The sequence below is a fragment of the Neoarius graeffei genome, chromosome 13 (assembly GCF_027579695.1).
Source record: "Neoarius graeffei isolate fNeoGra1 chromosome 13, fNeoGra1.pri, whole genome shotgun sequence".
Lineage (NCBI taxonomy): Eukaryota > Metazoa > Chordata > Actinopteri > Siluriformes > Ariidae > Neoarius > Neoarius graeffei.
In genome coordinates, this window is record NC_083581.1 from 45,483,897 (window position 1) to 45,608,356 (window position 124,460).

General features: G+C 40.5%; 4 protein-coding genes across 8 annotated transcripts; 2 read left to right on the forward strand and 2 right to left on the reverse strand.

Annotated features, from left to right (window-relative positions):
* The first annotated feature begins 16,700 nt into the window (after window positions 1–16,700).
* zgc:158659 (uncharacterized protein LOC791141 homolog) lies at window positions 16,701–37,482 on the forward strand. Of its 5 annotated transcripts, none has more exons than XR_009656163.1 (22): window positions 16,701–16,913; window positions 17,043–17,205; window positions 17,294–17,503; window positions 17,672–17,922; window positions 18,018–18,275; window positions 20,301–20,386; window positions 20,471–20,576; window positions 20,679–20,831; window positions 21,009–21,140; window positions 21,244–21,368; window positions 21,485–21,566; window positions 21,679–21,843; window positions 21,977–22,080; window positions 22,160–22,331; window positions 22,831–22,937; window positions 24,697–24,818; window positions 25,262–25,340; window positions 34,016–34,186; window positions 34,309–34,426; window positions 35,231–35,382; window positions 36,315–36,671; window positions 37,053–37,482. XR_009656163.1 is itself a non-coding variant. In XM_060937830.1 (21 exons), exons 1-21 carry the CDS (start codon window positions 16,725–16,727, stop codon window positions 36,586–36,588), a joined length of 3,219 nt encoding a protein of 1,072 aa, XP_060793813.1. In that variant the 5' UTR covers window positions 16,701–16,724; the 3' UTR covers window positions 36,589–37,482. The 5 variants fall into 5 exon arrangements, 3 of the variants coding, with proteins under 3 accessions (XP_060793813.1, XP_060793814.1, XP_060793815.1); XR_009656162.1 differs by having other exon boundaries at window positions 37,091–37,482; XM_060937830.1 differs by having other exon boundaries at window positions 36,315–37,482.
* Window positions 37,483–42,122: 4,640 nt separating this feature from the next.
* On the reverse strand, window positions 42,123–57,242 carry coro2ab (coronin 2Ab). The gene is made up of 12 exons (XM_060936859.1): window positions 57,228–57,242; window positions 54,693–54,893; window positions 54,426–54,542; window positions 53,474–53,623; window positions 53,167–53,349; window positions 52,860–52,976; window positions 52,677–52,781; window positions 52,479–52,575; window positions 52,278–52,390; window positions 52,096–52,186; window positions 42,348–42,625; window positions 42,123–42,257 (listed from the first exon to the last, which is right to left on the reverse strand). The coding sequence occupies exons 1-12, from the start codon at window positions 57,240–57,242 to the stop codon at window positions 42,123–42,125; spliced, it is 1,602 nt and encodes a 533-aa protein (XP_060792842.1).
* Window positions 57,243–57,409: 167 nt separating this feature from the next.
* On the reverse strand, window positions 57,410–94,315 carry tec (tec protein tyrosine kinase). The gene is made up of 18 exons (XM_060937833.1): window positions 94,208–94,315; window positions 92,518–92,751; window positions 86,841–86,945; window positions 86,579–86,660; window positions 85,079–85,204; window positions 84,740–84,783; window positions 67,988–68,178; window positions 67,696–67,761; window positions 67,509–67,563; window positions 67,062–67,138; window positions 66,819–66,952; window positions 65,990–66,064; window positions 65,433–65,604; window positions 62,232–62,448; window positions 61,683–61,747; window positions 59,245–59,363; window positions 58,632–58,789; window positions 57,410–57,739 (listed from the first exon to the last, which is right to left on the reverse strand). The coding sequence occupies exons 2-18, from the start codon at window positions 92,653–92,655 to the stop codon at window positions 57,659–57,661; spliced, it is 1,905 nt and encodes a 634-aa protein (XP_060793816.1). The 5' UTR covers window positions 92,656–92,751; window positions 94,208–94,315; the 3' UTR covers window positions 57,410–57,658.
* Window positions 94,316–102,950: 8,635 nt separating this feature from the next.
* txk (TXK tyrosine kinase) lies at window positions 102,951–121,499 on the forward strand. Its single transcript, XM_060937834.1, has 15 exons — window positions 102,951–103,154; window positions 104,149–104,197; window positions 104,338–104,401; window positions 106,345–106,532; window positions 106,653–106,712; window positions 106,810–106,864; window positions 107,259–107,338; window positions 108,785–108,912; window positions 109,818–109,892; window positions 110,058–110,229; window positions 111,933–112,149; window positions 117,753–117,817; window positions 118,009–118,127; window positions 118,719–118,876; window positions 119,042–121,499. Exons 1-15 carry the CDS (start codon window positions 103,142–103,144, stop codon window positions 119,114–119,116), a joined length of 1,518 nt encoding a protein of 505 aa, XP_060793817.1. The 5' UTR covers window positions 102,951–103,141; the 3' UTR covers window positions 119,117–121,499.
* The last annotated feature ends 2,961 nt before the right edge of the window (window positions 121,500–124,460 follow it).

Below are 124,460 nucleotides of genomic sequence, written 5' to 3' on the forward strand. Positions count from 1 at the left end.
GTTCATATTGTATTATTTCAACATAATAATAACAGTTCAAATTAAATGGCATGGTTGAGAAAATATTTGCTTTCAGGAGATGCTTCAAATCTATGAATATACACAAAATCTGTTCAGCTTCAGCTGCGCCCCCCAGACCCCCTGCTAAAATCGTTTCCTCTGATTTTTTCATTTCTATTTCACAGCCCTGTTAAACATGAAATCTGCTCCACTATCCACTTCAGGGCCCCTCCATCTTTATAGGTGTGATAAGTGTTAGACTAGAAACAGCTCTTGTGCATTCAGGGAAATCACAATTAAAAGATGCATTAGGCATACAACTATGAGTTCACATGTGCCTGAAATATGCAAATGTATTGCTGCAGGTTTTGGCACATATGTTGCAAATGATCATCTTTATACTGCAGCCTATAGCCCTTTACAGCAAAATAATCTCACTCATCCAATATAGACAATCTGTTCTCTCACAGGATAATAAAATAACTCTGTCAAGACAGAAGCAGCCAGTTAACTGTTAGTTAACTATATAACCTTAGTGCACTTTTCAAACTTTTTGGCATTTAAGAAAGAAAGCAAAGCTTTATTCATCACACGCTTGTAAAATTCCTCTCTGCATTTAACCCATCTGAAGCAGTGAACACACACATGCACACACACATGAGCAATGAGCACACACACATACCCAGAGCAGTGGGCAGCCATGCTAACAGCACCCGGGGAGCAGTTGGGAGTTAGGTGCCTCACTCTTTATTTGCATCAATGCATCAGCTGGAAATAACAAGCAGGTTTCCCCTCCCTATGTGGGACAAAAAGCAACATGACACATCCTTTTTTTTTTTTACTTTAGGTAGCACCACAACAAATGGTAAAATAGAGCCTCCCTAGTCCCTTTCATAGATTTGATAACACATCAATCTTACTTTAGACATTTGATTACACTGCAAATTAGAACAGGCGAAACTCAAATAACCAAGTTAGCATAACTTAGTTTGATTTGACTGCTTATAAATATAATCCTGTGGCTAAGCAATACTCAACAAATAAATCAACACATTAAGACAACATTTTGTGCACTCAGGAGCTAAGGGGAGTATGCTAACTAACTAACTAACTGACTAACTAAAAACATTTATGCGGCTAACACCAAGTAACTTTAAGCAGTAATTTTGACTTTTTTATGCTTCTGTTATTTTTTGGCTAAATTAATTAATTAATAAATGTCAGTACAATGCAAATTCAACCCAAAATGGCATAACAGGGTAACACTGCCTAAAATAAGATGGTAATTACCTTGTTAAGTAAATCACAGTCGCAGGATGGGTTACAGTGTGATGTGAGTGTAGGCCAGGAGGAAAGCAGCAGGTGGTGTTTGCCATCCAGTTAGGTGCTGTAGACTCTGGTGAAAATCATCTTCTTCAGATCTTCCTCTTTTACTTCCTTCTTTATTGAATAAAATTGCTGATGTATAATATCTTGCACTTAGGTTTTAATTTCTTGACATTGACGATGTGCTAAATGTGATGGTGGGACCTGATGCAACATGATTTTGCTCAGATGAGTTATGGGCGGGCTCAAGACTGACTGAAAAAAATACTATAGTATACCATAAGATTGCACAGCAGCTTGTTGTTAATATTGTGTTCCTCAAAGGCAACAGCATTCGCAATATATGACTGTATTTACAAAGAACAGTTCATTACTGTACAAAATTTCCTGTATTTTTACAGCAATTTTTTACAGTGTATGGAAGGAGTCTCCAGTGTCAGCACTTTGTAACAGAGTTAAAGCTGTAACTTTAAGTTTTCTGACATCATCAGGACAGAAGAGTTTACACTTTGCAGGTTCTCGTGTACACAAGCTGCATTTATTTATTTATTTGTTCTATTAGTCTTATTCAAGAGAGAGGACAAAAGAGAGGCTGGTGAGGAAATGACAGTTTCTAGCTGGTATAATGTAAGTGACAACAGGAACTAACTTGTTAAATTAATTATAAGCAGATGAAAAGTAGATGACGTTGGTCTTTATTAAAAATATTTAATTGTTGGCAAATTGCTATGGTATAAGAGGAATGAAACACTTGGGGACATGCTGTTAGAGGAACAGTCAGTGTGGTAACAGTGACTCCACTTCAACACATCACTCTGCAGGGCTTGAAATTCGCGGTGGTCCGGTCGCCCGAGGCGACTTAATTTGTCATTTGGCGGGTAATTCCTGTCACTAGCCAGCCTGGCTGGCTAGTTAAAAATAAAAAATATATATGAAGTGAAGATTCAGACTAAGGCTGTGCGATATATCGAATATACTCGATATATCTCCGAAAATTCTGTGTGAGATATATAAAATTATTATATCGTAACTATCGAGTATTTTATGGTCATCTGCCAACTTGCGTTTGTTTCGTGTTTGTTGCGTTTGTTTAAAACCTTTTCCGGTGATTTTCTCCCTGTCCCTCAGGCAGTAACGTGAGAGGCTGCCTAAGGGTAAAAAAAACCAATAACATCACGCACTCGCCAACCAATCCCGGGCGACATCTAGGTGCTGAAAGGAACTTGCGGGAAGATTTTCTAGTTTTGGTTTACAGCGCTGACTCAGTTCGTGCAATTGCTGGTGTTGCATAGGCTACTGTGTAAGCTCTGTCAATTTCAGCAACAAATTAAAAATGGAAGCGGACGAATTGGTTCCTAAAAGAACTAGTAAGGGGTCAGTCATCTGGCATTTTTTTGGATATTGCAAGGAGGATGTGGAACAGCAAATGCCAGTTTGTAAGGTGTGCAAAAAAAAATCTGTCATCACGAAAGGCAGCAGCACTACAAATGTGTTCCATCACCTGAAAACGCACCCGGTACAGTATGAAGAGTCTCTTAAACTCCGGACTACTTGCCCACGAGCTAAAAGCCCCCCACAAGCTAAACAAATGACCATAGCGGCCTCGTTCTCCAAAGCCACCCCATATGTTGCAATTTTCAAGATTGTTTTTTCAGTTTGTGCGACATCTTTCTTGAATAAAAATAGTCTTATTTCAACTCAATTGTGATTAATCACGAACATGAAAATTTAAAATGTGTTGTTGAAAACCACCTGTAAAGTTAACCAAGAATGTTATTTAATCTGCAGGGATTGTAGTGAAAACAGTAAAGAGTAAAAGTTAGATTTCATGGTGTCCTTTAGAGGATATTTCAATATATCGTATATTGTGAAATGGAGGAAATGTATCGGGATATTCATTTTTTCCCATATCACACAGCTCTAATTCAGACACACCGTCAACTAAAGCCGCCACATATTAAGCGTGTGCCATGTCTGTGTTAACCGATGTGTTTATCAGCAAGACGGAAAATACAGAAGAATTCCGAATCATATCGTGTATGAGTCAGGCTGTCGTTTTTTTCACTACTGCACATGCATATAACGCATCTCGTTGAATATCGCGGTAATCACGTTATCAAATTCGATAGATGTGGCCACATTATCGCCCGTTTAAACACGTGTTTTTGTTGTTGTTACATCTACATGTGCCAAAGCTACGTTGCGATGTGGAATTTTCTGAAAGGTGTACAGAAACCGCCAGAGGCGGGGACAAAGCGACCTTGATCCGAAGAGGAGTAAAAGGCCGCCGATAAAGCATACGAGAAGGAGAAATGACAAAGGACTTATAAGCAAACATGGGAGCAGGGTAGGCCTTGGCTGCGATACGATTTTTATGGAATAATTAACTTTTTTCAAGTTGATTCCTAGTCAATATGAAGCTCCTAATGCTTTCTCTCTCATAAATGGTTAAATACAGAAAGCATGTTGGACATATTTTGGGTGCTATAGTCATGATAGTAAGTATATTTGTTTTCAATACTCATACACCAAGTTGCCAAGTTTTCCAATATATTATTATTTGTTGATATTATATTATGGTGCTCTGTGTTGTTCTCATCTCATCTCATTATCTCTAGCCACTTTATCCTGTTCTACAGGGTCGCAGGAAAGCTGGAGCCTATCCCAGCTGACTACAGGCAAAAGGCGGGGTACACCCTGGACAAGTCGCCAGGTCATCACAGGGCTGCCACATAGACAACCATTCACACCTACGGTCAATTTAGAGTCACCAGTTAACCTAACCTGCATGTCTTTGGACTGTGGGGGAAACCGGAGCACCCAGAGGAAACCCACGCGGACACGGGGAGAACATGCAAACTCCACACAGAAAGGCCCTCGCCGGCCACGGGGCTCGAACCCGGACCTTCTTGCTGTGAGGCGACAGCGCTAACCACTACACCACTGTGCCGCCCTGTGTTGTTCTCATTTATGTATTTAACAACAGTATCAAAATACTTGGGTCTTGAAATAAATGCACATTAGTCATGAACAATGGTAACTACTCTCTTTTGTGTTATTTTTGACAGAAGTAAAATTCATACATGAACAAATTTTGGCTAGTTGATTTTCTGTTTGGCTAGTTACTTTGGAAGGTAACTAGTCTGGCTGGCTGGTGAAAAAAATATATGAATTTTGAGCCCTGCTCTGACCTGCCTGATCCATCCTGATGCCCTATGTCTGGTTGGAGTCTCATCGCATCACTCCTCTGGAGGATGGCCCCATATGGACAGTTGAAAGTCACACTTGGAAGATACTCTGGACACTTACAGTAATGCTCTTATGGCTGAGGACCATCGGCGTCGCCAGGGGTATTTTACTGGGGCACGTGCCCCAGTATAGATCTGTAGTGCCCCAGTAAAAAAAATCCAGTGACGAAACGCTCTGAATTTTAAACTTGGGAATAGCTGCAATTTAATTAATTCATAACGTGGGGTAGGCTAACCGATGCGCGAAGAAGACCATCTACAATGCTTTTACATTGGTAGTTTTGGCTGGCCTCGCGCACACTAAGCAATGTGAAAAAAGTGTGCGCGTGACATGAGTAACATCTTGGTTGCTATGGGGACCGCAGACTCCAGCAGCCCTCAGATGCAATGAAATTCAGAGCAGGGGAAACCATCTCTCCGTGTTTTTCAACTGTTTACAGGTTAGTAGACAGTAATTCCACTGTCATTTTTGTAACGCTGTAGAATTAATATGTGTTGGGACATTGTTTTCGTGTTGTCTTGGTGTTATGGCTTGTAATCCAGGATCAAAAAACTTCCTCTGTGAGGAAGACCTCAGAGGTCTGGCAGAGCATTACAATGTTGATGTTAATCATGAGGAAGTGTTAGTGGCTAAAAATTATCTGTCCAGAAAGCAGGAAAACCTTCCAATTAAAGACATGCAATGTCTTTTAGGCTTGTTGGATCATGTCATGTTTCCAACATTGACACAGGTCATTCAGATATCCCTGACCATTCCAGTGTCCAGCTGCTCATGTGAACGAACTTTCAGTGTGCTTAGACGCCTCCACACTTGGCTAAGAAGCACAATGGGGCAAGAAAGACTTCATAATCTAGCCATCTTGACAGTTGAGAGAGAGGAACTCTCTAAGTTGAACCACTGTCAAGTGATTGACTGCTTTGCCAAAATGAAGCCAAGGCGTTACCGATTACTTCTTAAAAAATGATTGTTTTGCTTGCCAACTGAGGCCCAACTTTATCTGTGTTTTTGTACTACAACTACACACAAACACACACACACACACACACACACACACACACACACACACACACACACACACACACACACAGTGGTGCTTTTAGAGGCTTTTGGATTGTGTTTAGAGATGTTCAATGCTGAAAATGCGTGTGCTTACAAAGATATGTTTGGTGATTTAAAAGGTATCAAGTGTGAATACTGTTGGCCATTAAGTACTCTTGGTTGAGTTTAAAAACTTGGCGGTGTTGTATTGTATGTTAATATGTTCTTTTACAATATTACCAACAGTATAAGTATTACATTGCTATTATCACAAATGTTGCAAATATTCATACTGTTATTATTAAATGATTGACCTGGATTCAGTGTCCTCGTAATCATTTTGAGTTTTACAGCTCTAGTGACTAGTTTTAAGCAGGCCGTTTCTAAATATAAATATCAATATATATTACATAAAATATAATATATATTACATAAAATGTAATATATATTATATAAAAAATATAAATATAAATATAAATATAGTGCAAAATTTTTAGCTCGCGCGCTTTGCATACATTTCCTGTGCCCCTTTTGTGCCCCAGTATGGTCTTGGGTCTAGTGACGCCCCTGCTGAGGACTACAGTTGACTTGCTAACTTTAGGACTGCAGTTGTCATGAACAGTTTTGCACTCAAGTTTCCATCAATGAAGAGTTTATAACATCAACGAAACTGACTTCATGTTAATACTGTTAATGTTATAGTCATGTTGTCTGTTGTTGCCCAAATGAGGATGGGTTCCCTTTTGAGTCTGGTTCCTCTCGAGGTTTCTTCCTCATGTCGTCTGAGGGAGTTTTTCCTTGCCACTGTCGCCACAGGCTTGCTCATTGGGGATAGATTAGGGATAAAATTAGCTCATGTTTTAAGTCGTTCAAATTCTGTAAAGCTGCTTTGCGACAATGTTTATTTTTAAAAGCGCTATACAAATAAACTTGACTTGACTCTGTTGTGGATTATTTTCCAATAAGAGCACGTGAGGGGGGCGGCACGGTGGTGTAGTGGTTAGTGCTGTCGCCTCACAGCAAGAAGGTCTGGGTTCGAGCCCCGTGGCCAGCGAGGGCCTTTCTGTGCGGAGTTTGCATGTTCTCCCCGTGTCCGCGTGGGTTTCCTCCGGGTGCTCCGGTTTCCCCCACAGTCCAAAGACATGCAGGTTAGGTTAACTGGTGACTCTAAATTGACCGTAGGTGTGAGTGTGAATGGTTGTCTGTATCTATGTGTCAGCCCTGTGATGACCTGGCAACTTGTCCAGAGTGTACCCCGCCTTTTGCCCGTAGTCAGCTGGGATAGGCTCCAGCTTGCCTGCGACCCTGTAGAAGGATAAAGCGGCTAGAGATAATGAGATGAGATGAGATGAGCACGTGAGGGGGGTAAGGCCTAAAGTATACAAACCAACATCATTAAGCCTAAGATTTGGTGTGTGTGTGTGTGTGTGTGTGTATTTCTCATGGCAGAACCTGACTGGTTGGTGATGAATCTGATTATATGAATATTCATATTAAATTGTATTTATTAATTTCCTTTTATTTGGTTTTTACTGTTTGACGGCGTTTGGTCGCTTCTTGGCCTCTGAGCTTCCTCTCTTTTGTTTGCTCTGTAATCTCTGTAATGATGCTCTAGTGATGCTCGTTGAGGAGAATCCTGGATCCCTGCTGCCTCTTAAAGCACACACTCCGAGCGCGCGCTTTCATTTCTCAGTGATCTGCCGCCAGCGCACGCGCGTTCCCTTTAAAAGAAAAGGGTTCCCCTCCTCTCCTCTCCTCTCCTCTCCTCTCCTCTCGGGCTCAGTCTCGCACTCTGCCTCCTATTGTTCCCTTTGCCCGAGTGTCAGAGCCAGATTTCCGTTCATTAATCACCATAACTGTTACTGGGTAACAGACAGATAGACAGACAGAGAACCCGCATGCGCAGCACCAGGGCTCATCAGAGGATGCTCTGACAGCGGCTTAATCCCAAATGACTCTGTACTCAAAACCTAGCGCACCACGCAGGGTGCAGGAGCCGTTATTCCGTGTTCCCTATGTAGTGCCCTTGTGCAGGGATCAGGAAGCGGTTTGGGATTAACACTGAGGACAGGAACTGGAGCACGGAGACACACCGGTGAGGACACCAGCCCTTTATTAACACATACAGGGTTTATTTGGGTCCTAACACTGAATTAACATTCAGTATTGTAAGTGTTAATCAGTAGCCTAATTTAATATTAAAGATTAATTGGTTTGTTAACTGGGTTAATTAACTACTGTTGGTGTGAATTATTTGGTGTAGGTATTAATATATCATTACAGGTTGTAATTGTCCATGTGTTAATTAAACACTATAGGTGTTACTTGAGAAATGAATGTGTTAATACATCACTATAAGCAAAAATACAGAACTGCAGCACTAATTCAGTTCTGCATGTGTTAATTAAACACCGATCTAACTCCAAGAGTGAGGAATAATCAACAATGCTGCTAAATGTTGTGGTAAGAGGGGATGATGATGATGATGATGATGATGATGATGATGTGATAATAATTATGGCAATGATGATGATGGTGATGTCAGCAATGATGACATTGATAATGGTGATGCTGACAGTGACGTTGATCATAATGATGTTGACAACAATTATGATGGTGATGACAACGATGATGATGGTGATGACAATGATGCTGCTGCTGCTGATAACGGTGAAGATGATGCCAATAATGATGATGATATTGATGATGATGACGGTGATGAAGATGATATTGATGATTATGATGACAGTGATGGTGATGATTAGCCCATGTTTACATTAGACCGTATCAGCGGATCATCAGATTAACCTTTTTAAAACGATTAGTGTGCACACAGCAACACCAATACACGATTTGCGTGCACACAGCAATACCAATACACGGATACGCTCGGCTCCGCAGGCATCCTGCGCTCCAAATCACTCCGCCCTGAACAGCGAGTGCCCTCTGGAGGGTGCGCACTCCGGCCTTGCGCAGCTCACAGAGCACGCGAGTGAAGTGAACAAGCTGTGATTCGGGACTGAGCCGCTGTGTGTGTGATCCCAGTGCATATCACTTACCACTTGCAAGTGGAAGGATGGCAAGCCTAAAGACAATCATAACTACACAATGGGCAGTATTTGCATCAGTATTTGCAGTATTTTCATACTTTTATACTCTTTAATGAAAGGTGATACAAGGCGGAAGTCCGCGCCGTTTTTCAGCAGTCGCGTCACATGACCAACGCCAGCGAATCAGGAAGGTGGATGTCACAGTGACGTTGTCCAATGAGACGCCAGCTAGAGCTCAGCACAGCGTATCCGCGTATTCTGAATGTTTACACAGCACCGGAGCTGACACGATCTGGATTGAATACGTGGACGCTGGCGGATTCCCGTTTCCCGGCGTTTCCAGGCGGTTTAATGTAAACGGACAGTGCATCCGCGAAGAAAACGAGACAGATACGGTCTAATGTAAACGTAGTCGGACATTGATGACAGTGCTGATGACTATGACAACGATGACAATGGTGGTGATGAAGATGATGATAATGGTGGTTGTGGTGATGATTATGATGATGATGACGATGTCATAATAGTTATGGCGATGATGATGATGGTGATGTCAGCAATGATGACATTGATGATGGTGATGCTGACCATAATGATGATGTTGACAACAATTATGATGGTGATGACAATTATGATGACTATGATGATGATTATGGTGATGACAGTGATGACAATGATGCTGCTGATGATGATGGTGAAGATGATGCCAGTGATGATAATTATGATGATATTGATGATTATGATGACCGTGATAGTGATGATTAGTAGGACATTGATGACAGTGCTGATGACTATGACAACAACGATGATGATGATAATGGTGGTTGTGGTGATGATGATGATGATGATGGTGGTGGTTGTGGTGATGATGATGATGATGATGATGATGGCGGTGGTTGTGGTGGTGATGATGATGATGGCGGTGGTTGTGGTGGTGGTGATGATGATGATGGCGGTGGTTGTGGTGGTGATGATGATGGCAGTGGTTGTGGTGGTGATGATGATGATGGCGGTGGTTGTGGTGATGATAATGGTGGTGTTGTGGTGATGATGATGATGATGATGGCAGTGGTTGTGATGATGATGGCGGTGGTTGTGGTGATGATGATGATGGTGGTGGTGGTTGTGGTGATGATGATGATGGTGGTGGTTGTGTTGATGATGATGATGATGATGATGATGGCGGTGGTTGTGGTGATGATGATGATGATGATCGCATGATGGCAGTGGTTGTGGTGATGATGATGATGATGATGGCGGTGGTTGTGGTGATGATAATGGTGGTGTTGTGGTGATGATGATGATGGCGGTGGTTGTGGTGGTGATGATGATGATGGCGGTGGTTGTGGTGGTGATGATGATGGCAGTGGTTGTGGTGGTGATGATGATGATGGCGGTGGTTGTGGTGATGATAATGGTGGTGTTGTGGTGATGATGATGATGATGGCAGTGGTTGTGATGATGATGATGGCGGTGGTTGTGGTGATGATGATGATGATGGTGGTGGTGGTTGTGGTGATGATGATGATGGTGGTGGTTGTGTTGATGATGATGATGGCGGTGGTTGTGGTGATGATGATGATGATGGTGGTGGTTGTGGTGGTGATGATGATGATGATGATCGCATGATGGCAGTGGTTGTGGTGATGATGGCGGTGGTTGTGGTGATGATAATGGTGGTGTTGTGGTGATGATGATGATGGCGGTGGTTGTGATGATGATGATGATGATGGCGGTGGTTGTGGTGATGATGATGATGGCGGTGGTTGTGGTGATGATGGCGATGGCGATGATGGCGGTGGTTGTGGTGATGATGATGATGATGATGATGATGATGGTGGTGGTTGTGGTGATGATGGCAGTGGTTGTGATGATGATGATGATGATGATGGCGGTGTTTGTGGTGATGATGATGATGGCGGTGGTTGTGGTGATGATGATGATGATGATGATGGCGGTGTTTGTGGTGATGATGGTACACACTGGGGTTGTTTTGCTTGGTTGTTCAGTGTGACAGTAAATAAGATTTTTTTTTTTGTCCTCGCACTCACATGACATCTCTGAAGGGGATCAGTGGGTGTGTGGAACATCAACCACAATCCAGCTATCTTTTAAAGTCTGTTTAATAAATTAAGCATGAAGAAAACTCTACACTCTCTGCCTTCCGGTGTAAATACAATTTAAAAATAACACTGTGGTTCCTGTGTGTGCTCTTTGTGTTCGTGGATTCTCACATGTCCTTATTTTCACTCTCCTCTTTTTGACAAACTCTTCTCTTATTTTGCTTTGTACAGTTTGTGCCTGCTGTCACATGGATGCAACTGCACATGACTTTGTGTTTAACAAGCAGTATAATCTAGGCCTAGAAGATAATTCTACTATAAATTATACAGTTGTGGTCAGAAGTTTACATACAGTGACATGAATGTCGTCTTGGATATGAATGTCATGGCAATATTTGGGCTTTCAGTAATTTCTTTGAACTGTTCCTTTTCTGTGGCAGAATGTACAGCATACATCTTTAATTTAAAAAAAAACACTAGAATTTGGTGCACGAGTTTTAATTTTCTTTGGGTTTTCTAAAATCAACACAGGGTCAAAATTATACATACAGGGTCAAAAATTTAAATACACTCACTTAGATTGTTAATTCAGAGGTACTGAAACTTCCAAAATGTATTTTATCTTGCCAAGGCCTCTTAAAATCCTGTTAGAGATCATGATTGACTTCAGCTGGTAGCTTCTCTGTGCCTTCACAAAAAGGGTTTGTTTACAACACTCATTAGATTGACCAACACACAATACAATGGGAAAGTCCAAGGAGCTCAGTGCAGATCTGAGAAAGGGAATCACAGATGTACACAACAGGGCTGAACGATATGGACAAAATTTCATATCTTGATATTCATGCCAGATATATCGATATCGGTACGATACGATATGACTACGGGTTCGGTGAAAACCAAGCATTTTTCAGAAAAATAAAAACATCATAATACAAAAAAATGTGGAAAGTGCAGTTTTATTTTTAAGAACTCACTGTCAGTCATCAACATTAACATAAATTACGAATAAATAAATTACAAATCAAACATTTTACTGCAGCTCTGCTTTAACAATAAATAACAAATGCAGCAGCTGGTGGAACACTGAAAGTGCATTGAAGTGCAACATCTTATATTCTTCAAAAGATCACATAACTGTATGCAGAAAATGCATTTATATGCATTATAACTCATTATAGAGTTTCGGAATGGCCACTTGATTAAAATGTGTTCAGGATGGTATTTTATAACGCTTGTCCAGCGTCCGAACCATTTTTTAAAGCCCTCTTTCGAGACTGTGTACACAGGTACCATGTCTTTTGCAATGTGGTATGTTATAGCGTCTGTAATTTCTTTATGTCTGGTGGACGTCGACTCGTACGGTGTAATGCTACTGAATGCATCAGCAATCAAACTTTGCTTTGGCTTATTTTGGGATGACTGAGAAGTCCCCGGTGTTTCTCTCATTGTCATACACTCTTTGTGCAGCACGCGATGGTGTTGTTTCAGGTGGTGAAACATGTTTGTTGTGCTACCTTGCTTCGTCGCAATTTTTGCTAAGCACGACCTGCACAACACCTCACTCTGGTTAACATCGTCCTTTTCGAATCCAAAATACCTCCAAATAATGGAGGATGATTTATGTTTTGTAACCAAGTCAGATTCTGCACTGCCACAGGCCGCATTATCTTCTGCACTCATTTTCTTTCTTTCTTTTTAATTTCCCCGCTGTGTCTGTAGTGTGTGCGCACGCGCCGTCGGTCTCCATCTCTCTCACTCCCGCCCTCATATGTTTGTCATTGGTTGGCTTCAGCTGTCAATCCACAGCAAGCATGAAATAAGGTTTGTGGTTGGCTGGCCTTAGCGGTGCATTCAAGGGCAATCGTAAAAATGATGTTTGTTGTGACTGCCAGAGCTGTACATGCAGGGCGAGCACGGGGAGGGGAAATCTATATCGTCTATATCGTTGCTTTTTCGATATTAATATCTTGAATGTTCATATCTAGATATAGATACGATAGCGATATATCGTTCAGCCCTAGTACACAACTCCGGAATGTCTCTTGGAGCAATTTCTAAACAACTGCAAATTCCAAGATCAGTTCAAACAATTGTATGCAAGTGATTGTGAGGTGTAGTCACTTTGCCAAGCCACTTTGCTTCAAGAAAACCCAAACTGTCACCCTCAGCTGAAAGGAAATTGGTTTGGATGGTCAGGAACAACCTGGGAACCACCATGGCACAGCCCTGCCATGAACTGAAAGCTGATGGATCACTGTCTACAATTCAGATCACCATGAACTAAGAGGCTGCTATCCAAGAAATAACCCCCTGCTCCAAAATTGACATCTTCAAGCTTAACAAAAGTTTGAAGCTGACCACACAGACAAAGAAAAAGGCCTCCTGGAGGATAGCTGTATGGTCAGATGAGACAAAGATTTAGTTGTTTGGCCACAGTGACCACCATGTACAGAGGAACACTGTACCTGGTGGTGGTAGGATCATTATGCTCTGGGGCTGTTTTGCTGCCAGTGGAACTGGTTCATCGCACAAAGTGGATGGAATAATGAAGAAGAAGGACTACCTCAGAATTCTTCAGTATAAACCATCAGAAACTTGAACACGACTTGGGACTTATTAGTTATAACAGGACAATGAACCCAAACATGCATCAGAGCTGGTTGTGGAGGATAAAGCAGGCTAACATTTAGCTTAAAACAAGTCTTGACTTCAACCCTGTTGAAAATATATGGATCATGCTTGTAAGTTGAGTTCATGCCAAGAAAAAAAAAAATAATTGAACTCTACCAGGGGCGGCACAGTGGTGTAGTGGTTAGCGCTGTCGCCTCACAGCAAGAAGGTCCGGGTTCAAGCCCTGTGGCCGACGAGGGCCTTTCTGTGCGGAGTTTGCATGTTCTCCCCGTGTCCGCGTGTGTTTCCTCCGGGTGCTCCGGTTTCCCCCACAGTCCAAAGACATGCAGGTTAGGTAAACTGGTGACTCTAAATTGACCGTAGGTGCGAGTGTGAATGGTTGTCTGTGTCTATGTGTCAGCCCTGTGATGACCTGGCGACTTGTCCAGGGTGTACCCCGCCTTTCGCCCGTAGTCAGCTGGGATAGGCTCCAGCTTGTATGTGACCCTGTAGAACAGGATAAAGCGGCTGGAGATAATGAGATGAGATGAACTCTACAAATTTTACCATGAAGAGTTGTGAAATATCCAACCAGAATTCTGCCAGAAACTTGTTCATGGTAAACAAAAATGTTTGATCAAGGTGAATCTTGCAAAGAGACATTTTACCCAAATATTAGGTGGGCTGTATGTATATTTTTGACCCTGTATGTATAATTTTGACCCTGTGTTGACTTCAGAAAACCCAAAGAAAATTAAAATTTGTGCACCAAATTCTAGCGTTGTTTTTTTTAAATTAAAGATGTATGCTCTGCATTCTACCACAGAAGAAGAACAGTTTAAAGAAATTACTGAAAGCCCAAATATTGCCATGAGATTCGTATCCAAGATGACATTCTTGTCACTGCATGTAAACTTCTGACCAAACTGTATGTGTCACAATATATGTTATATACAGTAGTGTAGCATTTTATGATACTTTAATGGATATGGATATACAGATATTATATCATCATATTACCCAACCCTGTCTATAAAGGCTCTAGAATGTAATATTAGATGTTTTAGAAGTGAAAGCAGAGCTCAGCAGTAATGTGGTGAGAGCTGTAGAACAGCAGACATTATACTGCTGTAATGTTATGAAGGTGAATCACATCAAAACTTCAAAACCTTCAATATTAATTAGAAACAGGAAGATCCGGACACTTCTTAAGTGCTGAATGAAATGGAAATTATGGAGAAAAACAAACAATCCTGCTTGTGACACCTGCTTTCAATAAACAATGCAAAATGAAACAAGCAGAAGTCAATGACAACAATGTGGCCTTCATCTTGTTACGAATGTTTACACCTGAAATACCCTTTAAATAAACTTCAGACAGAAAGAAAGCTATTGAAAAAAAACTATTTCAAACATTTGATCTTGGAACTAGATTAATCCAGTTTGGATTTTACTTGACCCTTTATGAATTCATTCCAAAATCTAATGCTGGTTATAATCAAAATTCCATGTAAATCCTACAAACATTTAACCACAAGATTATGGATGGATGAACCACCCGAAAACATACAGTGCCGCTTGAAAGTTTGTGAACCCTTTAGAATTTTCTATATTTCTGCATAAATATGACCTAAAACATCATCAGATTTTCACACAGGTCTTAAAAGTAGATAAAGAGAACCCAGTTAAACAAATGAGACAAAAATATTATACTGGGTCATTTATTTATTGAGGAAGATGATCCAATATTACATATCTGTGAGTGGCAAAAGTATGTGAACCTCTAGGATTAGCAGTTCATTTGAAGGTGAAATTAGAGTCAGGTGTTTTCAGTCAATGGGATGACAATCAGGTGTGAGTGGGCACCCTGTTTTATTTAAAGAACAAGGATCTATCAAAGTCTGATCTTCACAACACACGTTTGTGGAAGTGTATCATGGCACGAACAAAGGAGATTTCTGAGGACCTCAGAAAAAGCGTTGTTGATGCTCATCATGCTGGAAAAGGTTACAAAACCATCTCTAAAGAGTTTGGACTCCACCAATCCACAGTCAGACAGATTGTGTACAAATGGAGGAAATTCAAGACCATTGTTACCCTCCCCAGGAGTGGTCGACCAACAAAGATCACTCCAAGAGCAAGGTGCGTAATAGTCGGCGAGGTCACAAAGGACCCCAGGGTAACTTCTAAGCAACTGAAGGCCTCTCTCAAATTGGCTAATATTAATGTTCATGAGTCCACCATCAGGAGAACACTGAACAACAGTGGTGTGCATGGCAGGGTTGCAAGGAGAAAGCCACTGCTCTCCAAAATGAACATTGCTGCTCGTCTGCAGTTTGCTAAAGATCACATGGACAAGCCAGAAGGCTATTGGAAAAATGTTTTGTGGACGGATGAGACCAAAATAGAACTTTTTGGTTTAAATGAGAAGCGTTATGTTTGGAGAAAGGAAAACACTGCAGTCCAGCATAAGAACCTTATCCCATCTGTGAAACATGGTGGTGGTAGTATCATGGTTTGGGCCTGTTTTGCTGCATCTGGGCCAGGACGGCTTGCCATCATTGATGGAACAATGAATTCTGAATTATACCAGCGAATTCTAAAGGAAAATGTCAGAACATCTGTCCAGGAACTGAATCTCAAGAGAAGGTGGGTCATGCAGCAAGACAACGACCCTAAGCACACAAGTCGTTCTACCAAAGAATGGTTAAAGAAGAATAAAGTTAATGTTTTGGAATGGCCAATTCAAATTCCTGACCTTAATCCAATCAAAATGTTGTGGAAGGACCTGAAGCAAGCAGTTCATGTGAGGAAACCCACCAACATCCCAGAGTTTAAGCTGTTCTGTACGGAGGAATGGGCTAAAATAAAGGACTGATCAACAGTTACCGCAAACGTTTCGTTACAGTTATTGCTGCACAATTGGGTCACACCAGATACTGAAAGCAAAGGTTCACATACTTTTGCCACTCACAGATATGTAATATTGGATCATTTTCCTCAATAAATAAATTACCAAGTATAATATTTTTGTCTCATTTGTTTAACTGGGTTCTCTTTATCTACTTTTAGGACTTGTGTGAAAATCTGATGATGTTTTAGGTCATATTTATGCAGAAATATAGAAAATTCTAAAGGGTTCACAAACTTTCAAGCACCACTGTAAGAACTCCACCGTGGAGAGACGGAGGAATAAAAATGAAGTTTTTCATGTGCCATACCATCACAGAGATATTATCACAGATCAGACTCACTGCAGCTCATAAAGTTCTTAAATACATGAAATTTTAGGACTCAAGATTACAACTAATGTATTGACTGAAAGATATTTTCTGTTTTTCCCCAGAGTGTGTGTGTGTGTGTGTGTGTGTGTGTGTAAGAGAGAATGGCCCCAAGGCCATCTTCAGGTGAATTATGGGGTCTACACCTGATGCCCCCCCGTATTTTGGTGGATTGCTGTTTACCCAATGGGATGCTTGTCAGTCTGGAATGTTTACGTGAAGCTCCACTCATCAGCATCAAACAGCAGCTGTTCACTGAGGCCCGCAAATATCCCCTCTACCACCTGCTGCAGGTAAATACCCCCACCTAACCCCCTGCAGATAAATAGCCCCTCGCCTACCTTCTGTCGGTAAATGGTTTGGAAGGGTTATGTGTAATAAAGGTATCATATTTAAAAACAATGTTTCTGTGTAACTGATAGGAGGAGTCTTGCTACATCTTTGTGGGCGTGACCCAGGAGGCCGAGAGGGAGGAGTTTTATGATGAAACACGGCGACTATGTGACCTTCGACTCTTCCATCCTATACTAAAAGTCATCGAACCACTTGGCAACCGAGAAGAGAAAATCCTCAACCGTGAGATCGGTGTGTGTGTGCGCGTGTGTGTGTGCGCGTGTGTGTGTGTGAGAGAGAGAGAGAGATGGTGTGTGTATAACCCCTTTTTTCCACTTAGGCTTTGCTATAGGCATGCCGATATGTGAGTTTGAGCTGGTGAAGGACTCAGAAGTGCAGGACTTCAGGCGGAGCATCCTGAGTGTGTGTAGGGAAGCAATGGAGGAGCGTGAGGGAGGAGGACCACACACACATGCTCTGTATGTTTACCCCCCCAGTGTGGAGTCATCAGCACAACTACCACAACACATCTATGCCAAACTCGACAAAGGTATGTGATGGTCCTTCTGTAGAAGTCCCTGTGAATGAGCTGTTACAATAGAAACGATAATGTATTCGAACAAGCGCATTAATATAAACAGTTGTGCTGTTCTGTAAAATGAATCAACACCTTCTGACCACTCAGAATCCAGAATCCTCTGTGTCACTCTCTGTGCAGGACGTTTGATTGTTACGATTTGGGTTGTGGTATCTCCGTCTAACGCCAAGCAGAAGTACACGCTGAAGATCTCTCATGACTGCGTGCCAGAGCAGCTGATCGCCGAGGCCATCAGGAAGAAGACGCGCAGTATGCACCTGTCGGCCCAGCAGCTCCGCCTGTGTGTGCAGGAATATCAGGGACAGTACATCCTCAAGGTGTGTGGCTGCGACGAGTACCTGCTGGAGAAATACCCGCTCAGCCAGTACAAGGTGAGGATGATGTGTGTGGAGAGTAATTACAGGAGAGCCAGATGGAGGTGCTGTAGATCTTTGACTAATTGTTTTCTCTGTGTGCATGTGTGTAGTATATCCGCAGTTGTATCATTGTAGGGAAGTTGCCACACCTCATGCTGGTCAGTAAGGACAGTGTGTATGATCAGTTGCCATGCAGTGGCTTCGTTACTCCGTCATATAGTCGCCGTACGCCCCAGCCAAGCCCAAGCCCTGGAGGGGGTGACCCTGCTAATCCCCGCTCTCTCTGGACCTTCAATGCTCACACTCCACTCCGCATCAGGCTCATCTGCGCCACCTACGTCAATGTCAACATCCGGGATATCGACAAGGTGAAGCTTTGCTTTCATTCAGCTATGTTAATATGTTTGGTAACATTTTACACGATGATTCCCCTAACTATCTAAAATCTATTATTTATGATGTTAGTAACATGAACCATCAGTTCATGTTTATGTTTCTTAGCCAGTTGTCCTTTGTCATGTTCTGTCAGGCATCATCATCCACAAACTAAATGTGGGTTTGCAAAAATTCCAGATAAAATCTTTGAAGCTTGCATTTCACCAAGCATTGACATCTGCCCCAGTAGTTCCTGTTTTGCAGAAATGCTCCTGTGTTCATGAAAAGGTCCTGGGTTCATGAGTTCTGAAAAGTCCCTGGGTTTTTTAAAACTTTTCTGGGTTTCTAAAAACATTACTGGGTACTGATGCTTCCTGAAACAGGAAAAAAACAAAACAACAAAAAAACAGGAAACAGGAAGTACGAACAGTACTCTATGACACAAAAAGCTTGACAAACAGTGTTACTTAGAATAATGTACACATTTGTGCAACTTAAAACACATATACCCCATTCCCACCGACACTGAAAACTGTTTATTTACCGCTCTTATGCTGTAGTGGTGTGGTGAGGGAATGGGTGCAAAATGGTAACATTGAAATGATAATCCATCCCCTAATCTAGTAACATTAACGGTAATCTTTTGCCGCAGCTCCAGTGAGAATTGGAACCAATGGATTAATGTTTTGTGACCGGTCGTGACCTTGCTGGCGGTGACAGTGTTTTCCCCACAGGTTTGGAATATACATGTAGTGGTAGCTGGCAGAAAGGGCCGCATTACTTTCTGGCACAAAAATGGTATATTACATGTGATTTCGCACCACACTGAAATCTGCTCTACTCATGTTGATTTAAATCTGCTTTACTCACGCAGATTGACTTACAAAGAAGGAAAAGAAACACAGTTTGCTTTTTTGAGCCTGTGATTCCTGATAATAAAAACAATAATGGCCCATTAATTTCTGTTACTGACAGGAAAATAGAATGACCAAATGTACACGGACCGTTAATGCCCTTTTTAATAATTAGTTAAATAGACTAGAGAACGAAAGTGCTATTACAAAGCTAAATGCACTGACTGGACTCAAGCGCTCTATGTTGTCATGGTAACGTTGACAAGGACACATAAGGTGCACTGCTCACCGTCATGTGACCAATCATTCCAGCACAATACAGTTCCTTTTAGTGATTCAGTACATTATGTTCATTATTATTTATCTATCACTCACATTCTCGTACTTATTTGCTAAAATGGGTTGCTGTATTAAAGTCCTGCCCACCCAAGTAAAGTCTATAGCTGTATCTGAATACTCAGTATACACTAACGTAGGTTAAGTACCTACTACCTGACTGTTACTGTATGTTCTAGTACATTTGTATGCTGTGGATGTAGTAGATCATCTGGGCAGCGTTTGACTATTAAATGCCAACTGATTATTTGGACCATTGACCTGGATTAATCGAGTTTATTGAGTCAGACACCCTACGGATTATGACATGCTGCTTTTTGTATACTCTGTAGTAAGGCAGTATGAGTATTCGGGTGCAGCCGATGTGTTGGAAACACTGCGTAAATGATGATGCAGTGATACTGCAATGGAACTGTTGACACCTCCATAATCTGAATACTCACACTGCATCACTGTAAAGCAACCGGTCATAAATTCAAAACAACAAGGAAAGAAAACATCAGCAGATATGGCTGGAAACTGGACTGAATTATACATCATATCCAGTCTCACATATTTTACACGTCTCACAGAGACGTTCCGTAGCGCTCCGTAGCGGCTTATTAAATACAGTCAGGTGGGAATACACAACACCCGTTACTTTACTGTTATTAACGACTGAGTGCGAATGAAAATTTGTTATCTGGAACACGTTGTTTTTACTTTACAGAGTAATGGGTTTCATATGCGAAAGGGGCTATATTCACTCCTGTGTGTGTGTGTCTGTGTGTGTGTGTGTGTGTGTGTGTGTGTGTGTGTGTGTGTGTGTGTGTGCGCGCGTGTGGTTAGATCTATGTAAGAACTGGTATATATCATGGAGGAGAGCCTTTATGTGACAATGTCAACACACAGAGAGTTCCATGTTCCAACCCTCGGTAAAACACACACACACACACTCAAGTACACACCAACAACACACACAATGCATGACTTGCTGTTTTCTCTGTGTATGTGTATAGGTGGAATGAGTGGCTGATGTATGATATTTCTCTGACCGACCTCCCACGCGCCGCCCGTCTCTGCCTCTCCATTTGCTCCGTCAAGGGCCGCAAGGGGGCTAAAGAGGTTTGACCTTTGACCTGTGTGTCCATACAATGGAGCCTGGTATTAGCGTAGAACAGTTCTGAGCCCATTTTTCTGTGTGTGTGTGTGTGTGCGTGTGTGTAGGAGCACTGTCCGCTGGCCTGGGGGAATGTGAATCTGTTTGATTATAAGGACACACTGGTCAGTGGTAAAACGGCTCTGAGTCTGTGGCCTGTTCCACATGGACTAGAGGATCTGCTCAATCCCATCGGTGTGGCAGGATCCAACCCCAACAAGGTGTGTGTGTGTGTGTGTGTGTGTGTGTTTTTGTAGTGTTCTCCCGCATTACAATTTCTTTTGCAAACAATATTTGTTATCTCAGAAACAATGACAGAATTTACATGGAGTGAACATAGACATGTCTCTCTGTGTCTCATTGTCTGTCTCCCTCTGTCTGTCTGTCTCTCCCTGTAGGAGACTCCGTGTGTAGAGTTAGAGTTCCCCTCCTTTAATCATGCGGTGGTTTTTCCTGATGAACAACAGATTGAGGAACATGCCAACTGGATCATTTCTCGAGAGCTGGGATACAACTACTCCCTCAGCTTAGTAATACACACACACCCACACACCCTTACACCTACACACACACACACCTGCTGTCTCTCACTCTAATGCCTCTGTGTGTGTCTGTGTGTGTGGTTGTGTTCAGAGTAATCGGTTGGTGTGTGACAGCTCAATCTCTCAGGCAGAGGCTGAACAACTTCGCACTCTCTGCAACCGAGACCCACTGTATGAGCTCTCAGAGCAGGAGAAAGACTTTCTGTGGAGACATCGGTATATACACACACACAATTTTAAATCTCTCAATGCTGCAATGGCAGAATGCTATGAACACAATGCGTTGGGTTAATTCTTAGCATGTGTGTGTGTGTGTGTGTGTGTGTGTACAGACATTACTGTGTGAATATTCCAGAAAGTCTTCCCAAACTGCTTTTGTCTGTCAAGTGGAACTCACGGGATGAGGTGTCTCAGGTAAGCACACATACACACACACATACACACACGCAAAATGAAAGTTAACACTCACTCATTCTTTTTTCCTCTCCTGGTTTACCTGCGTGTGTGTGTGTGTGTGTGTGTTTAGATGTATTGTCTGCTCCGTGATTGGCCTCTCATGCAGCCTGAGTCGGCTCTGGAGTTGTTGGACTGTAATTTTCCTGACCCGATGGTGAGAGAGTTCGCTCTGCGCTGCCTCATGCAGGGACTCACTGATGACAAGATCAGCCAGTACCTCCTACAGCTTGTCCAGGTGTGTGTGCGTGCACATGTGTCATACTGAATGCTGTCCATGGGTACCTCACAGCTGCCCCACCTTTCTTTTGCCCTCTGTCCATAGTATATATATATATATATATGTATGTGTGTGTGTGTGTGTGTTGCAGGTGCTAAAGTACGAGATGTATCTGGATAATCCTCTGGCTCGGTTTCTCGTTAAGAAAGCTCTAACCAATCAGAGGATAGGACACTTCTTTTTCTGGCACCTGAAGTGAGTGACACACACACACAGAATACCATTCTGAGGAAGAAGACAATGATAATAATGCTGTGTGTGTGTGTATGTGTAGGTCAGAGATGCACAATAAGACAGTGTCTCGGCGGTTTGGTTTGTTGTTGGAGGCGTTCTGCCGGTCATGTGGCATTTACCTTAAACACCTGAACAGACAGGTGGAGGCCATGGACAAGCTGGTGAACATCACTGACACACTGAAACATGAGAAGAAGGATGAGACGCAGAAGGTACCACACACCTCTCTCACCTTACTTACACACACATGTGCACACAGCTGTCTCACCTACATACACCTGTTTCATTGTACTTTAAAACACAAACACGTGTGATCTACACACACCTGTCCCACCTAAACACACCTGTCTCATCTCACGTACATACACCTGTCTCATCCACACGCATCTATCTCATTGCACTTACACACACACCTGTCTCACCCACACACACCTGTCTCACCTACATGCACCTGTCTCACCTGCATTCATCTGTCTCAGCTCTATGCACCTGTCTCAACTACAGACACACATACACATCATCTCACTTACACACACCTATCTCACCCCCACATACCTGTCTCACCTACACACACTTGGCTCACCTTAACTACACACATCTATCTAACCTCAACTACACACACCTGTCTCACCTACACATGAATCTGTTTGACTTGTGCTGTGTTCTGATTGGTGGATGAGGTTGATGATGGGCTGTGATTGGCTGCTTCAGACTCAGATGAAGTTCCTGGTTGAACACATGTCCCGCCCTGATTACATGGAGGCTCTGCAAGGGTTCGTCTCTCCTCTGAATCCTGTACACCAACTGGGTAACCTCAGGTACACACACACATTCTCTCTCTCTCTCTCTCTCTCTCTCTCTCTCTCTCTCTCTCTCTCTCCTGAGTGTTTAACACAGAATGGACCTGCTTTAATAAAACTTCAGTGCAATGAAAAATACTAAAACTGATATTATTTTTAGGTTTTTTTTTCCCTAGGATTTTAATTTATCTCTGTTTTATTTGTCTTATAGCGGATATTCTACTTCATTTAGTGTTTTTTTTTATTTCAAGTGTACAAAAATGTCTTTTCACTGCTATCTGTAATTTTCATGATATTTTTGTTAACAGTCTAGATCAGGGGTCACCAAACTTTTTGCTCTGGGGGCCACACTGTCGTTCCTGACTGTGATGGGGGGCCGGGGTCGGGTCAGCTATATAACATAGAATTGTATGACCCAGACAAATATGACCACCAGCAGGCCTCATTGTGTAGTAGAGATTACTAGCCTGGCACAGCCATCCCCACTACTATATCCACACTACTAGATCAACACTTAATTCCTGGCACATATTTGTTTATCTTTACTAGTGGTTTGCAAAAGTAGTAATCGAGATCTTCACACTTGGTTTTAATTTGAAATACCACTGATATTCCATTTATTTATTTTCTAATAAAAATAACATCAAAGCTGTCAAGGTAAGAAACATCTGCCTAGTTGAGGTGATTGACACTGGCAAAAGTGAGTGGAAAATTATAAATTGTAGGTAGGCCTGTTGATATTATTAATAATAATTGTGTGCAGCACTTAATAAAGGTCAAATAAATAGGCCTATAAAATAAATACATTTAAAAAAACAGTGAAATTATAATATGAGCAGTAGATCAATAGATCACAGCAGTTGTGCTGTGTCCTGCACGTCATTGCTCTCATCCATGGCCAAAGCAAAAAACTCGAATTCTGATGCTTTCTCATTCAGCTGGTCATACACGTTGTCCCCCAAATCTTCGGTTCGCCTGGTCATAGTAGGTGCGGAGAGACTCACCGCGTTGAGCGCATCCTACTTGTCGGGACACACCTCCTCGGCCACAGCAAGCATGCATACTTTAACAAAGTCCCCATCAGTAAACGGCTTTCCATGGGTAGCTAGTAGGTGAGCTACCTTATAGCGAGCTCGGACAGCAGCCTGGTTGATCTGGGTTTGGTGAAGGAATACATTCTGTTGTGCAGCCAGTCCGCATTTCATCCTCCGAATCCTGTCTTCTCTTGTTTTCCCTCGCAAACTAGCATACTCTTTGTGGCGGGTTTCATAGTGACGACGCAGATTATATTCTTTGAAAACCGACACACTTTCTTTACATACAAGACAAACTGCACGGTCCTTACACTGAACGAAAAAATAATCGGTGGTCCACTGTTGTTTAAAAACTCTGCACTCTCTGTCAGCTTTTCGCTGACCACTAGCCATTTTACTGTCCTGAACACTGACAGTTTTCTGCGCATGCGCTGCCTGTCACTGCTTGATCGCGAGCATATGACGAAAATTTGGAAAATATGAATAGTTCATTTTATAACTAAATACCAATTTTAATTGATAAAATCAACAAAATACAAGATGCAGACGTTATTATTTGTCAAAAAGCAATTTAAAAAAAAAATAGGCCATGACCACTTTTGGGGATTGCCTCATAGGGCTGGTTCAAGTGGTGGGGGGCAGAGGGGCTGGGGGGCCGGTCAAAGGGGGGTGGCGGGCCGGAGTCGGCCCGCGGGCCGTAGTTTGGTGACCCCTGGTCTAGATGGTCTGTATTTGTGTGTCAGGTTGGAGGAGTGCAGGATCATGTCTTCAGCGAAGCGTCCTCTCTGGCTGAACTGGGAGAATCCTGACATCATGAGTGAACTTCTCTTCACCAACAATGAGATTATCTTCAAAAATGGAGACGGTGAGAGTGTGTTTTCAGTGAATCAGATCATTCGATTCAGCTGTCCAAAAAGAGTCGACTCCTTTGGCTCCCAAATTATTTTATATTTTATATTTGTTTTTCTAAACTGAATGAAGTTTCCTTGCCTGACTATGAGTGAAAGTGTTTCCTGAAATCTAACTCTACTTTCTAATTGAACAAAATAACATGACTTTAAAATGCATTTTATTTAAAAAAAATTGTTAAACCAAATACAGTAAGCATTAAGGTTACTACACACGCACGCACGCACGCACACACACACACACACACACACACACACACACACACACACACACACACACACATGTACGTCTCAGCATTACACTAACACACCGCTCAGATGTTTCTGTAGTATTTTGATTAAATGATGCTGCAGGAGTGATGACATCGCTGACGTGGCTGTAATGTGCTGTGTGTTACAGACTTGAGGCAGGACATGCTGACTTTGCAGATCATTAAGATCATGGAGAACATTTGGCAGAATCAGGGACTTGATTTGCGGTGAGACTTTCAAACCAATCACAGTCCACACACACACAGTCAATCAGAACCATCCAGATCCAATATTCAGCCATTCACAGCCCATTAGTCTGCAGCTTCAGATATTTACACGTCACATCACTGCCACTATTACATCCACAGAACTATCACTCAGACCAATCCAATTATACCAATGTACAGCATTGGCCAATCACAGCGCAGTCTGTCTGTTTGTCTCTTGCTGTCTGTCTCTCACCCTTTCTCTCTCTGTCTCTCAATTTCAAGTTCACATTCAAAGTGTGCTTTATTGGAATGACCATTTTAACAATGTTGCCAAATCAGCTTAATGTAAAAATTATACAAACAATAACAACAAATAAAGGAATAGAAAAACAATAATGAATAAAACAGACTATAAATGCAAATAGACGTTAACTAATTTACAAACGTATATGTAGTAATTACAGAAGGATATGTAGTATTGAATTAATTTATATAAATTACAGAGCCATATAGAATATTAAATAGTGTTAGGATTGGATTAGAAGTGATTTGTTATTCTTCTATGATGAAGAGTGAGTATGAACGTAGCTGCCAGCATATGGAACATATATAGATTTATGTGGTAAACAAAAAGTGTTTTAAAAAAAACAAAATGTTTTATATTTTAGATTGTGGGCGGCACGGTGGTGTAGTGGTTAGCGCTGTCGCCTCACAGCAAGAAGGTCCGGGTTTGAGCCCCGTGGCCGGCGAGGGCCTTTCTGTGTGGAGTTTGCATGTTCTCCCTGTTTCCGCGTGGGTTTCCTCCGGGTGCTCCAGTTTCCCCCACAGTCCAAAGACATGCAGGTTAGGTTAACTGGTGACTCTAAATTGACCGTAGGTGTGAGTGTGAATGGTTGTCTGTGTCTATGTGTCAGCCCTGTGATGACCTGGCGACTTGTCCAGGGTGTATTTCGCCCGTAGTCAGCTGGGATAGGCTCCAGCTTGCCTGCGACCCTGTAGAACAGGATAAAGCGGCTAGAGATAATGAGATGAGATGAGATTTTAGATTGTTCAAAGTAGCCACTGTTTAACTCGATGACGCTTTACACACTATTAGCATTATCTTAACCAGCTTCATGAGGTAGTCACCTGGAATGCTTTTCAATTAACAGGTGTGCCTCATCAAAAGTTAATTAGCATAATTTCTTTCCTTCTTAATGTGTTTGAGCTCAAACAGTAAATAGTAAATACAAGTCCAATTCCAAAAAAGTTGGGATGCTGTGTAAACTGCAAATAAAAACAATGCAGTAATTTGAAAATCATGGAAACCCTATATTTCATTGAAAATAGTACATAGACAACATATCAAATGTTGAAACTGAGAAATTTTGTTTTATGAAAAATATTTGCTCATTTTGAATTTGATGTCAGAAACACATTTCAAAAAAGTTGGGACAGGCATGTTTACCACTGTGTTGCATCACCTCTACTTTTAACAACACTCTGTAAACGTTTGGGAACTGAAGAGACCAGTTGCTGTAGTTCTGAAAGTGAAATGTTGTCTCATTCTTGCCTGATATACAATTTCAGTTGCTGAACAGTTCAGGGACTCCTTTGTCATATTTTGCACTTCATAATGCACCAACTGTTTGAAATGGGAGACAGGTCTGGACTGCAGGCAGACCAGTTTAGCACCTGGACTCTTTTACTACGGAGCCATGCAGTTTTAATATGTGCAGAAAGTGGTTTGGCATTGTCTTGCTGAAATAAACCAAGCTTTCCCTGAAAAATATTTCATCGAGATGGCAGCATATATTGCTCTGAAATGTGTATATATCGTTCAGCATTAATGATGCCTTGCCAAATGTACAAGCTACCCATGTCGTGTGCACTAATGCAGTGTTTCTTAACCACTGGGCCACAACCATCTAGTGGGCTGTAAATTTTTTTTCCAAGTTGAAGTTAATTTTTTTACTCGTAGTAGGGTACAATTGCTGGGATGCACCCAATGTCACATCCACCTCATTAAGCTACGGCCACGCTACAGCTCATGATGGATTATCAGTGAAAATGAGGCATTTTGGTGGCGATATACAGTGGGGCAAAAAAGTATTTAGTCAGCCACCAATTGTGCAAGTTCTCCCACTTAAAAAGATGAGAGAGGCCTGTAATTTTCATCATAGGTACACTTCAACTATGAGAGACAGAATGAGGGGAAGAATCCAGGAAATCACATTGTAGGATTTTTAATGAATTAATTGGTAAATTCCTTGGTAAAATAAGTACCGTATTTTTCGGACTATAAGTCGCACTTTTTTTCATGGTTCGGCTGGCCATGCGACTTATACTCCGGTGCAACGTATATATGTTTTTTTCACCGCGAGAGGGCGATGTAGCTTTGCATGCAAGTATGTGCCGTTTACTCTATTAATACCACTGAAAGAAAAAAAACTGACAACAAAAAAACAAATTAGCATTACAACAACGACTGAACAGAAATATGCTGCCAAAAAGAAACTCATATACTGCTGAATTCAAGCTGCAAGTAATTAAATATGCAGCCGAAAATGGTAATAGTGCAGCTGAACGAAAGTTTGGATGCAGTGAAAAACTTGTTAGGGACTGGAGAAAAGCGGAGGATAATTTGAAGGGAATGAAAAAACCAAAAAAAGCTAACCGAGGGCTAAAGGCTAGATGGCCACGTTTAGAAGAGGAGGTATACAAATGGGTCCTCGAACAACGCGCTGCCAGAAGAGGCCTGTCAACTGTGCAGTTACGGCTCCATGCTCAGGTAATTGCCAAGGCAATGGATATAGCGGACTTTGCAGGGGGTCCGTCTTGGTGTTACCGCTTTATGCAACGTAACCGCCTCTCTATCCGAGCACGGACAACCGTGTGTCAAAAACTGCCGGCCGACTTCCAAGTCAAAATCGATAACTTCCGCGAGTTTCTGACAAATGAAGTAGCTGAGCACAACGTGACACCAGACCATATCATCAACATGGATGAAGTCCCCCTTACATTTGACATCCCCATGGGCCGAAGTGTCGCAGAAAAGGGGGTAAAGACTGTGAACATAGTGACAACGGGTCATGAGAAGTCACACTTCACAGTGGTGCTGGCATGCTGTGGAGACGGAACGAAGTTGCCTCCAATGGTCATCTTCAAACGCAAAACGATGCCGAAAATTGAATGCCCCCCCTCAGTTGTTCTGGCCGTGAATGAGAAGGGGTGGATGGACCAGGACATGATGAACGTGTGGCTGACAAAGTGCTATGCCAAGCGTCCGGATGGGTTCTTCAAAACACGCAAGGCCCTGCTTGTGATGGACAGTATGCGGGCGCACATCACACCACAGTTTAAAGAAAAATTGAAGGCTTACAACTCCATCCCTGCCATCATTCCTGGAGGCTTGACAAAAGTGCTCCAGCCACTGGACATCTCGGTGAACCGGAGCTTCAAGGCAGTTCTGCGACAACTGTGGGAGCAGTGGATGATTGATGGGGAACACAGCTTCACGGCAACTGGGAGGATGCGCCATGCAACTTTCCTTGATGTCATCGGGTGGATTGACAAAGCATGGGCTTCAGTGAAAATGGGAACCATCCTGTCGGGGTTTCGAAAGGCTGGAATAATAACTGGAGCTGATGCTGAGTCTGACAACAGCCACGCAGAAGAAGAGGAAACGGCGCTTCGTCTGCCGCTGGAGTTGGCAGAGTTGTTCATAAGCGACACTGAGGATGAGGAATTCAACAGATTTGCTGATTTGGAGTGAAATCGTCAACTTGATTGACCTGTGTCTTATTATTAATGATAGGCCTATAGTTATTTAAATAAGTTATGTAATGATTTTAGGCCTAAAAGTGAAACAAAGCTGTTGTTCATTTAATGTATTTGTTTTCATTCCAGTGAATAAAAAAATAGTTTGCTCCCATATTCAAAAGTTGTTTAAATGAATTTAAAGTATCCAAGTTTAACAAAGATTATTTACATTAAGTAATAAAACCAACGTATTTGGAGGCGGCGTGGCTCAGTCGACTAAGGCGCCATACCATAAATCTGGGGAACCGGGTTCGATTCCGACCCGAGGTCATTTCCCGATCCCTCCCCGTCTCTCTCTCCTGCTCATTTCCTGTCTCTACACTGTCCTATCCAATAACGGTGAAAAAAGCCCAAAAAAAATCTTTAAAAAATTTTATTTATTTCAATTTAGGAAAATCTGAAATAATTGCTTTGGTTCAACCATCAGAAATTGGTTTACATGAAGTTAAATATTTCAGGTCAAATCAAATGAATTATTTATATTGTATAACACTACAATATTAGGTGTGATCGATTACCTCAATTTTTTTAATTTGAGCCAGTGTTTAATTTTTTTCAGTGTGTAGGCTATTGAATAACTTGATGTTACGGTACATATTCAGCCAGTTTTTCTCTGGGCTATTATAAATGATTTTGTTTTGCATTTTTAAAAATAACTCTCCTTCCAAGATGAACTTTATTCTTCGTCTCTGATGTTATGGTGTTAATGGTCTGAATAACGTTTAATGTTTTTATCTGATATGACGTTAACTGGCAGGCGCACTTTCTGCCTGTTTTTTTCTCTGAGCGGTTGTTGTTGGGTTTTTTTTCACTAGACGGTTGTTTTTACTACCGTACCTGTCTTTAGAGATGATATACCTATAGCCTACTTGGCCTCTGATTTGATGAAATAAAATTCGACAAAAATGAAGAATGACACTCCTCGATGATGACTACAGCTTTAATAACAAAGATGAAAGAGCCATGGGGCGATAATAAGCCCTACCGGTAAAAATATTCTAAAAGCAAACTCATTAATGCATTAGTTATAATAATAATATAGGCTATTAGTAATAACGATAGTGATAGTATTAAAGATAGTAGTAGATATTTAAAATAATCAGACTAAGCTACTTACAGGGCAAAGGGCGCGTTATCACTGCTCAGCTGTTCGTTTATTAAATAAACAATGCAGTCGCAGTAACCACGCGCCGCTTATCAGATAGAATCACAGATTCTATGGATAGAATAACCCTTCAAAAAAGTGCGACTTATAGTCCGGTGCGACGTATATATGTTTTTTTCATCTTCATAATGCATTTTTTGGCTGATGCGACTTAAACTCCGGAGCGACGTATAGTCCGGAAAATACGGTATTTGGTCACCTACAAACAAGCAATATTTCTGGCTCTCACAGACCTGTAACTTCTTCTTTAAGAGGCTCCTCTGTCCTCCACTCATTACCTGTATTAATGGCACCTGTTTCAACTCGTTATCAGTATAAAAGACACCTGTCCACAACCTCAAACAGTCACACTCCAAACTCCACTATGGTCAAGACCAAAGAGCTGTCAAAGGACACCAGAAACAAAATTGTAGACCTGCACCAGGCTGGGAAGACTGAATCTGCAATAGGTAAGCAGCTTGGTGTGAAGAAATCAACTGTGGGAGCAATTATTAGAAAATGGAAGACATACAAGACCACTGATAATCTCCCTCGAGCTGGGGCTCCACGCAAGATCTCACCCCGTGGGGTCAAAATGATCACAAGAACGGTGAGCAAAAATCCCAGAACCACACGGGGGGACCTAGTGAATGACCTGCAGAGAGCTGGGACCAAAGTAACAAAGGCTACCATCAGTAACACACTATGCCGTCAGGGACTCAAATCCTGCAGTGCCAGACGTGTCCCCCTGCTTAAGCCAGTACATGTCCAGGCCCGTCTGAAGTTTGCTAGAGAGCATTTGGATGATCCAGAAGAAGATTGGGAGAATGTCATATGGTCAGATGAAACCAAAATAGAACTTTTTGGTAAAAATTCAACTTGTCGTGTTTGGAGGAGAAAGAATGCTGAGTTGCATCCAGAGAACACCATACCTACTGTGAAGCATGAGGGTGGAAACATCATGCTTTGGGGCTGTTTTTCTGCAAAGGGACCAGGACGACTGATCCGTGTAAAGGAAAGAATGAATGGGGCCATGTATCATGAGATTTTGAGTGAAAACCTCCTTCCATCAGCAAGGGCATTGAAGATGAAACATGGCTGGGTCTTTCAGCATGACAATGATCCCAAACACACCGCCCGGGCAACGAAGGAGTGGCTTCGTAAGAAGCATTTCAAGGTCCTGGAGTGGCCTAGCTAGTCTCCAGATCTCAACCCCATAGAAAATCTTTGGAGGGAGTTGAAAGTCCGTGTTGCCCAGCGACAGCCCCAAAACATCACTGCTCTAGAAGAGATCTGCATGGAGGAATGGGCCAAAATACCAGCAACAGTGTGTGAAAACCTTGTGAAGACTTACAGAAAACGTTTGACCTCTGTCATTGCCAACAAAGGGTATATAACAAAGTATTGAGATGAACTTTTGTTATTGACCAAATACTTATTTTCCACCATAATTTGCAAATAAATTCTTTAAAAATCAGACAATGTGATTTTCTGGATTTTTTTTTTCTCATTTTGTCTACCTATGATGAAAATTACAGGCCTCTCTCATCTTTTTAAGTGGGAGAACTTGCCCTTTTGGGAGAATTGGTGACTGACTAAATACTTTTTTGCCCCACTGTACATATGAGCTAACAGTTGTGGTCAGACAGTAGGTGAACACTTGACTGTTGCGCCTTTGCGTGCTTGAGTCTGGTGCAGCTCGAGTGGCCGCGTGCGCTCATGTAGCGCGTTGTGTGCACGCTAGGGACCCAATCGTTATGGGAAACACCTGGTACTGATTTGAGCGCAATCAGCAGATACAGACGCTGTTTTCACAGAGGCTTTGCGAAGCATTATCACTGTCATGTTTGTTTCTAGCCATGTTTATAACACTGTTTAAATATTCTGCTCTCTGTTTTGCTTTTGTAAATATCACGCCTGCTAATAAACGCTCTTCTTGCATTTAGATCCGTCTACCACCCTCTATTTTGTAGTATCTTGATCCCCAGAGCTTTAACCCAGCCACATGTAAAAAGTTGTATGCCTCCATGCTCTTCCAGGTTTTTATCTGTTTGTTCATGTAGAACGATGTCTGCAGCACCAGGTAGTTTGAGATGTCGGGGAACTCAGCGGATGGATAATTTTCCAACTCATAGGAAAAATCCTTCTTTGTTAGCATGTAAGGATCTAATCCCATTGAGTGGTTTCTATATCCACTTCTTTTGAATATACTTCTTGGTTTTAATAAGTTGCTTGTTTGTTGTACACAAACATGGCAATAAGTTCTTGTGTTAATTGAACAGATGTCACTTCTGGATTATTAATCCCTTTTGACTGAGAATGCCCTACATACATGGTTTTATGTTGGCTTCTGGCACATCCATACAGTTTTAAATACAATACCTACAATTAAAAACAGTTTGTTTTTATTGCATTTATTTAATTCCTGGGCTCCCATCTGTAACAGGGAGTGATGTCGCATCCCATTAATACACTTTACAGTAGATTATTAGATTCTAAGAGAATAGATAAGCCAAAATAATTGGGGATTTTTTTAATGGGCCCCAACTCATTACAAATATGAATAGGTGGGCCTCAAAGCAGAAAAGGTTGAGAACCCCTGCACTAATGCACCCTCATACCATCAGAGATACTGGCTTTTGAACTGTGCATTGATAGCAAGCCGGATGGTCCCTCTCCTCTTTAGCCTGGTGGATGTGGTGTCCATGATTTCTAAAAAGAATTTCTACTTTTGATTCATCAGACCTCGGCATGGTTGTCCACTTTGCATCAGTCCCTTGTAAAAGAGTTCGGGCCCAGAGAAGGTGGTGGTGTTTCTGGATATTGTTTATATCTGGTTTTAACTTGCATTTGTGGATGCAGTAATGAACTGTTTTCATGGACAATGGTTTTCTGAAGTGTTCCTGAGCCTATACAGTGATTTTCCACTACAGACACGTGTCTGCTTTTAATGCAGTATCTCCTGAGGGCCTGAAGATCACAGGCATCCAGTGTCAGTTTTCAGCCTTGTCTCTTGCATACAGAGATTTCTCCAGATTCTCTGAATCTTTTAATGACATTGTGTACCATAGATGATGTGATCCCCAAATTGATTGCAATTTTACATTGAGGAATGTTATTCTTAAATTGTTGCACTGTTTGCCCACACAGTCTTTCACAGAGCAGTGAACCCCTCCAAATCTTTACTTCTGAGACTCCGCCCCTTTGGGATGCTCTTTTTATACCCAATCATGTTAATGACTTGTTGCCAATTAACCAAATTAGGGTTTTTTTTTAGCATTACACAACTTTTTCAGTGTTTTGTTGCCCCTGTCCCAACTTTTCTGAAATGTGTTGCTGACATCAAATTCAAAATGAGCATATATTTTTCAAAAAACAATAAAATTTCTCAGTTTCAACTTTTGAGATGTTGTCTTTGTACTATTTTCAATGAAATATAGGGTTTCCCTGATTTGCAAATTATCGCATTCTGTTTTTATTTACAGTTTACACAGCGTCCCAACTTTTTTGGAATTGGGGTTGTAATAAAAAATACAGTAAATAGCCTTATTCCACAACTGTAGTAATCCATATTTTGTTAAGAATCACTCAACTAAGTAAAGGGAAGCAACTTCCATCGTTACTTTAAGACATTAAGTCCCTTTTAATTAATAAAAATAAACCATTGGATTAGAAATTAGAAGGTGTGTCCAAACTTTTGACTGGTAATGTACATTTTCTCTCTCTCTCTCTGTGCGATTGTCTGCAGGATGTTGCCGTACGGGTGTCTCTCTATCGGGGACTGTGTGGGTCTGATTGAGGTGGTGAGGAACTCCTTCACTATAATGCAGATTCAGTGTAAAGGAGGCCTAAAGGGAGCGCTGCAGTTTAACAGCAACACACTGCATCACTGGATCAGAGAAAAGAACAAGGGGGACACGTGAGACACACACACACATACGCACACACTTTAGTTTAATATAACCCATCATTCTTTGGAAAAGAGCATGTGATCAAATTACTCTCTCTCTCTCTCTCTCTCTCTCTCTCTCTCTCACACAGTTATGATAGTGCGATTGATCTGTTCACTCGTTCATGTGCTGGTTATTGTGTAGCCACGTTTATCCTTGGCATTGGAGACAGACACAATAGTAACATTATGGTCAAAGAGAATGGACAGGTAACGCACGTCCACACACACACACACACACACACACACACACACACACACAATCGCTATAATTAAGCATTATCCCACTCGCGGTTGTGCTGTTGTACTGAATATCAACCCGGGTATGATTCGATCGCAGGCACGAGTGCTGTAGATAATCACTGCCGAGCTGATATTCAGTACAACAGCATGAGCTCAAGTGTGATATTGCTTTTATACAACAGTTCTATAAATGAGAAATTAATAATAATATCCAATAAGTGACATTTTGGGGACAATATGGCCAAATGTTCTGTTTATTTTTGTTCCATGAGTGGAAATAGATCTCCAAGAAACAACATTCAATTTATAGCATGTTGGCTAGCTGGCTAGCTCACACTGATTTCTACATTCCCTTTAAAGGTGCTTCTGGTACAGTTGGCCTCCCTTCTTACTTTTCATCTTCATCTGATTCCTGATCAGTCGATTGTCATGTCTGCTGATGATGTCACTAACACTACTGTAGTAACCATTTCAAAGTAGAAAGTGGAATTTTACCTGCCGAACACAGACAAATGGAGTGATACACACAGTGATACACACAGTGAAACGTCCCAGTGCTGTTCTGCAAAATATCAGCACTCTTGGAACGCAGCTTGACTAATCAAATTAGTGGACCAGACTAACTGTTGTATAATGTGCAACAAATACCATTGTGCTCCTTCTCTCTCTTTCGCACTGTCTTATTTTCTCTGTCGGGCTCTCTGTCTCACTCTCTGTGTCTTACTCTGTGTCCCACTCGCTCTGCCTCACTCACTCTGTGTCTCTCTGTAGTTGTTCCATATAGACTTTGGACATTTTCTGGATCATAAGAAGAAGAAGTTTGGTTATAAGCGTGAACGCGTCCCCTTTGTCCTCACACAGGACTTCCTCATCGTCATCAGCAAAGGAGTGCAGGAGTGTACCAAGACCAAGGAGTTTGAGAGGTGTATATACACACACACACACACACACACACACACACACACACACACAAATACACTCTACATCACTGACAGACAGACAGAGAAAACGCGTTTATTTAAACAGTCTGGATTGTGATTGGTCAGAAGATGATTAATTTTCTAGAACAGCAGCTCTTGACAATAGTGCAGCCGCAAATCACAGGTTTATATTAATGCACTTGTTCTAATACGTTATCGTTTCTATAATAACAGCTCATTCACAGGGACGTGTATAGCGGACTCACCACATGAAAGGATTTTTAAAAATTGATGATGATGATGTAAGTTTTCTGTAGGGAGAAATGTGTTTATATAACATATCTGGACGGAGTCTCCAATGTCAGTGCTACATTTTTGATGAGTTTAGGCTTTGTGCTTATAGGAAAGGGATTAACTTTCACCTCATTATACCACCCCATTATGGATTATTTTCCTATAACTGCACATCACAAAGTATTTTATTCCTTATCTTGCTTGATAGTTACACATTTTAGGTGTCAAGTGTGGTAAAGAGTATTAACTAACTAAACTTGTAACTATGGGGATGACTTCTTTGCAACATAAATTTAACGATTATGGCCTTTACACACTGGATACAACACAAAATTGCAATGCAGAAATGTGAAAAATTTGTGTACAAATTTTTTTGCAGAGAAAGTATGCACACCAAGTTCAATGAGAATTTTTAAAAATATGTTGCTTCCTGTTTTGTGCATGTTTCATACTGGTTTTGCGCCACACACAAAAAAAGGCCTTTAAACAGAAAATGTTCACTATGAGACATCTGTAAATGTGTTCCTCAGTTCTGTCTACTGGGTTTATCAGATTGCAGGCCTTCACTTGTGTGTGTGTGTGTGTGTGTGTGTGTGTGTGTGTGTGTGTGTGTGTGTGTGTGTGTGTGTGTGTGTGTGTAGATTTCAGGAGATGTGTTACAAAGCATACCTGGCAATCCGTCAGCATGCAGGTCTCTTTATTAACCTGTTCTCATTGTTGCTGGGCTGTGGGATGCCCGAGCTGCAGAGCTTCGATGACATCGCCTACCTGAGGAAAACCCTTGCTCTGGAAAAGAGCCAGCAGGAGGCTCTGGAGTACTTCACCAAGCAGATGAATGATGCCCACCATGGCGGTTGGACCACCAAGATGGACTGGATCTTCCACACCATACGGCACATGCCCAATGAGCACTGACACACACAAAAACACACACACTTTCAAGACTACTCTGGAGATCTGCTGGAACAACGAGGAATCAAAGAACAGCTACAGATGAGGTAACCACAAAGACTCTTGTAAAACTTAGAGGACAGTGGGAGCCTTTGATGCACATTTATTATATATGTACACACACACACACACACACACACACACACACACACACACACACACACACACACACTACATTCCTGCACTACTATTATTAGAGCACTGCACTAAGTAGGGACGATAAAGTCGCTACAGTATTACAGAAAAACTGGATATGCACAGTTATTATACACACACACACACACACACACACACACACACACACACACACACACACAGCTGCACTATGATGTCGGGACCATAAATTGAGTGTGAGTGTAATATGTGATAAGTTCTGAAATTCACATTTGAAGTTTATTTTCCTTTTGCTGATGATGACCTGCAAAAAGCTCTTCTCCAATCAACTACCACTAACTCTGCACTACAGGTCCTCAGGGTTTCACAGAAGTCAAAGGTCAAGCTTTGGTGCCAAAATGGAGGTCAAAATCTGCCTCCAGCACATATGTCCCATAATGCACTGCAAACCTGAAAAACCTGATACGCTTGAGTAGCATGATCACGAGGATGTGATAGTCTTCCACAGTAAACTCTTACTACACTTTTAGGGAAAATGATGCAATGTTACTGTTTGTGTGAAAGAGCTTTAAAACCAGCGTCACTGTGAAAGCAATCTGACCCTCTGACCAGCTCAGAACATGCGCTTAACAATCAATCTGATCAATCAATCATCCTTTCTAAAGCTTTAAATTGTATTTTCCAAGTTAAAAGTTCATCAGACTTTCCCAATGATGGTGAAATAAAATCATGAAATATAAACAATACTGTAATTTGTTAGAAATGCTCCATCTACAACTCCTTCAGTGTCTTGCTCAGTCTGACTCTAAAAAGGTCTAAGTCTAAAATTTCTGAATTTATTTATCAATTCAATCTCATTCTTAAACAGAAGCTGTGAAATATATTTTCTGTTTAAAATCAAATAAATTTTATCAACTTAACTAATGAATTGACATCATTAATTACTTGTAATGCAAAAGAGAAATTGGATTACACGTTATTTATTGTGAACAAACTTAACATAAATCAGCATTTCACACCTGTACGCTATAATCAACTTAATAAAAGCCTCAATTATATTACTGTATTTGCACAATTTGTAATTAAATTATAGCTCAGTTGTAGAATGAGCTAAAATACATGTTGCAATTGATCTTATTGATGAATCAATTATCTCTCTTATTGTTAAACTTCAGTTCTTTTCCTAGCTAAATGTTGGTACTTTCACTCACTACCCAGCTTACTTAATTATATTTTAAGAAGCTAATTTGGGTTTTCCTAAATAAAATACATGTATGAGTGGAAATGTCCAACAAATTTACATCAGTTAACAGCATCTTAAATGATCATATTATGACATACATGCAAGCTCCAAAATATATATAATTCTATAAAATGTGACCTAACTTGTCATTTTTGCCATCGAATTTAATACATTTAAATCCAGCACGTTATTTTGTTCAATCTGATCCTACTGATTAACAATCATCTTTCTTTGATAGAAGCTTTCATTTGTATTTGTCTAAATTATAATGAATAAGAATCTTTAAAATAAATCGCAAACAATCAGGAACTTATTAACATATAAAGTAACATTTCTTGAAAGAAAAACAGAAGTCTGGTAATATAACTATACTTGTGTATAAACTGAGAAAATCCAGCATGTAGCCAACAATGAAAACATCATAAAGTCAATAAAGTTAACCACAGTTTAGGGCTGACAATGTTTTAAACAGTGGTTAGATTGCTAAATCACATGTTGGACTGTAGATATTTTGAGTATTATTGCGGTGTTTATGTTAGCTAACATCTTGTAGCATAACTGGTTTGTAGTGTGTGTTTAGTTTTAACAGATAGACAGGTGTTGACCAGAGTACCAGCTCCATGTCTACAGAATGATGGACCACTCTTAAATCACTTAGAGCTTAGTTTAGGGGGTTTATTTGTGCAGAGTTTTAGCTTTTAAGTTGATTGTAGGTTATTGTGTATTTGTCAAAAGAAGTTAACAAGAAATTTCAAAAGTGTTCTTGCAAAAAATTGTTAATTTATTGACCTCATTCAGATCTGTATCTGTGTGATACATTGTTATAATTATAGACTGTTGTACAATATGTAAAATTCGTGGTGCAATAATCACCTGAATCAAGAGTATCTACTGCCAACTTCACATTTCACAGAGGACAAAATTAAACCCATTTTGCCTCAAAACTCAAAGAAATAGAAATAATAAAATAAGTATAGGTCTGTTTACTTTTGTACACAAAAAGCTTTTTCCAAAATTCCAACTCATTCCACATTTTCTGTCTCATATCTCTCATATTAGTCAAAGAATTAAAAACAAACAAACAAAAAAACCTCGCTTGAAAATTTTTAGTGAATAAGATTTTTACCAAGAACTCTCATATATCTCTGTCATTTGCTGTGCATACTGACTTCCTGCCAATCAGGTGGCACCATTTTTTTTTTTTTAAATTTCATACTGTAGTTTTCAAATTAAATTCACAAGCACAACAGCTCTTTTGAACCAAGGACTTGAACATTGTACAATATAGTAATTCGGTTCTGTTTGACCAGAATGATTTGTTTACAGTTTTGCTCTCAGGAGAAATTAGCATTTCAAAATAAATATAAAATGAATTATTCAGAGGAATCAGTCTTCAGTAGTTTATCAGAACAATGTAGCAAATATCAAATGACCACCAAACATGGTGATATCAACAGTAGGTGCTTTCGAAGAAGAGGAACTTTTTCATAATTCTTAGAACTGTTGGAGAAAGTTCCCCTTTTTGTTTGTCCATACTGCAGGAACTGAGGATGATAATAATTCTTGGAATGCCATTTTGAGGGACTTTTCTTTAGTTCCTACTTTAGGGTAAGTACTCTTCCAGCACTAGAGAAACCATAAGTGATGAGTAAGTATAGATAGTTTTCACTGACGTCACGGCATTCCGGGGAACGCCCTCCAGCCGCCATCTTGTGGGGCAAACAAAACGGACCATCGCCATTACCGGCTACGTTATCTCGGACGAATTTATGAAGTTATATAGTCAGTTTTCTAAAATAAAGATCAATGTCGGCAAAATCAAGCAAACAGAAGTATATAGATACATTAGACGACATCTCACGACAACGGTATGCAGCCAAACTGGCCTTGATTGGGGGAATTGACCCCTACGAAGTGGACAAAGATGCATTTTCAAGCGACTATGCAGGGCTGCCAAAGCCTGAAACTGCCAAAGCCTGCTCCAAAGCCTGAAACTGACTTCATCAAACTTTAAAGGCTGTCTGATATATACAACTTTATATATTCACAGCGCGCCTTTTGTCGGATGCCGCCTTTTTCACGGCTGAATCGCGCAGATCCGATTTTTTTTTTTTAGGGGGGGCGTTGGAGTGTCTGATTATAATTTCAAAGTAAATTCTGTATTAAAATTACTAAATAAGCAAATCCGTTACAGTCCGTGAAACAGGAAGTATAAGGATGAGAAAAAAACAGCTTAAATCGGAAAGCTGCGCACATTTGCGCAGTCCTGCACACCACTCGGGCTGCGCAAATGTGCGCAGCTTTCCGATTTAAACTGTTTTTTTCTCATCCTTATGCTTCCTGTTTCATGGACTGTAACGGATTTGCTTAGTTAGTAATTTTAATACAGAATTTACTTTGAAATTATAATCGGACACTCCAACGCCCCCCCTAAAAAAAAAAAATCGGATCTGCGCGATTCAGGCGGCATCTGCCAAAAGGCGCGCTGTTTGCATCCCAAACACAAATCAAATCATACAGAATAGACCTAAAATGTTTTTCAAAAATGACCCTTGTGTGAGTAAAGTGACAAGTGTCAAATAGAAACGTGACAAACGAGCGATATTAAGTGTACATTACAATGTAAACGTACACTCAGCGGTTCCAGCTAGGCATTCTCCAGAGATTGTTTACATGATATTTTGGTTTCCAAAAACAAACTTAAACACAATTGATTGTTTATTTAAACAACTTACCACTTATAAAATGATCGGAGCAGACTTTGCTGTGTTTGGAAGGCTGATAATCCTTGCGGTTGATTCTCGCAAGCCATAGATTTCTCCTTTGTATGCTGAGTTTCTTTGTTTGCTCGCCTTCGTGCTCCCGTACAGTGGGAATTCCATAAAAGCTCCGCTTGATGTCATCATTTGACCTATTACGACAGCCGTGAATACAACAGGTGTGCACCATTGCTAGCTTTAAATAGCCTGCTTGGGTTCTTTTGAAGACTTTGTACTTGCGCGTTACAATGTGTGCTCAGTCACCCATACGGTAAGCTTGACCCGCAAGATGACCGCCACTAGGGAATCCCCGACTCTGTGACGTCATGTGAAAACTATCTATATGGTGATTGGTCCAGACATAAGTGTGCATTGATTGGTCAAACACAAGCCAATGCAGCACCAGCAACCACCATTTTAAAAAATCTGTCTAAAACCTGAGCCATGAAAGCGGCTCTTAATGTTAGGGTTAAAAAACGAAAAAAGGGAAAAAAACATGGACAGATAGGCCAACAATGAAGTCCAGGCTTTATTGAACGTATATACAGTGGTGGAATTAGAGCACAATTTTCACGCATCTAAGCAAAATATAAAAATCCTCGCTAGCAGTTCCTGCTAACATCACGCTATCCCTTGAAGGTATGAAGTTCTCAGGGGAGTTCCTAGTTCCTCTCAATAAGTTCATAGAACTGTTTGGTCCAAAAGCACCTAATAACAATATTTTTGAACTTGTTAATTTGCATGATTGGTTGTGGTTTTCAGTATGAATTTTTGAGGAGCAGCTTTGCACAAACTTTGTGTTTCATTTGTGTGTGTACTGAACAAAACTTTAAAAGCAATACCATATATTAGGATCAGATTTATTCATTTAGAGTCACACCAAATTAGATGTGTGTCAGTCAGTAGATTTGTGATGTTGGAAAATCACTGTACTGTAATTTTGATAAAATTTTGTACTTTGTAGTCCAGACAAATCAATAGATGTTTGTCACCTGATGACATTTATAGTGATGTTTTATGAAATAAACCTTTCTTAACTGTATCAAAAATGTGTTTTGTGTTTCGTATCATAGACAAATATGCTGATATTGTAAATTAATCTGTTAGTTTATTAAAAATGAGTTTAAAAAAGGTTAAAAATAACAAACAGCTCATATATGCAAGCTAATTTGACTGTGATGCATCATTATCTTGTAGGAGTAAAAGTAACCACCAGGAACATTCCACAATGACTGCCAAGTGGGCAGCCTTTACTAGAAAAACTTGAGTCATCTGTACTCTTCCTCAGTTCTTACTGACTCAGTGTGTCAAATCATATGATTCTCTGTTCAGTGAGTCACTCTTCAGTACATCAGTTCTCTGTGTGTTTTAATTGGCCTTGATCAGAAGGAGGCTCTCAGCTGATTGCGTATATTTTTGATCTCGAGCTCCAGCTGCTGAATCCTGCTGTCCCGCTGACGTAGCTTCTGCCTCAGAGATCTGATCTCTTCCTGCTGCTTATAAAACACATTCAGCAGCTGAAACACACAGCGAATGTATAGAAGCGCACACTGAGCTTATTCAGGTCACTACTGAGATAAAATTCAAATGAATCTTGCTAACTGTACCTCCTTCTCTGTGGCTGGTGGTGTGTATGCTGCTGACTCACACCACTGAACCCCACAGTGTGTGTCTCTCCAGCTGTTCCACTGAGTCTCATCCTCCTGCCATTCTGATAGGTCACCATTCTCATATCCTGCTTTCTGATGGGCCAGTTCCTCTGCTCTGTAGTTTTCCTGGAGGCTGCCCAGGCTGCAAGCCAAGCGCTCAAGCTGAGCATCCTGCTCTGGAGCTGGGTACGGGTTCTGAACTTTAATCACAGGCCTCAGAGACATCAGCACTGGGCCTAGAATCAGAATGTTTTAATTATAATAATTACCAGCAGCTAGGTGGTGAGATTGCTACAATTTGAATCAAATAGATTGTAGCATCGACTGTAGAAAACATGGACACATGGCTCCATCGCCTCCCATACAGAAATGAAGCCAAAATTCCTCCACCATGTTGTCAAATTTGGAGTCAGAGTCTGTGCAGAACAGACAAGAATTGAAGTCAGGTACACCCACTCCTTTTGTAGGTCTGCCCCTTTCTCCCAGTATACAGTGGTATAAATGATCAGATGAATATGGGCGCATTCTCAAATTCTCTTTATTACAGCTCTCCAGAGCTGAGATTTTTTCAGTTGGAGATATTTCATTATGGCAGCACGGTGGTGTGGTGGTTAGCACTATTGCCTCACAGCAAGAAGGTCCTGGGTTCAAGCCCAGTGGCTGGCGAGGGCCTTTCTGTGTGGAGTTTGCATGTTCTCCCTGTGTCCGCGTGGGTTTCCCCCACAGTCCAAAGATGTGCAGGTTAGGTTAATTGGTGGCTCTAAACTGACAGTAGGTGTGAGTGTGAATGGTTTTGTCTCGGTGTCAGCCCTGCGATAACCTGGCGACTTGTCCAGGGTGTACACCACCTCTCGCCCATAATCAGCTGGGATAGGCTCCAGCTTGCCTGCGACCCTGTAGAACAGGATAAGTGGCTACAGATAATGGATGGATGGATGGATGGATGGATGGATATTTCATTAATACAGCTGCGTCTAAGAATAACATTGATCACATAAACTGGAACTTTGTTAACATTGATGTGACTAATGTTACCCAGTCATCATAGTGGTGAGTTAATAACCTATTATTTGGAACACGTAGTTATTCTGAGCACACTGTAAACTAACCAGCCTACTTATAAAATCCATTCCAGTATTATTGGTGGTGTTTGTGTTCACTGACAAATGGCTTTTGTGCAAATTTTGATAGCTGGCTGGCTGGATGTCATTAATACTGAAATAATATAATCATCAAGGTTGCTATATGGCTAGATAACTAGCGCAATTAAACTAGACTTGTCCTGGGAAACCTCTCAATGTTTCAAACATTTTACAACCCTGATTCCAAAAAAGTTGGGACAAAGTACAAATTGTAAATAAAAACGGAATGCAATGATGTGGAAGTTTCAAAATTCCATATTTTATTCAGAATAGAACATAGATGACATATCAAATGTTTAAACTGAGAAAATGTATCATTTAAAGAGAAAAATTAGGTGATTTTAAATTTCATGACAACAACACATCTCAAAAAAGTTGGGACAAGACCATATTTACCACTGTGAGACATCCCCTTTTCTCTTTACAACAGCCTGTAAATGTCTGGGGACTGAGGAGACAAGTTGCTCAAGTTTAGGGATAGGAATGTTAATCCATTCTTGTCTAATGTAGGATTCTAGTTGCTCAACTGTCTTAGGTCTTTTTTGTCGTCTCTCCTGTTTTATGATGCGTCAAATGTTTTCTATGGGTGAAAGATCTGGACTGCAGGCTGGCCAGTTCAGTACCCAGACCCTTCTTCTACACAGCCATGATGCTGTAATTGATGCAGTATGTGGTTTGGCATTGTCATGTTGGAAAATGCAAGGTCTTCCCTGAAAGAGACGTCATCTGGATGGGAGCATATGTTGCTCTAGAACCTGGATATACCTTTCAGCATTGATGGTGTCTTTCCAGATGTGTAAGCTGCCCATGCCACACGCACTAATGCAACCCCATACCATCAGAGGTGCAGGCTTCTGAACTGAGTGCTGATAACAACTCGGGTCGTCCTTCTCCAGAGCCTAATCTAGGGCCCGTAATAGAGTGCTCCGAGATGATGCTAAAAATAGTAACACTGCGGTCCGCGCGGCCATCTTGGAAGTCACTCACTCCAGAGCGCTCATAGAGTACACATCATAGAGTACACTTTCACCGATTCATTTCTGCGTTAGAGGGCTTAGAAGCTTGGATTTTTTAAGAATTTAGACATCTGAAGTGATGGAGCACTACTGTGATAGTTTAGATAAGCAGGCACGGGAGCGTTATGCTGAGAAGTTACGTTTCATTGGGAATGTAGATCCATACACTGTTAGTGAGAAGGAATGGAAAGCTGACCCCAGCTTGTTGCCACATGTGACATACATCGATCTTGTGAACTATCTAGTGTTTCACCCAAGTCCATTTTGTGAACTAAAGGATTTCCAGAACTACAAGAGTATGGAAGCATACGATAGATTTGTGTCCGGTTGGGTCCGCGATGTGTCGGTGTTGACTGCTGAAGACGGAGAGACAAAAGTGATCAGAGGGAAAGTGTTACACTCACAGAGACTATCCCAGCCTAGTCTACACCCCTGGATAATAGTTGACAAGAGACATGCTATTTTGTGTGCACATTGCAACTGCATTGCTGGACTTGGGGAATGTTGCTCCCATATTGCTTCCCTGTTGTTTTATGTTGAAGCGGCCACGAGACTGAGGGAAAGAACGACGGTCACACAACAGCCGGCATACTGGATGCTACCGGTAACTATGAAATTAAAATAACTATTTTAGTAACTATTTTAGTAACTATGAAATTCAAGACAATATTAACCTACCTGTCACAAAGTGATCAGAACAAATCCGGATACAGTCAAGTTGTCCTAAATTTGAGTGGTTGATGGCAGCCAGCCACTGTCGTCTCCTCCGTTCGCTTTTCTCCTGTGCTGCAATTCCCTGGTTAGTCATGACTTTAGGGAGTCTGTAGAAACTTTTGCCACCCTTTTCCCCCCGGCTACTACAGCCAACAATGACACACGTATTCGGCATTGTCACCCCTTTTTGCTTCGCTGAACAACAACAATGCACTGACACAGCGACCTTTGACTTCCAATATGGCCGCCGCTGGGTTCGCGCTGACCTCGAAGCACTCTATACACGATAATACGCGTTTTTTATCTGTCTGTCGCACATCCACTTTTTGGGCGCGAGAGTGATATTGCATATCTATTCATTTTGTCGCGCATTTATAAGTAGAGAGCGTGTAGTCGCATTTTACTGAATCTTGTGCGTATCAATTTGTCAGCACCCGCTAGCAAGCACTGCGGTAAATATAGTATTGTTTACACACCAATCGGAAAATATCAGAAAGGACCGAAGTATTCCGAATGGTTTATTTAGCGGGTAAAACAGTTTTGTGAACTATTATATCCAATCGTTGGCGTCGTCTTGCAGTGACGTCGACAAACTACCTTCCGCCTTACTTCCGTGTATACGTTCAAGAGAAGCAGCATGCGCGCAGTGTTGCCAGATTGGGCGGTTTTAAGTGCATTTTGGCGGGTTTTGAACATATTTAGGCTGGAAAACGTCAGCAGTATCTGGCAACATTGCATGATGTGCGAGTCAGTGTTTATGTAGGCTTAAATTCTGTTACTGAAAGTGTGTTATGTTTCCAGTGAAGGACTGTGTGCACTTTATTTTTTTTACTTAATACAAGAAATTAATTGATGCCAACATTTTTGCCAAAATGGTATTTTATTTTCCATTGTTTAGGCAGCTTCAGCATCATACTGTGAGATTCTGTTCAAATTGTTTTTTTTCTTCTATGAAGCCTGAGCCATTTATTTTATTAGTTTATAATTATTGTTTAATTTAGTCTTCAGGAGAGACTGCCTGCACACAGTACTAGTATTAATAGTTTTTTTTTCTTACATGAAAGCTGAGGCATTTATATTTTAAGGTAACTTCATGTTGTGCTGTGAGGTTCTATGCACTTTAACTTTTGAACCAACAGGTGCATTTGGATAAGTAAAGCCTATTTTTCTGCATTTTTGTAGTCCTGGTAATCTTACACATTCTACATGATTGCTAGTTTGGTTTTTTTTGAGTAATTTGTTTAATTTCTCTTGTTGAAAGTTCAATTTAGTATTATGTTAATGATATTCTAAAAGTAAAGATTAATAAAACTGTTCTGTTTATAGATGTACTCTTGAAAATATCTACCAATGTATTACTTATTTTTCTGTCCCCACTAACTGGAACAAATGAGGGATATTTTTACCCATGTTAATATTTTCTGTCCGCTGTTTCTACAACTAGTGAGGGATCTGTCCCCTATTTTCAAATTCCTAGATTAGGCTCTGCTTCTCCTCTTTAGTCCGAATGACACGGCGTCCCTGATTTCCATAAAGAACTTCAAATTTTGATTCGTCTGACCACAGAGCAGTTTTCCACTTTGCCACAGTCCATTTTAAATGAGCCTTGGCCCAGAGAAGACGTCTGCGCTTCTGGATCATGTTTAGATACGGCTTCTTCTTTGAACTATAGAGTTTTAGCTGGCAACGGCGGATGGCACAGTGAATTGTGATCACAGATAATGTTCTCTGGAAATATTCCTGAGCCCATTTTGTGATTTCCAATACAGAAGCATGCCTGTATGTGATGCAGTGCCGTCTAAGGGCCCGAAGATCACGGGCATCCGGTATGGTTTTCCGGCCTTGACCCTTACGCACAGAGATTCTTCCAGATTCTCTGAATCTTTTGATGATATTATGCACTGTAGATGATGATATGTTCAAACTCTTTGCAATTTTACACTGTCGAACTCCTTTCTGATATTGCTCCACTATTTGTCGGCGTAGAATTAGGGAGATTGGTGATCCTCTTCCCATCTTTACTTCTGAGAGCCACTGCCACTCCAAGATGCTCATTTTATACCCAATCATGTTAATGACCTATTGCCAATTGACCTAATGAGTTGCAATTTGGTCCTCCAGCTGTTCCTTTTTTGTACCTTTAACTTTTCCAGCCTCTTATTGCCCCTGTCCCAACTTTTTTGAGATGTGTTGCTGTCATGAAATTTCAAATGAGCCAATATTTGGCATGAAATTTCAAAATGTCTCACTTTCAACATTTGATATGTTGCCTATGTTCTATTGTGAATACAATATCAGTTTTTGAGATTTGTAAATTATTGCATTCCGTTTTTATTTACAATTTGTACTTTGTCCCAACTTTTTTGGAATCGGGGTTGTAATAGAAAAGACTAACAACTTGTTTTCGTGCATGTGTTCAGAAAAGTTCAAATAAGTAGCTAAGTGAAATGAACAGACAGCATGATGCAGCAATAGCCATGCCTTTTTACAATACAGTAGAATAACATATTTTAAAAATTTATTTCTGAGGGGAAATAAAAAATTTACAGATATCAGCATAGTGAAAACTAAAAGTTTGAATTGGACACCATAGATTGAAAGACAGTTTAGCTGAGAACAGTGACATGAAAAAAAAGGCTGTTTTGTCATTGAAGCACATGGGGATGGGTGGGGCCGAAAATGGTACTGCAGCCAGCCAGCAGGGGCAGTAGACTTGCAATAACTTCACTTTTTAGACACAATACACTGTCCATATTTTCTACAGTCGATGGTTTGTAGAAATATGTTTCACTTTCTTAACATCCTCATTGTATATTTTTAATCCTGTACTATATGTTTCACTTTTTGGTTTGTTAAAGGTGCTATGTGTAAGAATTGGCTACCTGGTGGATTCCAAATAAATAGGGGCAGTATATTACCAGAAAATTGGGATGTCCACCCCTATCATAAGAAACAAGGAAAAGCATAGTCCTTCTCACTGAATATAGGGTAAAGCTATTTTTAGTCAATCTACCACCGGGTTCATGCAATCTAACTTTAGAGTTATCAGTTATGGGGAAAAAAAAACAACTACCAACTAACAGCAGAGCAAGAATATGCAAAATTCAAACAAACTGCTGAAACTTAGAGCTGGCCAAGATAACAGTGCTATCTTATAATCCTCATGTGTGCCATCAGCCTATTGTTTATGTTATAGCTTGCTTCACTCTCTGCAACACAATACATAGACGCCTTTAACATAATGTCAAAGCTCTTACCTCTTGACATTCTGTTGATAATTTTGGTTAATTTTTTTGAATGTATTAAACTAAAATTCTTCCAATTTTTTTTTTACCCATAACCCCTTTAAGAAGGACTAGTCTCAGTCTCCTATGATTTTCTGACCACAAATTTTACAACGTGGAAGGCTGAAGTATGACTGGCTCACTGAACGTGCATGTACATTTGAACACCATGACACAGTGAACATGTCAGAGTGACATTTAGCGAATAGGTTCAAAAGCGTTCACAGAATCCAGTCTTTAAATGTTACGAAAGCATTTTGTGTGGAGCAGGTAGTTGTGCATAAACAAGATGGTCTCATATGTTTGTGAAGTAAGTTAACTACAGTAAATGATCTGTGATTGATCGTCTGCCATGTCAGTGAAATTGCTGGTGTCTGTGGTACTGGATGAATTCTGTGGCCCCATGCATGAACCTGATAACCCACATATTTTTAAAAATGAGAAAATTGAATCCGAATATAATAATCCGTAAATTTGATATCAGTCAACCAGACATAGATTTGAGGTTTGTAAGGGTTTCATTAACATGTCTCCAGTTAGTCTGAAAATTGCACTGGTGAAAATTTTAAACAGCTAAGAAAAATACAGATAAAAATATGTGGGTTATCAGGTTCATGCATGGGGCCACAGAATTTACTGATGACATGAACCAGAATGTCTAACAAAGCTACGGATTTGAGCTGTGAGATTAAAGAACAACTGATTTGAGGTTCCAGGATGCAAACAATTCATTCATTCATTCATTCATTCATTCATTCTCTCTCTCTCTGACTGTATTTGGTCTTTTCAGTAATGAGTGTTAGTCCATGTTCTCCTGGTAGACATCAGGTTGAACCTTAAAACTGATTCCAGCTTTTCTTGTATGAACTTTGACAGAACTGTGGACTGATTTGTTTATGACATATTCAATAAACTGATATTGTCACTATCATCACTATAATCTATAATGAGAGAAGGCTGTTTCAGTATGCATCATGTTTGTGCTCCTGAGATAAAATCTGTATCCTGTTTTGTCTTCGAACCCTATTTTGGCTACGTTTGATAGCAGAGTCATATGTACATAATTCTGACATTTTAAAAATGGTTATAAGAGGTAAGGAATGTAGTGTGATATGGAAATGTAATATCATTTCTGACTTCTGTTATTTAAAGGAGATATGCAGAACCTTTATTTTTAAATACATTTCTGAGTGGATAGTATCTCCATCCTTGACTCTTGTATGCTGCATAAATGGGAATAAAAAATACATATATATTTTTGAGAGTTAAAATCGACCGCAAAGTTGCCATTCGAGCTGCCCCGCTAAGCCAGTCAGCCATGAGTGCGTGACGTCACAGCGGTAACCGGTTTTAAGGCCAAGGTCTTTGACAGCTACTGTATAGACCAAAACCAGACTCGGCAGGCGAGAGTGGCTGCAATGGCCTCTTTGTTCGGATTTATTGGAGATTCTTCGGATTCCTCAGATAGTAATACATCTGACTGTGATAGTCCTGAAATTGGAGTGTGTGTACATGCTACTGCTATACACGTAGAACCATATCAGTTCAAACCATCGGAAAGTGAATCTGATAGTAACATGTCAGCCACGGAGACCCCCACCTTACGAAATAAAGCCAGAGAACAAAGCCATTTAGAGAACTGCATGGAATTGAACTGACAGTCTCATGTGACTCTCATTAAAACAGGATAGGTGTTATAACTTATGCAACATAAATGCATACATGTACATGTATTTTCACTGATAAAATCTAAAAGGCTAATTAAATAATTGGATGAACTGAGGGGGCGGCATGGTGGTGTAGTGGTTAGCACTGTCGCCTCACAGCAAGAAGGTCCGGGTTCGAGCCCCGTGGCCGGCGAGGGCCTTTCTGTGCAGAGTTTGCATGTTCTCCCTGTGTCCGTGTGGGTTTCCTCCAGGTGCTCCGGTTTCCCCCACAGTCCAAAGACATGCAGGTTAGGTTAACTGGTGACTCTAAATTGACCGTAGGTATGAATGTGAGTGTGAATGGTTGTCTGTGTCTATGTGTCAGCCCTGTGATGACCTGGCGACTTGTCCAGGGTGTACCCCGCCTTTCGCCCATAGTCAGCTGGGATAGGCTCCAGCTTGCCTGCGACCCTGTAGAACAGGATAAAGCGGCTAGAGATAATGAGATGAGATGGGATGAACTGAGGCAATCACGTTCTGAAACAAATTAAATAATCTTATACCAGTAACTTGAATACACGATACAAGTTACATGTATTAATCTAAATGCAGGTAAACAACGAGTGTTGTTGTTATGTAACCAAATGAGAGCCGCATCTTACTTGTCTGTGTTCTCGTTTCTTGAAGGCCGATCTTGTGACTGATTGTTTTGAAACAGTCTGACTTTCAGTTCTTCGTTCAGTTCTTTGTTCATTCGCTTCTTCCACGTAAGGGCGAGATATTGCTGCTGAGGCAAGCATATCCAGCAGGGGAAAAAAAGCATATCCAGCGGAGAAATCTGGCTCCACTCATTCTCCATTTTCTCCATACTGAGTACTCCACCATTACTGCTCGGCTCACACACCGGGAGAACTGGTGCAACTGAACTTACTTTCCTTTTCTTGTAATTTCCTTTTCCTTTAATTGTTGGTACTGCACCCTCTTTCAATACGGGCTTATAGCCAATGTTCCTCAACAGATCAGAGGTTTTGTACGAGTCTTCAGTAAAATGTGCCGGTGAATTTCTCGCAAAACACGTCCAAATCTTTGCAGTTTGAACATTCTTGGGCTATGAATGCAACATAAATCCACCTTCTGTCATGTTGCTGCACCCACCAGCAACACATCTACGTGGCATGATGATAAATTAGCTCAAAATGGAGGATCGAAGTTGCAGTTAGCTCTGTGTTTTAGTATAGTGGAAATGGCAATGAGACCGATAGCCTTCCTGCGGTGACATCACAGATGTCAAGGTCATTCACTCAGACCGCTACCTATATGAATCATTTTAATCATAAAAATTACTATATTAGATTTATTGTTAACGCTTAAAACTATTCCTATGCCATTCTTGAGGTCTCAAGGCATTTATAAACAGTCATAACTGACAGTTCAACATCTCACCACCAGAGGACACTGTGATTAGTCACATCTTCACCTGTCTGTCATTAACACTCATTAGCACTCTGTATGTACACTGTCTTTTCAGCATCTGTTTGAGAAATCCAGTTCCATTCTAATCATGTTAAGAGGTCGTATTTATCTGGGGGTTTTTGATTTTGTGCTTAAAAAAAAAAACCCTGTTGTCTGTTTTTACAGTATGTTCTTTTTATATCAGAATTGAATTTTCACTTGCTTCTTGATCATTATCTTTTGATTTGTTCTTTATTTTAAAAAAACCCACCTGCCACACCACTTTTTAATTTAATTGCTCAGTTGTTGTTGTTTTTTTGTTCTAAATTCTGGAACACAGCACCTCTTGATTTTAACATATTTATGTATTTAATGAGGTGTTTTTCCTGTTTAATTTAAATCAATAAAAGGAATGAATGATTAACAGATCAACCATTTTGGCTCGGCCTCACCTTTATTTTGCCCCATGAGCCACTCCTGAGCCGTCATGGCTGCCTCGTTGCTTGCTGTCATTGGATAAATGTCCTCCTGAAAGTCCTCAGACTGAAAACCATAGTCAGGATTGATTATTAAAATATTTCAAATGAATTATGTTTGAGTAAAAAAAAAATTATTAAAAGTTTGAGCCGTTTACCTTTCGTGGTACAATAAAGGATAAAGGTTCCACAAGATCTTTAACCGTAACAAGGCGATAAAAACGAAACACTTCACACTGCACAGTGTCTAAACCTCGCTTCGGCATCACACCTGCTCCAAATAACAGTAATAAAAGTCAGAAAAATCTAGAACATTTCTCTCAGTAGGCCTGTAGAATGAAGTGTGTGTGTGTACTTACCCAGGCCCTTGTGTGGTAGTGGAGAACGATATTCTGCCAGGAAGTGTATAAACGGTTTCTCTGCACTCACCTCATAGTACCGAATATTACCATCTCCCTACACACACACACACACACACACACACACACACACACACACACAGATTGTGTGTGTATGTGTGTGTGTGTGTTTGTGTGTGTGTGTGTGTGTGTTTATACCTTGCCAGCCAGGTAAAGCATGTATGTGTCAGGGTCATAAAATGGAAAGAGAACTCCAGAACCTCCATCCACATCCTCCTCCAACAACGGCTCAGATAAATCATCCTTTAATACACACACACACCAATGTCAAGAAGTCTGAGGAAACATAATGTTAATTTTGTGTGCGTGTGTGTGTGTTACCGGGTTCCATAGGGCAAATTGTCTCTGGTTCCACTTGGAGGTTCCAGTTGTGAGCAGCAGGTTCCGGTTGGACAGGAACACAATTTTGAAGGCCTTATGAGACCCATTACATGACTCCTACACACACACACACACACACACATACACACACACACACACACACACACACACTTCTTGTGTAGAGGTCTGCACTGCTAAAGAAGTGATCTTATTTCCTTTAGTGGGTTGACACACATGCATTGGATGTATGAATATATAGGAAGTGATATGGAGGTGCATACACACACACACACACAAGCTGGTGTACCTGAATTGTGTGTCCTGTGTGCGTCTCGAGGACTCGGACTCGTCTGTCTCTGCATGTTGTAGCGATTTTGCTGCCATCCTCACTGAAGCTCACACTCATCACCAGGTCAGTGTGTGTATGTATCACATACACTGGCATTTTCACTACTGACACACCCACATGATCAACACGCCACACACACACCTCCAGCCCACCCCACACACACACACACACACACACACACACACACACACCACAGAGCATTGAGACACACCACAATATGTGTATATGTGAGTGGATCTGTGTGTGTGTGTGTATGTGTGTGTACTCTATAATCATAGGCAGAGCTTAACAAGATGTCCTTCGCGGTTGGATGCCACTCAATAAGCCCCACCCTCCGGGTGTGGCCTAATAACTCCTTCTGTGGTTTGATCAGATTTTCCTTCAATCCATTACTGGGAATCTGCCACACTTTAACCTACACACACACACACACCACACACACACAGAGTAATGTAGAGATGGCAGGATAGAAGGTAAAGTAATGTAGAGATAGTAGAGAGATGGAGGAGATGGATGGATGGATGGATGGATGGATGGATGGATGGATGGATGGAAATGAATATGTAATAGATAGAAAGAGCATTAGAGGAATAAAAGGACATAAATAAGCGGATATAAAAAAATAGTGAATGGAGAGATAGGGATATAGAGAGGGAGAAATGAATGGAGGGATAAAGACAGAAACAGAAAGATGGAGAAGGGATAGTGTTATGGAGATTAAGAAGTGTGACAGGATGGAGTGATAAAGACATTAACAAATAGGAAAGGAGGCATGATAAATAGATGGTTGAAAAGATGGAGGATGGGAATAATAGAGTAATAGAGAGATACAAAGATGACGTTAGAGATGAGGAATAGAAAGATGGAGGGAAAGAAAAATAGAGGAATGGAGAGATGGCGACACAGAGACAGAAAGATGAAAGGATGAAGAAATTAGATGGATAAGGATGATAAGATGGAAAGGGGAGCAAATGATAGATAGATGAACACCTGCTAGCGAAGCAGATGTGAGTTTGTTACATGGTGGTGGTAAAGATGTTTACTTCAGAGTTTTCTAGATCTATGTTTTTATCCAATCAAAGCCTTACACAAAGTTTCATCCAATCATATTTCCCCATCAAGGCTACATCTTTCCTGACTAACACTCGGAGATGATTGTAGCTGTTACTGAGTATGATTGCCATAGCAGCAGTAAGGCCATTTCCATAGTTACCAACCGTACAGTCTTCGGAACAGGAAGCAATACGCTGGTCATTAAACGGATCCCACTTAACATCCAGAACCTGGGCACTGTGACCGCAAACACGGGGGTGATGAGGGTCCAAACGGCCTTTCTGTAACAGACACACACACACACACACACACACACACACTTGAATGTGTGTGTTTGATTGGTACATTTGTGATGACATCATTGTGTTTTGTCCTCTTTGGCATTCTGAGACATGCATTCCATTAAATTGTACAAAAATAATCATGCTCACGTGATGTATGGAGATGACGATGAAGGCTCCACCCCCAGCACACTCAGTGACTACTGCAATGAAGCATGGATTGATGGCACAGCAATGGTTGTCATGGACACCACGGGTGATTGACAGGCCATCATAATTCTGGCCTTTACTCGCTGGTATTCCATAAACATGACGGAACTTTGAACCATGGTATGGAGGCTGCCACGACATCTACACATACACACAGCTGATTATATATCAGTGATATATACAATTGCTCTACAATCTAAGATCAGAAGTCAAAACTAAATAAATATATTACGTTCATGATGTGTTCAATATTGACAGGGAGGTCACACCTCCGTAACATCAGCTGATTATAAAGGCATGTCACACACCAACATCCGGGTGACCCTCTGATGAAGACGGAAGTTACACCGTCGAAACATGTCAGGTAAAGGTAAAAAGCTTTTATATGTCTGAAACAAAAGAAAACTAATTATTAGAAGTCAAAACTATAATCTAACGTCAGAGACATAAAACTGCCCTGCAATTACGGCTTGGGAGCTCTAGTAAAGTTCAAAAACCTAATGCCAGATCTCTAGAGCTTCTCTATGATATAATGTCTCTAGAAAAGCAGTAGAATATTAATGTGACAGTCTAGCGCTTTTCTAGAACTTTAATATTAAATTCAAGCACTTTCTAAAACATTGCCATTTAGATTCAAGAGCATTTCTAGAAACTATATTGTTGGAGCTCTAGAAGAAGTCAAATTCTAATTTCGGAGCTCTAGTACAACTGATCTAATAGGCTCTAACTTCAGAGTTCTAAAAAAGCTCTCGGGTCTAATGTCAGAGGTCTAGAGAAACTCTAGATCTGCTGCCTCAAACTGAAGTTCGACTAGAACATTTCTAGATTTCTGGCATGGGAGCTCTAGAAAGCTCTATAATTGAAATGGCAGAGCTCTCAAATTCAGTGTAAGAGCTCTGAAAAAACTCTTGAATCTAAATGCTGTAGCTCTTGAATTTATTATCAGAGCTTTTTATACATCATATGTGCACTCTTTGAAAAATTAGGTTGAATCTAGGATGTTGGAAGGTTCCTAAGTTTATCCCCCTGGAGGAACCTTTAATGGTTTAATTTAGAGCCTAAGAACAGAGTTTTTTTAAACAGAGAGTATTCCAAATAAAAATTGAGCAAAGCTTTTTCCTTACTGTTTTTTTCTTTTTTTTTCTTCATTTCCCATTGTAATCAGACTCACAGTGTTCCATTTGTTTGAGTTTTGTTTGTCAGTGCATTTTAGTGAGTAGCAACAGAGTAGCAAACAAAACCATTCTAAAGAATCACAGATTAAAAAAGATCAGAGATTAAAGACAAATGACTACAACTGCACTGACATAACTGTAATAAAGAGGCGTTATCATTGCAAATCAGAAAACGTGCAACTAAATCACTTACCCGCACACACACACACACACATGCAAATGCACGTGCGTGCACACACAAACACACACATTCTCAGTGGTAGTAAACAACCTGTAGGGTTTTCTTCAGGCTGAAATATGAAGCATGTCTTCAGTGACTGAACATAGTAAATGTTTGATGAGTGAAGAGTTGTGTTACACCACAAGACAAACATCTTTCTCTCTCTCACTCTGTGTGTGTGTGTGTGTGTGTGTAATAACACAAGTACAGTGTTGATTTTGTGTGGACCTTTTTCTGGTCCCCATAATGAAAAATACATACACAAAACTTAAAGGTTTTTATTTGAAAAACCACAAAGAAACTCTTAGAGCTATAGATAGGTGAGGAAGTGTGCAAGGAGTCCACCACTCCAGCTGCATGAAAGTAAATATACCCCAATAGACATACAGCGGTACAGTTTGTTTGTTTGTTTGTTTGTTTTCTTCAGAGATAAATTTCAGATGTTTCTTAATTGGTCCGTGTATCATGAGTGGTTTTTTTGTTTTTCGTTTTCCAGATTGAATGGAATACTTGAATGATCGGATGATACACGGACCTTAATACAATACAAGTTCTCCAAATAATTTTATTTTAGTTTCAAATTAAAAAAAATAAGCCTTAGTCTGTAATAGCCTGTGACTTACAACTTTGTGTTAACTTTTTGGCTAAATCTGAAATATCTGCATCGTCTACACAGTCAGTTACTCAGTGACAAAACGGATCAAAGAATTTTTCACATAAATAACATAATTTTGATGATGTAGCTATATCTAATGTTTTCAGACATGCACATTATGCTAATTGCTAACAACAAAACAATGAACTGAGACTTGCAACTTTTAAGGTGATGATGTAAGAATTTCACATGATCACTTGGAAACCACAACATTTTCATTCTGCACTCTTTGGGATATTGTTTCAGTTCACATCCACGTCAGTATAGTGACCATGCAACATCACAGTGATCATTTATAGAAAGGCATTATCAGCTACCTTGCACTCTAATATATCTAAGGTGAAAATTAATTCAGCTACAGCAACACACAAATGTGTGGAACAGAAAATGTCCTTAAAGTGAGTGATATGCAAAATGTCTTTTACCTTAAAAATGGTCATGAAGCCTGCAGTCATGCCTGCAAACATCTGAGAGACGAAACACTGTAACAGGAGACTGTATTGTGTGTGTGTGTGTGTGTGTGTGTGTGTGTGTGTGTGTTTTCATGCATGAGTTATCATGAGTGAAATATCATAAAGCACAAGCTACACATAAAGCTACACTGGAGTGATTTTCATTTTCATCTTTTATTTTACGTTTGTACAGGCAGTCAGATACATTATTATGCATAATGTACAATATGAAACCTACACACACACACACACACACACACACACACACTCCTCTCCTGACTTGCAGTAGCTCTACATTTCATACTGAATGCTTCCAGTAGTTTCCATCAGTCACTTGTTTGGTCCAATGAGGAGATTTATGAGCAGTTATGCATCAGCACTGAGTCAGATCGTCCAATCAGAGATCAGGAGGTGTGGCCATCTGTTTCCAGCTCGTCTGTGATCATCTGTGAGATCTGTCTGAACGATGGTCTTTCCTCTGGTCTCTAAAGAGGAGAGCCAATATTTTAAAAACATGCTGATTAGGACCATTATAATGTCAGAAATCATTAATATGATGATTATTAAAGCTTATGTAGCTATAACATCAATGGAACTGTCAATTTAGTATACAAGTTAACATAAAAATAAATATTTTTGACATGATTTTAGCCATAATTCAGATGAGTTTATTTTTAATTAATTCATTTTTTAACGTAATCATTTTTAAAACTTAATTTTAATTCGTCTGTTTTATTTTTGTTTTATTGTTCATTTTTAAAAAGCTAAATTAGCTGCAAATGTAATTAAATAATTTTGCTTTATATGGTTACTTAAACTTATAGCTGGCTAGCGAGATATAAATAACATTTTAAAGAAACACACACACACACACACACACACACACACACACACACACACACACACACACACACACACACACACACACACACTTCCTGTGGTTGTGAATCTCTCTCTCTCCCTCCACCCAACACACACACACACACACACACACACACACACTTCCTGTGGTTGTGAATCTCTCTCTCTCCCTCCACCCAACACACACACACACACACACACACACACACACACACACACACACACACACACACACACACACACACACACACACACACAAATAATGGTGTGAAAGTTAAACTTTGCTGTGTGTTAACAGCAATGGTTACTGAAGAGGCACTTTGTAAATATACCTTCATATAAAATACTCACTTCTGCATCTTTAAAATTACTTTTAAATAATTAATAAGGTTAATTACATTCATTATATCCAAGTTTGAATACGTATTTCTAATAACTGGATGATGATTCATTGTTGAATTGAAGAATTTGTGTTTGAAAGAAGGTTTGGAAAATTACAGATTAATTGCATCTCACCTCTTGCCAGCAGTGTTGCATGATTTCGTAAATGTGCGGGGCAGCTTTTTTGGGCCGAGAGAGGCGATGTCCCTGCATCACCATAGTTACGACCTCATGGTTCAGGTTGTTCTCAAATGGCATCTTCCCCTCAGTAAACACCTCCCACATTAACACACCTGAGAACACCAAAAGGAATGATTTTATTGTCAGAAATTAAGATATATTAGCAGGACCTGTGCTAACCATACTAAACATAAAATACAAATACAAATACACCTCAGAATGCTGTATTTTTTCAAAGTAATGGTTAAATTAGACTAGTTCCCAGATATATGGCTGTATTTTTAAACTTTACTTAGGTGTACCTTGGGGAACCAAAATATACCTGTCCAGTAACTTAATAAACTCAATTCTACTTATGTATATACTGTATGAATACTAGTTTCTAAAATTATTATGTTAGTCAGATTTACCTGTATCATTTTTACTCTAGAACTTTGTATCTTCTGTAGTATTTACCATTAAGCTAACAAAAAATTATAAGCAATTTTTAATATTTTATTTTATAAGGTCACACTATTATTTAAAAACTATTCTTAAGCGTTCACATAGCGAAAACCTAAAACCTCACCAAAGGACCAGACATCAGACTTGCTGCTGTATCGACAGAAGTTAAAGACCTCAGGTGGAGACCACTTCACTGGAAACTTTGCTCCAGAGGAACTGAGATACTGATCATCCAGAACGTATCTGGAAGTGGAGATGTTTTAAGTCAGTGTTTATTTGATATTTATATAAGTGGTAAGCAAAAACAGTCCTGCATTTGACAACATAGCTGATTGCATATAGTATCATATTGTACAACCCCGATTCCAAAAAAGTTGGGACAAAATACAAATTGTAAATAAAAACGGAATGCAATGATGTGGAAGTTTCAAAATTCCATATTTTATTCAGAATAGAACATAGATGACATATCAAATGCTTAAACTGAGAAAATGTATCATTTAAAGAGAAAAATTAGGTAATTTTAAATTTCATGACAACAACACATCTCAAAAAAGTTGGGACAAGGCCATGTTTACCACTGTGAGACATCCCCTTTTCTCTTTACAACAGTCTGTAAACGTCTGGGGACTGAGGAGACAAGTTGCTCAAGTTTAGAGATAGGAATGTTAACCCATTCTTTTCTAATGTAGGATTCTAGTTGCTCAACTGTCTTAGGTCTTTTTTGTCGTATCTTCCGTTTTATGATGCGCCAAATGTTTTCTATGGGTGAAAGATCTGGACTGCAGGCTGGCCAGTTCAGTACCTGGACCCTTCTTCTATGCAGCCATGATGCTGTAATTGATGCAGTATGTGGTTTGGCATTGTCATGTTGGAAAATGCAAGGTCTTCCCTGAAAGAGGCATCGTCTGGATGGGAGCATATGTTGCTCTAGAACCTGGATATACCGTACCTTTCAGCGTTGATGGTGTCTTTCCAGATGTGTAAGCTGCCCATGCCACATGCACTAATGCAACCCCATAACATCAGAGATGCAGGCTTCTGAACTGAGCACTGATAACAACTTAGGTCGTCCTTCTCCTCTTTAGTCCGAATGACACGGCGTCCCTGATTTCCATAAAGAACTTCAAATTTTGATTCGTCTGACCACAGAACAGTTTTCCACTTTGCCACAGTCCATTTTAAATGAGCCTTGGCCCAGAGAAGACGTCTGCGCTTCTGGATCATGTTTAGATACGGCTTCTTCTTTGAACTATAGAGTTTTAGCTGGCAACGGCGGATGGCACGGTGAATTGTGTTCACAGATAATGCTCTCTGGAAATATTCCTGAGCCCATTTTGTGATTTCCAATACAGAAGCATGCCTGTATGTGATGCAGTGCCATCTAAGGGCCCGAAGATCACGGGCACCCAGTATGGTTTTCCGGCCTTGACCCTTACACACAGAGATTCTTCCAGATTCTCTGAATCTTTTGATGATATTATGCACTGTAGATGATGATATGTTCAAACTCTTTGCAATTTCACACTGTCGAACTCTTTTCTGATATTGCTCCATTATTTGTCGGCGCAGAATTAGGGGGATTGGTGATCCTCTTCCCATCTTTACTTCTGAGAGCCGCTGCCACTCCAAGATGCTCTTTTTATACCCAGTCATGTTAATGACCTATTGCCAATTGACCTAATGAGTTGCAATTTGGCCCTCCAGCTGTTCCTTTTTTGTACCTTTAACTTTTCCAGCCTCTTATTGCCCCTGTCCCAACTTTTTTGAGATGTGTTGCTGTCTTGAGATGTGTTGCTGTCATGAAATTTCAAATGAGCCAATATTTGGCATGAAATTTCAAAATGTCTCACTTTCAACATTTGATATGTTGTCTATGTTCTATTGTGAATACAATATCAGTTTTTGAGATTTGTAAATTATTGCATTCCGTTTTTATTTACAATTTGTACTTTGTCCCAACTTTTTTGGAATTGGGGTTGTATTAGCACAGCTGTCTCATATTCAGGCTCTTGTAAAAGAAGTTTATCTTTTCTTTTTTTTAATTAATTTTATTACCTCTTTACATTTAAGCAAGGAAATAAAGACAATGAAATGTTATTGCTGTGTATAGAGGCGTAATTCAGTTACGCCTCTATACACAGTCAGTTCTACATGTGGACAGGTGTAATTTTAGAGACAGTTCTACACATGGACAGGTGTAATTTTAGAGTCAGTTCTACACGTGGACAGGTGTAATTTTAGAGACAGTTCTACATGTGGACAGGTGTAATTTTAGAGTCAGTTCTACACGTGGACAGGTGTAATTTTAGAGACAGTTCTACACGTGGACAGGTGTAATTTTAGAGTCAGTTCTACACGTGGACAGGTGTAATTTTAGAGTCAGTTCTACACGTGGACAGGTGTAATTTTAGAGTCAGTTCTACACGTGGACAGGTGTAATTTTAGAGTCAGTTCTACACGTGGACAGGTGTAATTTTAGAGTCAGTTCTACAGGTGGACAGGCGTAATTTTAGAGTCAGTTCTACATGTGGACAGGTGTAATTTTAGAGACATTTGTACCTGGCCATGCCGAAGTCTGACACTTTCACCACATGTGAGTCACTGACAAGGCAGTTTCTAGCAGCCTGTGGATAGACAGTAGTAATTAAAACATGTATATATAGTCTTTTACAAAGTCTTGAATGTGTGTATTAAAATTCCAAGCTTCATTTCCAGGACTTTCCTTTTCCCCCCTAGGTTTCACAATTTCCATGTTTCCTTGTTTTATGTTCTCTGACAAATACTGCACAGTTTGATGGAAATTACTATGGGAAATCTTAAAATAAAGAATGTTTGTAAATATATCTAACTGCCTCAGTAGGTATAATATACTGTTTATTTGTAGATAGCATCTGTGCATGTATATTGTAAACAGTGTACCGTTAAAAGAATGTCATTAATGTAATAAGCTCTCCCATAAATAGAATCTTGAGTGAACAACTATTGTTTAATGACTGTATTATTGAATATATATATGTATTTGTGAAGGTAAACAGATATTGTAAAGATTAAATTAAATGGAGTACAGATATAGGGGTTCTATTTAGCTTTATTCTGTGATATACTGACCAGATCCCGGTGGAGGAAGCGGTTAGCCTCCAGGTACTGCATGCCCTCGCTGACATCATGGCAGATGCTGAGCAAATTTTGTGTGCTGAACGAACCCCGACGCTGACGAACGTAATTCAGGAGACAGCCGAGCTCCATGAACTCCGTCACCAGGTAGATGGGCCTCTGCTGCGTACACACACCGTATAACTGAACCAGCTTCGGGTGGGACAGACTCCTGGATATAAATAAACAAAAGACAGACAGTAAATTTATAAAGGTTAGGACAAACAGATTTGTGTTTGAATAGCGAATATGCTAATGTTTCTACAGTTATCAGAGCAGCTTCAAATAAATTGAGAAATTCAGAAGAGGGCAGTTTCATTCCTGTTGTACACAATTCACGTTTCCACAACAGTAGAGGTCTGTTTCATGTAAATAGTTGGAAACCTTGTCCGAGGCTAGCTAATATGTAAATTATAAACAATCCACTCTGTGAGCTACTGTAAATATATTTCCTTATTAGTAAAATATATGTCAGTATCCATGGAAAGCCATGGTAATATATTCAAAATCATACATAACCAATTACAATATTTATACTGCAATATATTCTTCACTATTCTTAGGTCAAACTGTATGTTAAAAAAAGAAACATTTGCCAATATTATACTTGCAAATATATTGCTTTTCCATATGGAACTGCACAAAGATCTCATCTCATCTCATTGTCTCTAGCCGCTTTATCCTGTTCTACAGGGTTGCAGGCAAGCTGGAGCCTATCCCAGCTGACTACAGGCGAAAGGCGGGGTACACCCTGGAGGTCATCACAGGGCTGACACATAGACACAGACAACCCTGCACAAAGATATTAATACAAATGTGTGTATTTTAGACATGTAACTGAATATCAGTATATTATTCAGAATAAACAGATAATGCATTTTAAACTGATATAAATACAGATATGAATTGTAGATGCACTATTCTTTTTTTTGCAGTTTTGTAAAAGCATTCACAGGTTCACTGGTTGAGACTATAGATGTGCACAGGCAGGTTTTTACTTTCATGAAGGCACGAGCTCACAGGACAGATATCAAGCTCAGAAGACAAATAAAGACCACTTTCATTAACATGAACATTATCGTGAACATGAAGACTAACATGAATGTTAATTTTAATGGTAACATGAGTGCATATTGCTGTATGATGCATTTGCAGCGTTCATGCATCCTTTGTAACTGCCTGGTCAGAATTGTGGTGGTTTAAATTTCACAACTTGTTTGTTTATATTTTTCAGAAATAGAACCAACTAAATTTGTTAGAAAATACTGCAAGCAGGTACAAACACAGTAATAAGTAAATGAACACGATTGAAAAAAAGTCCTGCAGGTCTCTAGGCAAGACTGATTATGAACTGATGTACAGTGGTGCTTGAAAGTTTGTGAACCCTTTAGAATTTTCTATATTTCTGCATAAACATGACCTAAAGCATCATCAGATTTTCACACAAGTGCTAAAAGTAGATAAAGAGAACGCAGTTAAACAAATGAGACAAAAATATTATACTTGGTCATTTATTTATTGAGGAAAATGATCCAATATTACATATCTGTGAGTGTCAAAAGTATGTGAACCTCTAGGATTAGCAGTTAATTTGAAGGTGAAATTAGAGTCAGGTGTTTTCAATCAATGGGATGACAATCAGGTGTGAGTGGGCACCCTGTTTTATTTAAAGAACAGGGATCTATCAAAGTCTGATCTTCACAACACATGTTTGTGGAAGTGTATCATGGCACGAACAAAGGAGATTTCTGAGGACCTCAGAAAAAGCGTTGTCGATGCTCATCAGGCTGCAAAAGGTTACAAAACCATCTCTAAAGAGTTTGGACTTCACCAATCCACAGTTAGACAGATTGTGTACAAATGGAGGAAATTCAAGACCGTTGTTACCCTCCCCAGGAGTGGTCAACCAACAAAGATCACTCCAAGAGCAAGGCATGTAATAGTCGGCGAGGTCACTAAGGACCCCAGGGTAACTTCTAAGCAACTGAAGGCCTCTCTCACATTGGCTAATGTTAATGTTCATGAGTCCACCATCAGGAGAACACTGAACAACAATGGTGTGCATGGCAGGGTTGCAAGGAGAAAGCCACTGCTCTCCAAAAAGAACATTGCTGCTCATCTGCAGTTTGCTAAAGATCACATGGACAAGCCAGAAGGCTATTGGGAAAATGTTTTGTGGATGGATGAGACCAAAATAGAACTTTTTGGTTTAAATGAGAAGCGTTATGTTTAGAGAAAGGAAAACACTGCATTCCAGCATAAGAACCTTATCCCATCTGTGAAACATGGTGGTGGTAGTACCATGGTTTGGGCCTGTTTTGCTGCATCTGGGCCAGGATGGCTTGCCATCATTGATGGAACAATGAATTCTGAATTATACCAGCGAATTCTAAAGGAAAATGTCAGGACATCTGTCCATGAACTGAATTTCAAGAGAAGGTGGGTCATGCAGCAAGACAACGACCCTAAGCACACAAGTCATTCTACCAAAGAATGGTTAAAGAAGAATAATGTTTTGGAATGGCCAAGTCAAAGTCCTGACCTTAATCCAATGGAAATGTTGTGGAAGGACCTGAAGCGAGTAGTTCATGTGAGGAAACCCACCAACATCCCAGAGTTGAAGCTGTTCTGTACGGAGGAATGGGCTAAAATTCCTCCAAGCCGGTGTGCAGGACTGATCAACAGTTACCGCAAACATTTAGTTGCAGTTATTGCTGCACAAGGGGGTCACACCAGATACTGAAAGCAAAGGTTCACATACTTTTGCCACTCACAGATATGTAATATTGGATCATTTCCCTCAATAAATAAATGACCAAGTATAATATTTTTGTCTCATTTGTTTAACTGGGTTCTCTTTATCTACTTTTAGGACTTGTGTGAAAATCTGATGATGTTTTAGGTCATATTTATGCAGAAATATAGAAAATTCTAAAGGGTTCACAAACTTTCAAGCACCACTGTAACTGAGCTTGAGAAACGGTCATAGACAGAATTCATACACCATATCGACACTGCTCACATTTCTACTGCTGAATGTTTTGCAGTGGTTTTAGGGCTGGAGTGGTTGTGTTTAATTAAAGAAAAACTTTCCGGTTTAGGACACATACAGATACATATACTGACAATGCGTTACATCCTGTGTGAGTGTCTCACATCATAACTTTGGCTTCCTCTATAAAGTCCTCTTCACTCATTGCTCCCTCTCTGATCGCTTTAATGGCCACTTTGTGCTGTGCTCTCCATTTTCCCAGTCGCACCACACCGACCTGCCCACTGCCGAGCTCCTTCATGAAGGTCAGCTCACAAGGGTTAATTTCCCACTTATCTACACACACACAAACATGCACACACACACACACACACACACACACACACACACACACACACACACACACACACACACACACACACACAAATACTGTATCTTACTTTAGTAATTATCTTACTTTATCTTAAAGTAAAAATCTTACTTTCGTAATGCAATTTACCTATAAACATATTACAACAGTACAAAGATATTTAAAACTGTAGCTTCATACATTACAATCTATTAGACAAAGTCTTTAATGGTCTCCATCATATAATAGGAACTGGCTTAATTGTTACTATTAAACACCAGTAGAAAGCAAGTGTGTGTGTGTGTGTGTGTGTGTGTGTGTGTGTGTGTGTGTGTGTGTGTGTGTGTGTGTGTGTGTTGGGGGGTAACTGACCATAGCTGAATCCTGCTGTCGTTGGTGCTGCTCTGCTCTGTCTATTTATTGGATAACGCAGTCTGCTCACCAAACCTGCACACACAGACACACCGAGTCAGCCTGATGTTACAGAATGAACAAGGGTACTTTGGGGTACTTTATATTTCCATGCCCTTTTGATATTTATGCTCACGTTCTTTAATTCACTGCATGACTCATCTGTCATTACTTATTTGAACACAATTAAAATTTAGGGTTAAATCTGGATTTCTGTAGCATTGTACTGTAATTATGACTGTTGTTAAAAACACTATACAAATAACACTGGCTCCCGAATGGTTCAACAGAAAGATGTTATCCCTATTGTTGAGACTGTGCTCTCAGGATGGGAGGGGCTTGCATTCTCTCCCCTGTCAATCACAGTGACACTATCCAATTGTGGGCATCTGTGAGCTCATGGATGTGGAAGGAAAATGAGAAAAAGGCAAAAAAAAAGTATTCAAATGTTTTTAATGCTAGTTTCTTGTCTTTTGTGTGGTTTTTGAGATGTAATTGAGGTGAAAATTTTGCTGAAACCTGGCAACCCTGACTGGCTGAAATGTTTGTGCTTGTAGTTGCACAGAATCCTAAAACCTGACAAGAGCAACAGCTTTAATTTTAAAAACTGAAATATTGTTGTTTGGTATACTGAGGATAAGGTGCTGTATAATTAATCAATAATAAGACATAAGTTGATGGAAATATAGAATTACAGAATATAGAATTACAAACCTGTACATGGTTGTGGTGTGTGTGTGTGTGTGTGTGTGTGTGTGTGTGTGTGTGTGTGTGTGTGTGTGTGTGTTACCTGCGGCATTGTGTTTGTGGTACTCTATGAGTTCAGGAATGCTGCTGAACTGGTGCTTCTCCGAAAGGTAAAACTGTTTAGGTGAGCTCTGAGTCTCCTTAATGTAATAATGTCTAATAGCAGAGCCTCCATCACTGCAAACATAAACACAATGAGTGGGCCTCTGTGTGTGTGTGTGTGTGTGTGTGTGTGTGTGTGTGTGTGTGTGTGTGTGTGTGTGTGTGTATCTGTGATATAACCTACCCCAAAGACTTTGTGTACAGAGAAACGGTGTAGGCACCGGAACTGGAGTCTCGCACCATGAACCCTCCCTCTTTACCCTGCACACACACACACACACACACACACCAGCTTATGCTATATATACACATACATAGGCAGGATCCATCTATGTGAACTGAAAGAGTCCTTTGACCTATTTTGTCTGTGTGTGTGTGTGTGTGTGTGTGTGTGTGTGTGTGTGTGTGTGTGTGTGTGTGTGTGTGCGCGCACACGTGTGTGTGTCTGAAATTGTGTTATATTTCTGTCTGGTTTCAGTACCTCTACATGTATTTCTCACTGTCTAGACACAAACTCCTTTAATGGATTTATTATTAGAAAGTATTTTCATTACTGTTATGTGTGCATTTCATGTACACACACACACACACACACACACACACACACACACACACACACACACACACACACCTCTTTCCTTAGCTGCTCCTCTGCTTTGTTGCGGTTCACATTTTTGCAGTACCACCTGAAATACACACACACACACACACACACACACACACACACACACACACACACACAAAGTTGTGTTCTTGTTACTGGAAATCATATTAGATCATTATTTTACCAAATTATTTTTATTTTATTGTTAACTTACACAAACTGCTCCAAATTATCTGGCTGCTTTGGGGTTACATAGTTGCTGGGAATGTAGCCTTCTTCCCTGAGCGCGCGCACACACACACACACACACTTCATACAATTGTATATGTATGAATTTCAATAGTATAATTAATATTCTTAATATTAGCTTATACTGTTTTACTATTACTGTTACTCTCTGTACAATCTATGGAGTCCTTTAATCACTCACTCACTCACTCACTCACTCACTCACTCACTCACTCACTCACTCACTCACTCACTCACTCACTCACTCACTCACTCACCCATATTTGTTGCGTGCTTTGTACCAGTTGACATCACACTTCTCAGTGATGACATACTCCTCCCCCTGATGCAGTGTCAGGTCTTGACTTTCTGTTCCCTCAAAATCATACAGTGCAATGACCACTTCCTCCTTAGGCTCCTCCTCTTCCTCTTCCTCATTAGGGGGAGGCTGTGGCAGTGGGCGTCGAGACTGCAAGACAGAGTTATGAGAAAAAAAATGTGTGCATTCTTGAGGTCAGATAATGAGACTTGTATCGCAATCAACGTTCCAGTTCATCCCAAAGGTGTTCAGTAGAGTTGAGTTCCTCCACACCAAACACCTGAAACCATGTGTTGATGGATCTTGCTTTGTGCACAGGGGCACTATCATGCTGAAACAGGGACAGTTCTACCCCCAAACTTCTTCCACGAGGTTTGAAGGATACTGTATTGTAAAATGTGTTTGTATGCTGTAGCGTTAATGTTAACATTCCCCTTTACTGGAACTAAGGAGCCCAAACCCCGAAAAACAGATGCAGACCATTATCCCTCCTTCACCACATTTTACTGCTGGAACACTGCATTTGGGATGACAGTAGGTGATTTGAGTGAGGATGAGGGGGATGCCATCCACCAAGTTAGCAATATGATCAAAATGCATCCCTCTTGTTACAGTTTTTTTTCAATTGCTTACACACAAAACCTTTATATATTACACTATTTCTAAACTCTGTCACTCAAACTTCACAACTCCACCTCAAATCAGCAAAACCATAAACTAATTCTCAGCCTTGACACAGTTTTCAATTTAGCTATTCACTTTCTGCAAATCAATACACACAATTCTCTACCTAACACACGAAAATCTAACAGGAAGTAACTTGATTTCCTATTTCAAACACAACCAGTCAAAATGCCACACTTATTCATCAGTGCCTCAGACTATGTCCTCATATGTGCAAACAATAATTGCTTTAATGAACACCAACCAATCACTGCCTGTCATAGGCCTATAAATAGGGTAAAGGTCAAGTTATCAGTCTTGAACAATGGATAACAACAATGCAGAGAGAGCCAGGGGAATCAGAGGAAGGCACAGAGGACGACGAGGAGTTCGGGTTCATGGAGGACACTTTGGAAGGGGAGCAGGAAGAGGAAGAGGATGAGGACGAGTTGAAGGAGGAAGGGATGAAGAACCAAGAAGAATAGTCTCTGATGAGATTAGGGCTACTCTGATTGATCACTTGATCAATCATGGGTTGACCATGAGAGAGGCTGGACTCAGAGTCCAGCCCAACTTGAGTCGATTTACAGTGGCAGCCATAATTTGAACTTTTCGAAATGAGAACAGGTATGCAACAATCAACAGTACTGTAATGTACATCAGTGGTGGCTGGTAGTCTTTCAAACAGGGGAGGCTGGTCGGTTACGATATTTCCAGATTTTCAAAGAAAAAAGAAAAAACACATCAATTTTGCCCATACTCTTGCCTCTGATCTGGCTGATTGTTGGCAGGGTCACAAACTGTGAAATAACAGGTTCTTTTGGCCCATTAGCCTACTGTCCAATATACATGATGGTGGTGTTGGGGGGGGGTATATTTTAACATTTTATATTTTAAAATTGTGGCATGTGGCATGTTGTTTAAAAATTGATCATTATTGAAAGCAGCTCTTTGTCAGGAACCTCAGCAGTAACAGCAGAGTGTTCTGGAATAAGCACAAGCACTGACCTTGGGGAGCCAAACATAGAGCTGGGTGCCACACATTTCATTCAATGACACTTTCCCTATATTTTACTTATTTTGACTGAGAAATGTTTTATTGACAATTTTGATAACCCTTCACTTTTAATCCAGGTCTGTAGTGTGAAATGTTCTCGGCTGTGTTTTTGTTTAAAAATGTTTTCCAAATTGTAGCTGTGTTTAATTCATATCCAGAAAAATATATATTCCAATATAATATACTCAGCATAAACATTTTAAATAGATTCTATATTTTTGGTCCATCCATGACATATTACTAAAGTAGCCTATTTACTGTTGTTGATGTGGGTCACTTGCTGTTAGCCAATTCACTTTCTCGTACCAGGAGAGCTGAAAGGAACGAGTATTATTCCCTACCTTTTTCACCAAGTCAATTTGAGGCGTTGGTCTACCCTGCTCTTTAATTTTAATTTTTTCCTCTAAAGGAAGACTGGCAAATGGCTTCGCCAAAATTAAATCAGCAATGCTTGGCATCCGTGCGCAGCTTTCTTGCTAGCTGACTAGCCCCCTCAAGTTCAAGTTCAGTCACTCAAATAAACGAAATTTCTGGAACTAAGATAGCAAACTTGACAACACTATATTTACACTTTATTTACAATGAAAATATATACAAACTAAAAAAGCTGGTAGAAACCGTATGTAATGAATGAAATCGAAATGTAAGCTGCTCTCTTACAGTACACCACAGCACTTGCGAATCCGCATGGGACTGAACTGAGATTCACCGCTGCCTGTCTATATTTGAAACGAGCTGTCAATCAAAGAAAATATCCGGCCGCTTTCACCAATCACCAGTCTCCTCGCGGAAACTGCCATGTCCCTCCCACTGTGAGGCTCGGAGTCCGTGGGCGGGCATTTTCGCAGTATTTGTCCAATAATCGTCTTGCATTTTGAGATTGAAAAGCGCATAGCTCCCAAATGCCACTGAAGTCCACTGAGGCTGGGAGTCCGTGAGACTCCGTGGGCAGGCGTTTTCACAGTATTTGTCCAATAATCGTCTTGCATTTTGAGATTGAAAAGCGCATAGCTCCCAAATGCCATTGAAGTCCACTGAGGCTGGGAGTCCGTGAGACTCCGTGGGCGGGCATTTTCGCAGTATTTGTCCAAGAATCGTCTTGCATTTTGAGATTGAAAAGCGCATAGCTCCCAAATGCCATTGAGGTCCACTGAGGCTGGGCTGCATCGTGCTGTCACGAGGGGGAAAAACTCAAGCACACATTAGGTGAACTGGGGAAAGTTATAACGGAATGATTTCGCACTGTAGTTGGGTTGAGCACATATATTTCTATGATTCTGGATCTGAAATAGCAATGTTATAAGGTCGGCTATAACATAAGCCTAGCGCAGTTCATCCTACACAGTGGCGGCTCCTGAATTTTTTTTCGGGGGGGGGGGGGGGGGCAATTTTCCCCCGTTATGTCTACACGGCCCATAAATGTCCACAGGACTGAAGTAAATTGACCTAGGTAGCAAGTCAACTGTTCTACAGAATGTTCTGTAAATAGATTTTGTACTTCAAACTCCATGACCAGCAAGAATTTTACAGACTGTGCAACTTAAGGACAAACAGGAAAGTGCACTTACTGGAACAAAACATTGTAAATAGTTGGCTAACATAACAATAGCAGTTGAATAAATAGATGAGTGGATCTTTAGATCTTGCAATTACTGGTATTTATCAAGGATATTACCAAAGTGCTAACTCTCAGAGCAAAGTGTGGCAAATATAAAAATGCACATTGAAAACATCAAAAGTGAACGGATTCTGTGACTGTGTGTGTGTGTGTGTGTGTGTGTGAGTCACGAAGTCATCCAAACCCAGAAAAACACCACGGTGACTGGAGCCTTCAGTTTCGTCTTTGCCTCGTAGAGCTAGCTCGAACACTCCACAAAATTTCACGCATTGGATGAGCCGGTTTAATATGTGCCTGTTCTTGCTCACCTCATCGTTGTGGCGGCGAACTGCTAGCCTGTAGCCCTCATCCAGCTGTGTAGCGATGTTCACTCTCCCAAAAGCCGGAAATTTCAGGCAGCTGCCCATGTGAATCTTTGATGACTCATGTTTTTTTATTTTCTCCGACAAATGATGCATGTCCGAAACTCCAGTGACCGTCCAAGCAGTGTTGTCCGTGGAGCCACCTCCAGGGTGGAAAAGTAAGCAGGGGGAGCAGAAAACCACTGAGGCGTCCTCGCAGCCAGCTCGCCAGGATTTGTGCTGGGACCATGTTGAAGTAAAACCTTGAGTATATGATTTCCCCCCTTGTCGAAATTTGTTTTATGTTTAGATTTGGTCGAGGGGGGTCTAGCTTGTTTTGTTGCCAATTTAGCTCGATTTGATCGCTGACCGCACTGAATTGCTTTCCGCATCCATCTCTGAGCGGATGAGCGGTGAGCGGATCGAATGCAACTTTGCCACGCTTCGCAGTGACGTAAGCACGTTAGGGAAACCCCCCCGGAACCCATAGAGATTGCATTGAAGTGTCAGTCAGGAGAAAAAAAATATATTAACATGGGACTCTATCAGTGAACTCTTGGGCGATTTTCAGCGTGACTGAAATCGCCCCAAAAGGGGCGGTACTCTAGAAGCAAGACCACCCTGATTGGACAATGATACCCAGAGACAGATTAAAACGGCCCCGAGCAGCGCTGGTGAAAGTTTGTTTTAAAAAAAGAAAAAAACCCTTATTTTTTCGTTTTGGCAGTGCGCCGCCCAATCGCCCTTATGCACCAGCCACCCTTGATCCTACATGATGTTCGTCATTTTTAGAGGAGGCTGAGCCTCCCTCGTTGTCTTAGAGCAATTGCCCGTGATGTACATGTAATAGCCATTCCTGCATAGCTGTAAAATACATGTATACTATTGTAGCTCCAAGCATCCATTTTACTGCACTACACTGTATGAATGGTCACAGGGCAGTACAATCTTGACTTTATACAGCTCTCTTACAGTACTACTGTATTTCTGAATTTTCTAGAGTGGAAAGACAACAGCATCATGGAGGACGAGGTTGTATATTTTCATAAGAGCAGGAGACTGCAATTGTGAATATGGTTTTGGCAAATAATGGCATTAGAATCTGTGAGATTCAAAATCATATTTTGGAAGACATCACCATATTCAACAATATTGATGCTGTTAGTCTATCTACGATACATCGGGTCCTCCAGAGGAATCAGTTACGGATGAAGGAGCTGTACAGGGTCCCATTTGAAAGGAACTGTGACAGAGTCAAGAACCTGTGGCGTGACTATGTGGAGGTATGTACATAGCACTGCCAGTACATTAGACTTTCACCTGCTGAGACAGACTATTGTATTGTGCGTATCCTAATCTATTCTTTTGTCCAATACAGAGAATTTTGGAGATGGATGCCCACCCCATCCTCCATGAATACATTTATGTGGATGAGGTGGGATTCAACCTCACAAATTCAAGATGAAGGAGGAGAAACATCATTGGACAGAGGGCAATTGTCAATGTCCCAGGCCAACGTGGAGGAAATGTCACCATGTGTGCCGCCATAACGCAGAATGGTGTCCTGCACCACCATGCAACACTTGGCCCCTATAACACTGGTCATATCCTAACATTTCTGGACAATATTCATGGTATTCTTGCTCCAAAGGAAGAGAATCCAGAACAGGCAAGATTTGTGGTTATATGGGATAATGTCAGTTTTAATAATAATAATAATAATAATAAATTTTATTTATAATGCACTTTCTATTGTTAAAATCTCAAAGTGCTACAAAAAATAGATAAAAAAGGAAGTTAAAAAAGGAGTTGCAATAAAAAAGTGTTGCACTAAAAAAGCAGAGGCAATAAAATAAAAATGAAAAGAAGCAGAAACAAATAAAATAAAATTGAAAAGAAAGAACAAGATTAACAGTAGGCCAATTTAAAAAGATGTGTTTTTAAGTGTCTTTTAAAAGTTTCTGTAGGCTGTGGGGCCCTCAGATGGTCAGTGAGGGCGTTCCACAGCCTTGGAGCAGCACAGGAAAAGGCCCTGTCACCCATGCTGTGTAGTTTGGTTCTGGGTACGTGGAGGGTATTTGTGTTTGTGGACCGGAGGGAGCGTGTGTTGACCTGGGGGATGAGAAGTTCTTGTAGGTAGTGAGGGGCATTTCCATTTATGCACTGGTGGGTGAGAAGTAAGACCTTGTACTGGATTCTGAAATGGACCGGAAGCCAGTGAAGGTTTTTTAGAATGGGGGTAATGTGTTCATGTTTGCGCACCCTCAACAGGATCCTGGCAGCAGAGTTCTGGATGTATTGAAGCCTCTGGATGTTCTTGCCAGGTATCCCGATGAGGAGTGCATTACAGTAGTCTAGTCTGGAGGAGACAAAGGCGTGGACGAGCTTCTCTGCATCTCCCAGGCTGAGTAAAGGACGGAGTTTGGCTATGTTTCTGAGATGATAGAAGGCTGTCTTACAGAGATGTTTGATGTGGGTGTCAAAGGTGAGGTGTGAGTCCATTTTAACACCCAAGTTAGTGACAGCTGTGGATAGGGGAATGTTTTGGCCAGAGAAGGAGATGCTGGTGATAGTGGAAGAGCGAAGCTGATGAGGAGTGCCAACCAGTATTGCTTCTGTTTTGGAGCTGTTTAGTTGTAGAAAGTTGTGTCTCATCCACGCCTCAATCTCCTCCAAACAGGTGGCCAGATTGGATGTTGGCTGGGGAACAGATGAGGTGGGGGTTGTCCTGAGGTAGAGCTGGGTATCATCGGCGTAGCAATGGAAGGAGATACCATGTCTGGTGATGATCTGTCCAAGGGGGAGCATGTAGATGGTGAAGAGTGTGGGGCCCAACACCGAACCCTGGGGGACACCACAAGTGACTGTGTGCAATTGTGATTTTGCCCTGCCCAGTGCTACGTGTTCAGTTCTGTCTGTCAGGTAAGAGGTAAACCAGTTGAGTACAGTGTCCGAGAGTCCAATGATGTGTTGCAGGCGGTGAAGCAGAATGTTGTGGTCGACAGTGTCAAAAGCAGCCGTCAGGTCCAGGAGAATGAGTAGGGAGGTGAAGCCAGCGTCTGCCGTCATCAAAAGGTCATTTGTGACCCTGACCAGAGCTGTCTCTGTGCTATAGCCAGGGCGGAAGCCAGACTGAAACTTCTCGAACAGGTTATTGTGTTTGAGGTGATTATGAAGTTGAGCTGCAACTGTTTTTTCCAGCACTTTTGACAGGAATGGAAGATTGGAGATCGGCCGGTAGTGGGAAAGGACATCTGGATCGAGGGTGGGTTTTTTCAACAGGGGTCTGATGACAGCAGTTTTTAGTGCAGAAGGGACATGGCCATCCAGGAGGGAGTGGTTTATGATGTTAGTGATGAGAGGGGACACGGCAAAGATGTTGGCCTTCAGCAGAGCTGAGGGGAAGGGGTCCAGAGCACAGGTGGATGGCTTCATTTTTGTGATGATGCGCTCCACTTCTTCCTGTGTGGCTTCTGAGAATGAGCAGAGGGGCTGGACAGTCGTCGGCGAGAAGTCATCAGTTTGCAGGGGTAGGACAACAGTAGCAGAGAGGTGTAACCGAATGTTGTGAACTTTTTGCCTGAAGAAGTTCATGTGCATGTTGCACCTCTCCTCAGTGGTCTCAGAATGGGAGAATGAGGGGGGCTTGAGAAGGTAATTTATTGTTGAGAAAAGTTGTTTGGAATTACCAGGGCTGTTATTGATGATGGAGGAGTAGAACTTGGACCGCGCATCCCTCAAAGCTTCTGTGTATGCCCTCCTGTGATCCCTGTACGCCTGTTTGTGGACAGTCAGTCCAGAGGCTTTGAGCTGCCGCTCAAGAGCACGCCCAGCCGTCTTCATTTTTCGCAACTCACCATTGTACCAAGGGGCTGAGCGCGTGAAGGAGACTGACCTGGATGTTAGAGGTGAATGGAGGTCCAGGAGGCTGCTCAAGGACTGGTTGTAAAAATCCACAGAGTCAACAACAGAGGGGGAGACAGTGAAGCTAGAAGAGACACGTTGAAGATCCAAGGCCAGGGCATCCTGGTTAATGCCTTTCAGTTTTCTGAACTGCATCTGCCGCTTTGATTTGGTGTGAGGGGAGGGGAAAGGCAGCTCCATTGATATAACCATATGATCTGATACACCAAGATCATAAACCTGTAGGTTACTGATAGGAGCAGAATTTGAGATAACCAAATCAAGTGTGTGCCCTCTGGAGTGTGTGGGGACATCAACATGCTGATGTAAGTTCAATGAGTCAAGCAGCTGAAGGAAATCGGCTGCAGGTTGACGAGAAGGAACATCAACATGTATGTTTATATCTCCCAGAATTATCATATTTGCAGATGTAGTGCAGAATGTTGTAAGGAGATCAGACATTTCTGGAATGAAGGCAGAGTTTGGTTTTGGGGGCCGGTAAATAAGGAGAACAGTCATGGGAAATGGTGGCTTACATTTAAATGCAAGACACTCACAGGAGGATGTTACAGGCAGTGTGATGGGGGTCAATTCCAAGCCCTGTCGGAAAATGACAACAAGGCCACCACCACGGCCGGTGCTGCGAGCTGCCTCCAGATAACTGTAGCCCGGGGGACAGGCTTCATTGAGGGCAGAGTAGTCCTCTGGCTGGTGCCAGGTTTCTGTTAGGCACATGAAGTCAAGTCCTCTCTCCCTGACATGTTCTTCAATCAATGAGGATTAATTCTTTATGGATTGACTATTAAAAAGTTCGATTTTAACCAGAGACTGTGGAATGACTCTCTGAACAGGTCGCAGGACACTAAAATCCACTCCACGAGATCTGGAATATCCCAAGCTGGAATGCAGAGATCTCGCGATATTCCCATTGTTATTTGCAGCTGAGGCAACAGTGCTCTGATGACGCGTTAGACGTGCGCCAGAAGACCAGAGAGCTGGAATGTTTGTTGCAGAGCTGCTTGACTGTTTGTGGAAAACAAACTTTCGACTGGAGCCCCTATGGGTGTAGCGAGAGCGACGAAGGAGTCCAAGCTCATTGATGATGGGGATGTTAAGTCCAGGCGTGACTTTGGGCCGAAGTTGCAGAAGTTGTGAGCTGGAATAGCTAAGCGCCATGCTGACCCAGGAGAGGCGCTAGCCTGCCGACGTTAGCGTCGTGTGCTGGATCGGTGGCGGCAGGTAGAAAGTCGTCCGCCAAGGCGTTATGGCGTTTGGTTGTTGGATCTACGAACCCAGAAACAGCTTGGCAGCCGCCCGCTGTCAGCAAAAGGATAGCTAGATCCTACACTGGATAGCTGGATAGCAGAAGGATAGCTGGATCCTACGAGTCAAAAGGAACCCTTTTCCAATCGGAACAAGTTGACAGCTGGAAGTCGTCTGAAACAGGTAGGTGCTTAGCCACGTGGCTTCCCCACTGGTCAAAGAGAGGGTGAAAACGTATGCTTCAGGGTCCCGAAAAATTGGTGCTTTAGGCTCGTAGAAAGCATAAACGTCAAAAATAGCTCAAGCTTAAAAACAGCACAGATAGATCGCTGGATTGTCATCAAAGCGTTTTTTTTTTTTTTTTTAAACTGTGCGAGCAGGCTATTCCAAAAAATCTCAGGCGGAGAAGCGGCGAACAGACAACGCCAGCGTCCTCTCCCCTGATTAGTTCAGATAAGTTTTCATCGCTCCCAGCTGGTCCAAAATTGGTTTGTCAACCATCCCCATTTTTCTGTTGTCAACCTGCCTCCATATTCACCATTTCTTAACCTGATCGAATAATTCTTCTCAACATGGCATTGGAAAGTGTATGATCATTGTCCCTATGCCCGCCTTACACTTCTCCAGGCAATGGAGGAAGCATGTGGTGACATTGATGCTGCTTCTATCCAAGGTTGGATACGCCACACAAGACGATTCTTTCCTCGATGTTTGGCAAGAGAAAATATAGCATGCGATGTTGATGAAATAATGTGGCCAGACCCAGCCTGGAGGAGAGATTGATCCTAAATGCACACCCAACTTGCTCTCCCCATCAACAAACACACAAACACACACACTTTTTCATACATGTCTATTTTTTGGTTGCTGTATCACCATATGTGGTGGTTGGTGTACTTTGCTTTCTTTTTTTCTTATATGCTGTACAATACTGCATTCACAACAGCAACCGATTTATTCAGAAAATTTAATATTTTTGGTTCCAATATTGCTTGTGTTGACTTCTATTTGCATAATACTGTATTTTCATTCTTGCATGGCAATATATTAAAAAAAACATAAAAACAAAACAGCTTTAGATTTAGAGCAACAGTGTGTAAATGATATACACACATATGTGATACTATGGGAAATGTGTTTATGATGTGAGACAAATGCTTGCTTTTGAGGTGTGTTTAGAATATTCTGAATACTGTGTTTCATTTCGCAGGAGATAGGGCGCTTTTTGCATTTCGTGTGAGCAATAGTTGGATTTGTGTGTAAAGTTTTGAGAAAAAGACACAGAGCTTTGAAAATGTGTATAAGCAGTTGAAAATGACTGTAATCTACCAGATATACCAGATCGCAGCAGCAATATTTACTGGAAAAACCTGTTGTTAAAACAAAGTGTGGTGAAGCAGCTTTTAGCTACTATGCAGTACAGCTATGGAACCAACTCCCAGAGGACATCAAAAATGCTCCTGCTGTTGGCAGCTTCAAATCTAGACTAAAGACCAAGCTGTTTTCAGGTGCTTTCTGCTAACTGATAAATATCATCGTCTTTACATGTTTTAAACTTTACTTAACTTTTACAGTCTTTGCATGTTTTAAGCTTTACTTAACTTTTATTCCATTTTATTCTGCTGTTTTTTTACTGAACTTTTACTTCATTTTATTACTTTATTTCTACTATTGTTTAATTCTTATATTATTTTATTTTTCTCTCTTCTTCCCCCTTTATTTTATGTAATTTTATTTTCAATTGTTTACTGTTTTGCCTTTACCTCTATAAAGCACACTGAACTGCCACTGTGTATGAAATGCGCTATATAAATAAACTTGCCTTGCCTTGCCTTACCATACCTCCTCTCTATCCCCTAGTTAGTAGCAGAGAGAGTGCTTTGTATGGAGGTGGAGAAGCTGTGTTTGTAGGTGGAGCTGTCAGCATCCTTCTGATTAGCAGAATTAGAATAATTAGAAATTAGCTTGGATTTGATTCATTTTCAAATAATTGACTATGCATGAAAATTGGCTTGTGTTGCACAGGTACAGACGCAAACTAGCTAGCTGACTAAAATGAACAATTTCAACAAGGCTGGATCTAGAAGTGGGCAAGGGGAATGCCACGCAAATTTCTGCTCTGCCCAGGAAAATTGATCAACTTTATTGGCCTTTTGAATCTGTCACATCAATCATGTTTATTTCATCTGCCCCAACAAAAGTTCTTGTTTAAAACTGTAATTTACAATGTAATAATTGTGAGTGGTATTTAATATACACAGGCATGTAGTATACCTATTAAATTGCATGACTCAAAAACCTCGATAGTTCTAGCTATAGTTATTGCACAGAGATGTTACTGTGCGTAGTTTGCATGTTGTCCACGTGGGTTTCCTCCGGGTGCTCCGGTTTCCCCCACAGTCCAAAGACATGCAGGTTAGGTTAACTGGTGACTCTAAATTGAGCGTAGGTGTGAATGTGAGTGTGAATGGTTGTCTGTGTCTATGTGTCAGCCCTGTGATGACCTGGCGACTTGCCCAGGGTGTACCCCGCCTTTCGCCCGTAGTCAGCTGGGATAGGCTCCAGCTTGCCTGCGACCCTGTAGAAGGATAAAGCGGCTAGAGATAATGAGATGAGAAATGAGACGTTTCATATTCTTCAAAGTAGCCACCGTTTACCTTGATGACGTTTTGCACACTATTGGCATTATCGTAACCAGCTTCATGAGGAAGTCACCTGGAATGCTTTTCAATTAACAGGTGTGCCTTGTCAAAAGTTCATTAGCGCAATTTCTTGCCTTCTTAATGCGTTTGAGGTCAAACAGTAAATAATAAATAATAAAAATACAGTAAATAGCCCTATTCCACAACTGTAGTGATCCCTACTATGTCAAGAACCACTCAGCGAAGTAAAGAGAAACGACATCCATCATTACTTTAAGACATGAAGTGTTTTAATTTTTAAATCCATTGAATTAGAAGGTGTGTCCAAATTGGTACTGTGTGTGTGTGTGTATATATATATATATATATATATATATATATATATATATATATATATATAAAATAATGTAGTATTGGATTATTTTCCTCAATAAATAAATGACCAAGTATAATATTTTTGTCTCATTTGTTTAACTGGGTTCTCTTTATCTACTTTTAGGACTCATGTGAAAATCTGATGATGTTTTAGGTCATATTTATGCAGAAATATAGAAAATTCTAAAGGGTTCACAAACTTTCAAGCACCATATATATATCTCATTCATCTCATTATCTCTAGCCGCTTTATCCTTCTACAGGGTCGCAGGCAAGCTGGAGCCTATCCCAGCTGACTACGGGCGAAAGGCAGGGTACACCCTGGACAAGTCGCCAGGTCATCACAGGGCTGACACATAGACACAGACAACCATTCACACTCACACCTACGGTCATTTTAGAGTCACCAGTTAAACTAACCTGCATGTCTTTGGACTGTGGGGGAAGCCGGAGCACCCAGAGGAAACCCACGCGGACACGTGGAGAACATGCAAACTCTGCACAGAAAGGCCCTCGCCGGCCACGGGGCTCGAACCTGGACCTTCTTGCTGTGAGGCGACAGCGCTAACCACTACACCACCGTGCCGCCCCCCATATATATATATATATATATATATATATATATATATTAGTGCTGTCAAAGTTAACGCGATAATAACACGTTAACGCGATTAAAAAAAATAATGCCGTTAACGCAAATTCTAATTTGGCCCTGCGAGTCACCCGTAGTTCCTGCTGAGGCTTGTCGCGCGCTGCGTTTAACTGTACCAACAGGTTTACCGTCCAAACGAGATCACATGGGATTACCTTTCACAGGTGAGACTGGAAAAATACTTTTCAATACTTTTCCTTCAGTCTTCAGTTTCCCAGCTCATCTCCACGGGTAGGTGTATAGTTATAAGCAGTGAGCATTAGATAATACAGTGCCACACTATGATGAACGTTTCTGAACGTTTTTATTTTTGTTATCTGTTTTTTTCTTCTTTTATGGCAAATACTTCTCTTCAAAAGAAACTAATGAAGAGTAAAATAAAACATTTTTTTATTTTCACAGTGATATGCACTTTATTTTTCATCCCTTGGTTTTCTCATCTAATATGGAACTTATGGATGTCAGTGGCTGTGACAAGACGTGTTATGGTTTAATGACACGCCTAGTAAAGAGTGGGTCCTGCCGTTTGACAGGGGGAGGTCCCGGTGTCGCTTTGGCGGGAGCAGTTGTCGCAGAGCCGTCTACGTCATCTCCACGTCAGAGCGAGGAGCCGCCGGCTCCTCCTCTCTTTATTGGGGAATCCCTCGTGGATTTTCCATTAGAACAATCGCGAGACGAGACTCTGCAACATGCTTTTTTCCAAGTGAGAGTAATCGATGGTCAAACGCTCCAGCCAAACGCCACCCCGTCCTTCCCCTACTTCGCGATTATGAAGGACAGATTATACCAAGTGACGCAGGACACTCAAACTAAAGAGCGAGTCATGCAGCTGTTGATTCCAAAGAGCCACCGGGAATTGGTATTCCAGGCGGCTCACTTTAATCCCATGGCTGGACACTTAGGGAAGGATAAGACACTAGCCCGAATAATGGCCCGATTCTATTGGCCGGGGATTTGCGGCGATGTTCATAGGTGGTGTACGGCATGCCGCGAATGCCAGCTAGTAAATCCAGCGGCCATTCCAAAAGTGCCTTTGCGCCCTCTTCCTTTGATCGAGACCCCGTTTGAGAGAATTGGGATGGATCTCGTCGGGCCATTAGATCGGTCGGCATGAGGGTACCGCTTTATATTAGTTCTGGTGGACTATGCAACGCGATACCCGGAAGCAGTGCCTCTGCGCAATATCTCAGCACGCAGTATTGCAGAGGCACTCTTCCGCGTCATCTCCCGAGTCGGAATCCCGAAAGAGATTCTGACTGATCAGGGCACTACATTTATGTCACAAACACTACGCGAACTGTATGGGTTATTGGAGATTAAGCCGATCCGCACCAGTGTGTATCACCCACAAACGGACGGTTTAGTAGAACGGTTCAACCGCACCCTCAAAAATATCATTAAAAAATTTGTAAGTGAGGACGCACGTAATTGGGATAAGTGGCTCGAACCCTTGTTGTTCTCAGTGCGAGAGGTTCCCCAAGCCTCCACGGGGTTCTCCCCGTTTGAATTATTATATGGGCGTAAGCCGTGCAGCATCCTAGACGTGCTGCGGGAAAATTGGGAGGAGGGACCTTCACAAAGCAAGAATGAAATTCAATACGTTATGGACCTGCGCGCAAAACTCCACACGCTCACCCACCTAACCCAGGAGAATTTGCGGCAGGCCCAGGAACGGCAAGCCCGCCTGTACAACAAGGGTACGCGCCTTAGGGAGTTCACACCGGGAGATAAAGTACTGTTGCCCACGTCGAGCTCCAAATTGATCGCCAAGTGGCAAGGGCCCTTTGAGGTCACACGGTGGGTTGGGGATGTCGACTATGAGGTTAGGCGAATGGACAGGGGTGGGGCACTACAAATTTACCACCTCAACCTGCTTAAACTCTGGACTGAGGAGGTCCCCGTGGCGTTGGTGTCGGTGGTTCCGGAGAAGGCGGAGCTGGGACCGGAGGTTCAAAAGAGGGCATTGGCATCACGCACCTCTCTGGTCCCCTGTGGAGACCACCTCTCCCCGACCCAACTCACGGAGGTCGCCCAGTTGCAAGCCGAGTTTTCGGACGTGTTCTCAGCCCTGTCCGGTCGCACCAACCTCATAGAGCACCACATAGAGACGCCCCGTGGGTGGTAGTGCGAAGCCGCCCTTACAGGCTACCCGAACACAAAAAAAAAAGGTGGTTCGGGAAGAACTTGAGACCATGCTCGAAATGGGCATCGTTGAGGAGTCCCACAGTGACTGGAGCAGCCTGGTGGTCTTGGTACCCAAGGCCGACGGGTCGGTCCGGTTCTGTGTGGACTATAGAAAAGTCAACGCGTTGTCTAAATTTGATGCGTACCCGATGCCTCTTATTGATGAGTTGCTCGATTGACTTGGCACTGCTCGCTTTTATTCAACGCTGGATTTGACGAAGGGATATTGGCAGATCCCCTTGACTCCACTATCCTGAGAGAAAACGGCCTTTTCCACACCATTTGGTTTACACCAATTCGTCACCCTTCCGTTTGGGCTGTTTGGGGCGCCCGCTACGTTTCAGCGGCTGATGGACAGAGTCCTCCGCCCGCACGCCACTTACGTGGCCGCATATCTGGATGATATTATCATCTATAGTAATGACTGGCAGAGGCACCTCGAACATCTGAGGGCCGTCCTTAGGTCGCTGAGACGGGCGGGGCTCACAGCCAACCCAAAGAAGTGTGCGATTGGGTGGGTGGAAGTACGGTATCTGGGCTTCCACTTGGGCAACGGGCAGGTGCGTCCCCAAATCAATAAGACCGCAGCGATTGCGGCCTGCCCAAGGCCCAAGACCAAAAAGGGGGTGAGACAGTTCCTGGGGCTGGCTGGCTATTACCGTAGGTTTATACCTAATTATTCGGACGTCACCAGCTCGCTGACTGACCTCACTAAAAAGGGGGCACCAGATCCGGTCCAGTGGACGGAGCAATGCCAGCAGGCTTTTTCTGAAGTGAAGGCTGCACTGTGTGGGGGGCCACTTTTACACTCCCCTGACTTTTTTCTCTCCCCTTTGTGTTGCAGACTGACGCGTCGGACAGGGGGCTGTTTTGTCCCAGGAGGGGGAGGGGGAGGACCGCCCCGTCCTGTACATTAGCAGGAAGCTGTCAGTGCGTGAGGGGTGCTACAGCACGATTGAAAGAGTGTCTGGCGATCAAGTGGGCGGTCCTCACTCTCCGTTACTACCTGCTGGGGCGCCCTTTCACCCTCTGTTTGGACCACGCACCCCTCCAGTGGCTCCACCGCATGAAAGATGCCAACGCGCGGATCACCCGTTGGTATCTGGCACTCCAACCCTTCAATTTCAAGGTGGTCCACAGGCCGGGGGCGCAGATGGTCGTGGCGGACTTCCTCTCCCGTCAAGGGGGGGGGGGAGTCGGCTGCAGGCCGGACAGCCACCCGGCCTGAGTCAGGCAGTGGGGGTATGTGGCAGCGGGGGCGTGGTCGAGCGCCGGTCTGTGACAGGAGGGCGGAGTCAGGAAAGGTAAGTGGCAGAATCACTACACCTGACGGCAATTAACCTGTGTTTGTGTGTGTCTTCCCAGTGACCGCGCCCTATTTAAGGAGGGAGCGTGAGAGCGGAAGGGAGCTTCCCCGGATGAGAACATTACAGCGTGTGTGTGTGTCTCTAGCATTTAAAGTTGTCAGACTGAAAAGTGCGTCAATAAAGCTCATATTTAACCCTGATCTTTGTCCTGCCGTCCTCTGTGCTCCACCCCCACGTACGGAACGTTTACAATATATCATAAAATTAACCTACATAATTACCATAGAACAACCACTGTAGTTTATCTTAATGTAATATAATTATTGTAATCATTTTAAAAATATTTTTACCGTAGTAGAAAAAATGTGTGTGTGTGTGTGTGTGTGTGTGTGTGTGTGTGTGTGTGTGTGTGTGTGTGCACGCGCACATGTTCATGTATTTATATATTACTGCGGGCCAAATGTCCCAAGAAGAATAGTAATTTCTGACATTTTTTACCTTGTGGTGACATTTTTGGATGTTTTTTTGCTTTTAAATTAAAAAAAAAATCAATGAGCCAAAAATGTCCTATTCATTACTGATTTAAGGTTGAGGTTAGGTTTAGCTGCAGGTATAACATTAATTATCTGCATTAATAATTATATCACTGGAAAGTCCTCACAAGGATAGTAAGACAAACATTTGTGTATTGCATGAGTTCACTTACTTTGGACTCTGCACCAGGAATAGGGGGGAGTGGTTTCCGTGAAACTGAAAGGGAAAAAAATGGTAAATTTAATCTGTGTGTGTGTGTGTGTGTGTGTGTGTGTGTTTATATCTTGGTAAGGACGAAATGTCTCCAATAGGACAGTTTTGAACGTATGGGGACATCAGGAAGGCCCCTACAAAAAAACAAACCCTCTTTTTTTGTGAAATGAAAGGTTTAGTTTTGGTTACTGATACTATGGTTAGGGTTATGTTTAGATTTAGGTGTAACATCGCATTAATTAGCTGCATAATGGAAGGTCCTCAAACAAGATTTCTCTGTGTGTGTGTTTTGTCTCACTGTCTCCAAATAGGTTGTACTCTTCACAGCCCAGAGCGAGTTTATCCTCCTGACCACAGCACAGCCACTCCCCTTGCCAGAACTGAGGGTGGAACTTCGCCATAATCTGAGGATTGTTCTTTATCTCTGCAAAGTAATTAAAAAAATGTGCTTAAGTTCAATGTCAGTGTTGTGTTTGACTGAGACACAATTCTGTTTTACTCAGAGTCCACCCTACATTCACATTAATGAAAGATCAATCACGTATGTCACTTGTAGTTTGTCTCTTGTGGGTGTGTTCAAGTGACAGCTGTGTCATGTGACTACACAGCATGGCATGTCTGCCTACTTTAGAGCTCCAATTGGCTAATGTATTCTAGCACATGTTAGTGATGTTTTCGTAATACATCACCAGTAAGCATGTTATGGACTCAATCGCAGGTGTAATGAACGTAAACAGAGAGGATTATTTACTCTATCATTATTTTTCTGCTTAAATATTGTTAAATCAAAGTACAAATTACACAAAAGGACAGATGACAAAACCATAAGTTTAGTGTTTGGGGTCATGTTTGTTTGTTTGTTTGTTTGTTTGTTTGTTTGTTTGTTTGTTTGTTTGTTTGTTTGTTTGTTTGAACAAAACTTTTCTGAGGATTGTGTTTGTTATTCAGATGAAACACAGTTCACAGTTTTTCTTCCTGATATCCTGGTACACATTTATTGAGCAGTCGTATATGACAAAATAAGATGCAATTATGCTGAATCATGCAATCAAAATGAAAAGTCAGACCACATGCTCTGTAGGGCTGATCTGAGAAATCATTTGAGCCAATAGTTTGGATTTGTCACATTATGTTACATCTGAGATCTGAGCACTGATGTTATTAAATCATCACATTGCTTAACTCAATTCTGAAACCACATTCGTTCAGATACTATAATATATATATATAATTAATTTTTCCATTTTTAATACACCCATGCCTCCGCTTCTGACATGAACAGTGATTGTGACGAGTGCTTAAGTCATCAGTGATTCTTTGAAATCTACACTCAGTTGCCAGTTTATCAGTCAGATGATCAGTAATTCAAATAAATTGGCCCCATTACTGAATTTCAGCCTGACACCTCATTTCAGAGCATGTGGGCCACAGATTTATGATAGGTGACTGATAATCAGACCAAACTGAAAACAGATAAATACTGCATCTGTCTAAGTGTTAAAATAATTCATGAATAATAAGGATGGACTGAGGAGGAGGATGGTACAGTGTTTTAGCTGGATGGAACATAAACACTCTACTTCCTCTTTCGGTTTCTTAGTTTAGTTCTTCTTTTAAACACATGACTGAATCAGAACAAGTGCACACACACATGCCTGCGTGCGCATGGAATAAAATGTGACTTCCTACAGAGTTTCTGAAAGCAGGAAGTGATTTCGTCAGTCCTGTTCTCAAATTGGCAAAATTAGCATAATGAACTACTTATCATGACAACTCCTGTGTGTGTGTGTAAACTGACCCTCCTTCATGTTTTGTACCCATGCACTCCTGCTGTCATTACTGGGGGCGAAAATATATAGAGTGTTCGTATCATAAACCACCTAGAGAGAGGGGGGGGGACAAAACAGAATAAGGTAAAATATGGAGAAAGAAAGAAAAAAAAGATGAAGAGTGAAGAGAAACAGAAAGAGAACAAGAGATTAATGTTGATTAGTCACATGACCTGCAGTGTGTGTGTGTGTGTGTGTTGATTAGTCACATGACCCACAATGCTGATTTACCTGGAAGGGGTATTTATTTTCACACGGGATGACCAAACCTCCATTTTTTACAATCTCAACACACCTGACACGTTGCAGATCGATGGAGCCCTTCTTGGACTTCTTCTACATACACACACAAAGATATACATTCTGGTACTGTTGGACTTGTGGGGACAGGATGCATTTCCTTAAATCTACAGGAATTAATTTTACTGTATTTGAGAAATAACAGGTTGAAAATAAACTGCCGAGCACCTCAGCTAACATTATTGGGGTAAAGTTTCTGGATTGAATAAAGCCATAAACCAGTGAATAAAGTTAAAGAAAGAAAGTGATACAGTTAGTCTTACTTATTTCTTTAACTTATATATATATATATATATATATATATATATATATATATATATATATATATATATACACACACACACACACACACACACACAGAGTATATACAGTGTGTGTGTGTGTGTGTGTATATATATATATATATATATATATATATATATATATATATATATATATATATATATACACACACACACACACTATATACAGTGTGTGTGTGTGTGCATGTGTGTATATATATATGACATTACATATATATATGACATTACACAGTTGCACAAAGATATGAAGTTTATCTTTGAGTGGTGAACATATTCACGAATGAATGCAGAGAACGAGTGATATTTTTCAACTCAAGAAGATAAACTTCATATCTTTGCAACACAGTGTAAATGTTCTTTATATTGTATAGAAACATCCATAAAAAAAGTTAATCAAAAGAATTTTAATTTAGAACCGGTTTGCCATTTTGACAACGCATGTCTAATCAGCGGGAAAACATTGGGAGTGACGTCATCGGAGTGAAATATCGGGAATTATTATACACATGGGCCACTTTTTCCATGGAATAAAAACGTATTCTATTCTATTCCCTTCTAGTGGGTTTACTGATAGCATGCAATATTATCATATCGCTTATCCTCTGTGTATTACACCACTCTACCCAATGGAGAATATATTCATGTCTTAAATACTGTAACAATATTGCATGTTGTCAAGACAACATGACATCACACGTCAGAGATGTAAAACTTCCATGTTAGCGAATGACTGTGACAATTTGTAAACAAACATGGCCGCCAGGTTTGCGTCGTTAAAAACGAAAGATTTTGAGAAAATTTTGGCTATCATGTTGCTCCGTTGTGTGTAGCTGTTGATGTTGCTTTTAACAGTAACGATGTAAATTACACAGGGAAAATAATATTAATAATATTTGGCTTGACTGCACTAGTGTTGGCTTTCGCTAACATTACACGGTTGGAAGGTAATTAGACTGCTGAGCTAACAGCACCGAGTTGCGGGTAAGCTAGTGTCAGCCTTAGCTAACACTACTGATACGCCAGGTGGAAGGTAGCTAGACTGCCGCACTAACAGCACCGAGTCATGGGTAAGCTAGCGGTGGCTTTTGAGAATGCTGATATGAAGAGTGTGTATGTATAATAATAATAATAATAATAATAATAATAATATTGGCTGGCTCTTTTTCATGGTCTACCAGCCATATTCCATTCAGCTAGCATGATACTAAACTCGTCTTTGACTCATTCAGTATCATGCTAGCTGAATGGAATATATCTGATAGACCACTCAACGACCTGTACTCGAGTTGAGGGGGGATGGGGGGGATGCCATCCCCCCTGGAATAAAAAATGGTCAAAATCATCCCCCCTCTAAAACAGGCATCCCCCCTCCCTTCCCTTGAGCAATTTTATCAATAAATGTGGACATTACTTCTATTTAACATTGGAATTAGAAATGCCATTCCACGTAGCTTTGCTGAAACTGAGCATACAATAAGCTACCGCGAGAGAGGGCACGCGCAAGCGAAGCGTTTGAGGAGGTGACATTCAGTTGGGGTTCTGTTATTTTTGATTTCATTCGGCGTCAGTGACAGCAGCGGATTGCAGCATCATGGCCAAGCGGAGTGGACAGTAAGACCTAAGCAAGTTCGGATTTAAGATCGCAGGAAAAAACATTTCAGGAGGTAAGTCAAGAGTTACGAATATCAGTCACATTTTCTGTGAGCCCACTATCATGCTGTAAAGTTACCGATATGTAGCCTAATTTGTGGGCGGCGGATAACAACACAGCTACCAGAATGAATGTTAGTTTGGAGTCTAGCCAGCTATCGATAGCTTACTCAGGTTCATGTTAGCTTTGATTTCTTGTATAAGGCCATTAATTTAATCAGCCTGGACATTTGTTTGTTATTCTTCAGGCAACAAAAAGTGTTATTCAAGACAGGAAGGCTAAAATAAACGACACTAGCAGTTTTGAAGGCTTCATTGCCTCATTAGAGAGCCGGTCACAACATGTAAGGCTGATTTACAATTTACTGTTGCTTGTTTTAGCTTATTGGTTACCTACCTACCTCTGTATTTAACTCAATGTTCCCAATATTCAGCTTTGAATAAAAATTCTATTGACTTGATATGAAAAGATTCAGTTGTTCATTTACATTGCCTGCTGAGGTTTTAATAAATTATTTACCAAACGATTTAAAAGGAGCCTACCATGACTATGAAGTTACACTTCAAATTTGTCATCTGCATTTCACCCTAATATGGAGAATGTGGTAGGTATGTCCGCCAGGAGACTGACTAAATATGACACATGACATCCACACTGTGTATGTTTTACAGTAAAATACCAGTGTATTATGTTTTTTACAACAATAAAAAGGGTACACAGTGTGTACTACACACTTTATCAGCACAAAATACTGTATGTCTGGTAAATGAACAAGGTCCACAGACCTACATTGTGTGCAAACCTTCCTAAAAGCAAACCAGTTTCCCACCGACGGACCGACCAATGGGTCGACACGCGACTAAAAATTTCACCATCCCCCCGGTTTGATTTTACAACTCGACCACTGTGTATCAGTATCTCGGTCTATTAGACTCAGGAGCTCAGACTGCAGTTACTGACTTTGTATTATAGGCGTGCAACTCTTGCAGTCTTTGTTTATAGTTATCTCAGTGTTAAACTCTGTCTTAAGTGGCCATTTACATTCCCTCAGTTTACCTGGGTATATTAAAGGACCCATGGCATGGTGGTTTGTTGATGCTTTAAACGGGATCGTGGAGGCTTCCGGATGTTATATCCGCAGCCTTTCTCGAAATGAACCCTAGGAACGTAGATATAGCCTCCTGGAAGAAAGCCCCATTTCAGCCCTTTTCCCAGTGCATCGTTTTGCTAATGAGAAGCATGGAGGCGAGGAAGGGTAGAGGGTGGGGGTGTGCTACACACTTTATCAGCACAAAATACTGTATGTCTGGTAAATGAACAAGGTCCACAGACCTACGTTGTGTGCAAACCCTCCTAAAAGCAAACCAGTTTCCCACCGACGGACTGACCAATGGGTCGACACGTGACTAAAAATTTCACCATCCCCCCGGTTTGATTTTACAACTCGACCACTGTCAACGACAGTCAATATTATTTAATTATGTCACTCAGATCTATGATGTATTTCAAATGAAAAATGAAAATATTTCAACACAAGAAGATAAACTTCATATCTTGAAGGCAACGTGTGATTTTCTTTTTATTATATAGACACATTCACAAAAAAAAAAGTACCACAATTTATCCAAACCATTCATCTATATCCTCACGAATGAGAGATTTATGTCACGGTTTTGGTTCTCCATGCACCGGATGTAGCTTGTATGAAAAATACGAGTGGCGTATTTGCCAGTAAAACACTCGTGTGTGTGTATATACAGTGGTGCTTGAAAGTTTGTGAACCCTTTAGAATTTTCTATATTTCTGCATAAATATGACCTAAAACATCATCAGATTTTCACACAAGTCCTAAAAGTAGATAAAGAGAACCCAGTTAAACAAATGAGACAAAAATATTATACTTGGTCATTTATTTATTGAGGAAAATGATCCAATATTACATATCTGTGAGTGGCAAAAGTATGTGAACCTCTAGGATTAGCAGTTAATTTGAAGGTGAAATTAGAGTCAGGTGTTTTCAGTCAATGGGATGACAATCAGGTGTGAGTTGGCACCCTGTTTTATTTAAAGAACAGGGATCTATCAAAGTCTGATCTTCACAACACATATTTGTGGAAGTGTGTTATGGCACGAACAAAGGAGATTTCTGAGGACCTCAGAAAAAGCGTTGTTGATGCTCATCAGGCTGGAAAAGGTTACAAAACCATCTCTAAAGAGTTTGGACTCCACCAATCCACAGTCAGACAGATTGTGTACAAATGGAGGAAATTCAAGACCGTTGTTACCCTCCCCAGGAGTGGTCCACCAACAAAGATCACTCCAAGAGCAAGGCGTGTAATAGTTGGCGAGGTCACAAAGGACCCCAGGGTAACTTCTAAGTAACTGAAGGCCTCTCTCACATTGGCTAATGTTAATGTTCATGAGTCCATCATCAGGAGAACACTGAACAACAATGGTGTGCATGGCAGGGTTGCAAGGAGAAAGCCACTGCTCTCCAAAAAGAACATTGCTGCTCATCTGCAGTTTGCTAAAGATCACATGGACAAGTCAGAAGGCTATTGGAAAAATGTTTTGTGGACGGATGAGACCAAAATAGAACTTTTTGGTTTAAATGAGAAGCGTTACGTTTGGAGAAAGGAAAACAATGCATTCCAGCATAAGAACCTTATCCCATCTGTGAAACATGGTGGTGGTAGTATCATGGTTTGGGCCTGTTTTGCTGCATCTGGGCCAGGATGGCTTGCCATCATTGATGGAACAATGAATTCTGAATTATACCAGCGAATCCTAAAGGAAAATATCAGGACATCTGTCCATGAACTGAATCTCAAGAGAAGGTGGGTCATGCAGCAAGACAACGACCCTAAGCACACAAGTCGTTCAACCAAAGCATGATTAAAGAAGAATAAAGTTAATGTTTTGGAATGGCCAAGTCAAAATCCTGACCTCAATCCAATGGAAATGTTGTGGAAGGACCTGAAGCGAGCAGTTCATGTGAGGAAACCCACCAACATCCCAGAGTTGAAGCTGTTCTGTACGGAGGAACGGGCTAAAATTCCTCCAAGCCAGTGTGCAGGACTGATCAACAGTTACCGCAAACGTTTAGTTGCAGTTATTGCTGCACAAGGGGGTCACACCAGATACTGAAAGCAAAGGTTCACATACTTTTGCCACTCACAGATATGTAATATTGGATCATTATCCTCAATAAATAAATGACCAAGTATAATATTTTTGTCTCATTTGTTTAACTGGGTTCTCTTTATCTACTTTTAGGACTTGTGTGAAAATCTGATAATGTTTTAGGTCATATTTATGCAGAAATAGAGAAAATTCTAAAGGGTTCACAAACTTTCAAGCACCACTGTGTATATATATATATATATATATATATATATATATATATATATATATATATATATATACACACACAGTGTGTGTGTGTGTGTGTGTGTGTGTGTGTGTGTGTATAAACCCTAGATTATTAAATTCTTATTACTTATTAATAGTTTAATTATTTGATGAAATGAATTCAAATTGAATTTTTTAACATCAGAAACATTATGCATTTATCAATCACAAATTAAGTACATAAAATAATAAAGTGAGAAAAGAAATACTATGTAATACAGTAGTAAAGTGTGCGAGTGCTGACCTCGGCACGTCCCTCATAGTATGTCAGTTTGCTCTTGGTCAGGACAAAAACTCGCTCTTTATAGTTGAGAGGTGATGTTCGCTTCTTCTGCTGTGATCGTTTGATTAGAGTCTCCTCCAGAATGGCTTCGAAACTCATCTCTGAGCTCTAAACATGCTCGGATTGTCCATCTACATCACACACACACACTCACGTACTCATCACACACATGCATGCTCATGCAAAACAAAGGGGCTGGGGACAGGAGAGTCACACAGTATGTTTAATTAAACACTTTTTTACAGATCCATTTAATAGATCAACCTTAAGTGTAGCCATGTTGCTTTTTCAAAGGACAAAACTATGGGCTTTAATCCTCCAGGTCAGGCTAATTGTCTCTCAGTTGTAAAGATGTTTCTCATATCTGTTTATCTGAGTGGTGAGAAAATCCCACTTTTTAAACACTTTTGCTTGTGATTCACGCCTGTGACATTAGCAGACTGGTAGGATGTCAGGGTTCAAAGGTGTAAACTCACATCACTCATCAGGGACGAGTAAGCGAACTGTAATGAACTATTTTTGGGGCGGGATGGTTTGTTTTGGGGGTTTTTTTGTCCCTGATTTTTCTCCCTACGTTAGTCATGGCCAATTCCCACCCTCCAGACAGCTCTCCCTTATCATGCGACAGCTATCAACCAGGGAGGGTGAAGGTTATCACATGCTTTCTCCAAGGTGTGTCGTGCCAACCAATCGCATCTTTTTGAACAGCTGCTCATGCAGCATCAGGGATGGCATAACACACTGAGAGGAAAACGCTATCTGCCCATCTCCACGTCCGTCAGCTCACAGACAGTCATGATTGGCTAGCATCGCTGTAATTGACAAGGGAGGGAGAGTATGGCAATCAAATTAGCGATCTCCAGACGATAGGGTCAACGCTTTTGTGTTGCGCCACTCGGAAGCCTGTAATGAACCTTTTTTTTTTTTTTTTACAGATGTTACTTGAGTTCTCTTATCTTGGTGCTGGTGAATAATCTCTCAGCTGTACTTGAACTAACGCAAAACTGTATTGACAGAAGAATTGCTGACACAGTGTACAGTTTAATAAATTACTTAAATTAAATGTAAATCAATGTTAATTTATTTAACCCTTTAAGTGTTAATTCAACACTGCAACTGTTAAAATTAAATGCACATGTTTATTAAATATGTCATACAAGTCAAAACTCTCAGTTCATATTTGGTATTAAGTTCCTATAAGTACTTGAGTTGCTTTTTATTAAATAGATGCTATTTATTTAGGAAGGTAATTAAACTTTTATATGTTTATATGTTGAGCTTAGCTAATATTAATTAACACGGTAGTTACGCAATAATTAACACAAAATCAGGATGAATGTCTTTTACACAGGAACGCACTATCAGAAGAAATGTAGACACAGAACATCAAAACCAGTAGCTTTAATTATGGTGTAAATATTGTGCTAGTTATGATTAGTTAAGATCAGTGTCTCTAGAGTAAATCAGAGCCTGTAAGACTTTGTTAATAAGTTCAAAGTTCTCAAAGTGTGTGTCGAGTGTTCAGGTTTACTGAATAACTCGGATGCAGATGTTGAGTACCAGGGCTTAACTCCACTCAAACACATATCACGCAACTCTCACACACAGTTTAACGTTCCTAGTAGAAAATTTAAAAAAAAAAGTGTTTTACCTCAGTGTTTAGGCACAGCCTGGTGTTTAATCTGAACTCCAACTGCACTCCACGACGAGGAAGTGACTGTAAGAGGAGTCCAGCGCACAAATGCTTTCAGAACGGAAGTGCCTCTGTGTGTGTGTGTGTGCGTGTGTTTTGTTGGGGCGGGGGGGTACGGAGAGAAATCATGTGTGATAGAGATTAAGACGAAGTATGTGCATGTGTTGGTTTCTGTGGGCACACACACACACACACACACACACTTTTATATAGTTGCATATAATTGCAAGACAGGTGTCACAGTGTGTGTGTGTGTGTGTGTGCGCGCGCATGTAGTCTTTCTACACTGCTTCTAATTTGACTAGCAAATCAGAACACTGTAAATAACATCTCTGTCAAATTCAAATTCAAAAATGTATTATTCTTTACTGTCATGGCAAATATTGCCATTTGTGTGTGTGTGTGTGTGTGTGTGTGTGTGTGTGTGTGTGTGTGTGTGTGTGTGTGTCTATAAATAAATAAATTAATAATAATAATAATAATAATAATAATAGAAGCTTTTGGTGGTCATTTAAAGCGTCATCAACCCCAATTGCGTTGATATTAAATTGAAATTTATGCACAAGGAAAGAACTAAACTCATAAACTCTGCGTGTGTGTGTGTGTGTGTAAACTGACCCTCCTTCATGTTCTGCACCCATGCACTCCTGCTCTCATTACTGCGTTTATCTCTTCACAAATACCACATCCTGTTCACTGACCGCAAGAGGAGTCACACAGAAGTTCCCAATATGAAAAGAAACACGTAGAGGAGAATGTAGAGTGATTAAGAGTTGTACAATAATTTGAGATAGAGAGAGAGAGAGAGAGAAAGAGAGAGAGAGAGAGAATGAGTGTGGATGGAAGGGCGCATGTTTTCCCACATTTTTTCCCCTCAAATATGGTAAAATAGATTCTTGTACATTTGAGAACCTGCATCCAGTCTCCACAAGTGCAACAATACCAGAATGTGTGTGAGTTATAAGAAAGAAAGAACACACTTTATTTATCACACTTACACTCAAGCAGAGTGAAATTCCTTCTCTGCATTTAACCCATCTGAAGCAGTAAAGACACACACCTGCACACACACGTGAGCAATGAGCACACACACATACCCAGAGCAGTGGGCAGCTATGCTACAGCACCTGGGGAGCAGTTGGGGGTTAGGTGCCTTGCTCAAGGGCATTTCAGCCCAAGGCCGCTCGGTGTTAACCTAACCACATATCTTTGGACTGTGGGGGAAACTGGAGCACCCGGAGGAATAACCTACGCAGACACGGGGAGAACATGCAAACTCCATACAGAAAGGCCCCCGTTGGCTGCTGGGCTCGAACTCAGAACCTTCTTGCTGTGAGGTGACAGTGCTAACCCCACTCACTCCTATAAAACACAATCCTGTATATTCTGAACTGTAATCCTGTATATACACTGAGCTGTAAAATAAAACTACCATATTCTTGTGCAAACAAAAGTCTCATCTCATCTCATTATCTCTAGCCGCTTTATCCTGTTCTACAGGGTCGCAGGCGAGCTGGAGCCTATCCCAGCTGACTATGGGTGAAAGGCGGGGTATACCCTGGACAAGTCGCCAGGTCATCACAGGGCTGACACATAGACACAGACAACCATTCACACTCACATTCACACCTACGGTCAATTTAGAGTCACCAGTTAACCTAACCTGCATGTCTTTGGACTGTGGGGGAAACCGGAGCACCCGGAGGAAACCCACGCGGACACGGGGAGAACATGCAAACTCCACACAGAAAGGCCCCCGTTGGCTGCTGGGCTCGAACTCAGAACCTTCTTGCTGTGAGGTGACAGTGCTAACCCCACTCACTCCTATAAAACACAATCCTGTATATTCTGAACTGTAATCCTGTATATACACTGAGCTGTAAAATAAAACTACCATATTCTTGTGCAAACAAAAGTCTCATCTCATCTCATTATCTCTAGCCGCTTTATCCTGTTCTACAGGATCGCAGGCGAGCTGGAGCCTATCCCAGCTGACTATGGGTGAAAGGCGGGGTATACCCTGGACAAGTCGCCAGGTCATCACAGGGCTGACACATAGACACAGACAACCATTCACACTCACATTCACACTTACGGTCAATTTAGAGTCACCAGTTAACCTAACCTGCATGTCTTTGGACTGTGGGGGAAACCAGAGCACCTGGAGGAAACCCACGCGGACACGGGGAGAACATGCAAACTCCATACAGAAAGGCCCCCGTTGGCTGCTGGGCTCGAACTCAGAACCTTCTTGCTGTGAGGTGACAGTGCTAACCCCACTCACTCCTATAAAACACAATCCTGTATATTCTGAAGTTAATCCAGCCTTGTGTGTGTGTGTGTGTGTGTGTGTGTGTGTGTGTGTGTGTGTGTGTGTGTGTGTGTGTGTGTGTATTAATGATGTAATCATTATTCAGATTGTATATTGTTTATTGCACATATTGGACATCTCATCTCATCTCATTATCTCTAGCCGCTTTATCCTGTTCTACAGGGTCGCAGGCAAGCTGGAGCCTATCCCAGCTGACTACGGGCGAAAGGCGGGGTACACCCTGGACAAGTCGCCAGGTCATCACAGGGCTGACACATAGACACAGACAACCATTCACACTCACATTCACACCTACGGTCAATTTAGAGTCACCAGTTAACCTAACCTGCATGTCTTTGGACTGTGGGGGAAACCGGAGCACCCGGAGGAAACCCACGCGGACATGGGGAGAACATGCAAACTCCATACAGAAAGGCCCCCGTTGGCTGCTGGGCTCGAACTCAGAACCTTCTTGCTGTGAGGTGACAGTGCTAACCCCACTCACTCCTATAAAACACAATCCTGTATATTCTGAAGTTAATCCAGCCGTGTGTGTGTGTGTGTGTGTGTGTGTGTGTGTGTGTATTAATGATGTAATCATTATTCAGATTGTATATTGTTTATTGCACATATTGGACATATAAATTTAATATATTTATTACATTTATATTACATTTAATAAATATATTCTTGAACACATAATACATCCTAAATAAATACAAACACAGATATGGTCAGTGGGTGGAGTATTCTTTTAGTTGTTGTTGTTGTTATTGTTTGAGAAAGCTTAGTACAAACTTCACAATAGCTGTGGAACCCACAGTACAAAACAAAAAAGTCACATGTGTGTTGAGGTTTTTACAAATGTAGAACTTTAGTGAACAGTTCATGGAAGCTTCTGGGGAGGGATTGCAGGTTTTATTGAAATTCCCATCCCAATTTCAGCTAAAAAACACACAAAAAAGAATTGAAACTAGCTGAAAATGTTGGGTCATAGTAAAAGTTCACAGTAGAAGTTCATGCATGTTTCTTCTTGTTTTCAATATTTTTGGGAAACAAGTTAACAGTGGTGCATATTTCTGATTTGCGTTATACGTCTGCAATCTGTGGATATTATCCACAGAAACTGCAACACTGCTCACAGAACTCAAAAGACGAAGTTCATTAACATGAACCAAGTAGAAGGTGCAGTATTCATTTTTCTCATCATTGGTTTCTCCAGTAGCCCAACCTGAGCTGTAAAATAAAACTACCATACACTGAGCTGTAAAATAAAACTACCATATTCTTGTGCAAACAAAAGTCTCATCTCATCTCATTATCTCTAGCTGCTTTATCCTGTTCTACAGGGTCGCAGGCAAGCTGGAGCCTATCCCAGCTGACTACGGGCGAAAGGCGGGGTACACCCTGGACAAGTCGCCAGGTCATCACAGGGCTGACACATAGACACAGACAACCATTCACACTCACATTCACACCTACGGTCAATTTAGAGTCACCAGTTAACCTAACCTGCATGTCTTTGGACTGTGGGGGAAACCGCACCCGGAGGAAACCCACGCGGACACGGGGAGAACATGCAAACTCCGCACAGAAAGGCCCTCGTCGGCCATGGGGCTCGAACCCGAACCTTCTTGCTGTGAGGTGACACCGCTAATCACTACACCACTGTGCCGCCTGCAAACAAAAGTGTTTTCATATATTAGCAGATCTCCCAGCGGAGCACCATACCTAAGAAAAAATGGTAAACCCATCGAGTCGATTTTTTGTGGTTTGTCCGTGTACGTGTACCACCACTCATACACACCGCCTAGTGGCCAGTGTTAGTAATTACCAGTCATACACACCGCCTAGTGGCCAGTGTTAGTAATTACCAGTCATACACACCGCCTAGGGCGGCACGGTGGTGTAGTGGTTAGCGCTGTCGCCTCACAGCAAGAAGGTCCTGGGTTCGAGCCCCGGGGCCGGCGAGGGCCTTTCTGTGTGGAGTTTGCATGTTCTCCCCGTGTCCGCGTGGGTTTCCTCCGGGTGCTCCGGTTTCCCCCTCAGTCCAAAGACATGCAGGTTAGGTTAACTGGTGACTCTAAATTGACCGTAGGTGTGAATGGTTGTCTGTGTCTATGTGTCAGTCCTGTGATGACCTGGCGACTTGTCCAGGGTGTACCCCGCCTTTCGCCCATAGTCAGCTGGGATAGGCTCCAGCTTGCCTGCGACCCTGTAGAAGGATAAAGCGGCTACACTGTAAAAAAAATCCCGTTGTTTTTACGGAAAAACACTGGCAGCTGGAGTCACCAGAAAAAATCCGTAAAATATACAGCAAAACGGTAATTGCTTTTACAGCACAGCATGTACATTTTACAGTTTAAAGTAGCAAATATAACAGAAGTCCAGTGTTTTATATGCTGGATTTAACTGTAAAATGTACAAGCTGTACCGTAAAAGCAATTACCATTTTGCTGTATATTTTACGGATTTTTTCTGGTGACTCCAGCTGCCAGTTTTTTTCCGTAAGAACAACGGGATTTTTGTATGCTGGTTTCAATGATCTACTAGACAGATATTTTTTTTTTGGGGGGGGGGGGGGCTTTTTTCACCTTTATTGAATAGGACAGTGTAGAGACAGGAAATGAGCTAGAGAGAGACTGGGAAATGACCTTGGGTCAGAATCAAACCCGGGTCCCCAGATTCACGGTATGGCGCCTTAGTCGACTGAGCCACGACAGTGGCCGTTTTTGTATTTTTTTTAACAGGGCAATTATGTAATTTTAACTATCACATTCTGTTTTAGTATTACAGTTTGTCTGTGTTTAAACTACAACAATTTGTAAATTCTACAAAAAAATATGATCAATTCAACATATTCTTACTGTTAAATTAACAGTGGTATTTGGTGAGGAGTTTTACAGTATATTGATGTAAAGTACACACTGCTTCATTGTTTTTGTATTTACAGTTTTTTTATGTCATGATTTTACATAAATTCCCTGTTAATTCTACGGACATTTTTTACAGTGTAGAGATAATGAGATGAGAGATGAGACACACCGCCTAGTGGTTAGTGTTAGTAATTACCATTCATACACACCGCCTAGTGGTCAGTGTTAGTAATTACAGTCATACACACCGCCTAGTGGCCAGTGCTAGCCAGTAAAGAAATAAAACAAAAGAGACTGGCTATGATATAAGAAAATTCTACAACCCAGAAACAGATGGAGCTCCGCTTTTAGGCAGTGCCTAAATCTATATATTAAACTATTGTGGCATATAGCTCACACAGACCGACCACTGTGCACAGAGCAGCATATATCTGAATATAAATTTATTTATTTATTTATTTATTACAGGGGGCTGCAAAAGTAGGTATACAGTAAGGATAATTCCAGTATTACCAGTATTATAATAGTGGTGCTAGGTTTCATTTAATACTAACATTTTGTGTGAACATTTTTTTTTCATTACTGTATACCTACTTTTGCAGCCCCCTGTATAAACTTGTATGTTCATTGTGCATGTTTTTGGGGGTTCTCACATGATTGTTCTCCATCGTTATTAACAGAAAATATTCCCAAAAATGATGTTCACTATAATGAAATGTTGCTAAAAGGACCCTATTTTGACTCTCAGGTGCACCATGAGTGCATCACAGATTTATAGTAGACAAGTACATGGGAAATAGGGACGCTGGATTAAATGTTTCTTGGACTTTCAGGATTCCTTTAACTACAACTGAAGCTATAATAATAATAATAATAATAATAATAATAATAGGCCAAGGATGGCATGGTGGTGTAGTGGTTAGCACTGTTGCCTCACAACAAGAAGGTTCTGGGTTCAAATCCAGTGGCCAACAGGGGCCTGTCTGTGTGGAGTTTGCATGTTCTCCCTGTGTCTGCGTGGGTTTCATCCGGGTGCTCTGATTTCCCCCACAGTCCAAAGACATGCAGGTTAGGTTAATTGGTGTCTCTAAATTGACCGTAGGTGTGAATGGTTGTCTGTCTCTATGTGTCAGTCCTGCGATGATGGTGATTTGTCTAGGGTGTACCCTGCCTCTCGCCCATAGTCAGCTAGGATAGGCTCCAGCTTGCCCACAACCCTGCATAGGATAAGCAGTTACGGATAATGGATGGCTGGATAATAGGCCTATATAGATTGCAAATAAAGTTTTTGAGGCAGTTTTTGTATTTTTATTAGTTTTTTAAATTAATTTATATGTCAGAGATCTTATTCCTGTTATACCACAGAGATTTGTCAACAGTTACAGTTTTTAATTTTGACTTTTAATGAATGACACATCATGCTTTTTTATACTTATGCAATGTCTTCAGTACAGAAGACTTTACACTTTGCAGTTTTCTTGATAACATGGCAAGCTATGTTTTTTTTGTCTTAATCACTTCAAGGGAGAGAAAAATGAGAGGCTAGTGAAGGAACAACTGTTTATAGCTGCTATAATGGAAGTGAGAACAGAAACTAACTTCAATATTGGGAAATTTACTGGCTTTTACAAAGCACTGACACTCAAGACTCTTCCATCAATGTTATATAAATGTCTCCTAAAAGAAAACTTCACCATAACAAAATTGGCTAGCCAATGAAGCACATTTATATCATGGTCAGCAAACCATTTGGTAGTAGTTTTGGCACTGTGGGCAGGTGCTAAGCCCTACTGGAAAAGGAAATAGGCATCTCCCTAAAGCTTGTCAGCAGATGGAAGCATTAAGTGCTCTAAAATCCCCTGGTAGATGGCTACATTGACTTTGAGCTTGATAAAACACAGTGGACCAACACCAGCAGATGACATGTAACCCCAAATCATCACAGACTGCAGAAACTTCATACTGGATTTCAAACACCTTGGATTCTGTGCCTATCCACTCTTCCTCCGGACTCTAGGACCTTGATTTCCAAATTAAATGCAAAATTGACTTTCATCTGAAAAGTTTTCAGATGTTTCTGAAAAGAGGATTTTGGACCACTGAGCAACAGTTCAGTTCTTTCTCTCCTTCGCCTACGTAAGATACTTCTGATGTTGTTCAGGAGTGGCTTGATATTAGGAATGTGACAGTTGTAGCCCCTTTCCTGAAAATATTTGTGCGTGATGGCTCTTGTTGCACTGACACCAGCCTCAGTCCACTCCTTGTGAAGTTTTTCCAAGTTCTTGAATCGACTTTTCTTGACAATCCTCTCAAGGCTGCAGTCATCCCCGTTGCTTGTGCACCTTCTCCAGCCAGCCTTTTCAGCAATGACCTTCTGTGGCTTACCATCTTGGTGGAGGGTGTCAATGATTGTCTTCTGGGCAACTGTCAAGTCAGCATTCTTCTCCATGATTGTGGTTGTGTGTACTGAACTAGACTGAGAGATACATGGTATTTATACTGTTTTACTCAAACTTGAAATGAAATATTCTCATATTTTGACAATTTTTTTTTAAATTTCTTTTGCTGGAGGTCATAATTACCAAAATTAAAACAGAAAACTGCTTGAAACATTTTAGTTTGTGTGTAATCAGTCTAGAATATATTAAGGTTTCACTTTCTTAAATATGGAAAATATTAACTTTTTCATAATATTCTAATTGCTTGAGATGCACTTGTGTGTGTAGCTTAACGTAAAGTGCACACACGCGCACACACACACACACACACACAGCCTCTGTTTTACTATGACATACGCACTCGTGTCCTGTACCTGTCATTAACCAAACTTTGATTAATTGTATCTGCTTTCTGGTTTACATACTCATTCTGTTCCCTGGTTTGCGAGTCTGCCTTTTGCCATTTATTGTCCTGTTTGCATATCACCAGATCCCTGCATGATTCCTGACCCTGGTTTTGTCTATTGATCTGGATTTGGTTGAATGTGTTAAAGTAAAGGAAACTACGGTACTTGCAACCATCACACACCCTGCTGCCTGGCAACAGACCACACCCACTTCCATTTTAAATCCGTATATGAAAACAGATACAAATATTGTTACTAAACAGATGAAGATACAGATAAAGGCATTGCATTACATCCCTAGTGTGTATGCTTATGTTTGTGTGTCTGTCTTTTTTCTGTGTGTCTCTCTATAATAATAATAATAATAATAATAATAATAATAATAATAATAATAATAATAACTTTAATTTAACAGTTTACAAGCACAATTTACACCATCAGTCCAAGAGAGGGCGATACCTATTTGTATTCATGCACAAGGAATTATCAACTAACCTCAAAAGCTGAGTCTTTCAAGGTGAGAGAGCGTGTGTGTGCGTGTGTGTGCTCGCAGACTTGTGTTTGTGTGTCTGCCTCTGTCTCAGTCTTGCTCAATTGTCATCTTCCTATCTCACATCCTGTGTGACATATACCCAGTGTGATTCAACCCAGAGTGAGTGAGTGAGTGAGTGTGTGTGTGTGTATGCGCGCATCCTGCATCATCCTGTTCCGCTGAAATCTTGGCCTCAGATCTGACACATACAAACTCTAGAGACAAACACAAAGTTACACCTTTAGCACGCACACACACACACACACACACACACAGATGACTTGTTATTTTTGTCACACACTCGTGAGCAGCTTTCAGCTAAGTTAGGATGATTGAGTCCAGTAAGTATATAAATGTTCTATAATGTAAGCATTTTGTTTGTGTGTGTGTGTGTGTGTGTGTACTTTACGTTAAGCTACACGTCCTTATGTTAAGCTACAGTTTGCATGAGGGAGTGTGTTAATGGAGCATTTTGTTCTAGACATGTGTGTGGAATTTTTTTGTGTTTGTGTCATATACACTGTATTGTACTGATTATAAAACAGTATACTGGTTCGCTGTTGGTTAAAGGTCTCACTAAACACTCTATCTCCTCTCTTCTATCGCCTTCATTTGACTACTTAAGTATACAAGTTTGTTTAAAACATTTCATGCATTAAATGAGACATGAGCATATTCAGAGATGGTGTTATTACCATGCAGTGAGGATTTAATACTGAAATTGCATTCATCTGTATTCAGACCACAGAAGTAACTCTGGACTATTGGGAAGATATGCCAGATTCTGAACATAAACTTAAGTGCATTTTTCTTGTGTCATAACAGCTCGAGAAAGGAGCAGTATTACTGTAGCTCCACTGTCTGAAAGTTCATGTATCCACAATACATCATATTGAATTTTACGTTTTAGCTGTAAATACACTCAAACTAACTACAGAATGTCATTTGATTTATGAATTAGTTATGAATTAATTATTAATTTCAATTAGGACTGGCATTATGAATTAAATTAAAGTGAATACATTTCTCCATGTAAATATTCATTTAACTTTTGGACCGAAGTCACAGACTTTGAATACGGCCGGAGGTTTGAAAATTTTTAGACTCAAAAGGCACTTTTTGTCCTAATGATGTGGTGGGTACAAACTTTTGAGCACGTTGATAAAGACACACTGAGTCTCGGTTGCTGTGATATTAACATTAACATTTTAACCAAGTTTTAGTCAGAAAACTAAATGAAAATGAAACTGTTTTTGTAGATTGAAAAGTAAACCAAAGGGGTCAATAATTTTGCACATCAGCTTAATGATTTTCTCTCTCTCTGTTCTTCATCAGGTCATTCCATCTATTCCATCTTCTGCTGTTGTTGTTCTGTAGAGTCCCGGTAAGAGAACCTCCTCATAATGTACAGAGTTACTTTCCATCCATCCATTCATCCTGTCATCTGTCTACCCATCCATCTATTCATTCATATACAGTATGTTTTGTATTTTTTCCCTCTCTTTCATTTGATTTTTGTCTCAGCACCAGCACACGTGTGGATCTGAATTCTAGAGATGAACACAAATCTTCATCCTACACATGCAGAGTAGGAAATTATCCATCCATCCATCCATCCATCCATCCATCCATCCATCCATCCAAGTCACTTAATTATTAGCAATCAATAATATCCTAAACTGTGTTTATTCTGTCCTTCCTCTTTCCTCTCCTTCATTTTAATCTTATCTTTTTTCCTTTTGTTCTTCTTTCTTTTTCTCCCCACCTTTTCTTTTTATCCTCCTCTCCATCTTATCTATCATCTCCTCTAGAGTGGAGCTTAAATGACAGAAAATAGCTTTTCATTCATTTTATTTGGTCTTACCCCCTGAACATGTTCAATTTATACTAAAAACCATATCGACAAAGTTTGTGCATTATAGCTTAAATTTTAATAGTAACTCAGTCAACTCAAAGATTACAAAAGTAATTTATTTATTTTCTTTTTACAACTGTCCATTTTATGTCTATTCTAGTCGGTACTATATCATCAGTTGTTCATTTATATTTATTTATTTTATTTACATTTGTGTACAAATTGTAAACTATATTATTATATAGTTTGTATACAATTCTACCCCTTTGCATTTCTGTGATAAAGCTCACTGTGATGGCTTCTTGTTTAATGTATGATGTATATCATTTTCTTTTCTTTTATTCCATGTATGTGTATAGTAAGTTTTAGAAAAATTAGACACGTGTTCTTGGGCAGCTCTGTATTTGTATATATTGTACAGAACTACAGATGCAGAACATATTCGGATAATTGCACACAGACACGTATTCAAAAGAAGTACCCATTCTACAGGCTTTTTTTTTAGCCTATTGGTACTTTCTTTTTGATATATTTTATCAATAAAGTAAATAAAAATATTGTTCAACAAAATAGTTTATTTATACATTGACAATTATAGCAATGTGGCATATTTACCATGCACTAGTTCTGTATCCAGACTTCAGAGGTACTCAAAAAAAGTGTCTTCAATATGGGTATAGGTAGACCTAGGGCCAGTAAAGGCTTTTTTCCTACGTATATTTTCAGCTTATATTGTCAGGCACTGTGGGATGGGATCAGCTAGATTAGTTAGCTCCATAATGTTAAGGCCAATTTATGCTGACAACGCAGTCCTCGCAGATGGCGTTGCAGATGGCGTCTGCGTAGCCCCCCCCCCTTCGCAGACGCTCTGCGCGCACCTCCCAAAAATTGTGACCACCGCAATAAACCCTTAATAAGCTGATAATATTTAATGCTGCCCCAATCCATTCCAGTGTAGTATTATTGTAGGCCCTATATTGAATAATGCCTCTAATGACAGCAGTACTTATTTGTGGCGGACTTTGTGCCTTGGCTGCCAAACTTCATGCTAATTGAGCTACCGGTTAGATTTCTTCATCTCATCTCATCTCATCTCATCTCATCTCATGTCATCTCATCTCATCTCATCTCATTATCTCTAGCCGCTTTATCCTGTTCTACAGGGTCGCAGGCAAGCTGGAGCCTATCCCAGCTGACTACGGGCGAAAGGTGGGGTACACCCTGGACAAGTCACCAGGTCATCACAGGGCTCAGAATTTTATATATATATAAAATTAGGTGGTAAGAGGGTCATATTTAATAACTTTAAAAATTAGCTCCACCCTAATCTCTTCTTTTCTCTTCCTGTTATAAAAATTATTCCCCAACTATCCATCTGTCTGTCCATGCATCTATCCTACACCACCTCAAACATCTCACCATAAATCAAAACATATCCATCCATCTATCCATCCAACTATTTATCCAACAGCCATCCATCTGAAAATAAATGTAAATACATACAATCCTTTGATCCAATCCATCCAAGTATCCATCCAAAAATCCATCCATCTATTCATTCTTCACTAATACATTTTTAGATAATGAGATGAGATGAATATTAAAACATATTTACAACATATTTTCCTCGATCTCACCATTACCCTCTTCTCTCCATCATCCCTCCCTCCATCCAGCCGGAGCGCTCAATGAAGAAGCTCCCTCCACCCCCTCCAGTGGATGCCACTGAGGAGCAGGTGATAGTCATAGCACTGTACGATTTCATGGCATGTGAAAGTGCAGACCTGAACCTGAGGAGAGGAGAGGAATACAGGATCCTCCACAAACAGGACCAGCTGTGGTGGAGAGCAGAGGACCAGTGCGGGTGTGTGTGTGTGTGTGTGTGTGTGTGTGTGTGTGTGTGTGTGTGTGTGTGTGTGTGTGTGCGCGCGCACGCGTGTGTGTGTGTCTCAGTTGATGACTGTAATTTCTCTTTGTGTCTTAGGAATAAAGGGTTCATCCCAAGTAACTATGTCACGGAGAAACACAACATAGAGGCTAATGAGTAAGTAAGGACACACACACACACACACACACACACACACACACACACACACACACACACACACACACACACTTTAAGCATGTCTCTGGTCTTACAGATGGTACTGCAAGAACATTAACAGGTCTGAAGCTGAAAATATGCTGAGACAGGAGGTGAGTGGAATTTATCCACCCATCCATCCATCCATCCATCCATCCATTCAATTATCCATAGTCATCCATCTGTCCATCTGTCCATCCATTCATCTATTCATCCATCTTACCATAAATCTCAACGTACCCATCTATCCATCTTCACTGCACAGTTCTCTGAACTGTAGACTTCAACAGCTCTGTTTACCCACAATGCATTGCTGCAGTCTGACTCATGGTATAAGTGTAAAAAGAAGTATTTATTTGAGCACAACATAATGGGAAGTTTATATGGGTGAAGCGGAAATGTTGGAAACTTCAGTTTATTGTTTCACCACTCTGAAACGCCCGTGTGTGTGTGTGTGTGTGTGTGTGTGTGTGTGTGTGTGTGTGTGTGTGTGTGTGTGTGTTTCAGGATAAAAATGGTGGTTTCATTGTAAGAGAGTCCAGCCAGCCAAATCGCTACACGGTGTCAGTCTATAGTAAGGCCAAAAGGTAAAGTATCTCTCCATTCACTAATATCACTGTGTTCTGATTGGATGAGAGCAGTCCAGTGTGTTCTGATTGGATAAGTTGATTGAATAATTAACTGATTATTAATAATTACAATTAACTGATTAATGATTGATTATTGATTTATCAGTTGGTCAACTGATTGATGAGGCAGAATGTGGGTGAGCTACAGTTGCAGTCAAAAGTTTACATTCACTCATCATGGACATGATGACAATATTGGCCTTTCAATAATTTCTTTGAGCTGTTCTTTTTCTGTGGTAGAATGACTGTACAATGTACATCTTTCATTAAAAAAATAATTTAGTGCACAAGTTTTAATTTATTTTGGGTTTCCTGAAATCAACACAAGGTTAAAATTATATATACAACCAATTAAATTATTAATTCACTCATGCTGAATGTTCCAAAATGTCTTTTAATTTGCCAAGGCCAAGGCCTCTTAACTTCCTGTTAGTGATCGTGATTGACTACAGCTGGTAACATTTTCTGTGCCAACATAAAAAGGGTTTGTTTAACAAATACAGGTTAAAAGTTAAAAGGAGGTGTAGCCACTTTGCCAAAATCTGGAAGAGGACCCAAGCTGTCACCCTCAGCTGAGAGGAAATTGATTCGGTTGGTTAGAACAGCCCATGAACCACCAAGGCACAGACCTGCCATGAACTGAAAGCTGCTGAAACACCAGTGTCACTACTGTCAATGGTCAAGCAAACTTTACACTGTCGTGAGCAAAGAGGCTGCTGTCAAGAAAGAAGCCCCTGCTCCAAAATCGACACCTCCAAGCTCAACTAATGTTTGTAGCTTACCACATGGACAAAGAAAAAGCCTTCTGGAGGAAAGTTTTATGGTCAGTGATCCCAAACACATCAAAGCTGGTTATGGAATGGATAACGCAGGTTAACATTAAGCTTTTGGAATGGCCTTCTCAAAGTCCTGACCTCAACGTGACTGAAAATATGTGGACTGGGCTTAAAAGTTGGGTCTGTGCCAGGAAACCACCAAATTTAACTGAACTTGACCGATTCTGCCAAAAAGAGTTGCCAAATATCCAACCAGAATTTTGCCAGAAGCTTGTTGATGGCTAACAAAAGTATCAGGTCAAGGTGAAACGTGTTATGGGACATTTAACCAAATATTAGGTGTGCTATATTTATATTTATGACACTGTATGTATAATTTTGACCGTGTGCTGATTTCAGGAAACCCAAAATAAATGAAAACTTGTGAACCAATTTTTTTGGATTAAAGATGTACAATCTTTCTGCCACAGAAAAAGAACAGCTAAAGAAGTTCATTGGAAGCCCAGTATTCCCATGACATTCATGTCCATGATGATTGAATGGAAACTTCAACTGTATAAAAAGTTGCTTTTATGATTGATTGACTGACTCACTGATTGGCTGATTGATTGAATGATTGATTGATTAGAGAGAGCCTGGGCGATGTGAAACATTATCAGATAAAGCAGACAGAAGCAGGAAAGTTCTTTCTGGCTGAGAATTACACCTTCAGCTCCATTCCTGAGATGATTAATTACCACAAACACAATGCTGCAGGTAACAACACTTCTACTCTATCATTTACGTTATATTTATATTCTATTGAATACTGGGTTCTATTATACATTCTAGGCTGTTCTTTAACTTATTTAGTTTTAATTTTCTATTCTATAATTTAGTTCATATTCCAGACTATTCTATCTGTAACAGTCTTCTATTGAATTATTTTATTTGAACTCCACTATTGATTCAGCTCTTTTATTCAGTAATCTAATTTCTCCGATGCTACCAAGCGGACTGACCAATCACAGTTGTTGTAGTCTGTGGCACCACATGTGTAGTTAAATTTCTGGAGAGGTGCACGTCAGGCTATAGTGTAGGGTACCCTATGGCAAAGATTTGACACAGAAGTATAAACTGGCCTTTAGACACCATAGATGGAGATGTTTGCACTGGTTTCAGAAAGAAAAATGTCAAAAACGAATGTCAAAGTCAAAAACATCACACCCCTGTTCCGCAGTGCTGGTTGTCCCTTTTACACAGACATCGATCCTGCCTCTAGCAGTCGTTCCAGTTCAGAGGCAGAACAACACAGACCTGCGTTCCACATTTGGACATTTTATACAGAACATGAGGGGGAATAAAACTGTAAGATTCCTGCCTTGAACAGGCTGTGTAAAAGGTCTCTCTCTCTCTCTCTCTCTCTCTCTCTCTGAATATCTGAAGAATCTTTTAATCTTATTATTAGTCTTACTTTATGTGGCACGTCCGCTGTATACGTCCCTATGAACGAGTTGTTACTCTAAACATGACAACATATTAGAAAGAGCATATTAATATAAACCTACAATTTTTGTCAAAGCCAGAACCAATCAGATTTGAGAATTCAGCCACACTGTGCTATAAATCTACTTTTATTTTGAGTTTGAATTATTTTCTTTTTTTCTCATTGTAATGGACAGGTCTTGTAACAAGGTTGCGTTATCCTGTTGGTCCAATGGAACAGTGTATCCCTACTACTGCGGGATTTAGCTCAGGTAATAAACACACACACACTCACCACTATATTTGTATATTAGTCATAACACTACAGGGCATAGTAACTGTGATAAAACTGTGTGTAAGAAATAGAAATCAATACAGTAATGATATGTGTGTGTGTGTGTGTGTGTGTGTGTGTGTGTGTGTGTGTGTGTGTGTAGACAAGTGGGAGATAGACCCGAGTGAGCTGACTTTCATGAAGGAACTCGGCAGTGGAGAATTCGGAGTGGTGCGACTGGGAAAATGGAGAGCACAGCACACAGTGGCCATTAAAGCCATCAAAGAGGGAGCAATGAGTGAAGAGGACTTTATAGAGGAAGCCAAAGTGATGATGTGAGACAGACAGACACACACACACACATGCGCGCACACACACACACACAGAGTAGGAAATTATGATGCAAACCATTACAAATGTGTGAAGTTTGCATGTCCGTAAATTTAAACTGAACTTAGTTTGGCATTAACATATAAAGGAAAAAACACACACAATGGAAAGTTTAGTGTGCCTGATGGGAACTGTAGTGAGCGAGGGGGCAGAAAGATGTGAAGAGACCTGACTGAGATAGAGAAAATGACAGACAGCATCCTGAGTGTTGGTGTGAGAACGCTTTCTCTTTTCTCTCACTCTATCTCTGTATCAAACACACACACACACACACACACACACACACCAACTAAGCCACTTCCTGTGTGGGGGGTCTACAGTTCTAAAAAAGAGGAACGTCATTTCCTGTAGTGGGTTGACACAGACATACTTACAGAGCTGAAATTTAAGTGTAGTGTAGTGTGTGTGTGTGTGTGTGTGTGTGTGTGTGTGTGTGTGTGTGTGTGTGTGTGAGAGAGAGACAGATGTCATGATAAAAAACATGATAATCCTGACAACATGAAGTGCATTTTTAATTTAAAAAAGGCAGTATGTTTACAGCATAAATAGTAAAATTATTTATTTCCGAGGTTAAGGTCAGGGTCAGATTTACAACTAGGTGTAGAAAATTAGTATTACGTACTCACATATATATATACTATACCGTATATTTTAGTGTATGTACGGTCCTGTGTCCTATAATTAAAAAAAAACACCACACTATAACTAATAATATTTGTGATATTAAACATATTAAATACTGATGTCAATGTAAAATATAACCCTGCAATTTTTCCTTTTTTCTATGTTGTATCCACAATATTCCTGAATCCTAACAGGTCACATACAAGATGTGAGAAACACTTTCTGTTACTATGTAAACTAAATGATCAGAAAGTGAAAATTGTGGCAATTTTACTACAAGCTTCAGAAATAAGGAAATTTTACATAATCTTTTTTTTCCTGGAAAATGTAAATAACTTTAATTATCATGAGTTAAAATAGGTTATGAAGGTAATGAATGTACCTAAATAGAGATATTTTAAAGATGCACTTAAAAAAAATCTTAATTTGTATGATGTAGTTATTTTCCTTTTGTTAAAAAAAACCCCAACATTTCTGAGAAAACCACACCCCCACTCCTCTGGGGCAGTTTTTTTTTTTTTTATTTAGAAAACGGAAGTGTCTACTGACAAATAATTTCTTAGAATCTAATAACTTGGAATGCTTGGGAATTCTCTGTGTAATGCCAGTTTTAAACAACTGATAACAGGATCATCCTAGAAAATGAACTTTTCATGTAAACTAGTGTGATATTGTGTGTATCATTAGTGTATTAATCTAAATATAAACATGTGAGTGAAATGTACAAGATCTGTGAATTTGAATACAATGCAAATTGTAGTGTAAAGACATGGTTTAAGACATGGTTGGGAACCAAAATATCCCCACAAGGAAAGGAATATCTGATAGTTTTGGTTAGAAATGTAGCTGGTCCCCAGGAGGATAAATTAAAAAAAAACTTTTTTCAAACGTTTAAAAAACTTTTGGTTACTTTGGCTAAGTTGATCATTAGATTTAGGTGTAGCATAGCATTAATTCACTGTGTTAATAATTATTACAATGGAAGTGTGTGTGTGTGTGCGTGTGTGTGTGTGTGTGTGTGTAGGAGGCTGTGTCACCCTAAGCTGGTCCAGATCTATGGTGTGTGTACAAAGCAGCATCCGATCTACATTGTTCTCGAGTTCATGGAGAAGGGCAGTCTGTTGCAGATACTGCGTCAGCATGGCAACAGTCTGGAGTGTGTGCAGCTGTTGGCCATGTGCCAGGACGTGTGTGAGGGCATGCAGTACCTCGAGCACAACAATTTCATACACAGAGATCTGGTACACACCACTTATTATTATTATTATTATTATTAATAAAACATAATTTTATGAGGACTGATACTGTATTCAGTCCCAGTCAAAAGTTTGGACACCCCTACTGATTCCTAGGTTTTTCTGTATTTTGATTATTTTCTACATTGTCGAACAATACTGAACACACCAAAATTATGAAATAACATCTGGAACATATACAGAATTATGCAGTAAACAAAAAAGGGTAAAAAAAATGTGTTTCATATTTTAGATTCTTCAAAGTAGCCACTGTTTACCTTGATGATACTTTACACACGATTGTCATTATTTTAACCAGCTTCATTAGGTAGTCACCTGGAATGCTTTTCAATTAACAGCTGTGCCTCATCAAAAGTTAATTAGTGGAATTTATTGCCTTCTTAATGTGTTTGAGATCAAACAGTAAATAGTAAATAATAACAATACAGTAAATAGCCCTACACCTGTAGTAATCCATGTCAAGAACTGCTCAACTAAGAGAAAAAGAGAAACGATTTCCATCATTACTTTAATTAATTTACTTTTAACTAATAACAATTTAAAAAATTTTGAATTAAAAGGTGTGTCCAAACTTGACTGCGACTGCATATACAGTATACGGTATACAGTGTGTGTGTTTATATATATATATATATATATATATATATATATATATATATATATATATATATATATATCAGGGCTTTACATTAGCACCCGCCAAATGTGGGTAAAATTCGACTTTGACGGGTAATGCCTTAAGTCCCAGTAGCCACTTTGGCGGGTGGTTTATTCTGTGGTATGACAATATATTTTAATTGCAGTTTTCTCTGAAGGCATCTGATATAATAAACGCATTGCAATGTAATATTACGTGCCTACAACTCCCATGAGCACCTGCATAAACATTCTGACAACATGTTAGAATTGTTTAGAACGTTTGTTAACATCTCAGATAAAATCAGTGATACGGTAACCTGCGGTTAATGAACGAAGCAACAAAGTTTCTGACGACTGATAAGCGCACTATGTGGCGGCATATAGCTGGAGTTTCAAACCCTGCTGCTCAGGAAAAAAGGGGCAGAGATGATCAGGGCCAGAGCAGCATTTTAAAATCACTGAGGTCCGTGATGCGCAAAGCGCGCGCCGAAAACTTTTCGACATATTTAAATGAGTGGGGTGAATTACACGCCACACAAGAGATCTATTGCTGAAATTACTTTTAATAGTGTTTGAACTGAATATCATCAGTTTTGAAAAAAAAAATAATTTATGTGGCAAGAGTAAGAATAATTTAAGCTTGTTTAATGGTTTGATCTGGCCCAAGCAATGAGGACAAAAAATATCCTAACCATATAGCCTATGCAACTAAGTTGCATTAACAATCTGGCATCCGTTACACCTACACACAAAAAAAAAAATTCTGGAAAAAAATCAGTATACACCACCATGTTTTAGGCAAAGTTATCCAAGGCAAACATAAGTTGAAACTTTCCACTCTATTGCTTTGGCTTATCGAATGATTTATTTTTAAAATCACAAACAAGGCAGGCTACAACTGCACCGCTTTGAAAATGTAAATTGAACAGCTTCATGAAAGTGTGCTGATGGTTGCCATGGAAACCCCGTGTCTCCTGCACTGCGTTCCTCCCCCGAGTCGCGCGCTCATTCGCTTTTGAGTTCTTGGTCTCAGAGCTGCACGCACCAAACACACACAGAAGACATTTAACATAATTAACAATGCACTTTTTACAGAGAAGTTTTAATGTTATTCTTTTTTTTTATCCAGTTGAATACAACCCCGATTCCAAAAACGTTGGGACAAAGTACAAATTGTAAATAAAAACGGAATGCAATGATGTGGAAGTTTCAAAATTTCATATTTTATTCAGAATAGAACATAGATGACATATCAAATGTTTAAACTGAGAAAATGTATCATTTAAAGAGAAAAATTAGGTGATTTTAAATTTCATGACAACAACACATCTCAAAAAAGTTGGGACAAGGCCGTGTTTACCACTGTGAGACATCCCCTTTTCTCTTTATAACAGTCTGTAAACGTCTGGGGACTGAGGAGACAAGTTGCTCAAGTTTAGGGATAGGAATATTAACCCATTCTTGTCTAATGTAGGATTCTAGTTGTTCAACTGTCTTAGGTCTTTTTTGTCGTATCTTCCGTTTTATAATGCGCCAAATGTTTTCTATGGGTGAAAGATCTGGACTGCAGGCTGGCCAGTTCAGTACCCAGACCCTTCTTCTACACAGCCATGATGCTGTAATTGATGCAGTATGTGGTTTGGCATTGTCATGCTGGAAAATGCAAGGTCTTCCCTGAAAGAGACGTCGTCTGGATGAGAGCATATGTTGCTCTAGAACCTGGATATACCTTTCAGCATTGATGGTGTCTTTCCAGATGTGTAAGCTGCCCATGCCACATGCACTAATGCAACCCCATACCATCAGAGATGCAGGCTTCTGAACTGAGCACTGATAACAACTTGGGTCGTCCTTTTCCTCTTTAGTCTGAATGACACGGCGTCCCTGATTTCCATAAAGAACTTCAAATTTTGATTCGTCTGACCACAGAACAGTTTTCCACTTTGCCACAGTCCATTTTAAATGAGCCTTGGCCCAGAGAAGACATCTGTGCTTCTGGATCATGTTTAGATACAGCTTCTTCTTTGAACTATAGAGTTTTAGCTGGCAACGGCGGATGGCACGGTGAATTGTGTTCACAGATAATGTTCTCTGGAAATATTCCTGAGCCCATTTTGTGATTTCCAATACAGAAACATGCCTGTATGTGATGCAGTGCCGTCTAAGGGCCCAAAGATCACGGGCACCCAGTATGGTTTTCCGGCCTTGACCCTTACGCACAGAGATTCTTCCAGATTCTCTGAATCTTTTGATGATATTATGCACTGTAGATGATGATATGTTCAAACTCTTTGCAATTTCACACTGTCGGACTCCTTTCTGATATTGCTCCACTATTTGTCGGTGCAGAATTAGGGGGATTGGTGATCCTCTTCCCATCTTTACTTCTGAGAGCTGCTGCCACTCCAAGATGCTCTTTTTATACCCAGTCATGTTAATCACCTATTACCAATTGACCTAATGAGTTGCAATTTGGTCCTCCAGCTGTTCCTTTTTTGTACCTTTAACTTTTCCAGCCTCTTATTGCCCCTGTCCCAACTTTTTTGAGATGTGTTGCTGTCATGAAATTTCAAATGAGCCAATATTTGGCATGAAATTTCAAAATGTCTCACTTTCGACATTTGATATGTTGTCTATGTTCTATTGTGAATACAATATCAGTTTTTGAGATTTGTAAATTATTGCATTCCATTTTTTATTTACAATTTGTACTTTGTCCCAACTTTTTTGGAATCAGTGTTGTATTTAGCGTACAAATATATTTTCAGCTCTTAAAAATGACCGAGGTCCGGACCTCGAGGGCCTCATAGCTGGCTACGGCCATGGAGATGAACAAGACGCTAATAGGAAGATAAGACAGTTCAATGACAAATGGAAGTTCGGGAGAGATTGGCTAGTTCATAGCAAAACCGAAAATACCATGTACTGCGAAGACTGTAGAAAGTCTGTCAAAGACAGGCACCAGTAATTTTAAACTCGAAACTATAAAGGACCATGAAAAGTCAAATGCACACATCGGTACTATAACATCAAAACTGGCGAAGACGGCTGGTTCACTACAGGACAGCATTGCTTTCAAGTCTCTGGCTGTCATGAAGTTGGCTGAGCTGGAGAGGATGGAGCTGCTGTTTAGAAACATTCACGCGATTGGAAAGAAGTTGATCCCGCCCCAGCTATCAACTTACGGCATGCTGGAAGCCTCAGGTCACAAAGGCCATTTTTCATGGACCATTCAGACTCATCTGATGATGAATGTAATGAGGACATTTAATGTCTCTCTCTACACACACACACACACACACACACACACACACACTATTAATAGATAATACATAATATACATAATAATACTTGATAATACACATAATACTTGCATATCAAAACATCAAATGTTTTTCAATGATAAATGTTTTGAATTGGACTTTTAATATTAGAATCAGTTCAATTGTACTGAATGTTATTTTTCATATTATACGATATTTCATATTGTAAGGGGTTTGAATTTGAGTTCAATAAACAGAATACTCTCTCATCTCATCATCTCTAGCCGCTTTATCCTTCTACAGGGTCGCAGGCAAGCTGGAGCCTATCCCAGCTGACTACGGGCGAGAGGCGGGGTACACCCTGGACAAGTCACCAGGTCATCACAGGGCTGACACATAGACACAGACAACCATTCACACTCACATTCACACCTACGGTCAATTTAGAGTCACCAGTTAACCTAACCCACATGTCTTTGGAGTGTGGGGGAAACCGGAGCACCCGGAGGAAACCCACGCGGACACGGGGAGAACATGCAAACTCCACACAGAAAGGCCCTCGCCGGCCACGGGGCTCAAACCCGGGCCTTCTTGCTGTGAGGCGACAGCGCTAACCACTACACCACCGTGCCGCCCATACAGAATACTCTGTTTATATTTTTGTCTGAATTGGTTGCATGTTTTCATATAGGGAGCTACCTTAAGAGCACTGAATATTTGAGTGCTACTGTAGAGATACATTATACGCTGCCATTCATAATTAAGTCTAGATCTTCCGAACTTTAATGTATCATGGTGAAGAAAAAACTGCGATTTCCTGGCAACAAAATTGTGGCTAGCGAAAAGGCTGAATGGCTAGTGACTCGGGAAAACCACTAGCCACAGTGGCCGGTGAGCAAAAAAGTTAATGTAAAGCCCTGATATATATATATATATATATATATATATATATATATATATATATATATATATATATACAGAGAGAGAGAGAGAAAAAAGCGAGAAAGAGAGTTGTAGTCAGAAGTTTACATACAGGGACATGAACATCATGCCAATAACGGGCAATAATAAACCACTATTACAACGTCCACTCATCAGCTACAGAAAACAGACACATGGCTCCACATACTTAACAATTATTTGCTGAAGGCGAGGTGAATATTGGTGAATAATGACTGAGACAAAGTCAAGGTTATTATTCACCGATATTCACGGAGTGTGAGGTGGATAATTGTTTTAGTATCAATACACAGAAGATTATGTGAGAAATAATTTTTTTTAAATCATATTTTAAAAAATAATTTATTTCAAACTTCAAAAACAGCACGTCACCGTAATGCGTGCAGACTTGTGTCACTGATCTATGCCGAGTCGCATAAAATATTTTGTTTGGAAATAAATAAAATAAATCACGATTCCACCTTATCCTTGAATAGTTTTAGCCCAAATTTTGTAGCATCTTTAGTGTTTTTAGGAACAGCATTTTCTTTCATAATTTCTAATTCTTCCTCGCTTACAGTGATGAAATGCTTAGCCGCCATTTTGCCAAGTTGCTTGAGGTGATTATCAAGACATAGTTTGACCAGCATGCACAATTTCCTATAATCACCTCTGTATATATATATATATATATATATATATATATATATATATATATATATAATATGTGTGTTTCTATTCCGCCAGGCTGCAAGGAACTGCATGGTGAATGAGAAGAATGTGGTCAAAGTGTGTGATTTCGGCATGGCAAGGTCAGACATGTTCATTAAAACAGCTGCACATGTGCACACACACACAAAAAAAATCTTCATTGAAAATGTATTAAATGTCTTTGTTTTATTTACAAACAGGTGAATTAAAAAATATTTGCTGCAGGTGGACACAATAATTCATGTGTGTGTGTGTGTGTGTGTGTGTGTGTGTGTGTGTGTGTGTTTTGCAGGTATGTGTTGGATGATCAGTACACAAGCTCACTGGGATCCAGGTTCCCAGTGAAATGGTCTCCACCTGAAGTTTTGCACTACAATAAGTTCAGCAGCAAATCTGATGTCTGGTCCTTTGGTACACACACACACACACACACACACACACACACACACACACACACACACACACAATTCCAAATCAAATGTTTTCAGAGAAATAGAAATCATCAGTTGTGCAAGGAAAAAAAACAGTTGCTGTGAAAGCGTAGGGAAAAAAAAAACTCTGCCCACAACAACTGCTATTTTTTTCTGGAAATTATTACAATTGCAATTTAATATTTATGAATAAAACAGCACATCATACTTTCCTGTTGTTCCTTATCTTATAGCAGCTATAATCAGTCATTCCCTCAACAGGCTCTCTTTCTTTCTCTCGATTTAATTTACTAAGGCAAAAAAACTGCAGCTTGTCATGTTACTGAGAAAGTGTAAACTTCTCTTGTCCTGAAGATGTCCTTAACCTCATGAAAGCTTCACCACATCAACGATTTACATGCATTTTTAATCTGTTTATCATTAGTTTAGCATCTCTGTGAATGAGCTTTTACTATAGAAACAATAACATTAGAACAAGCTCATTAATATAAATTATCTGAGGGTTTTGTGTGTGTGTGTGTGTGTGTGTGTGTGTGTGTGTGTGTGTGTGTGTGTGTGTGTGTGTGTGTAGGTGTGTTAATGTGGGAAGTGTTCTCTGAAGGACGCACTCCATTTGGGAACCGGCCAAATGCTGATGTTGTGGATGAGGTGACACAGGGAGTGCGACTGTACAAACCACACAAAGCACCAACAAACATCTACAACATTATGTATGACTGCTGGCATGAGGTACACACACACACACACACACACACACACATCTAACAACTAGTTTATATAATCATTCTATAATTATATAATCATTGTAGTAATGAGCACTCTGTGTGTGTGTGTGTGTGTGTGTGTGTGTGTGTGTGTGTGTGTGTGTGTGTGTGTGTGTGTGTGTGTTTTCAGCGGCCTCAGGGTCGGCCCTCGTTCTCCCAACTGCTGCAGAGCATTAAAGACATCGGTGAGGAGTTCACGCTCTAGACAAGACAACAGCAACAACAACAACAGCACAAACTGTACAACAACACACCACAACTACACACCAGTGACAGTGTATATGAGTGAACAGCATGGTGACATTCACTCCCGTTGCGTGGGTTTGCATCCATTTTTTGGTTGAAATGAAAGTCACCATCTTGCAAAAATTGAAGCCAGAGAATGAGCATGAGATACAGCCCACACTGCTGATCACAGTACGTGTTCATATCCATGAACATCAGCTACCTCAAAATGATGAATACAGCTTTATTAATTAATACGTAAAATTCTAAAGTGTAGTTATATGAATTTCACCATTGTCAGGCATGACTGACTGAGCTACTATTTGCTATCTAGCTGACATTATTCATCATTTTAATCCAAGTCATGTAAGTACAAGTAACAAACATAAGGTACCAACTGAAAATATAAACAGCAGTCAACATTTATATTCAACGTACTTTTAAAGAAAGAAAATTGCTTTTATTCTCTGCTCATTCAGTTGGTGGAATTCTTTTAAAAAGGAAAGATTGACGAAACTTTTCAAACCTCTTCGAGTGTAAGCTAGGGTCATACAGTAAATTATCTTGCAATAAAATGTTGCTAATGTTAGCTCAGGGTCTGTTAGAACAGTTTACTACAGAACAAAACATGACTCTGCTACAGAACTGTCAAAGTTATCAATACTGTAAATCTACAAAGTTTATAAGATGTTAACTGAAATTGGCTGGACTTCAGTCAGAGCTTCAGGTGTGTGTTGGAAAGTGTGTGTGCGTTCATGAGGCTCCACTTTCATTTCTAGCCCAAATTTAAACTGTCAATCACCTCATTAAATACACACTTTTAGTTATCAAATAACTCCTATAAAATTAACTTATCAAAAGGAGAAATATTGGGGGAGATATCGACTGAACTGAAATTACAGAACACTATTCCCAAAAATAATTTGTGGAGATGTAAATTAAAATGGAAGTTTGGCTTATTTTCTGTTCATTAACATGGGAATAAGTGGAGTTAAATAATGTTCTGCAGCCAGCCACTAGGGGGCCACAGAGACATTTTGGACTTTACTTTTAAACCCCTGTTACAAAGTCAACTCATCAACTGTAGAAAACATCACCTTCTATACAGAGGTTCCATCGCCTCCCATATAGAAATGAAGCCAAAATTCCACCACCATGTTGTCAAATTTGGAGCCAGAGTCTGCGCGGTAGAGACGGGAATCGAAGTCAGGTTCACCCACTTCCTTCGTAGGTCTGCCCCTTTCTCCCAGTGGTATAAATGATCAGATGAATATGGGCACATTCTCAAATTCTCTTTATCACATCTCTCCAGAGCTGAGATATTTTCACCTGGAGATATTTCACTAATACGGCTGCGTCTAGGAGAGAGAGAGAGAGAGAGCTACATTTTCTGTAGCAGGGGCAAAATTTCCAGCGCCCCAAAACCATTAAATTCGGCGATGCTGATTGGCCAAATATTTATTATTTTTCCCTAGCAACCATACATGATTGGCTATTTCGCTGCACTTCTGGGGCACTTTGCCGAGCGCCCAAGAAGAGAAATGATCCGAGTCTGTCGGTGGAAATTCACTGTTGAATGAGAGTCAGTTGGTGGAAATGTTGTTTAAATAATTCAGATTGCATGTAGGCACACACTATTAAGTAAAACTGACATTGATAATAAAATTTGTAAAAAAAAAAAAATATATATATATATATATATATATATATATATGTGTGTGTGTTATTTAGGGCGTCACGGTGGTGTAGTGGTTAGCGCTGTCGCCTCTCAGCAAGAAGGTCCAGGTTCGAGCCTCGTGGCCGGCAAGGGCCTTTCTGTGCGGAGTTTGCATGTTCTCCCCGTGTCCGCGTGGGTTTCCTCCGGGTGCTCCGGTTTCCCCCACAGTCCAAAGACATGCAGGTTAGGTTAACTAGTGACTCTAAATTGACCGTAGGTGTGAATGTGAGTGTGAATGGTTGTCTGTGTCTATGTGTCAGCCCTGTGATGACCTGGCGACTCGTCCAGGGTGTACCCTGCCCTTCGCCCGTAGTCAGCTGGGATAGGCTCCAGCTTGCCTGCGACCCTGTAGAACGGGCTAAAGCACGTTGAAACTCATGGGGATGAGCACTTCTAAACATGGTCCTGCAGCCAGCCAGCAGGAGCACAAGACCTGTGGTGGCTTCACTGTTTAGAGACAATACTCTGTCCACTGTCACTGTTTTCTACAGTCAATGAGTATACTCATATAAAAATCACTGGAACACACACACAACTACACACACTGCTCTGAAATGTCCAGTAATAACTAGATCATATGAATGTCAAAATGTTAGAAGATTAATGTGTATCGATATATTTTTGTAATAAAAAGACTTAAAAACAACTCATCATGCACTCGGGCATCACTAAGCACGTCTTGTTTTTTTTTTTTTTAGTAAGCACTTCCTGTTCTTTCAGTGTTTGGCTCTCCTTGAACCTGAATGACAGTTTCATTAGAAATCACTGAAATGACTCATTATCTGAAGCTGAGCTGCACTTCCTTTAACATCTGTTCAAAGTTCATCATCTATAGAAAATCACGCTCATATTGGCTTATCTACCTATCCTTCAATCAATCTAACTATTATTATTATTATTATTATTATTATTATTGCACTATTAGAATTTACGAACCCCATTTACAGAAAAGTTGGGATGTTTTCCAAAATGCAATTAAAAACAAAAATCTGGTTTGTTAATTCACGGGAACCTTTATTTAACTGACAAAAGTACAAAGAAAAAATTGTCAGTAGTTTTACTGACCAACTTAATTGTATTTTGTACATCAGTGAAGTTAGAATTTGATGCCTGCAACACACAAAAAAAGTTGGGGCAGAGGAAAAACAAGACTGAAAAGTTTATAGGATATTCAAGTAACACCATTTTGGAACATTTCACAATAAACAGGTTAAGTGGTAACATGATTGGGTACAAAAGCAGCACCAAAGATTCAGTCTTTGCAAGCAAGGATGGGTTGTGGCTCACTCCTTTGGGCCAAAATTCATGAGAGAAGAAGCATTTATTTGTCACATGCACACTCAAGCACAGTGAAATTCCTCCTCTGCATTTCACTTGTCTGGAGCAGTGAACACATGCATGCATACATAAGTGAGCAACAAGCACACACACATACCCAGAGTAGTGGGCAGCTATGCTACAGTGCCCAGGGAGCAATTGGAGGTTAGATGCCTTACTCAAGGGCGCTTCAGCTATAATGTAGGAGAGGAAAGTGCTGTTCATTCATGCACCTCCCCTCACATTTTTCCTGACGGTCCTGGGAATTGAACCAGTGAACCTTTGGGCCCAAGGCTGCTTCTGTAACTTTCAGGCCATGGCTGCCCCCATGAATTGCCCCCAGAATTCTTAATCAATTCAAAAAGAGCACTGAAGATTTTAGGTTTTTCTAAATCTACAGTATATAATATTGTGAAAAGATTCAGCGAATTCGAAAACATGTCAGTGCATAAAGGGCAAGGTCAGAAACCACTGTTAAATGTGTGTGACCTTTGAGCCCTCAGGCAGCACTGCCTGAGTAACTGTCATGCTAATGTGACAAATATAGCCACAGGGGCTCGGGAGTACTTTGGAAAACCGTCGTCACTTAACACAGTCCACTGCTGCATCCAGAAATGCAACCTGAAACTGTATTACACAATGAAGAAGCCATTCATCAGTTCTATGCAGAAACACCACTGATTTCTCTGGGCCCGAACTCATCTCAGATGGACCGAAAGACAGAGTAAATATGTGTTGTGGTCAGATGAGTCCACACTTCAGCTTGTTTTTGGGGAAAACCAGACATCGAGTTCTCAGTGCCAAAGGTGAACACGACCATCCAGTTTGTTATCAGAGAATGGTGCAAAAGCCAGCATCTGTGATGGTATAGGGTGCATCAGTGCCCACGGCATGGGTGAGAATCAGAATCAGAATCAGAATTTATTGTCATTGTATAAATACAATTAAATTAAAAGCTAACCTTAAGGTGCAAGATGACATAAATAGGGAAAAAAGTTGCATGTGTGTGAAGGTACCATTGATATATTGGGGCATATATCTTAGAGAGACATAATCATCAAGGCAACATCTCTTCCTGGGAAGTCCATGCTTATTTCAGCAGGACAATGCCAGGCCTCATTCTGTACGGGCTACAACAGCATGGCTTCATCGACACAGAGTGCATGTGCTTGACTGACCTGCTGCCAGTCCAGATCTGCTATTGAAAATGTATGGCTCATCATGAAGAAGAGAATCAGACAACATCAACCACGGACTTTTGAGGAGCTGAAGTCTTGTATCAAGCAAGAATGGACAAAAATTCCAGTTGCAAAACTACAACAATTAGTATTCTCAGATCCCATATGATTAAAAAATGTTATACAATTAAATACAATTTAAATATGCATCCCATACAATTAAAAAGGAAATGTGATGTAATACTATAGTAATAGTGCCCTTGTCCCAACTTATTTTGAGTGTGTTGTCGGCATGAAATTCTAACTTCATTTATATTTACAAAATACAATTAAGTTGGTCAGTAAAACTATTGAAAATGTTTTCTTTGTACTTTCGTCATTTAAACAAAGTTCACGTAAATTAACAAATCACAGAGTTTTGTTTTTATTGCATTTTGGAAAATATCCCAACTTTTCTGGAAATGGAGTTAAGTAATTATTATTATTATTATTATTATTATTATTATTGTTATTATTATTATTTAATAAATAATATAATAATAATTATTATATTATTATTTAATTCATTCATTTATTTATTTAGCAAATCTGGAAACGTTTAACTTTTATTTATTTTTTAAGTCACATATTTTGTAGACCAAATTTTCCTTTTTTTTAAACTTCGTCAATACCACAAAAGAAACTGAAATTCAAGATTTTTTTAGCCCCCATTTACTGTAATTCGATTAAATATAAATGCATAATTTCAGCATAAAACTAAATTTCAACTCCGTGTTTGTTTCCCCGGCTGTTGACAGCGGGGAAAAAACCCGCACCGTATTTCTTTCATTACGTTGCTTCCGGTGTTTTGTTTTATTATGCACGTGTAAATTCTGCACCCGCTTTGTTTCCTGTCACAATCTGATTGGATGAGTCGAAAGTACCCCAGCAGTTGATGTGCAGATATTTAGATAGATATCTAAGTGCCTGATTTTAAAAGTTTAAATTTGTATGCGCTAACCGTGAATTACGTTATAGCATAAATGTCAGTTAGTATTAGTTAATGTATATCATACTTATAATATAGTTATATACATATATATATACACACACGTTTACACTAAAAATGTTAG

Bases quoted from the DNA above. Each gene is read 5' to 3' on its own strand.
- zgc:158659 (XM_060937830.1), top strand. From the start codon at position 16,725: ATGGCCCCAAGGCCATCTTCAGGTGAATTATGGGGTCTACACCTGATG. The intron at 22,081-22,159 runs GTGAGTGACACA...GTGTATGTGTAG, and splicing joins TTCTTTTTCTGGCACCTGAA to GTCAGAGATGCACAATAAGA. The intron at 24,819-25,261 runs GTGAGAGTGTGT...TGTGTGTTACAG, and splicing joins TATCTTCAAAAATGGAGACG to ACTTGAGGCAGGACATGCTG.
- coro2ab (XM_060936859.1), bottom strand. The intron at 54,543-54,692 runs GTGAGCATGATT...TGTCTGTTACAG, and splicing joins TCGTCATCTCCATACATCAC to AAAGGCCGTTTGGACCCTCA. The intron at 52,576-52,676 runs GTATAAACACAC...GTGTGTGTGTAG, and splicing joins TGCTTTACCTGGCTGGCAAG to GGAGATGGTAATATTCGGTA.
- tec (XM_060937833.1), bottom strand. From the start codon at position 92,655: ATGAGTTTCGAAGCCATTCTGGAGGAGACTCTAATCAAACGATCACAG. The intron at 86,661-86,840 runs GTAAATCAGCAT...CCCTCTCTCTAG, and splicing joins AAAATAAATACCCCTTCCAG to GTGGTTTATGATACGAACAC. The intron at 57,740-58,631 runs GTGAGATGCAAT...TCTCCTCTTTAG, and splicing joins TGCAACACTGCTGGCAAGAG to AGACCAGAGGAAAGACCATC.
- txk (XM_060937834.1), top strand. The intron at 106,865-107,258 runs GTGAGTGGAATT...TGTGTGTTTCAG, and splicing joins AAAATATGCTGAGACAGGAG to GATAAAAATGGTGGTTTCAT. The intron at 109,893-110,057 runs GTAATAAACACA...GTGTGTGTGTAG, and splicing joins TACTGCGGGATTTAGCTCAG to ACAAGTGGGAGATAGACCCG.